Raw genomic sequence first — 144,179 nt, 5'->3', positions numbered from 1 at the left:
GAGATGAAGGAGAAAAATATAATTTTCTCTGAATAAAATACAAGTTTCCTCAATATATGTGTCCCTTCCCTCCTCCCAAGAGCACAAATTTCTATCAGTTCTTTCCTGAACCTAACTCGATTCCCAGCAGTCCTCCCTGCTCATTCCTCTGGAGGCCTTGAATGTATGCACATTTTCCAATTTTCATTTGCTGTGTCTGTGCCTTCTGTTTTTCAAAGCTAATAGATGAGTGTGATGTTTTATGCTATTTTATATTCTGGAGAAGTTTTTCCAGCAAAAACCTTGTGAAAGATTGCAGTGTGCAGCTGTAGCTCACCTCACTGCCCCGTGGAACCAGAGCCCTGTGATTTTCTTCAAATGCTCCATGCACGGCAGAGATGTCAAATATGCTCAAAGACAAGACAATTACAACTTCTAGCCATGGTCTGTAATCTTCATCTGGAAAGTTTGAGCCTCATATTGCATTCAATAAACAGCTTCTCTTTCAACTAAATATAGACCACTTGCTCATGCAAATACGCGAGCGGCGCGGAGCGTTACCATAATTGCGTTTACAAATGATGGGAGCGTGCCAAAGCCTTTTGGGAAAAGGTTTCTTCCTCCACCTTTATTAATCTAAAGGTTCAAAGCTGCATTGAGATGAAGGGCTTGTTCACACCTCAGGCTCCTTTTGACAACCTTCCATCAATTCAGGTTGGAGAGCTGCCCTGGGAAACAGGAGCACTGGATGCTTGCCCAGGATTTTTCAGATGGTGCTCCTGGTATGTCCATTCACATCTGAGTGGTAGGGGGATGTAAAAGGCCCTCAACTGAAATGGAAACACTTTACAACTTTTTGTTCTGGTAGTATTTGCACAAGAAGAATGACAGCACCAATATGAAACTATAATTGAGAAAAGATTAACAAAAAATGATATTTTTGATAAGGGCTGTGCCTAAGAAGTTGATTAAAGCTACCAAGCAAGAGATTATGGCTCTTCCTTCCACCTTTCTGCTAATATTTATATTTGAGAACTAAAAGTCTTATTGCAAATACAAGTAGTTGCATAAAAAAAATCACCACATAAACCACTTTACTGCCTCCAGATCTTTCCAGTGTGAAAAACAGCAAACTAAAAACCTAAAACCTGGAAAAACTACTAGAGGGGAAGATGTGAATTCAGCTTCAGAGGAGGCAAATACAAAATGAGCAAAAAGATGACTAAGACATAATGTGGCATAAGGAATTTAGACATTGTTTCAGCAGAGACACTTCCTGGCTTTTTCCAGTGATGAAGAAGAGGTGGCCCAAACCAGGCAGATCTCAGAAGATCTGTGCCATCTTAAAGATAACACAAGGATAGGGGCAGCTGAATAACCTACACCAGATTTGTAAAACTGAACCTCTTTCAGACAGGGTCTGATAAAGCATTTTCAACAGAAAAATGAGCAGCTGGATCTGATAGGGATTTCCTTGCACACATGTGGGGAGCAAAACTTCCCATCAAGGAACATGAGCACATCCAAGCAGTTCCTCAGCCCCTCTGCTCCTGCTGCTGAGTCCAAGGGAGCACAGGGCTCTTCCTCGGTGGCAGAAACCATCAGGAACCACTAAGGCTGAGAGCAAACTTGGAAACATTCCAAAGGATTAAACAGAAGCATGAGGATGGTTGCAAGGAAAGGAAAATGAGATTTTAAGCAGTCTGCTTAACCTTGATTGCACATTCCCTGAGTGACCTGGGGCAATAATGGATCTTGGGGAAGGTAAGGACAGAGAGGAGAGGAATCTGTCCTGGGGTGCAGATGAACAATCAGAGCCACTGTGAGACTCTGGGGTGCAGAGTCTGCTGCAATGAGCCATGGGCTGGGCTGTCATGCCAGCCTGGCTGTGACATTATTGCAATTGCAAGGGGTGAGGGAAGGGATCTGTGTTCTGCTGGGCTGGTGGGAGCAGCCAGGGCACTGGGGGTGGGAGGTTTCTCAGCTGGATATGGTGCTGGGGCTGCAGCCACAGCAGCATAACAAATCAGCCTCAAGAGCTGTCAAGAGGACTCTGTTATTAATGTAAAGCTGCTATTAATCAATTCAGGGAAGCTGCAAAATTAACCTCTCTTAGGAGAGTGACTGAATAAATGTGACACAGAGAACACAAATGGGATTGTTTGGTTGAGCCCATATGGCAAACTTGGGTAAGAAACCCTGTGATTTTAATCCCAAGAAGAGAAAGCTGTAAATGTAAATACATTTGTATCCACCTTCCCCCCTTAGTTCCCATGCTTTCCTTTCCTCTCAGCTTCTCACTGGCCTCACTGGCCCATGGAGAAAATATAAGTACAGTCTTGTTGTATCTGTACCAAATTGACCTTTTCCATGGGCTTCTGCTGCAGAAGGGACAAATCAAACTTCCCTGTGTGTTCCCCACATGGGCAGACCTGAGTCAGGGTCCTTCTGCTTCCCTGGTTCATGATCACTGACAAAACACAGAAAATGAAATGCCAAGAACAGTGAGGGGAAAAGCACAGCAGAGGAAATCCCTCTGTATGGTCCCTCCACGTGGATGATCTTGGAAGTGTCTGCAGATAAACATCAGGCAGAGAGGAGGAGGAAGAATGAGTAGAAGACTAGAATAGACAGGGAGGGATGGATTTGCAGATATTGTAATAAAAATGACAAGGAATTTCAGCTGGTCTGAGCCTTAGGAAAGAGTGAGCATAGTGAAAATCTTCCTGGTGGTCTCATTAAATCAGAAAGCTCCAAGCTCTGTGGCATGGCTGTGCTGAGATGCTGCCTGTAGCTCTGGGATGGGTTTTGCTGGAGTTATGTGGAAATACCCAGAGAACAGAACATGGTCAGCTCATCCCAGGCCAGCTCAGAGCAGCTGCCCAGGATGCAGGACATGTGTGGCCTCAGGGGACACGAGGACTGAGAGCCCCTCTCCAGGTGCCCACAGCAGACACCTGCAGGCAGTGTTCTGGGCCTGAGAGGATGCAGTGTGCAGGGAATGTGCAGGGAACTGGCACTCATGTTCAATGAAACACCTAACTGTCCTCTCAGACATGCTCTGGACATTATTTTCTCTGCAAAGACACATGTCTCTCTACCTCAGAGTCCTTTCTTGCAGCCAGATCAACAAAAAGAGTTTATAAATGCACCGGTTATAAACTTGGGTCAGACTGTGCCAGTGCCTAAGCAATTCAAAATGAGTTGTACATGTGCAAAATATAGATTCAAATACACCATCCACTTAATTTCAAGTAAATCTTTCTCTCCAGGACAAAAACACTAAATAAAAGCTGCTGTAGTGCCTGAGGCATTCAGTTTCTCTAATGGTAGAAAGCAGACCAGCCTCTTAGGGATTTTTCTAATTGGCAGAATGTGATTAAATAGAGAGCAGTGAGACAGGAAGTGCCCCAGGTGTTAAATACTTAAAGCTGTTTTGTGCCATTGTGAGTAAATGGAATCAATGCTCTGTATCATTATTTAAACACTGTAATTAAATTTGGAAATTCAGGTGCTTAATGCTCCCTCTGGTCCACAGCCAGAAAAAATTACAGTCAAAGGAGAGGGGGCCAATAAACCAGGAAGGCAGCTGAGGGATGCTGGAGATCAGAGGTGAAATTAGTTCCAGGGTTCTAATTGAAATCAGTGGACTTAAAATGGAGCCCAATGAATCTCAGGGAGCTGAGAGAGGTTTGCTTTCATTTTGTGTTGGTTGGCAGAGATGATGTCTGGGACTCTCTGCTTGCCTCCTGGGCTGCTTCTCCATCATTTCTGTTGAAGTGACCACAGGGAGGAGTTTCCAGGGATATTTTCCATGGAAGGCTGTCGTTCTCCACAGCATCAGCCAAAGCACAGCCACTTGAAAACGTTCACGAGCAGAAGAGAGAGACAACACTGTTTGTAGTGATGAACTCCTGCTCACACAAGGACCTGCTGCTGTCCTTGAGCAGATGCTCAGAGCTCTCAGGTGGCCCTAGAGCTTTGCTGATTGCTCCCCAGCAAGGGACAGCAATGACAACTCACTTTGGCACCTCTGCACCGCAGTCCTCAGTGGCTCTGAGCTGATTATGTAGATAAGGGACAGAGAGAATATCTGACATGGCCTCAGCCCAGTAGCTACTGGCTTAGAAAATAGCAGGCTTGGTCTAAATTATGCTATTGAATCAATTTTTGTGCCTTCTTCAGATGGATGCACCTGTAACAGCAGACTGAATAGGGATCATTACGTCACCTTCCCTGGATATTTCCTTCTGGGTAATCCATTTTTCTGCACTGTAGGAATATTGGTTTCATGGCCCCACTTTTAATGCCAGAGTAGGGCATGATGAAATGTTTCTGCTTCCATCATCTGCACAGGATAATTAGGTTGGTTCCCCACAGGTATCCTAATAGCTGGGTGCTGATGCCAAGGAAATCCATAGTGAAAACAAACTTTGATCATCAAGGCCAGCCGAATGTTCTGCCTGCAAAGTCTTCATATCAAGAATGTGAAATTCCCTGGAAGTTACTACCTAGGTAATTTACTGAGCTCAGCATAGAGGTGGAAGAGTAAAAAGTGCCTGATAGTAAGATAAAGTCAAACCAACTGATCAAATAACCCTCAGCTGTGAGAATCTGAGTCATTGGTGCAAAAAGTTTTTGCAGCCTCTGAATTTGTGATGCAATGCTGGATTTACTTTTTCTCTCTTTTTTTAAATTTTATTTCAAGGTTAATAGCAAAAGATAATTGGTGCCAACCTTTTAAAAGCAAACTTTATATTATATATGAGCCCATGACAGCAAATTGTCCAGTAATATTAATGCTCCTTGTGGCAAAACTGCCTCCTATTGCTTGAAAAATTGTTAAACAAGGTTTGTAAGAGGTTTTCTTATTTTCATCCAATCAGTTTTAAGGTCAAACTCTGTAACTTGCCATTGACAATATTTTTAACCATTTGAAGAGCTGGGAATATAGGGAAGTTTGTTGTTTTCAATGTGTTCTCCTACCAGCACTTCATTCAGAGAGGTGAGTGTGTCCTTTTGCATTTTTCTTAGTATATTATTTTAACAGGTATAGCTGTCTTTAGCAATCCACTTTAGGGGAAAAAAATTATAGATCAAAGAAAATTACAATGTGAATTGCAGAAAGACACCTTCAAGCAGTTTCTGTAAAGATGAGATTGCCTACTAGAGATGATCTTTAGAGCAGTTTCCATGGAAAGTGCAAACAACCTTAATACAAAATTATGCCCAAGTCCTTTTCAGATGTTCCTTTATCTAAAACAAGCAGCATAAATAGCTCATTCACACCACTGCCTCAATTCACATACAGAGCCACTGAAATCAGCAACAAGGATGTCAAAATCTGTCCCTGATGCTTTTTAAGAGGATTACAGTTCTGCAAGATGTTCAGCAGATCCTGAGGAACTGACATGGACTTGGGTGCAATTAAGACTTTGCAGTATCAAACTGATAATTATCAGGCTTTGATTAGTGTTATCTCCTGGGTATGAAGCTTTTATTTCAAGTTTTGATCTCATTAGGCTCTCTAACTTTTTCTCATTGCAGTTTCTTGCAATAAAGTAATCAAGTAATTTTGGCATGCAGATTTATGAATACCTCACAATTTATTGGTAAAGACTCTAATGAATTTTAGAGCATATTAATTAACCCAATGATTCTTTTACATTGTTCAGGCTTGAACTAATAAAAGAAAACTGATTTTCAGATGCATTTCCAAATTTGCTTAGATATAAATACATTATGTACACAAATGCAGACATAATTCTTGTGCTGCTGTAGTACAGTCTAAGCAAAACATATTACTGAGATGTTTATCTCTCACCCTACACCAGAGGTGCCACCCTGAGATCCCAGCTCTGGCCCTTGGACAGAGAACTCCTTGGGCAAGGAAAGCCAGACTCTTGCTATGCATTAGAAAAAACAACTTTACCCCTGTTTTGTGCAGTTTTGCATGTGTTTGCATGAAAGATAAATAGAAATAAGGCTTCTGTCTTTCATAGCAACATTTACAGATGTTGCTGATTGGTGAATGGAGAGATTAAGGGTTCCAAAACCTAGGATAGGCAGGAGATAAGGTGGGGGTGTCCCGTTCTAAAGGGATGTGGTGGGTTTAAAGGGGTTGTGAGGTGGAGTCTGGAAATTGTCCATCAAGGATCAGGGCTCTGAGTGGCTCCCAGCAGTGGTAGCTGTGCTTGGTGAGACCTCCACAAGCTGCTCCATGAAACAATATTGGCTTTACAGCATCTCCAGGTAAAGACTTGCTGGTTTGCACATTGATCTTTGCACATTGCCAGAAATTTCAAGATTTCAGATGTTTTGCTCTGAAATTTTTGGGACCACAAGCCTATGAATTAAATCATTCATCTAGGAGGCAGGAGAGATTGTTTCTTTAAAAAGAACAGTGGTTTAGAAAACAATTTGGATGGGAATCAGCAGGATTGGGAAACAGCAGACTCTAGAATGTCACTGCCAGTTTACTTCCATATTTCCAATTAAAGATAGTAGCACACATGTGCTACACATTTGTGCTACCTCATGTGCTGCATACAGTGACATATTTGTGCTACCTCAACTTGGGGCTGCTCTTCTGAAAAATGTGTTCAGACCACACTGTAGGAGATGTCTGCAAAACTGTTATTTTCTTTTTCTTTGGCGAGGACCAACCTTGAGGAAGGCTAAACCGTCTAGCCTGGCACAGACACACAGCATTTGCTCTGCAAATAGGGAGCTTCCATCTCCAGCCCCTGCTGTCTGACACATTTCATATTTAATAATACTACAGAAAAAAACCCCAACATTATTATTGTTTTTTTAAAGCAGATGTCCTATTAGCTACTGGCTGCTATTATTCTCTTATAAATTTTTCTCTCTCTTTCTGCTTTTGGGAGATTAATGATAATGAAAAATTGTTGAATCCTCTTTATCCCAAAGAACATACATTCCAGCTCTTTAGATCCAATTCCATAACCTGTGACATACTGTTGGATGCTGCACTGCTTTCAAGTATTATCCCCATCTCTGTTTTGGGGAAAGGGAGGGCTTATTTGCTTTTGTACATCCACGCCTGCTTTGATCCATATGTAATTTATGGTGTGCTTTCAACTGTTTAGTTAACTTGCCTTCTGTGCATATTCCACAAAGCAAACACAATTTTTAAGTCAGTTTCTACAAACTTTGAAGAGTTCTACTTTTTTTTGAATTGTTTGATATGCTACATGTATTTATGTAAGAAGCCACGGTGCACACATTTTTACAGACCATGCTTAATGGATTGGAAGCAGGAAGCTTTTAACACCACTGAGAACATGAGCATCCACTGTGTTTGCAGGCTGCCAGTCACAAAAATCAACCAGAGCAAAACATTTTGTGCCAGGAGGAGCAGTTTTGTGCTGGCAGTGGGTATTGTAGTGCAGCAGGAAGAATTGAGGCACTGCACTGTGCCCTTGCATTGCCTCGGAGTCAGGGAGCCTAAGGATCGCTGGCTGCAGAAATTCCCTCAGCTGAACCATCCTCCTGCAGAGCTCCAGGTCACCCTGCTCCAATTATTTTCATTCAGTCCTTTTCTGCCTCTGCCAGAGACCCAAGGATGAAAAATCACTCTCTATTGTGAAGGGAAAGCAAGGGGAGATGGCCCCAGGGTGGCTTCACACCTCCACTTTAATCGCCTTTGGCTGCAGCCTTCACATCAGTTTTTGTCATATTTTTGTTTTAGCCATACAGCCCTGACTTTGTAGCACTCCAAAATGTGGGTAGAAGCCCTCCATATCACACTCTATAAAATTTCTCTGTAATTGAAATAGAAACTCAGATGTTAATTGCACTGAGATACACGAGTCTGGAAGAACATTCTTTTTCTTAACAAGTTCTGGGTATTTGATCTCTGCAAGATGAGTTATGAAGCCCCCACTATCACAGCTATGATGGTAGATGGCTCTACCAAAGGGCATCTCTTCAGTGGAATTATTTTTATGAACACTTTCAACTGCTGTCCCATATGTTGAGCACACTTGGGAGAGGCTTGGCTGTGCAATGGGGCTTTTTATGGCAGATGAAATGGCAGCTCTCTGAGGAGTGAATTATTCATACTGATACCCTGACCTTTCATTAATAAACTCAGTTTCAAAAATAAACTTTAATCCTATTTAATAAGTCTCCCTTACTTTTTCTGAACATCTTTCTCTTCTCTTGGTAACACACAGATCCTAAAACTTCAATGTGAATTCCTGAGAAGACTATTTTTTTTAATCATTCCCCAACCTTTTTTGTTAATAAGTTCAGGAAATTAAGAAGAGTTCTTATACTCCTTTCACAAAACACTCCAATAATTTCACCTTCCACAGAAGAAACTTACTGCAGCCCTATGTGATTAAACTTCCTACTACATCCTTCTAATTATATGCCACTTCCTTTAGGGAAATTATTTTCCCAATTCCTGAATCATATCACAAGAAATAACAAGTATAATGATAATAATAATTTATTTTTACATATATTTCTCCTCTCCTACTGCTAAGACCTGTTTCATTCCCAAACTTCTCTCAGCACTTTAATATTCAAGGACTCTTACATTCTTATTAGTAAATAATAGGTCTTTAAATTCCAGCTTCTTGCAAGTGTAGCACACTTTTCAAATATAAGGATTACCTCAGTATCATAATTTTTAAGCCAGATGTAGATTACTTGCCTTGTTTAAACTTCCTAATGCAGCACAAAGCTTCACTTACATGCCTTTTTTTCTTACATTTGCATTTGCAGACAATGGATTTGCAAATTACCTCTTCATTCCCCGGTGTGCAGACTGTCTGTTAAATGATTGCCAATACATTTTGGATTTTTATCTAATTAAACCATACTCAGCTGAGGATGTACTTCAGTTTTAACTTTCCCTGTGCAGTTATATTCTTCTTTTTAGGAGGCTTTCTGGGTCGGCTTCCCTTAGTGCTCTTAAAATACTGCATAAATTCTGGAAAGAATAGCAGGAAATTTTATTCTGGGAGTCCTAGTTCACTGTTTCAGAGGAGGTCTGATCCCATACCTAGTCAACTCAATAGAAGGAGGCCTGATGATTTTTGATTAAACCTTTTGATTAAACCTGATGCATTCAGCTTGGTTGTTCTCAAATCTTTCAGATCCAAACCTCTTCTTTCTTCTCCTCTTCAATAGCTTAAGCATGGGCAAGGGCCAAAAGAAAGTTGGGCTCTACCTGACTGATATAGAATACAGATCCCTCAGTGACACAAAAGAGAGGAAGAGAAACTCAAAACTGTACAGGTCAGAGATAAAAACCTGAGGACTCTGCTTCCCTCCTAGTGAAAATACAACCTCTCCCTCACCACAGAGCCCACGCCCTCAAATCTCTCCTGAGCTGAGAAACTAAAGCTGGCTTTGCTCCTGTCTTTTTCTTCAATATCACTCCATCATTCAGGTGAAAGAAAGACCTTCCCATCCTCTTGAGTGGCAAATGTGCCCAGATCCCACCTCCTGAGACACAGTCTGTTATCAAGAACAATTATTCTGCCTCTTTCTAACTAAAAGTGGTTAAATTAATACAGCTTTCTACCCCCCATCACAGTCTGCATTTAATTGAAGATTGCTGTCTGGAAAGAGAACAGAATCATTTCCTAGGGGCTTGTTTCAGTCACAACTGAAGTCACTTTCTGAAGGAACTGATAATTCTTTGCTCTGGCTAAGATTATGGAAGAGGTGGATGAGTTCAAAAATAGGAACTATCACAGAGAGTTATAACTATAACTAGACTATCACATTGCTGAATTTTTAGGTATTTATTTATACTACACTTTCATTCTTACTGTGTATCTTGGCATCTGGAATTCATAGAAGGCTTGGGTACTGTGAGATGTCCAGGAACAGGAGTCACAGAGGTCCATGTGCTGTGCTTAAACTTGGCCAATGGGATGGATTCAAATCAGGCTCAAAGTCTTTGACCCTTTAGAAATCCTCAGTGGAGTTTCTTCTGTGATTTAGACCATGCAACGCTCCCTAGTCCCTGTGTCAGGATTCAAAAACGAATCTATTATAGGAGAGAGAGTAAAACAAAATAACCTAGTGTGAGAGGAAAGGGCAGCTTGGGCTTTGGCTCTGGGGTCCTGCACACCCAGGATCCCTGGGATTGTGTCCCAGCCCCACAGTGGTTGCCAATCCCTGGCACACCAAGACAATGCTCCATGCCCTGTTCCTGAAGCCCCTAACCCAGGAGGCAAGCACATGTCTTGGCCCTGCCTCCTCTTGGAATTTCTATCAGCTGCACACTGCTGGAACCAGGAGTGGTAGCTTTGTTTATTCTCTTCAATATTTATATTTTAATATTTTAATATTTTTATTTTTAATATTTTAATATTTTTATTTTTTAGTTTTTTATTTTTATAATTTTTTATATTTTTATATTTCTATATTTTTATATTCTACATCTTTTTCGTCTTTGCATTCCTTCATCTTGGAATTTTTGAGTAACTTAAACAGGCTTAGAGTTTGCAAAGTTGAATGGGTTGAGTTAATGCTTTGAGAAGTGTTTAATGTTACTTTTAGATACTGATAAGGTCCCCTCTCTCTCAGTTGTTATATGTCAGGGCTAAACAAGGCCAAAATTCATCTTGGTTGGAGGCATATGTGATATTCACATGCCCAGAATCTGCCTCTGGGCATTTAATTCCCTCTTGTAAATAGCCAAATATGAGATCCAACACCTTTCTTTGGGCAAATTGCTCCCAGATGTACTCAGCATGCACTTTTACAATTGAAAATCTGTTTAAGTACCTGTGTAAAAATTCATGAATCTTTCTCTAGGTCTTCAGTTTTGAAAATTTTGGTTTAAAGCTTACATGGTTCAATAGCTTCCACTTCAGTGATTTAGAACAGATAGAAATAGGCCTGGGAAATTGCTTAAAGCAGAATTGTTCCTGCTGTCATGACACTGTGAAGCATAAATATCTGCACAAGAATTTACTGTATTTATATATATTGGAAATGGACATGGAGGTGCCTTCCTGTATGTACCTGGATACTTCTACCCAGTGCAGCACCTCAATATATTATTCTCTTTTGCACCTGGCCTATTTGATTTAATATTCACTTGATCTTTTTGCCCTGAAAATGCAGCTAGTGCACTAATACTTATTTTGGCAAATGTTGGCATATCAACAAACCTCAAAAGTTTCATATGAGGATCTACAGTTTATACCCTGGATTTAAAAACTCCTTTTCAATAGTTATAGGGAGCCAACTTAGGCAACCATAAAAGGCACATAAATCAGGTAAAAAATAAAAAAGCACAAGGTTTGATCTTTTCAGAACTTGACTCATTCAGGTCTCAATACCACTATTTGAGCTTCTTTGCTTTGGGGGAAACTAATTAGTAAACCAGTTAAAAAAACTTGATTAAACAAAATGTCCTTGCATCCTGCTCTGAAAATACCAACTTGATTCACCAGCAATTGCTTTAGAAATGAGTGTATGAATATTAATATTCATGTGTTCCGTTGATGAAGCTATTCACACCTTTTCAGAATTCTGCAGTTTAAAAAATATGCTCCCTTCTGTACCTTCTTTGGAGTTTATCATCCTAATAAAGAGCACATTTAGAGCCTCCTCCTTCAATGTGCTGAGTGCTCCACTTCAGCCCTGAGTGCCCTTGGTTTGGTGAGCTCAGGGATATTTTGTGGAGCACAGATTGTGCTCAGCACAGTAACAGAACATCCAGTTTCTTTGTTCTGGTCCTTTGGTCCTTCTCTTAAATAGGTGGATTATTTTAGTTTAGACAAATATTGCTTCAAATAACTCTCCTTTTATGAATTTTATCTTCCCTGTCAGGGCTTTAGGGAATCAGCATCTGATATTATTTTTTGTCTGGGTAGGTGTTAGAAAGTTCATCCCCAGCTCAGCACAGGTGGCCCAGGTCCCATCTGCCAGGGTCTGTGAATAGAAGAGCATGGCAGACCCTTCCTGGAAGATGCTTTTGCATTTTAATCAAAGGACAAAGTTGAGAGGCTGTTTATTAGGAGCTGTACTGAGCTGTATCACCTGCTCCATTTCCCCAAAGGCTGCAGGCTTGGCAGCAGACACAGCCACCACTTCCCCTTGGGATCTTGCCTCAAAGCTGCACGAGCTGTGCCCAGAGCTAAAGAACTGCTGAGACTCAGCCTCAAAATTCTGGAAATGCCAAAACACTCACAGATTAATCCAGAGAGGAGGCAGTGAGTGGTGTTACAAAATTCCTGTTGTGGATTTATGCATCTAATGCAGCCCTGGAGCTGAAAGTGAGCTGAACACCCCCACAAGGATCCCTTGGGACCCCATGGGTCAGTGGCACAGGAGTTCAATGTCACAGCCATGAGCCATCCCTTCCCACCTTCTCCCAGCTTTTTCCAGTTCTCTGCATCCCCTAGGGGATTGCAGGGAAGGTGCAATGCTCTTCCTAAGGCTGTAACAGGGAAATAAATGGAAGATGACAACTGAAGGCCCTTTCCTGTCCCTCAGTCCCCGTCAGTGTGAATACAGACTGTAGAAAAATTCCAGTAAAAACATTTTTGCTTGGTTTCTCTCCATCTGCAGGATTTACTCTTGGCTTCTCTATTCCAGTTACAAGGAGAAACAGGGATTCTGAACAATTGGGTTGGAGTTATCAGTTTTTTCTGGCTCCTCCAGCAATGAGTCAGAGCTCCCATGCTCATTCTCTTAGCCCTGGATGATGCCCTGTCTTTGTGGATATCAACATCTTGCCCCAAGCCTGCTGGTCTGTAATAGGAAAGGGGATATCAGCATGACTTAGGCTGTAGCTTTCAGGTAAAGAAACAGGATTTTTTGGGCAGGCATAGCTGGCCAGATGCATTCAGTATTGCCTTATGTAGGCATATGTTTATTGTGCTCTTTCAGGCTATCTGGGGACAATTTCTAAAATGTGAGCACCTCTTTGGAGTGCTCTGAGTTCATCAGCTCATTTTGCAGAAGCCCTGCTTGCCAAAAAGCTGTCAGGTGGTAATTCCTGGCTGAGCCTGCAGTGGTGACCTGGTGAGCTGGCTCTGAACCATGGGTTTGTCCTTCCAGGCAGAGATAATTCTGTCAGATCAGCACCAGCCTGTGGGATCCTGGTGCTGCTCACAAAGCAATGCCCAGATTGATGAGGCAAGATCTGCAGCACCCACACTGAGGGACAGCTGGTTACTTGCTACCCTTAAAACTTAAATGCACTTCAAGAATGAAAAAAAGCAAACCTAAGCTCTCCCAGCTTAAGCCAGTAGGCACATAAACATCCATGGGAAACAAAGTGATTCACAACTGAACAGCTTCAGTTTTAATTTAATTTTGCAGCTTTATTAGCCAGAATAAACATCTCCCAGGAAAAAATTCCAAAACTCGTGGTCTGGCAAGAAGAAAAACAGAACAAAACATAAGCCAAGTGTGCAATAATGAAGATCAATCCTGGCCTGGCAATGAGAAGGAACAGATGACCAAAACAGTTTTTTCCATCTCAGGCCACAGTAGTTCAATAAAAGCACTCTGTTGACAGCTGCCTTCATCCAAAAACCAGTTCCAAAATTCTAAGCACATCAAAATACTATGAAAGAACTGAGCTGCAGGCAAAATACCCAATCACCTGATTTTAACCATGAAGATGAAATATTAATTCCAACATGTCTTTTATTTTGATATCTTCACCCTCTTAGCCCCAGAGTAGCTTACAATATACAGAGAAAATCACAGCATGTATAATTCAATATCAGCATGCCTTAGCTAGATCATTAGAGGAGTTGGAGGCTTCAATCCACAGCTCTAGTTAATACAACTCAAGTGAAAGGAATTCTGGATACAGGAGAAGACCCCTATCTTCTAAATAGGACAGTCATTAGCAGCTTGTTGCCTTTTTTCACACACAAATACCAGCAGTGAGGTTTCATCTTAGTGTATTCCTTGGAGCAGATAAAGTCCCAGGTGAAATGAGTGGGGAATAGGTGTTACTTATGTTTCCTTCCTGGGTGTTTGTCAGCATCTAGATTTGGGACTGAAATGGGGAGTAAAATATTCCACATACAAACAATCTTTCATTTGTCACCAGGAATTGGAATAAAAACAAAAAAGAACCCTAGGTACTAGAAATACAGAAAAATAACAGGAACACATGGCAAACTTACATGGAACAGTGTCCCTTGTTTGCAAAACATGAGATTCAGACAGTGGGAACAAATGACCAGTTGCTATCACATTTAGGTCTGTGGCCCACGTTGGGGATGTGCCTAAATTGGCTCTACCACCACAGCAGTCCCTCCTCTTATCTCAGAGCAGGTTTCCAAATCCTCCCTACTCCTGTTGCTGAATTTGGGGGCAGGAAGGGACCCCAAACCACCTACCTTGGATGGGCAATCCAGAGAACCAGGAGAAGAGCAAATGATCGTGTGCACTGAGCTTTGCCATGGTGCTGCAGTGATCCTCAGCTTCACGGGCTGCATCTGCTCTCCTTGCAGCTCACACAGCTGTTGAAAGCTTTGAAAAGCCAAATGGTTTTTATACTTCCCAAGGGGTTCCTTGTGTGTTTTCCAAAGTTGGTCTAAAAGGCCAGAAAGGTATAAAATGGCTACAGCACAGCCTGTGTGTACTGGAGCTCATTTGTACACAGCACTAGATTCACTGTTTGCATGTAGTTCAAAATCTGTAGCAGCACAAAAATTTGCATGTACATAATGGAAAGGAGCATTTGGAGCATGGTTCCCAGCTTCAATCACTGTGCTGATTTCATCTTGACGTACTCAAATCTAAATACTGCCTGTCAAATTGGTGCTTAGAAAACAAGAGAACCTGTAAGATGTTTCTTCTTATGAAATAAATTCCCAAATATAATTTATTCCCTCTTTAGCTGTTCTAGTCCAAAGTTTATATATTGTAGAGTGCTTGCCTGCTCCAAATTATTTGCAAAACTAAGTCTTTGGAATACTGACAACTGTAAAAATCCCAAACTACAGATGGCAAAATTAGAACACAAAGGATGTGTTGAAAGGCTGATAAATGGACAAATGAAACAAGTTTGTTCTAGAAAGGTTGGGAAAACCAAATCCTCAAGAAACAGGGGACTTTTTCCTTCACCTCCTCAAAAATATTTTCTTCTCTACAGCATTAATAAAAAGGAAGTTTATATTGAGAAAGTTAACAGTGTCTTCAAAGACAGGAAAAGTATTTTTTTTAAAACACTCAACTGAAGAAATACATTGCAATTCTTTTATTGCTGAAGTATTTTCAATAGTTTTTGGTTCTGAATTAAGAGTGGTATTGTGATTCTGAGAGTGAGTAGGTAGCAGCAAAGCTTTCTTACTCAGCATATTTAATCACTCTGTACATGCAGAGTCTCATTTACATAATGCCAAAAAAAGGATCAACCATGGGAGTGGGCAACCAAGGGAGCTGGAAATGGTTAATGGTTTTGTTTTGGCTTATCTGTCATTGACTGGAGTCTTAATCAAAATACAAGACCTGATAATTTTGAGATATGAGTCAGCACTGATGAGTTTGTTTCAAAAGGAACTTACAGGTCAACTGATGAATGAGAAGGGAAAGAGCAGTCATGGGACATTTTTATCCCAAATCTGATGGAGAATCAAAGGAAAGAGCAACTCCAAAGGTGCACCAGACCAGCTGTCTCACATGCACACCCAGAGTATAAAATTTCCTTCTGTGTCAAGTCTGTATCAGCAAAAGTTTTCTGGAATTGCTGATTTCTTAATAAGAGAGTAGCATGAATTTGGGAGGCATCATGCCTCAGTGGCAATGGAACTTTTTGAAGGAGTTTTTCATGGAACCTTAAATCTCAGTGGCAATGGAACTTTTTTGAAGGAGCTCTTTGATGACAGCAGTTCAGCTTTAGAATGTGGAGGCTGTTCCCAGGTTGCAGCATCCTGCAACCCCTGGTAGAGCAGAATCAGATCTTTCACAGGCACAGTGGTCTCCAACACCAGCAAACACATCCAGCACAAAAATCAGCTCTTTTCCAGATGATAAAACTTTCAACCAGCCCCTGACTTCAAGCCCACAAGTACAAGAAAATGCAGTTGGAGATTTGAAAAAAAAAAAAAAAGTTTTGCTGAGCTAATTAATTTTCAGCTGTGAAAATGAAAAAAAGGAAGAAAAGCACACAGTGAAAACACTCATGGTTCGCAACTAAATATTACTGCTCAGAAAAAAAAAGCAAACATAAATCTGAAATATTATCTGCCACAGTGAGGAAATCACAATCCACATCTTCATGAGGGAAAATAACCTTTCTCAGATTCTTGGTATCTGAGTGGAAGTGGTGAAAAACCTTTTCTGAAAAATGAGGGATGTAGCTGAAGTGAGAGTTTTAATGAGAGGAAGTTCTGACATTTCAGTTAGCTGGTTTCAAAAGGAGTTTTTCAAAGCTTTAAAAAAGCATTTCATAAAGTGTCTATCAGCTGCATTATGCTTTAAACACAGTTCATATTTTCATAGCAACATGTGACTGAAAGGCAAAAGGGACTCGTGAGCAGCAGGTCCCATCTGTGAGAGTGGAAAGGAGACATATGCCAGGTGATTCCTCTCTTTCAAGCCTTGTAATTCTTCACAGGAAGAGTATTATTTGTCCTCCAGTCAACTGGGCACAAAGAAAAATCCCACATGGAAAAAAAAAAAAAAGGCAAACAAAAGATATTTATGTATATAAAATTTTCCCATAAACTTCAAAGTTGGTGAAATTTTATTTGACTCTAATTCAAATATTTCATTTTAATTTGGGGTTGTAAAAGCACCTTAAGAACTCATTCAAGAATTTTTTATCTTTTTTTTTAGCAGAAGTTATTTTTAAACAAAGGTGCTTCTTTGAACAAAATGCAAAGAAAAATCTTGTTCCAAAAAAAATAAAGAAAAGGCTAAAATCCCCATCCTGATATTTTGTAAATGAAGAGGCAGGGAGATAAGGTGCTAAGAAAAGTCTCAGAAAGAGTACTTTCAACAAAATAGTGTCTTTATAAATGTAGAAAATAGAAAAGATCTGCTGTCCCTCCTTCCTCTATTGCTGTCTGCAAGTGAACTGCACTACCCAGCCCAAACAATTCCTAAATTCAGAGCCAGATGGACTTTTCTGCTGATTCTGGGATTGGAAAAGCTCCTGCTGTACTCACTCAAGTTTTATCTCTTCTTCAATATCAAGATAAAGGGGTTTTTCATGTTCTTTAATGCAAAGGAAAGTGTTCTTCCTATTCTAGAACAAGTCAAAGCCCAGCATCTCTGTCTGTAAAGCAAATCCCTGTCCTCTGCTTTGGGAGAGGGATTTCCCCAGAGCAGCTGGGATTTGCCTCTCTTCCTTTGGAAAAAAAGAGCAATAAATTGTCAGCAATATTAAGTCTGAGCTGTAGCTGCTATTACTGGGTAAACCTGAAAACTGAGAATGCCAGGAGACAACAGTGCTGAGCAGCCTTTGAAATGCTGGTCTAGGAACCCTGGTTCGCTTTTTTGGGGGGATTTTTTCTTATAGGAGAACTGCAAACAAAACCAAATACCATCCTTGAAATCCAAGAAGTCTGGTAAGAGTTTTGACTGTCCAGTTTTCACATTCCCCAGTTTTACAGCAATCACTGCTGCAGTGTTTTCTGTCAGTCAACAGCCCATAAGCAATGAAGATCAACATTCCTGGGCTTATTTGGATAGGGAATTTGAAAGGAAAATTAATTTTCCAACATCATCCTCTGAATGGCTGGCATAGTTCAGAACTGTGAGCTGTTCTCCTGAGTTCTGACCAGCACCTGGAATATGATTTTATTCCCACCAATAAAACCAGAAAAACAAAACAAAACAAAACAAAAAACCCAAACTAAACAAAAAAAACACCCACAAAAAAACCCCAAACAAACAAACAAAAAAGTTGTTTTGATAGAACAGTTGTTGAAGAACAGAGCTATTCCCCTAGTACCCAGGAAATTTTTGTAATTGTACTTGGTTTTAATCACACATATTCCTCTTAAAATAAAATATATTCTGAAGGGAAACATCAGCCTAACCTGTTGCTAGTTCCTTGCCAAATCTCAGGGCTGACAGATCACAAATCTTCAGCACTGAGACAGGGATTTCCTTTCACCTTATTATTTTAATAAGCCACCAGCAATGGATCTACATATTCTGGAACTTTAGTCAATAACTGTCAAGGGCTGGGATTTATTAACTGCCCATTTATGCAAACATGATTTTCTGCATTTAAGAGATTTGTAGTGGGAGACAGCACCTTATAAAGGAGCTGACTTCCTTTATCTGCACAATGAAATGTTCCCCAGTGAACCAGACAGGCCAGCAGCAAAGTGAGCTGCTACCTGCACAAAGTGATTTATGTCATGCCCAGTCAAGGGCAGCATTGAACCTGGTTGAGATTCTATTAATGAGAAAAAAAAAAATTAAAAATCCCAAACCTGTAATCAATGGAATAGTAATTTTCAGCCTTGCTAATTGTTTGTAACCCTGGCATCAGATAAATCCTCACCTCAACTAGGTTAGATAGAATAAAATTGTGTTATTCTTTACTGCAAGCAGAAGCTGATGGAAATAAATGTTTATCAACTTCCAGTGCAGTTTATTAAACATGCTCCTCTGGCTCTTGCTGTGTCTTTGGGTGTGATGGAGCACCAGGTTCCAGGTTCCAATTAAGCTGCAATGATCAGGGAGGCAGAGCTTGGGAAAACTCAGACCAGTAACCAGCAGCCACAAGAGCACCAGACTGGATGGGAACCTCTTTGTGCTTTATTGAGCAAAGCTGGGGCTATTTTCATTTGCTGTCCTGATGATGTTAAACTCCCTCTCAACCCTCCAGGACAATGACCACACAGTTATAGGGGCAGTCTGAGAGAATTAAACTCTGTATAGAAGCAAATAGATTTTTTACTTTTCAGCTCAATTTCTTCTATCAGAGACATAAATATTAAATATTGCCCATTTTGTGCATAATGAAGGAATCCCTTACCCCACCCCTCCAAAAAACTCTAAAGTAGGAAAACAATAATGAACTAGTTTGTTGGGGGAGGTTTTTGTTTGTTTGTTTTTTTGGTTTGTTTTTTTTTTTTTAATTTGAAACAGCATAAGGCAGAGTTTCTCTAATTTTCCCCAGTGAGATCCCTTGTGCTGCTGACTGACTTAGGAGCCTCTCTAAGCCAGGAAAGAGGCTCAGAAAAAGGCAATGATGGGACATGGGTATGATGCCATCACACCAGGGGAGGCAGGGGCTTTGACATTTTGCAGTGGAAACACTGCAAGTCCACTTCACCATGAGGCTAAAAAGAAGAAAAATGTGTTTTGATGTTCTTGATGACAATTACAGCATGGTGACTGGGTACCTGTGTGCAGCAAAGCATAAGGGATCACTGGGTTATGGGATAATCCAGGTTGAAAGGGACCTCAAGAGCTCTCTTGTCAAACTTCCTCCTCAAACTGGGTCAGTTCCAGCTCAGACCAGGTCACTTTGAGCTTTAGGTGGTCCAGTCTTGATAATGTTTTAGGATTGGATTCCTCTGAACAAGTCCTGTTTCCTCAGATTTTGTTCAGTGGGCACGTGCTCTGTTCTAGAGCCTTCCTCTGACCTTGCTCCACTTTGACTCTGTGCTTCTTGTCCTGGGGGAACATTAAAGTTGTGGTTGAACATGGTTTTAAATGCAGAATTGAAGCCTACATGTCTTGGGCCAGAATGTCCTTTTCTCACAGCTGCAGGGGCAGCAGTGTGCTGGAAACCACAGAGCTGCTGACCTTCCTGCTGGCACCTGCCTCAGCGCACAGGGCTGAGATGTGGAGGCTCTGATCCCTCTTGAAGAAGCAAGGAAAAAAAATAAAGAAAATGGAGCAGAATAGAAAAGCCATCTTTGATCAGTGATTTCAAAAGTAACAGAATGTTAAAGGTCAGATCCTTATCCTTGTGGCCTTATTTATTGACATTGGTGCAACTTCTGACAAAGAGATGAGACTTGAATTCAAGCAAAAGTGTGATTCCTGCATTTCTGAGAAAAGACTTTATGAAAGAAATGGCCAAATTCTCACCTGTTGAAATTTTGGGCTTTTGCTGCCACTCTCTTTTCCATCTGAGGTCAGGTGAGCTTGAACCACCTATTCTTCATGCATTTAATACTTTCTTGAAGGTTAAGCAGGCTGTACAAAGCCAAGTGATATTTTTGATTCTTTTTTTTTGGCTTTTTGAAAATTTTTTTTTTTCTGTCTGAGTCCAGTAAGTATCTGATGCATTTGAGAGATGGAAAAGGCTCAAAGTTAGCATACTATTTTGGTTTTTTTTGAGTCTTCTTTCTCTTCTTTAGCATCTTCTTTTCATGCAAACAAATTCTGTTTAAGTTTTACATTACTTAACCAACTCAAGGCCTGGTATTTTACATATTGTAACTTCAAGAACATAAAATGAAGCCACCATAAGGCTCAGAGTTCCATGATTAGAATCTACACCTCCTCCCCCCCACAAAAATAAAAATGTGTATAAAATGTGAAAACCAAGCCTGCAATCTGTTCTCCAGTGTGATTTCCCAGAAGAGTCACTCTAAGGAAATCACAGCACACAAGTGGTCCCTCTCTGGATGCAGTGGGTGAATCACCTTGGGTGAGGGTGGGCTCCTCTCTTGGAGCTGCTGCTCATCCCTGTCACAATGAGAAAAGGGGTTTTTGTTGGAGGTACACCTGCCTGCCTGAAGGTTTGTTTGTGGGACCCAGAGGAAGGACCCCCAGGGAGGAGTCCTGATCTATCATTAGTCAGCTCTCTTCAGATCCTTTTGCAGAATGGCTTGTTTAGGGAAATCCTTCTGTAGCAATAAATTGTAGAGACATAGAAAAATGAAAGCAAAGTAAAAAGCCTCAGGTGTATCTGAGTTCAGATGCACCAAAGTAATATATCTACTTCAATCCAATTATAAACCAGTTAGTACATAATTCTGTGCCTGGAATACTGGACAGTGATGTACAACCCACATTATGTAGGAAATAGATGTTCAGAGCCCATCAGTAACCAAGTTCAGCATTAATTGATTTACTGAGCAATTTTCTGCTAGTCAAATCTCCCCAGACATGCTATAACAGAGACAGCTCTTTTCCCTGATGTTTCTTCTGACTGACAGTGCCATCAAATACCACCTCTTGTACAGTAATGGCTCCTTTTCCTGTAAATATAAAATACAATGCTGGGAAAAAAGATGTCCTCCACCCCAGTAGGCATCTTCTTTTTTTGCCTTATGAACCAAGAATAACTCATGATAATAAATCGATTATACTTCTCAAAAATATTCAGATAGGCCAATTTTCTGCTTATAAAAGAATAATGATATTAACATTAAAAAAAAAAAAGGAGAGATTTGCAATAACTCAATCATTGTGTATAGACCAAACTTAGACTGCTCTTTCATGGCCAAAATCTTCTGGTGAATTTTAGTTGTATTAAAAAAAGGAGGAAGAGAAGACCTTCTAAAGAACCTGTCCTTATGGATATTCAGGTTTTATCTGTTCTTCATCAGTTTTGATATTACGTGTCTCTCAGTAGTTTTCTGGTGGAACTCTGCTGCATTATTATGTGAAGACCTTGTCTTATGGAGTTCCAGCAAGAATTTCCTACTCAAACAATACAGGAAAAGGATTTCAACTCTATGGCAGATGGTTAGGTGTCTGCAAATTGACATTGTTTGGGTATGTGACTTTGACCATTTAAACAACAGAGATAATTCACTTCTTAGAATCTGGCAGACAATTTGTTATTCAGCTCTAAGCAGCCTGCCAAAACAAGTGAAAATTCCAGGCCACAACATGTGGCAATATTCCATAACACTAAGCATCAAGTTAAAAACAAACAATAGATATAACCTTCAAGGGGATGTTTACAAAATTAATCTAATTGTCACTCATCTAGCAGTCCTTAACCTTACTGAGAAATTATCACTACTTTTGTGCCATGACATTTTTTTGCTAGAAAAGTTGCATTGAACCACTTAAAGGATGGGGATGATTGAAAATGACTGTTAAGCACTCTAAGGATTTGTTTTTTTATGAATGAGCAGTCCCCAGCTAAGCTTCTCCCAGATCTGTTCCTCTGAGATCAGAATTGTCATTGTAAGCAGCCAGTCCTCTTAGCTAATGGGTAAAGGCTTTCATATCCAGTCAATGATTCCCCACAGCCCAGTAAAATGTATAATAGGAATTTTATCTAAACTTCTAATTAGCAGATTCTGAGGTTCTTTCCTGAGCTAGTTTCCTGCTGATGCACAGTTTCCCTGACATAGAACTTTGTGTTTTCTGCTTTCAAGGTTTGCTTGGTTTTGGTGTCTCAATAATGCTACACTGCAGGATTCAAATATTGCCTCTATGGAGCAAGGGGACCATGGGCCCTAATATGTTGTTAGTTAGAGGAATCAGGGTGCAGTCCAAAATCTGATGATGCCTAGATTTTTAGTATTTTTATGTATTTTTAGGCAATTTTTGATAGTTTGACATGTTAATGACAAGTGAACTACTAAAATAAGGAAAATTGCTTAGAAAAGTGCACAGAGCAGGATGAAATCTGTGAGCTAGGAGGTCAGATCAGCAGTGCATCTTTATTACCAAAACATTATTTGTAGCTCAGCAAGGGAGAGCTTCATTGGGAGACTGTTTCCAAAAGGCTGGGAAGTGCAGCAAATATTCCTGAGATGAATTGCTCTGGTAAAATAAGAAATGTTCCTTTTCAATTATTATCTGAACCACAAAATGTCACAATAGTCATAGAATCACTAAGATTGGAAAACACCTCTAAAGTCATTGAGTCCACCTGTTAATCTAACACAGCCAGGTTCACCACTAAACCAGGTCCCTAAGCACCACATGCACGTGGTTTTGAACACTTCCAGGGACAGTGGTTCCACCCCTGCCCTGGGCAGCCTTTTCCAAAGCCTGATCACTCTTCCTAGCCTATGATTTTAAAAATCACTATTTCTATTACACAACTAAGAATTTTTAAATGCTCAGAAGCACAAACATTTTTTCAAATTGTATCATAATATCTGATATAATGTCCTTGCAAGGCTTTCTCCACTTGAGGATTTGAGCTAAAATAGTTGACACTACACCATCACTAAAGAGAGATAAAATTCCATGGAGCTGCATAAATAACTTGCATAGATCAGGTATCTATTTGGACACAGCAACTGGCCATCTGTGATTCCAGATGAAAACCCACAACTTTTTGTTCTGTATTTTCTGTAATAACTGAAACCCCAGTGAGAGCAGCACAGCTTCTGTCCATCCACGTGCTCTGTGCACCTCGTGACTTCCCCACAGGAATTTGCAATACACAGGAATGAGAGAGGTAAAAAGGAAGTGGTAACTTCTGCCCTTGGACAGGCAGTCACACCAATATCAGCAGATATGCCTGAGATTTCATAAGATGTCTCTAGCACAGCCAGAAATGGTTTTTTATTTATCTCAGAAACAAGCCACGATTTTTTCCATAAACCCGACTTTCTAAGGGCTAAATTAGTACAGAGGCATCTGAATGAGAAATAAAAGCACAGTGTTGATTCTGCAACTTCACTTAAAGAGTTTTTTCCCTTCTTTCATTTTTTTTCCCCACTGCATGAAGACCATCCTAAAGATGGAGGAAAGTATTACAGAAAGCATTCATTACGTTTCAAGGCATAATAAAAACATTGGTAATACACTCATTGCTGAGATGCAAAATGAATCTCAAAGCAATCAGAGGACAATAACAATTTTAAATTAAAATGTGCACAGTGTACAAATTGATTTTGCTAAAGGCAAACAAACTGTCAAAAAGATCTCGGTTGGCAAAGTAGCTTTGAATATTTAGATCAAGTTTACTTCTTGATAAAGGCTCCTAGAAAAGCTTAATTTATACCATGGATTTTATTCCACAATTTATTGCTTACTCTGCATATCCTCAGGTGAAGATGCAAAATCTTAATTTCATCCTTGTTTTTGTTACTTTCTTTTTCCTGTTATCATTTGAAATGGGGGCTGAGAAGAATGCTGGGAGGATAATAGCTGATGTTTGTACATAGAGAGTTGTTAACCAACTTTCTGTTCCAGAAACAGCTTTTCAGCCTTGACCTCAGGTGCTGTAGGAAGCACATCAGCAGCTTTTCATGCTCAGGGAGGCCCTTGGAGCTGGCAACCAGCTTGAGCACCTTCTGCTCCTTCCACAGGAGGCACTGAGCAAACAGAGAGAGCGAGCCCACGGCAGGCACAGCTTCAGCCCCGAGCTGCAGAGCTTCAACAGGGCAGGGAGCATCCGTGTGAGCTCCTGAGCTGGAGGCTGCACTGGGACAGAAGCCATGGAGGGTTGGAACCCAGGACACTCCTCTGGCTGCCCTGGAGGACTTGAGATGCTGGCAGGGGCTCAGAGGCCTTGGCACGGAGTCAAAGACACCTGTGCCTTTGATTTTAGCCCATGGAAACAATTAGCAACCTTGTGTGAGGAGTTACAAGCCACAAGGGTTTGAATAGAATGATAGTGAATTTATCACAGGGTGAAAATGTAGAATTTTGGGTTTTTAGAATGGGGGTTCAAGAGGCAAGATGGAGGAATCTGGGTGTGTCCTGTCTTTCTTCTTCTTCTTCTTCTCCTTCTCCTTCTTCTTCTCCTCCTTCTCCTTCTTCTTCTCCTCCTTCTTCTCCTTCTCCTTCTCCTCCTTCTCCTTCTCCTTCTCCTTCTCCTTCTCCTCCTTCTTCTCCTTCTCCTTCTTCTCCTTCTTCTCCTTCTCCTTCTCCTTCTTCTCCTTCTTCTCCTTCTTCTTCTCCTTCTCCTTCTTCTTCTTCTTCTTCTTCTTCTTCTTCTTCTTCTTCTTCTTCTTCTTCTTCTTCTTCTTCTTCTTCTTCTTCTTCTTCTTCTCTTCTTGTCTTCCATCTTCTGCTGTGATTGTGTGGTTGTGTTCACAGGGGCCCCAGGACCAGGGAAGAGACAAGAATGTTGACTCCATGTTTCAGAAGGCTGGTTTATTATTTTATGATATATATATTATATGAAAACTATACTAAAAGAATAGAAGAAAGGATTTCATCAGAAGGCTGGCAAAGAATAGGAAGGAATGATAATAAAATCTTGTGACTGACCGAGACAGTCTGGACAGCTGGACTGTGATTGGACATTAATTAGAAACAACCACATGAGACCAATCACAGATGCACCTGTTGCATTCCACAGCAGCAGACAATCATTGTTTACATTTTGTTCCTGAGGCCTCTCAGCTTCTCAGGAGAAAAAATCCTAAGGAAAGGATTTTTCAGAAAATATCATGGCTACATGATGGTGGCACTTTTGGATTGATTTAGAGTAGAGACAAACTGCCCAACATAGGTGACAGGTATTGGAAAATCATTGTAAATAAAGTACATGTAGTTTTTAGTATAAAAAGATAACACTGCCCCAAGGGTGGTCAGAGTGCCTCAACCCAACCTGCTGGACAGACCTCAGCAGGTCAGAAAAATAATGTTATAGATAAGAGAACATAAACAACCTTGAAAACCAGAGCTGAGGAGTCCTCACTTCTTCTTCAAGCACAGGGCTGGGAAAAAGAGACTTTTTAATACCTCAGGAGCCATTCCAACAACAGCAAGCCCGACCATGGGGAGCTCCCACAGGGAGTGGCTGTGCCAAGGAACAGTGGCTGAGGCCCTGTGCATCACTGATGGATGTCCTGTGAGACACTGAGCAGCTGAAGGACTCTACTGTGGTGGATTTAATCTCTCAGATGTTTGGAATTTCGCTCTCCTTTCCCTCCTGTTGTGCTGTTATTTACTTTTCCTTCATCTCATCCACCTAATTAAAAGAGTGCTGAGAACAAACAAATTTTATCAGGCTGTTCGGTTCTGATGGTGCTTTCTTTGATACCTGATACACACAAGAAATCAATATGGAGGATGGATTGAGATGTGTTATAGGACTCCACTGTAATAAATTAAAAAATGGATTGAGAATCTCTAAGTACCATTCATGTATCCACTGCTTTTTGAGGGCATGGGTGATCTAGTTAAAAAATCCCTTTTTTTAGCATAGTGTTGCAAGGAGATAGGTCATTGGGCAAAGAAAATCTCTGACTTCACCCAGGAAATCCTCTTTCTTTAGAGATGCCAAACATATGAGGAGTGGAAAGCAAGTAAAAATTTAAGTTTCAAATTATTTTTCCCCTATCCTCACTATTATATAAAATATGTCAATGTATTGCCTAATTTTATGACTTTTTAAGTACATTTGAGCCTAAATTCCCCACAAAACTATGTAAAAAATATGTCTACAGAGAAAGCACTTTACCTGAATTTCTGCATTCTAGTAGAGGGAGCCTTTTACATTAAAAGCAAGAGATAGTGACAGTAAAACCTGTAAGAATGGCCAGGTTTTCAGTGAAGATAGGCTTGATAGCCACAGTTCTCCATGGCTCTTGTTATCCATCAGTCCTTAAGTGAACTGAGCTGTTGAAGAAAAATGAAGAAAATGGGCATGCTTTGTCCCAGTTTAGCAGAGTTAGGATTTTCCTGGTTCAGGAGAAAAGCAGGAACTCACTAAATGGATGTATATTAGGCATTTATCACTCATAGTAGGGAAAATGATACGCAGTTGCATGTTAATTTGGAGGCTGTGTTAAACAAAGAAAAGATCCTCAAAAGCAAGAAATATTGTGGTATAAGTGATATGTCTCTCTGCCATCTGTAAGTCTGTGGGTGTAGGAAGATTTTGATAGAAGATGCATATTTTTATTTTACATTAAAATTCATTGACTGTAGCTAACAGAACCTTTATTTTAAGGAGTAATATATAACAGGTTTTTTTTTTAATTCATGAAGAATGTCAATTACACAGAAAATGACAATAATATATATTCATTCATATCAATAGTTAACAACTTAATTAGCCTTAATTAATCCCAACTCCAAATTAATAACAAATCTCAAAAGTCTAGACAATACCCAGCATCTGACTGCCCCTGTCACACATTTTGGAAGTCTTACAGGGAAATCTCACTCCAACAACATCCATACTGACAAACAAACCACAATTTTCTTCAGGATCTTTCCTTCCCAGCTGCCTTGTGAGGGTCCTTGCACCATCATCCCTGCAGACTCACTGCTGAAGCTCACCAAGGTCTGGTGGCTGCCAAGGGCCAAAGTGGCAGCCTCAGTTCCTCTCTCTGCACTTTTCCTTTTGATCTTGCTGAGGAGAAGAGTGGGTTTTCCCCCTAGTTGCTGTGAAATGTTGATTTTTCCTTCAAAAGGGAATGTTTACTTCTAGTAAAAAGTATATAGTTTCCCCACACTTGGCCCTTTGTTTCCCAGAAAATACTGCAGACATGAAAACCAACTCTACATACACTGGGGGAAGTCAGAGGCATTTTATGAGCCCAGCTGGGCAAGTGTCTTTTTTTCTGGTTCTGTTTGTTTTCTTTTTCTTTTGTGAGAGCTCTTGTGAGCAAAGAACCATCTAGGTCAGAAAGAACAGCTCAGTGATAAAATAATTCAGCATTGGGTTTTTTTTAATATTAGTGCCTGTTTCATTTCAGTTCTTTTACATGAGCATGTGGACTTCTGGGTGTCTGTTGGGTTTTCTCACCTGTGATCAGACCTGCTCTGATCATGCATGCCCTCCCTCTTGTGTTTGCTTGTAACAGTTCACTGGGTCAAATGATCTCAAATTTCTGTATCTGTGATGCATTTGTGGCCAACACATGGCAACTAAAATGGCAGAGAAGCCAAAATATGTAGGTCCTCTCTCAATTTGTTTGAAGTAACAGATAGATTTTTCTCCAGTTTTCTCCTTCATCCTCCACTCCTTTATTTCTCCCTTCTGCTCACAAAACCGTGGGAATAAATGGCCATCTCAGAAACATTTGGGGTTACATCCTTAGCTAATACAAACTGTGACATCTGACTAGGGCTGACACGAACAGGGAACCTCATCTTTGGGTTTCCCACACAACATTTCCTTTCTCTGTAAATGGATTGCACATTTCAGGCAATCAATCTGAACCCCAGCAACAGACAGGGGAAACAGCAGGACACACATGACCTCACATCTATGCACACTCTGTTCAAGACTCTCAGACCCAAATTCTCTGGTAAATTACCCTTGTTGTAACACTTTACATTATCTCCATGTAGGTAAAAAAGACACTCAAAGGAGTAAAAGAAGCTGGTACAGAAAATGAAGTTATTTAGATGTCTTCAAGCAGTAAGGTTTATGAGTTCACACTAAAGGACCCTCATCCCATAAGGACAATGTATCTTATCTTACATGTTGGAAATTAATATGAAAAACATGTCCATGTTTTATAGTAGACATTTGTAAATGCACTTTTCAATTTTTAGGGTTTTTTTTCTGTACAAATTGATGTTAATTGGTGTTTTTTAAGAATTGATGTGATCTGGTAAAACTGCAATTGAAACATGGTTGTACTAGCTAAAAACCAGCTAGTTGTGTTGTAAAAATTCTCTTCTCACTATTGTCAGAGCTGCAAATCTTCCCTTAAAAGCTCTGGGAAGTTGTAGCATACCATGAGGAGCAGGGTTTAATCCTAGCAGCTTGCCATAGTGTGAGTGGGATTTAGTATTAATGTTCATTTTACTGTAAGAGGTGCCTCCCTGGGAAGAGTTGTGGGTCCTTTTAGCAGAAATGGATCCCATTACAAAACCACCCATCTCTGAGAATGTTTCTGCAGCACTGATAAAGAAATGACACTGCTGTTCCCCAGCTGTGATACTGAATAAAAAGAAATGTAATATAGGCAGGGGCTAGAGAGAGAGATCCTCTCATGAACAGACCAAGAATAAATAGAAATGTGTCGCTCTAGGACCCACAAAGCTCTTGGCTGAAATGCACATGTGGCCCATGCTGCTCTCTGGGGTCACCACATCTTTCTGCTCCAACATTAAGAAGTTTCAAGAGAAAAGGCAGATGAGAGCAAAGCTGAAAGGGGTTTGGCAACAGGGAGGTACAATAATGAGACTAAGCAGGATACCAATTTCACCCTGGGGTCATTGTATGAGCTGCTGTATACAATGAACTCATCTTCCTCCGCTGGAACATTGAACTGGTCATTAAACACTGATTTTTATTTTTTTAGTGGGGCAGACAATCCCTAATCACTTTAAGCTTGGTCCAGCGTAGCAGTTGCTCATCTGCTGTGGAGGCAAAAGAGATGCACAGAGTCCTGGCAGCTGTTTCAGCCATGGGGAAATGCCATGGAACAGGAATCAGTGCAGAGCAAATGAGTCAGCGCTCTTCTACCTTGCTCTGATCTCCCAACACATTTTCTTTGGGATGCTGCCCAGAGACCCTTGACTTTCAGGGTAGCTGCAATTTCCAGGCTGTTTTCACCAAGAATAAGTAGATAAAATTTCCAGTGTGCTGGGGGAATCCCAGAGATTGTCTAACCCAAGCTGACTTCCCTTGTTATCTCCAGGAATGCACACAAATCCTTGCCTTAGAGCCTTCTTTACCAGATGCCCACTAAATGTGACTGCTACATTTTCCCTCAGGAAATCAAAGGCTGATCTTCCTCCTTCATAAATCCCTGCCCTGTCCTCTGCATGTATTTCCAGCCATGCTCATCTTTGTTTCCCATGTGAGAACACAGTTTAAGGAGGAGGAAAAGGACTTGAACGTGGATCTCTCATGATGTTATCAAGTCTCTGAGTAACAAACAGCCAGGCAAAACAGGCAGTGGGTCTGTCCTCTTTTCACATGGGACCTGAATTAACAAGCTTGGTGTGAGAGCACTTTCCAGTGTGAGCTCCAGGAGTGGAAGCACAATGGGAAGCCTGGAGGGCTTAGATGTGAGGTGTATGCTTAATTTTGTAAGAGGCATTTTCTAACAAATTCAAACACATCTTTAGAGTCTATTAGTGTAATGATCATACCACCTAGTGGGTTCCAGGAGCCCTCAGAATTCAGCAGCAGGCACAGGGAGGGCTGGTGAATTACATTTTTTAGCTGTGAACTGAGCCCTGTCCATTAGCAGTCAACCAATTTTCAAAATCTGCTTAGAAACAGAGATCTTTTTGAATGGGGGGGAATTCAGATCCTGAAAACCTTCTGAGGACCAGCTACCTTCTGTCATGCACTGCATGAAAATACAAATTGTGTTCTGCAATGCATGTGTGTCTGCAGTTGCATGGTGTGTTGAGGAACAACCTGTGAAAAGTCATTTTCCTTCCACTCTAGCTGTGCTTACAAGCAGTGGAGGGTGCTGGAGGCCTCAGGGTCCTGGACTCAGAGATCATTGAGAGGTAAATGTGTGAATATTTTTCTGCACCATGAGCTTGATGTGTCTGTGCACTCATTCAGCAGCAGCACTCCCCTGATTTCAGTGATGCAAGATCAGAGCCTTTGCACCCATCTGCTTGAGAGGATGGCAAAGGACAGAGATGAACTTATTCCTCCTGTAGAAAACATGGCTCAGGTGCAAAAGGGAATAAATGAGGAGGTTTAAAGTTAAAAGCATAAAAGAAATACTGAAAAAGACACCATATTTCAGACCTGAACATACAGAATAGCACTTCAGATTGAATCAAGCAATGCAGCAACACTGTCCTGTATCTCATTAGCCTGACTTGGTGGTGACTTCAGAGAGCTCTTTACATATGTCATTTAATGTAATATTGATTTTTCCTATGTGAGTTTCCTATTTGTGAGCTCTCCTAAGATGAGCCAATGTGATGGAAAAAATTGAGATTTTCTGTTGACTGGCATTAACACTTGCCTTTCTCTCACACTTCTGTGTGCAGAGCACAGAGCTGCATGGAAAGGGAGCAGCACTAAGCCTGTGCCTGCTCAGAAGTGTGGTTGTGCCCATGCAGCCTTTCACAACTCCCTGGGGCTGCACCACAGCCCCAGTTTCACTCTCCAAGCCACAGGGAGAGAGGGAAGGTCTGTGCACACTTCACAGGATGAAGAGAGTGGGTTGACATGCAATGAACTTGCAGATTTTTACCCAGCAGAAGAGCTGGGTAAAAACCACAGGATTTTCTGGCCAAGCCTCAGATCCTGCTCTGCTTCTCCAATGGCATTCCTTGGACAGAGCCAACACCCAGAGGCCAGGGCTGGAGGAGCAGGATTCAGCAGACAGTTAGAGATTCATTTTGGTCTGGGTATAGTTTTGGTTCCCTTGGCTTTTTATCAAGTTTATCTTGTACCAGCACTAGCAGGTAGAGCTAATTTAATTTTTGACCTGCCAATTTCTCCCATCTGCATCAAGGGAGAAACAGTGCTGGTAACTCAGATATTATATTCTTATGGTATCTGCACTAAGCTCATGTTTATTAAACCAGATTATAGAAAAAAAATGTGTCCAAGAAGGACACTGAAAACTGTGGGACAGTAGAGAAATAAATCTGAACAGTCTTACCAGGTGTACAGGAAGAAAGCCAATCACGGTGCAAAGGTTTTCATGCATTCTTAATGTTACAGATACAAGCAGATCCATTGCAAACAACAGGAAGAGAACTGTGACCAAGGTGCCAGCAGAATGGGATCCATTCCAACAGCCCACCCCCTGATCCTACCCAGCCATGCCTCCCAGCTGCCATTTACCTGCATGGCCACCTGAATTCCCAGTGTCCCTAGATCCAACAGAGATCCAAGCATGTGGACAACCCCTCTGGGAACATGCTGCTCTTGTTTTTCTGATCATACCTTTGGATTGGCTGCTCAGGAGTTCTCTATTGTCTGAGAGCTTCAATAGAATCTGCTGGGCAAGATTATTCTTTTTGCATTTTGACAAACTAAATGCCTGTATTTTTTCTCTGTGTAACTGGAATCAATCCTGTGGGTGTTTGCGGATTTTTTTTTTTTTTTTAATCAAGTAGTGATTAAGAATGAGAAATAAAAAAGGCAGGTTTAGGGTCATATGAAAGTAGCTTACATATTCTGAGTGAAAACAGATGTAATGGCATTACTTTTTGTGAAGAATTGGGATGGCTAGAAATTGGATGGCTTTTAATTTTGTTTTTCAGTACTTCCTTCAGTGTTAAGTTAATTCACTGGAAGGTGGCCAGATAACTTGGAGTCTTTACAATATTTGGGGTATTTTGCATAAAGAGAGACAAGCCCACTACTTGGTGAAATAATTAGATTAGCCTGACTAATTTAAAGCCCTTTGAGGAGTTGCATAAGCTTTGTATATATAATGCTGAAGCTCTTTTTGATTTTTTTACAGAGACTTACCGAGGCCCTGGAAAACCAGGCCTTGTCTATTAGGCACTGCTCTGAGCTCACAAACCAACAAGAAAGCACCAAGAGAAGCAGAGGTAGCTGGCAGTGATTACCTAGAAACAAGGCAGGTCCCAGCAGCAAGCAGAGCTGGGATCTCTGGGTGCCCATGGGCTGTAGATGCTGGTTTTGACCCACTCAGATGCCAGGCTGATTAATTCTTCCAGGAAAGACTCCACCCATGTCTGCCTCATTGAGCAGAATTCCAGCTCCTGTCCCAGGCAACAGCCTTGCTTTACCAGAGGTAAAATGAGGAGCAGCCATGACAGAATTGGTGCATGTGACATGCCCCTGACCCCTGCAAATCAAAGGAATAATTGGGAAAAAGGGATCTTCTGCATCTAAAAAGCCTTGGAAATTACAATGTGGAAGGAAAAAAAACAAATAAACAAACCCTCAGAATGCAATCCCCTCTCTCTGTTGAATGTCAGTGGCACAATGCCAGCAGGGCTCCTGTGGACACCACTCTGTGCTCCACAAGCTGATCCACAAGGGTTCAAATCTGCTGCTGCTGCTGATGCCATAAACTCTGCCTTTGTTCAGAACACACCAATTTCTGCCTGTAGCAGCAGTGAAATAAACACGGGCAGGAGACCTTTCTCCTTTTTAAGGCCTTTAATTAAGGGTGATGAGCTCTGGGAGGGAGAACTGGCAGGTCCACACTCACAGCACCGCTGCTCCCAGGAATGGCATGGAGAAGGAGAAGGAAGGATGCAGCTTTGGCCACTGGTCTATGGGCACAGCTGAGGGATCTATCCTCACCAGAGCACCAGGAGAGTTCCCTACTCTTTGGTTCAATATTTGAGTCCCTGTCTAGCCAACATCTTTATATTAGGGTGAGGGATAAAAAGGGTCTTAGCAGGTACTAGGTTCTGTTCCTCACGTCTAGACATCACTTTGGTTTGTGCATTTTGTGTTGGCTCATTGTTTTTAGGGGTTTTTAGCTAGGTTTGGTGAGGAGCTTCTCCCATTGCATGCTGGTTCCTAGGTCATTTGCATGCTAACTCCGAGGTCTCCTCCTCTTCACCTTCTGGGTGCCATCCTCCAGGAAGCAGCAGGGTGTCACTCAACAAAAGGGGGAATTCTTAACCATAATGACAGGGAGTTAATGAAAACGACAGGTGATTACAATAACAAACAGTTAGAACTCCACCCTGGCAGCAACCAGCACAACCTGTGAACTCTGCAACCTTTTGAAAAGATGGGCAGCTTTTTCTACTCATAACAGGAGTGTCACCTTGCTGCATTTAGCAGATACTGGATGTAGAGAACAATATTTCTGTTCCATATGAGACCACAGGATACACTCTCGAGCACAACAGGTTGACCTGAGGAACTGGAATTTCCTTAGTCTCTAAAATCTGTTCCAAACCTTGCTGAAAACTACAGGAAAGCAGAGCCTGGGCAAAAATGTTGAGATGATCCATTTGCCTTCAGAATTTCATTTAAACTCTATTCCCAGTTGGAGATTAATGTAACCATTTGTAGCTGAACCTGGCAGTCTCTGTCTTTTGTAGTACTACACAGATAATATCTTTCTGCAAGGATGAATTATTCTTATACTCTTCCATATTAGGTTCAAATTCAGTCTCTCAGTCTTTTCTGGGCATATCTTATTTTCTCCTGTCTGCCATTTTAATATAGAATTTTATGCATATACTTATATATCTTACTTATAACCTTCAGGCTTTAGAACATTTTAATAAATGGGACTAAAGTTACTAGATTCACTGAAATTCTCTTGGTAGGGACCAAGCATGTGATGCATGAGACTCAGGCACCATAGGAAGAGTAATGCATATTAATTTTGTAGCCCCAAAGCAATCCCAAATGATATGGAAACATAATTTTTGCTGACTGTTTTTGCACCAAATAACTGTCATGTTCCCTGTCAGTTGAAAAACCACTCTCTGCCACTTCCATCATTTCATTATGAAAAATGCAGTTTGTCTGTATAGGCTTAAAAAAATTGGTTCTCCCAATGAACATATAAAATGTTAGACTGGAATTTCTGCTGCATGCTTTTGGTAAAGCTACAGGTACCTTACTAAAATATTTTAATCTCCTTTTTTACTTGCCCTGGAATGTTGTTGGACACTAGACCTTAAATGAGCTCCAAGAGGCTTTCCCCTGAGCAATTGTTTGAGTTCCTACTCTGTTTTTTTTGTTTCTGGGTGTGATTGCTCACAGTCTTGAGGATCAGCTTGGACAAATTGGCCATTGCCAAAAGAAACCTTGAATTCCAGGTATCCTAAAGGGCCATGAAGGTACCACACTGAAATATAATAACATCACATTTGGAGCACTACAAAAGCATTTCTATAGCTTAGGCAGGAGGGCTTTTTAAAAAAAAAACATTTAAAATCCTGTAAAACTTATATTAAGAGAAGAATTTCTCCTTCTTTACAGTGTATGCTCTCATCATTGTGTGTTTTCTCATTGTTACTTATATTTTCCATCCCTGTGATGGTCATATTTCAAACTGATGTTACACACACAGTTCACTGCCCTGTATTTATAGAATGCTAAATTTCGCTGTGGATTTTGAGAAGCTGTACCTAAGGGGCTTGCCTGGGCTGGCTGGTTGTACATGGCATCATTTGCAATCACAACATGCAGTAAGATGCCTTTTCTGGGAAAAAACCAAAACATAATAAAATGAAAATCCCAATCATCCCTGACCCTACCTCAAGCAGCATCATTATTTTAACATGAAGCAAAGGATCTGAAAGGTGCATTACATCTAAAGGTACATCACATAAAATGAGATTTTTGGCTATAGTCAGTGAAGTCATGCAGTGATGATTAAAGAAGAACTCAGACAAGTAAAATTCCAAGTTATGGATGTCTTCTGCTATGTTCAGTTGATTTATGTGGCTTGAGTTGTAAATTACAATGCAAACTAATTTGGGAAAGGCATATTAGGCATATGATTTGGACCTGGTTTTCCATTTAGGAAATAAGACATTATAAAGTGTGCTCAGTCAATTGGCCCAAGGTGGTTCTGAGGTAAACAATCAGAGAGAAGACAGACCTCAGGAAAAGGGGAAAACACATCAGTCATAATCTTGCTTCTTTCTGGGCTGAGTAGGCTCAGTCCAGCTCCATCTGGTTTCTCAGCTGGAGTCCAATAATGTCCCAAGGACTACAGAATTCTCAGCTACTTCCAGCATGGGATATTTTTTCTTTTCCTGTTTCCTCTTCTCTCCTCCCTTTATGTGGTTTGTTAAATGTGATTTTTTTAGGATAGGGTCAGAATTCACAGGCCACTTAAAGACCTCTTCCATCAATGAGAACAAAAGGGCAGGATTTGCTGTGGCATTTAGCCTGACAAATACACTTGTACAGAGAGATGTGTATATTTATTAAAGATGAAGTAAGTGCACTGGCTGCTTTTCTTTCCCACAGTATTTTCAGGTTTGGAAGCACCCCAAGACATTTCAGGTCTTTCTGTGTTTGAGATGGTAATTGGGAGAACAATTGAAGAGGATTGAGCACATAGTGAAGAAAAAACAGTAGGAGGCAAAGATTTCTTCAGAAGAAAATATAACACATTACAGAAATTGAGTGCTCTGCATTTAATAAGGCAAGCAAACAGACAAGAGAAAAGCAAAGAAAAGGCACAATGGAGACAAAAAAAGGCTTATTATGACAAGAAAGCCAGAGCTATTAACTATCAGTCTGGTGATAACCTATTACAGTATTGCCAATGCTATCTCCTGAAGAATGTAAGATGTGTGATAAGAGATTTGGCCCCACACAGAGATAAAGAAAGTGCATGTGGTTATATTTCCAAAAGGACAAGGAGATAAGAAAAAACTGAGGATGGTGGGACAAGGGAGTTGAGCTATCATTTTGAAGCCACTAGCACAGGCAAAAATACATAAAAAAGGCAACAAATGAAAAAACCCTGGAGTAAAATAGACCAACAAATCAAGCTTAACTTATGCAGATGTAAAGAGAAAGCAGATCTCATACTGGGTGTTGCTGATTTGATTTTAGTTGAAATTTAGTGCTCTGTTAATCAGATCTCACAAAAACAAGGGGATTTGGCTGTCAGGAGAACCTGAGAAACATTTATCAATCAGCAAGGAAGAAAAACATCTTCCTCAAAGACTGTGGGTGTCCACAGAGGGCCTGAAAGTTTCAAGAACAATCAGAGAAAAGGAGAGTGAAACTGTCTGGAGGATGGGAATGATACAAGTCATCTCAAATATGTTTTCTTATGTAAAATCACAGCTTAAGTACACTTTAACAGAGAAAGACAAAGAAATATTTTCTCAATGTATTGTACCTTATAGAAGACAAGTATTTTAATGAGACATCAATGCAGATTTAGAGACTTCATGACTAGGAATTATTAAAAATATGCTTGAAGAGAGCAAATGGGATCCACTGCACATGAGAGGGCTGCTCTACTCTGCCTGGGGCATTGGAAGCAATTCTCCTTCTCTGTAAGGGATCAAGGGCTCTGCATGATGGTCTCACCATGCTATTCCAGAAGGGTTTCATCATGGACACCTCAATTTCTAGCACACCATGTTCTAATCAAGTAGCATTTAAATCTTTCATATGTAACAGAGCACCACACTGCATAAGGTGTAATTCCTACCCAATACAAAAAGATTGGAAAGCACCCACACCCCAGGTAATATTATGGGTGCTGTGCATATTTGCTCCCAAAAATGCAAAATGAAAATTCAGATATTTTTGTTACAGGAGGTCCCAATGGGTGTCAGGTGGAAAGCTCCCAGGCTTTCCCCACCAATGCCAGGAAGAATTTTGAGTCCCTCCTGGCTGTAGAAAAGGATTATTCACACATAGCCCAAAAATTACAGTTCTGCCTGACAGGGATCCCTTGCACCTCATCCCCATCTCCCAGAAACCAACTTGCCACTTAAAACATTTTCCCCAGTAGTTCCAAGTTTGATACATCTGTGCTCAAATCTGTTAGATCTCATACTTCTGCTTGGGTTAATACTTCCAATAAAAGTGATAAGTCTACTCATTAATCAACAGCCCAGCAAGGCCTGGCCTAATTTCTGCCTTGTGGTGTTTTCTACAGCAGAAAAGACACCTGGAGCCTGGTGCCTGTTAAAGCCCAAGGCAGACAGGCCCAGGGGCTGTGGGCAGCAGGACCTGGCAGGGGTGTGGGGGTTGCCATCACTCAGAGCTTTGTGCTGAATGAGGCCCCTCAGGTACCCTGGGGAGGAATGCACTTTGCACTTTGGCAGCTGTGGTCAGCCCTTTCAGTGCCCTTCCAGCCCAGAGCTTTGCTTCAGCAAATGAAAAAACACAATGTAGGCACATCCTAACAGACTTTAGACACCAGACTTTAGACACCCTCATAGACTGTGCCTTGATCTTAACTCTCCTATTGATTATTTTCACAATCAGAACAGTTAAACACACACAGTTATCATGGCACAGTACAGTTTCATGTACTTCAGTTAAAAATTCTCTTTGCTCTCACTCCAAATGTTTGTCAGTTCAAGATCAAAAGTATTCCTCTTTATACCTTCTTATATCAAAAAATATAGGTGAATGGTCTTCCACTTTGTTCTGTGGATGCTGTTGGGTTGATAAAAGGACATCTCAACCTGCCATAGTGTAGTTATCATTAGCCTGAACTATTGTCCACAACAGCCTGGAGCCCATGGTTCATCTTTTTTGTTTGTAAATGTTCACAAAGCAACTAGCAGGGAAAACCCACACCTCAAACAAAGTTTATTTTTGGTTGAAACAAGACTCACCTGTCTCTTCCTCTTGCCTTCTGCTTTGCCTCTTCATGCAAAAATAATATTTTATTGCTTTTATAACACCATGAGAAAGCTTTACCTTCCTTCACTTAAGGGTATGCAGTGACAAAGAAGCACAAGAAAAAATGTGTCTTTAAAGATAAAAGCCACCTTAGTCTAGAATGCTTAAATCATACTCCTAAAGGCATGGTTCTACAGGATACAATTAACATTATTCAGTTTTTTTTGTGTGTGTTTTCATTACTCCTCAGTCTAATATTTCTGTTTCAGTGTGTCAGGGGTTTGGCAAAATATGTCATTATTGTTTTGTCTTGCCCTTGAACACCTGATACACTATCCCATTCCTATATCATTTTTAGATAGATTTTTAGCTGCAGAGATCCTACAGTTCTTGTGCTTTCTCCCATTCTTGTTCTTCTATGTAGTGTCTGTCCTTCTCCCTTTCCTCTGCCTCTATGGTGCCTTAATTAATCTAATTTGTAACTGACAGGGAAGGTCCAAGGAGGCCAGCCTGGTTATTCTGCTTGAATAAGAGCCCTTGTAGGTCTGTTAGGGGCACTGGGCTGTGGGGATAAAGGGATAACACAGCCCAAAGGTTCAGTAAAAGCACTGGGTTGTCAAACCATCAGCCCATCCAACAGACATTGCAGCAGAACCACATTTTAGTCCCTTTTCCTGAAGGTTGTGGTGTCTTTTCCTACATAAGAGAATTACAAAATTCTTCTCCAGGTGTCACCATGAACAATTGCAGAGCCCAAGAGGGACTGCAGCTCCTGGCTCTGTGCTGGACTGTGATCTCTCTGAAATACACTGCAGATGGGGCAACACTGTCTTGTTTGAGACACCTGACTTCTTTACACAGTTTGTACCATGGGTTGAATTCAATTGTGCACAAATAAACATATTTTTTTTCTGGGCTTTATAAATTGACTGCATTTCTAGGCTGCTCACAGTCTTTGCCCAGGTCCCTTTTGCCTACTCTTAAGAAAATGTTTAAAAAAACACTGAAAGCTGACATTTATTTTGACCCTGAGGCTCAAGACTTTGAGGAAGGAGAAGCTGTTTTCTAAATGCAGCACTTATTCCTGGAAAATCAAATGAGGCAGAACTCTGACAAATTAAGCCAACGACACAACTTTAGGATGAGGAGGGAAGGAGAGGTCACCTCCTGTGAGTCAAGCAAGTGAAACCATAGGTCAGTGAATTCACATCCAGACAAACAGCTTTGAATTATATTATATCTTCTGGTTGGTGATCATCTGACCTTTCTTGAGAAACTTTATTTTCATATCTGTTATTTTGTCTCAGCCCAACAGTTGTTATTGAATAAATCACCGGAGGCTAAAGAAAAGCTTTAGCTGCTAACTCAGAAACACATTAGATGTGACGACTTCTTGGATGCACTATTTCCATCTTGCCCACCAGACACATGAATACAGATGTTGCCTGTGCCTAATCCATTTGAGAAGGCTCACCTGCTTTGGGTAATCACTTCCTGCAAGCACAGTCACACTTTTGGGAATTTCTTACACTTTTCTCACCAAGTAGCCATGAAAAAGACACAGATCTCTGATGAATTGTTTTTTCTTTCTTAGGCACCCTTTTTAAATTGACTTGGTTGAGGAGCATGAGTAGGGGTTACTGTGCTTTCCACCTCTGTTCTGTTGCTTCTAAATTGGAGGTCATATTTCAAGAAAGCAATTAAGCACATGTTTACCTTTGGCAGTGCTTTATGTACTCTGACTGTCACTGTAATACTCACAAGATTAAGCACACGTTCAAGTGCATGATTGCACCAGGGCACTTCATAGTCAGTGTGGTGTGGAATATTTGGACTCTTGCTAGTGTTTTGGACAAACAGGCAGAGTCATTTACAAACAGAAACTCATCCTTTATTATTTGTCATTTGTATATATATATACACACACATAATATGCAACATGATAAATATAAATTTATTGTCATACATTCTTCAGCATTCAGATGTAATCTGTCAATTTCTGGAGACTGAGAAATGCTCCATGCTCCTTTAGAGTCACACTCTGACATACAATATATGACAGAAAGATATCAAATCTGTGATGATGAAAAATGAAGAGTTAAGGGAAGGGATGATAAACCCTATAAAAATAACTCAGACATACTGATGCCAAAATGAGTAATTGCAAACACTTAAACAAAAGAAGGTATTTGACTATTCCTTTTTTTTCAAAATTATATCTGCACATTTATGTACCCATGGATTATTTTGTACATGTATATTTTGTCCAAAAGGAAATTGTCATGGCAAACATATAGTTTAAATGTTTTCTTGTAGTTTTCCTTCTATGACAAATGTGCCTTCACATTTTTCCACCCTGTAAATACCAGGTCTACCCAAAGTTCCAGATGAACTGAAATGCTTCCAATTTTCCATAATAAAGAGACAGAGTAAACAGATGTCTGGGAGTGAAGGTGTAACACATAATTCTCCAAACTGTAGCTGCTTGGCTTTGTTTTTTGGTTTTTTTTTTTTTTTTGTTTGGTTGTTTTGTTTTGTTTGGTTTGTTTTCTTGCTTTGTTTTGTTTTTTAAATGTAATAAAGTTGCTTTATTTATTTATTTTTGTATTATTGTTTAGAGGAAGGCTGTTTCCCAAAGAGGAACACCATTTTTTAGCCAAGAGAAATTCAGAAGAAGAAATTTTAGTGTAAGGCTGAAAAGGAGGATGTGAAGAAAGGATTGAGGAGGTGGGAAGACAGTTGTGAGAGGAGAAAAGAGAGGTTTGAAATGATGGTGTTATTCCAGTGCAAGGGACCAGCAAGAAGAGTGCCTGGAAAATGACATACAGAGAAAAAAGGCAGAGAAATCAGAGGGAGGACAAGGGAGAGGAAAGAGCTGTGCAGAACAGGCGGGGAGAGAGAGAGGAGAGATAGAGGAGCAGGGACCTCATAAAAGTCATGCAGAGAGAGGAGCAAGGTACCAAAAGTTCAGCCAGACCAGTGGGAAAAGATGACATTGTAGCTGCCCAAACCTGAAAGGATGAAGAGCAGAAAAACAGTGTGCTGTGAAAAGAATGCAGCAGCACGGATGAGAATCTGGTGCCATCACAGGCACCAATATCTTATTGGATTTCTGCCTTAAAAAGGGCAGACTTGGAGGCTCACTGACTCACCTCACTCACAGCAGGGAAGCTGAGAGAGGATGTGGGCAAAGGGTGTCTTGCAGAAGCTGGAGCGGGGATGGAGAGGATCAGGTACATCCAGCATGACACAGACTGGAATGGAAAATCCCCTTGCTCTGGCTGGGGCTGTGCTTCAGCTATGCAAGGGAAAGTTCAGTTTAGACATCAGGAAAAAATTCTTTACTGAAAGAATGTTTGGGCACTGCAATCATCTGCCCAAGGAGGTGGTGGTGGAGCCATCTGGCCATGTTTAAAAAAGACTGAATGTGGCACTCAATGCCATGAGGAGGTGTTGGGTCATAAGTTGGACTGGATGATCTCAAAGGTCTTTTCCCACCTAGTTCATTCTGTGGTTCTGTGGAATGTGCTACAGAATGTCCCCTTGCCTAAGGCTGAGGTCAGGCTCTCCACAGGATGTGCTGAACCTGTGATTTGCTTCTGTGCAGAGGTTGTGCCTTGCACATAGGCATGGTTTGGGCAATTAAATTACTGCTACCTTTGCTCTGCAGTCTCTGGAGTCAGCTGTAGAGATGCTGGGCCGGCATCTTCTGTGAACCCTAACAGGGCTGGAAAACTGCAAAAAAGAATTACAGCTCATGGGATATTCTGCTTCTCCTAGGAAGCTGCTCTGAGGCCAGTGTACCAAATCTAAAGCCCATGAAAAATGTGGCCATCACAAAAAAAATTGTTCTCACTCATTGATTTGGAGATAGGGAACAGTGATTTTAATAAACATCTAATCCCAACCTCTACAGCCCATTCAGGTAAATTGCTGGTAGAATATCTGGAAAAGGCAGTGAAAATGTTTCACTATTTGAGCTGCAGTGGGTCTAGGCTGTGAAGACAAATGCCTTCTCCTCAAAAAAGGCATGCCAATCATCAAATTATGTCTGAGAGAAGAAATTTTGTATATCCAGATTTGGATTTTATACCTCAGCTTTCATTCTTAAAGCAAGATATCTAACCATCATCATTTTGAATAATGGGTGCAAACACTTCTCAGTCTTGGTGGGATTTACTGGTAGTGCCAAATGAAATCTGTAGGTCACATCATCCATGTACCCAGCAGGACCCAAGCCTAAGCTGTTTCCCTGAGACAGATAAAGGGTAAAGGAAGAGTCAAGGCTCTCAGACATCAACCCCTCATGGTCCATGTGGCAATATTCTTCCAGGTTCTTGGAACTTCCAGAAGGGAGATGGCAAATAGAAAAGAATGCATTGAATAATTCAATTGAAACAGGTTCCTCAGGGGAAAATAGTAATAAATGTCTGCAGTCTTATCTGACAAATGATAGGGAGTTTAGAGCTGTTAGGGTGATTACTAACACAGCTACACCTCCAGTTCCAATGCATTTCTTTTCTGATAAATAATATACATCATATTTCTACATCTGACTCTGGCAGCAAGCACAGAAGTTTTGTACTTGCTTAAGAGCATATACAATGCAGAGAGGTGGTTCACCTTTCTCAGTGTTTCAAATGGCCTCTCCCTTTCAGGCCCCAGTCCCTGCCTCTCATTGCCAAAGGAAGCTACAGATTTAATCTGGCAGGTTGTAGCCAACATGCTGCACAGCTGAAACCCAAGGAATCAGCATGTCAGCTCTCATCCCTGACCCCTCACAGAGCTGAGAGAAGGAGCTGCTGCTGCCTCACTGCCTCCCATCCATGAGAAGTTGCTCTGCAGCTCTGTCCCCACAAGAGCAGTGATCCTCTCTGCTGGGACTGATGCTCTCTCCCACTCCATGCACGGTGTCTCTGCTGCCCACTGCCTCCTCCCAGGCATCACCACAAAATGAGGCTGGATTTAAGTGTTCTCCAGTTTAGAAGATGGAATGAGACAGTATCTGGTGGCATCAGACCCATAGGTAAGGACACTTAGCAACAGGTTGCTTATTTCCCTCTGAGGGACCTGGGGGTCATAAGGAAATTCTGTGTGTGGAGAGGCTGATGGGGAAAGTGGGAATGTAAGAAACAAACATACAGTTAAAAACTGCTATTTTTCATTTGATTTAATCTTTCATACTCTGGCTTACTAAGGCTTCCAACTATCCTGAATGGCCTGTGGAGCCCTGCCTCAGATGGGCCAGAAGTATTGAAAAAATTAACTAAAAAAATCAGGAAGAGCAATCCCTCCTGTTGCTGCTGCTATGAGATCTGGTGCAAGGGGACTGAAGGCCTTGTTAGAACCTGCAAACCTGCCAGGAGGCAGATTTTCCCCTTTGGTAATAAAGCATGAAAGGGAGGAAGACAGTCTGAATCACAAATATGGATAAAAGAGATATAGTCTGAAGTGTCTATCAAAAGTCGTTAAATATTTGTCTTCTACAGAGAGCACAGCAGTGGAATAATTGTTACATTGGGAGGAACTGAGTGAAAGCTTGTTCCTGTGGGAGGTCTTCAGGCTCTTCCACACAAAGAGTGTGGCACCCTTTAATGAATTTAATCAAATACCTGGTCTTAAAAGTGCAGCAGAATGAAAGCAAGGCTCTGCATCATGCACTTACTGTCAGAGCAAAACATAGCAATGAATTGATGACAAACCTTTTTGAGAATGACTCACTAACCTTCATCTCCAATTCCCAATTTCCCTGTCCCCACACTGCCATTTCTTAGAGGGGAAAGAACTGGAAATTTGTTTCTAGCAGTGGTCTGTGCTTGCTTTCAGCTCATTTGAGGTTCTCTGCTCTTGAAGGGGGGTCCTGTTCTCACCACCCCCTCTCCTTGGGTTCATGTGTCAGAGCAGACAAACCTGAGTACTTGCAGCCCCTTCCTTATTTCAATAAATCACCTTATTTAATTTCACCTCCTTTCACCTCATTCACACAATGCTGACATGGGGAAGGCTCAGGCATTATTCAGCAAATAGGAGTTGCATCCCTGTGAAGTGTCACAGAGCAAGTTAAAAATCATCATGGGGATTCAGGCAGGGGTGGCACATTTCCTCTGGCTGGTGACATGGCTTTGCTTCACCTGTCATTCCTGAGTAGAGCCAGAGTGAGGCATTTTGGGAAACAAGCTGTATAAATATAACAGTGTACAAAAGCTGATGTCTCTCTGCACTGTTATACACAACAGGCTGGATCATGAAGGCTCTGCCAGGTGGGTGCAGGGAAAAGAAATAGGATAATTGGAGGAGTTTTGAAGGAATCAGGTGCTGCCATGCTGTTCTGGGTTTTCTGAAGAGGATTCTTCCCTCCAGCTCTCCCTGGGCATGCACTGCTCCTTACTGAAGTTGCAAGCCAGCAAATGTACAGTGAGGAGCATCTTGTCACAGCCTGGTGCTTGAGGTCCTTTCAAGTAGTTAGAATTTTTTTTTTTTTTTTAATAAGTCAAGATGAAGGAAAATGCTGGAAGTGCAAACATTTTTGATTGTCCCAGACTTTGCTTTATCATATCAATTTTGTGTCATTTTCTTAGCTGAAAGATTTCTTTCAAAATAGCACCAGACCTGGGTATAATAAGAAAATGCAGCAAAATAGCTGCTTTTCCCCTTCACAGTGTCTGCTGGACTAAGATATTAATTCTCCCCAAGAAGGTCCTAGAAAGGTAATTTTGAAAATGCACATCTGGCTATCTTTAGATAAGGTTAATGCATATAACAGCTTAATAATTATGTACTTTCCCTGACTTGGGTGTCAGGATGTGTAAAGCTAGTAACATCAAAATAAACCCCAAACCCCAAACATGAAAACCTATCAACACCAACACAGCAAAGTCATTATAAATTTGTATTAACACCGTCATGTGCTCCTGCTCTTGCCTCCAATAATTCACAACCAACAAATTTAGTAGTTACAGTGAGAAAATGAGGGACTGACTCACTAATTTTTGAGTAAGGTTTGCTGTAATCAGTCAAAGCACTCTGGCATAAATGGCAGGTGAATCAGTCCTGCAAGGTTAGAACTATAAAATTTCATTTAGGCACAGCATCATTCTAAATAGGGCATATGTCTTTATGGTATGTATATATATATATATATATACATGCCCAGAGCTACATTGGAGCAGTCTTTTAAGGGGTTTCATGAACATGAGCTGCCAAATGCCTCTTATTATGCCCCTAGAACTCCAAGTTCCAAGACAGAGATCAAGTCCAGACTGATGTTTGATCCCATCAAAGTTCCAAGATCAAATGCAAATTTAGGCTGAGCTCCTGAAAACCTCAGGGCATGGAAACTTGGACTCAGCACTTGACCTTTGGACTCAGCATTTCTTAAGCAGATCCTGAATGTCTCACACTGAGGAATGAAGAGGCAAATATCCATCAAGGCAGATTGAAATGTTAAACTACCTTGGATTCCTTCTGTTTGACACTTCTTAAGGAGAGTCTTTATCTTGTAGTACAGTTAACGTCAGAACTTTCAACATAGACCAGACTTGCAAGGACACACATCCCATTTCTGAGTGCCTGGAAATAGGCAATCACAAGTCTGAGAATTTAGTAGAGAGACACAGTCATTTAGAAGTTACAAAGAATCTTTAAAAAACTATATCAAAACAACTAAAGACTTGCAATATTTTATCTTGCCTAAAAAATAATTAAAGGGAAGTGTGGCCTTTTACAGTAAATTGTAGAGAATGAAAAGTATTTTATCCATCTCAGGTTTTGCATTAATTTTCCTCAACATAGCTTTGTAACACCACCTGCGTCCCAAATGCAGCACAAGGAAAACAATTAAGTATTCCTCCTGGAAAAAGCAGAATCAAATCTAACCCAAGGAGACTGCTTTCAGTGTCTTCCACCAGATTATGGCCAAAAGTAAGAGAAAGATGCAGAACCTACCAGTGTCAAGTCTGATCCCAGGAAGCAGAGGAAGGAGGACAGCCATGGAAAAACAGTTCTCTTTGAGAAGCTGCAGCTGGTGAATGTTTGTACAGTGCAGGGGTCTGGCAGGACTGTATCCATCTCTCCTGGGAACTTTGAAGTTCTCTGCATCTGTGGCAGGCAAAAGGGTACTAAACTGGTTTGAGTTCAGTCTGTTAATTTTAAATGCTACAGCTGTATCATCCTCTTACTGTTCCAAGGAGGGGAATAATGTCTTGTGTCCAGTTTAGACAAGGGATACTAATATTCATTGATAAACCCTTGCTGGCAAAGTCAGTGGATCACCCCAGAGCTGGCTACGGGGCTCTTCCTTGGAGAATTCAGTAATTAAGTTGTGAATCTTGAAAAAAAAACAACCAAAAAACTTTGGGGTTTGAAAACTTTGAGCACCTGAGAAAATTGACTTGGCTTGACTTGTCAAAAGTCATAAAAGGAGGATTACATTGAAGTTCTAACTATGATCACATAACACTAAACACAGAGGTCTGGTGTTATCTGAGGTGCTTTACTATGTTCAAAACATCACCTAGGGCTGGCAGACATGACACAGGACAGATGTGAGACCTGCACCCTTCCCAGGGGTGTCTGGAGGCAAGAGGGGTGGAGCATCTCAGGTATCTGATGTGGGTAAATGAACAGAGCCCTCAATCCACCCAAGCCATGGTGCCTGGAGAGATATTCAGGTGGCCAACCAGTGCAGGGGAAGCTGAGCTGTTCTGCTACACCCACTGCCCTACACACCTAAGGCTTGTTTCTGTTCTCTGTTCACAGGAATCCAGTCTTTGAGATGTCTTCAGGTATCCCACCTGGCCTCCAGGTGCAGCTTGGAAAGGCAGGAATCTGCCATGGGTTCTGTTCCATATTAGCCCTGAATGGATGATTTGGGTATGAGGGCAGTAGGGTCACCAAATTTCTGCTTGATTTACTGCAGTGCAGTTCACATGCTGCTTAAGAGTGTGCCAAACATTTTTGTGGGTGCTTTCAATGCCTCAGGTTTTAGCTTTTATATTTTTCAGATTCTGTACTGCTTTAATGTGTAGTTCTGAACATCACATTATGGGACAGTGAGCTCTCTTCACAAAGTAGGTAGAAAAACCAACTCCTTCTCCAGCTGGGCACCAAGGACAGATGATCCAAATTTCAGGCCCAAGAGCATAAACAACATGGACTAAAGAGAGAAAAACAAGAAAGAAGAGTCTTCATCAGCTACAGCTATAATTGGACAACTAACTCCAACATATTAATGGACCAAAACTTATAAAAGTGAGAGACTCCGTGACTGGTCATGCATTTTGTGACCATTTTGGTTCATCTTGGGTGTAGTCCTGGCTGGGCTCTTGTGCTGCCTAAGGTGCATCCATTGAGGCCTTCTAATAGATTACTACTTTATTCTTTAGTTCTGTCTAGTGTCTGTTCTAGGTCAGCCTTCACAAAGCCTCACTCTGGGAGTTCACGCCTCTGAAAACAGAATCCAGCCCTTTTGGAAAGTCTGGATCTTAATGCACAAGATGCTCAGACACATTCAGCCATTGCTGGAATGACTTTCATGACAGAAGAAAGAAATGCCCAGGGCTAAAAAGGCTGATGGGCATGACCTATGAAGTTGCTCCAAATACTTCTTGTCAGATCTTTGGGGTTACTTGTGGCATTCACATTCTCTGGAAAAATCCTTTTGCCCAGGATTTTTCTCCTGGGAAGCTGAGAAGCCTCAGGGAAAAGGAAAACAATTCTTATCTCATTTGCTTCTCCTCTGTTATGTTCATGTGGAATGTGTTTGGAGATTGTTTACCCACAGGTGATTGTTTCACTGGATTCTAGTGAGTTGTTTTCAGTCAATGGCCAATCAGTGCCAAGCTGTGTCGGGACTCTGGAGAGAGTCACAAGTTTTCATTATTATCTTTTTTAGCATTGTGTAAGTATCCTTTCTGTATTCTTTAGTTAGTATAGTATTTTTTAATATAATATAGTATCATAAAATAATTAATTAGCCTTCTGAGAACATGGAGTCACATTCATCTTTCCTTCCTGCCACGGGGCACCCCACAAATACAATAATTACTCTTAAAACATATCAGAGGAAGGGACTAAATCATTCCCACTCAAGTAATTAAAAGCACACTGACAGTCAAGAAAGAAATACCAAAATGAAGGCTATGACACAAAGAGCTTACAATTGTGTATTAAGTAATTCTCCATACAAAGATCCCCAGTTACTGCAAGTCAGCACAGACCTGTTAACTTCTGCAAATTGTGCCACTTTTTGGGAAGATATGGCATTCAAAACTTCAACATATTTAACCTTGAATGGGAAAGTGTGGGGTTTTTCTCCTCCCACAAGGTCTAGGCAGTGAAGACATTACACATTTCAGCACTGCAGAATTACAGTATGCTGCTCACACATAGTAATTCACAGCCTTTTCTAAAGTGTGAAGCCACCTCAGTTGTCAATAGATCACAGAAAAAAAAAAAAAGGACAAACTAGTGATCTCAATATCAAAAAAGCATTGTGTTGAGCAAATTGGTGAGGAATCTTTACAAGGTTTAATAATCTTGCAGAAAAAAAAAAAAAAAACAAAAACCAAGAACATGTAACCAGATAATTTTTTTAAAATTGCTTTAATGTAGAAGAAAATGAATGTACAAAGTGGGTGTTTTCATCAAGATATTTATTTCTGCTGGTTGGGGCAATATGTCCCTAATTGAAATACTCAAAAAATTTTTGCATTTGCTGAGGAACCTCAATCTGTCATGACTTAAGTGTCTGACAGTAAAAGTTATCTAATCATATAATTTTCTGCTGGTGGTCAGCTCATGGTGACACCAATAATCTACTCAGAAGTTTTTGAAACCTTGTTACAGGAAGGATCTCCTGATATTTGGATTGCTGTCAGTACTGTTCCTACAGGAAGGCTGGATTTGAGACTCTTTTTCCAAAGCTGCTGTAAAGCAGACTCCAGTCTAAACCACACATTTTCTTGTATGCTTTCACTCTGAGGTTTTAAAACACCTTTCTAAATATTTTTGTAGTTACTTCATTTCTGCATTCACAGGAAACAACCATGGTGGTGACATCAAAACCTTATAGATTCTGTTTGCTTTGTGGCTTACCTGGATATATTAACCTCAGTACACTGGGATCATGATGAGAGTTGGACTTTTATGTCTAATGAGCATAAGTAGTAATCTGGAGATTGGGACTAATACCCAAATATTTTGTAGGTAAGTATTTTTTAAGTATATATACCTACCCTTACTTTAGTCTTTGCCAATTGGTTTTATGTCTGACACTTATGAGTGCTCAAACCTTTCAGGCTTCTCCTTAAAGTCAATGAAGAAAGCCACAAAGTGTGTCTTAACTTTTAAAAATTCATTGGCATTTTCTCAAGCAAACCACAAATACAATTCTCAATTTTCTTTTTTTTTTTTTTTTTTTTTTTTTTTGTGGTGTAGCTCATTTAAGCCATAAAGTCTGTGACTCCAGGCTTTGCTGCATGAAAAGCTGCATTTTGATTTTGAAACAGTTTGGATGGGAGGGAGCTGGGCCTGTTCAGCCTCAAGAAGAGAGGACAGAGAGGGGATCTCATCAGTGCCTATGAGAGTCTGAAGGGTGAGTGTCAGGAGGGTGGAGCCAGGCTGTTCTTGGTGATGCTGAGCAGCAGAAGAGGCAGTGGGCACAAAAATGCACAGAAAGTTCCACCTGAATATGAGTAAGAAGTTCCTTGTTGTGCAGGTGACCATGCACTGGAACAGATTGCCCAGAGAGGCTGTGGAGTCACCCCCACTGGAAGTATTGAAAAACCACCAGGATAAAATCCTGTGCCATGTGCTCTGGAATGACCCTGTTTAAACAGGGAGTTTGGACCAGGTGATCCAGGTGGCCCCTTCCAGGCTTACCCATCCTGTGATTCTACAAAGACACAATTAATTCACACAGAGAACATTAATTTTTACATATATAAAGCAAGTAGTGTTACTTTTTTGTTAGTTAAAATTGGCTTTTAAAAGATGAAAAATAATTTAAGATAAGCAATTTACCTCCAATGAAAAGCTGCACTTGTTTCGTGAAAATACTTTTTTGCCTTCACTTTTCAGTTGCCATAAGACAAATAGAATACACATGGATGTTGGAATTTTCAAGCAAAAATCAGTAAAATTTCAAGTTCATAAGTTCTCAGCTGGCAATTAAGAAACTGAGATAAAATACTCAGCTTCTTCCGAAACATCATGAATGGCAAGGGCTCAACGGTGCTAAGAAGTTACTAAGGCTAGCAATCTTCACAGAATTATCTACTCTGTGCTTTTTGTTCTCCTCACCTCCATCAAATTCAGGTTCAGGTGAGACAAACTGTAGTTCAACATAGGTTTTAAGCTGCCACAGTATTAAAAGAAGAAATGCTACCCTTCCTCTTTTGTGAGGCTGATCACATCCAAATCTCACATGAGCTTAGAACAAAATAGACCTGAAAACTAGCTGGTATGCAGGACAGCAACAGCAACAATAATAATAGTAATGAAAAATTTGGTTTTCAGTTGGATCAATTAATTTATTTTAGTACACAATCATATACATGTTTCATAAAGGAAAAGGGAGCGTAAGGAGCACACAGCAATGGGAAGAGTGAAAGTGAGTTTCTTTCAATGTCAATTGATGTTGTTCTGCAATAACAACCCAGCTATAATGTAGTGAACATAATTTTACTAGAAGCTACATGAAATGAAATCATCAGACTGCTGCTATGGGATAAGAGTACAAATAAGGGCAGCTACTGCAGCTCTACTAATGCTTGGTAACTCCTTAAATTGAACTAATTTAACAGAGGGTCTAAGCCTTGAGAAAAGAATTTGAAAAGAATTGGTCTTAATTATCACAATAGCACCAAATGTAAAGCACTCCACATTTCCATAGTGCTTTACATTCACTAGCCATTTAATCAACTCAGCTCCCAATGGCTAACTGATATTATTAGTTATTTCAATGTCTTTTGCATAAGGCTGGGAGAATATGCTGCTAAATCTTCACTCAATTCAAAGAAACCTTTCTGTAGCAAAACGTATGAAAGTACCTGAATGCTCACAGCCTCTTTGTGTACTGCTGGCAGAAAAGGCAGGCTGTGCCCATCCCAGGGCAAAATTTCAATTAAGGCCAAAGACTGCAGAAATAAAGGCATTGCAAGAATGTGGAGAATCTGGTAAGTGCTAACACTTCCAGGAATTTAAGGGCTATGAAAATTAGACATATGAAACACATTTTGGATTGTTTCTGAAGCACTTTTTTGATTGCTAAGTGTGCATGTGGTTAGCACATGAGGAGATAAATGCATTAGGGCAGGAGAGAAGCACTGAAACACCAGGAAGAATGAGGAAAACAATGCTATAATTATAAAATCTTCAGAAACATTTCTCTAAGCAATAGGAGAAGGTGTTACAGAAGGTGTTATAGGAGACACTGTTGTACATATTGTGTTTTCTTGGGGTCAGGGAGTCCAGAAACAACTGAAAATGGTCCAGTCCTTGTGGTATTTAATCACTAGAGACTAATTTAGAATTGGTTATATATACACATTTCAGAAAAAAAAAAAGGCATAGGCATCTATGCTGCCATATTAATTTTGAATCAGAGGAAGGAATTATGCTTTGAATTAATCTGGTGTGGACCAAGAACAGCCCAGGAGACCCATAGGGACAGGTTTAAACTGGTGAAACTTGGATTTTCTTAGGTGGTATTATGAGTTGGGCCTTCTGGCAAGATTTGAGAAATGTTTTTTCTCTGTTTAACAACTGAATTATATTAGAAAACAGATTGTAATGGAAATGAAAACAAACTCTTTATCTGCAGTCATGTCATTTTGTAACACTGAAAAATAAATTATGTACTATATGAGCTTTTGTTATTCTCTAATATTTCATTCTATCCCTTCATTACTGTGGTAATCTCCTCCTCTATTAAATCTCCCTTGTTTTTACTTGCATATAGATATGGGAATTTGCAATGAGAAAATGTGGTAAGGGTTTATTAGTTTATTTTTCCTGAATACATTTGTTCTTGGTATCAGATATTGCATTAAAGGAACTCAGAGACTTTTTTGTTATATTGTCCACAAGTGTCCTGTTTCTATGCTCTTTTGTATTGCTGTTTCCCTTCCCAGTACCCTGCTATGGGGAAACTTCCTTCAGTCTGGTATTTGCAATGTAGTTAAATTAACTTTCCAGGGTAAGCAGAATTTGATGGTGATGATTTTTACCAGGGACAGGAACATCAAAAAATTGTGATGTAAAATACCTCATTGAACTGAGGCAGAGAAAAAGGGAAAAGATTGCTCAATTTAGATGAATTTGTTTTCTTACTTTATCCATGGTAAATTTTAATCGGTGTAAGACATGGAAAAGGGCATCTGTAAAAGCACTGAATTTTCAAGCAGCCTGCACATTATCAGCTAAGCAAAAATTTAGCTGGAAAATTCAAGGAAGAGGCTTTCAGAATTGGGTCCTGACTAGATGTCTCACTCTCTTCTTCACATACACCAATTCTTCACTGGAACAACTACAGTGGCTGCCCACCAACTTTAACAAAATTACTTTTGATTTAATAGTCCTGGACATAAGGGGCAACTCAAACTCTTGGGCTAAATTATAGATCAAAGCTTTGTTGGAGATGGAATAAATCTACATGTTAAAGCCAAAAGCTTAACAATTACAGACTGGATAACGCATAAGGAAATGAAACTGTAACTCTGACTTGTCAGTTCCAGGAACAAAGGCCTTTATCTTCTGCATGAAAAGAGTTACTTTACAAGTATTCTTGGCAGCTAGTCTCTTCTCATATTACAGGTGAAGTACTGGAAGGTGGACACTCATACCTCCAGAGCTACTAATTTACAGCAATTAATTCAGCTAGGGATCAGTTTGAAAAATTGCAAAGTTTCCTCATCTGTTCATGAGTCACTTTCATATGGAAGAGAGGAATGGTGTGTGATTATGAACGTCAGAGGGAGGACAGAAAGCTCAAGAGAAAAGAATGACCTTGCAATACCATGTGAAGGTTGTGCTAATTCTGTGAGCTTTCAGTAGAATCCAGATAAGACAAGGGCAGAGCATGTGCTTTATGCCATCATATCAATGTGGCTCAGCTCTGATGAGATACTGAAGTTGTTCTTGCAGCTGACTGTTGCCCTTGGTCTTGCCTGAGACACTCAGAAAAAGAGAATGTTGGAGGTTGGAAGGTGTCCTGGGTTGACTATATGATGCTTTTATCCCCAGTTGTCTTGTTCTGTTATGCTGAATAATAAATTTTGCACCTTTAAGACTTGTTGCAGAGAGTGAAGGGGGGAGAGAAGAAGTGCGCAGTTTTTTTCAGACACTGCTCTCACTCCTCCACATTCCTGCTCCTGGACTGTGTTGTCTGCAGATGGACAGACAGTGGGACAGGGCTCTTTTTTGTCTTTAGTTAGTTTAGCTAGCTGAGGCAAAGAAGTTCCCTGGACTGTGGTTCTTTCCCTTTTCTTTGGACCTCTTGAAGCCTGCTCTGGACTGAACACCCCGAGGAGCAATGGCAGCTGCACCTGTGGCCACCGGGCCGGGCCTAGTGACATTTCCAGCACTGAGGGACTGATCAGAGACTGAGTGAGCTCAGCTGCAACCCAGGGACGGGGTTTTCTCAGTTTGTCATCTCTTTTGGAGCAGCAAGGGGTTTTATTGTGTAATATTGTTTCGCTTTTATTGTTTAATAAACAGTTTTTTTCCACTTTTCTCCAAAGAGGTATTTTCTCCTGGACTGGTTGGGGGGAGGGGCCGATTGAATTTGCTTTCCTACCAGAGCCCCTTTGGGGATTCTCTCCCAAAATTGCTCTAAACCAGGACAGAAGGGATCTTAAAGATCATCTAATTCTGTGCTTTCTGCCTAAGGCAGGGATACCTCACACTATCACAGAATCAGAGAATCACAGAATCAAAGAATCACAGAGCCCTTCTTTGCAGACCTGCTAGACCAGCTTTCTCAAGGTTCCATCCCACCTGGCTTTTGGGCTTCCTTTTTGTGTTTGAATTTTTCCATGACCTACTTGTTCATCCACACAAGTCTCCTGGTGTCTTTGCCCAACTTCCTCTTTGCCCAACTTCCTTTTTGTTGGGATGTGTTGCTCCAGGGCTCTATCCCATGGCACTCTACCAAGGGGATCCTTGAAGAGGCCAAAGTCTGCCATTCTGAAGTCCAGAGCTTGTTGAGTGCCCTCCTTGTGCTGGCACCTCCTGGCCTGCCTTCAATCTGCAGTCTTATCCCTCAAACAGACACCAGCATGCTTGAAATCCCCTGTGAAGACCAGACCTTGTGACTGTGGGTCTGCTGCCCCATGGAAAGGCCCTCAGCCATTCAGAATTTCTGGCTTGACAGCCTGTAGCAGACCCCCATTTAATATCACCTGTCCCCACCCACGCTTCATCCTGATCCATGAGTTCCTCATCCATCTCCAGGTGAAGCTCTGTGCACTCCAGCTGTTCAGTGACATTGATGGTGTCATCCCCTCCTCATCTTCCTGCCTGTCCTTCCTAGAGCCCATATTCCTGCCCACCATAACCTTCCACAGCCCAGTCACAGCAGCCATTGCATCCCATCTCCATGATATCCATAAAATCACAGCCCTGCAGGCATCTGCACAGCTCTAACTTTCCTTGTTTGTTCCCATGCTCCATGCATGTGATAAAGGCACAATTTGGGCCCCCAGTGACACTGACTCACTGGCTGGATTTCCTGGAATTCCTCTGGGCTGCCCTCCAGGTGCTCTCCTGCTGACCTTTGGTTCCTCTCCAGGTTCTGGGTATCTCTTGCTGGCCCATGTGTCAAGCTGGGAGGAGTGGGAAGGACTGAGATTCCCCTCCCTAACTGTGCTTTAAATAAAAAAATAAAACCCAGAGGTCTTGGCATAATTCTTAAGAAAGAAGGCATCAATATTGAGCTGTGATAATTAACATAATGAGAATTATGGCCTTAAAATCTAGAACTAATCCTTTGTTATAATTTAGAGCTGTTTTTTGTTTTCATTAATTATCATCTTATTTTCCAAGACAAAATGTTTAATCAGATTATATTTATTTGCTGTTTTCTAGTGAACATGGCTGCTTTGTGTTATAGAAAATGTTAAACATTGGAAAAATTAATTTCTTCTCTTCCAGAAAAAAATAATGATTAAGTTCTTAGTGAAACAGATGGAAAATCCTACCCAAAAAATAGAGGTATTTATGCAAATATCACTGAACTAATTGATGCTCAGTTACATCAAAAAGAAGCACATTAGATGCTTTCCTGGTGTCAACATTTCTGACCATGATTTACTATATTAATGATGTCTTATAGTGAGCCATTTTCCTGAGGGAGAACAAAACCTGTAACTCTTGGCCACAATTTATTTTCTTGATCAATGCAGTTGCATGGAAAGAAAATACATTATGTTAGTCTAGTAAATGACATATCCATAGGAAGGTATAAATCAAGTGTGCTTGGACTTTGCTTCATAAAGAAGTCATGTATAAAATCCAGATTCATTCAGGATTATCTGTATTGTATAATTTTAGAAATATGCATCTAAAATTATTTCTTCATAATTAATTGCCATTCAGTTAATTTATAGCCCTGAGGAAAGAGCCAGACATGAACACCTCATTAATTTCAGTTAATCAACAGTAAAACACTCAGAAAGTTCACATGCTTTCATCCCTTCTTTACTAGAGATCATTACCAGACAACAACTGTGTACAAACCCCTCTCAAACTGTAGGGCAGTTCACATTTTCCACAACCCCTAAGGCTAGAACCCTTAAAGACAGCTGTTAAAGGGAACATGCATGTTTTGCAAAATGCTGGTGGGACCCATTTCAGTCTTCCTTTGATATTTATTGTTCCCCTCTAGATATAAAGATTCTATATGTAAAAGCCTCAGAATATAAAGCAACATGGGGCTAATCCATAAATCTTTAATTTGAAATTAACTCTGTTCCCTTAACTGCCACCTGGAGTCAAGAAATGCATGGCTTGGAGATCTGGCTGAGGATTTCACCAAGAGTTTGTAAAATAGAGAGGGAAGACAACAACTGTGTCTGAAGGGTTTACTGTATGTAGGAAAATTATCAGCATGGCTTCTTTTACCTCCTGGGAAAGGGAAGCAGGAAATAAATCTAATTTCTGTACATCCAGGAGAATCATTATAACATCCATCACTACTGAAACAGATGGACAATTGCACCAAATAAATAAAATATTAGTGTAAATATCACTGAGCTAATTGACTTTCATCTAAACCAAAAGAGGGAAAACAAGATACTTACATGTTGCTAACAGCTGTGAATATAATTTATATCAATAATGACTCCTTCTGTTAAGCCATTATCATGGGCCTAAAGATTCTGGAATCTAATTTAATTTCTTGATCAGTGAGATGAATGCAAAGATAGCACACAGGGATTGTTATAGAATAAATCATATCTCTATGGCAGTAAAATGTAGACCCACTCAAATATATTTTTCTTCCTGAGGAGGTTTTCTTTTTCAACTGTTTTTAGTTATGTAAGAGACAATATTTTTCTTCAAAGTTTTTTAAAATTATTTTTCAGATATTTGCTCTCTAGAGAAAAGTACAAGATTTTATCTATTACCCATCCATAAAACCTGACAAGTCTGTGAAATTTCTCAGATTTACCTCATTACCACTGAGAACAGGTATTATTATTTTTGGTGAAAATATTACATAGTTTCACTGAGTCCACAATTATGAGGACAATTTTTTTGCTTGAAGCTGAATAACAAGAAGGTAATATCAGACTTCTAGAGATAAAGCACAAAATATATATGTTCTCCTTATACCCTCATTTTGTAAGTGGGTGAACCCAACAGCTGTTGAGATAAGACCAGTAAAAACATTAAAGATTTCTGTCTCTCTAAATCTGCAAAGTCTTTGCAATATCTCCCAGCAAAGAAAAGGTCCAGGCTCACTAAATCAAAAGGAAACAAGGTGGGATCTAGGAATTGTCCTAATAATTAATTAATTCACTTTTTCCATGAGATTTGCTCTAGTACTTGATCCTGAAATTCTGTAAGTACAGTACTTTTGTTTTGACGATAAGGCCATTTTGTTGTTTTTAAACTCATTAGATTAAGGGCTTGAAAAGATGCACATGTCAAATTTTAACAGCCTGAAAAAAAAATCCATCCAGGAATATGTGTAGGGACTTTTCCTATTAAACATCTCTAGAAATCTAAATCTCTGAGCCCTGTATAGCAATTGAAGCCATACACAGTTTACATATTTCAAATACACACTGACTACTACATTTCCTTTCACAATCCAAGCATCAGAATTCTTTTCCCCTCATTTTTCATAATGTGTTGAGTTTTTTAAAAAATCAATGACAGAAACAAAGAGCAGCCGGTGGCTGCAGTGCTGACTGAGGCAGTCTGTGATAGCTCTCTAACAGATAACACATCTTGCTATGCTGCAGATGCACATTCAGGCAGATAATGTGCAATTCTAATTCAAAAAGTGTTTGAACATAATGTTTCTGTCTTGCTGCCTGATCTTTCAACTTCTGTTTCTTAGCAGTGTTAATTTTACTACAGCCCATTGATTCTCACAAAATTAGTTTTTCCTGGGCTGTGTTAGAGAACTTTTTAGTCATGAGGTTTTTGGTTTTATATTTTGTGAAGTTTTTTCCCTCCTCCAGGCATACCCATTCTGTGACTGAGATTCACCTTTGACACATTGCAGAAATGTTACAGAAAATCTTTTAATGGAAACTAACTGTGGAACATGATCTGAGTGACTATTTACTGAAGATGCCACAGAAAAAGAATACATGATGCCAGGTGAGATACTTCTACTAGAGTTAGGGAATTACTAATTCAACAGTCCAAGGTACTGATGAAACCTTGTCTGCAACATTGTGCAACATTCAGATCCCTGGGTCATGGGGGAAATGGAAAAACTACCTAAGGGCAGGAGACTGATGAACCTGAGCATTTCAGAAACAGGGATTGTGAGGAGATCTGATTGCTGAATACAAATGCACCAGAACCCCAACACCAGGGAAGGAGATGAACTGTTTAAGCTAAAGACCAGTGCCCCAAATGCTGTACTGTAACAAATGCTCACACAAATACTTTGTGAATGGGACATTTTCACTCATCAGAATGGAGTTCTGAAAAAAAATCCTAAAGTAACTGTAGAACAAAAAAAACCCAATCTGTATTTTTAAGTAGGTGTTTATTCATTTTGTGCCAAGAAGTTACATCTGGAGTCTTCCCTAACTAAAAGTGAGAGAGAGAGAACAAGAAAATGCAAGACACTGGAGCCCAATCACAAACCCTTTATTAGTGTCCTGTCCAGAAATTCTTTTGCCAAAAAAAAAGATTGCAGCAGGAAAACGCTGTGCTGTGTAAGAATCCCATTGACCTTGGCAGCCCATCAGAGCTGTGTAAAAAGCCTGGCTCTTACCAGTACAAGGGTCTGAAGAGTTAAGGTTGAGCATCTTCAGTGCCATTTCAGTGGCTTGCATTGCCTCTGACTAAGTAAGGCAAATGCTACATCATTTTATAAATCACATGATCTCTTCTTGTCTTGAAGGTATTTGATTTCTTCCCTCAAAATCACTGAAAATTATTAATTATCTTAAAATCTTAGCTAGTTGGTCTTGTTAGGAAGTCTGAGGAAAATTTCTTTACTCTCATTCTGAATAACAGTGAGGGGAAAGTGTTAAGACACTTATTCATGCCTCCATGGCTTGGAAAATGCAGATTTTCTAAGTGTAGTCATTCAGCTAGGGATATTAAGGGTGGTCCAGCATATGGCAGAAGAAAAAATGCAACAAAATAATTGCTAAAAGAAATGTAAAATTCCAAGAATGCAGGAGAGATTGGTAAATTTCTTTTGTATAGCATAAGGATGTGGCTACTTGTTTCATTTTAGGATGGGAAGAAGAGCAAGACAGCACACTTCATGTTCAAGAAAGAAAATAAATTAGAAAAATGTAGCACTAATGTTTCCTGGTTGCTGAAGATCAGTAAATAAAACGAGACAGTACATTTTTCCAGGCTACATCCCCTCCTTTCTGCTAACTACAGAAAAATTTCAAGCTTTTCATCCTATTTTATTTGTTTTTCAGCATATACTGTCTTCAAAATTCATTTCCACGAATCTGATTATTTCCATTTTGTGCCTCACATCATGAATCACATCTTTGTTTCAAGAGCTCCTCGTCTCCTGATCCCCTTTGGGATCAAAAGCATAAAATTTGATACATTAGATGTTCTATCCCTGTACATTAATTAGGAATGAAGATCATGTTTTGACAAATTGCTTGAACTTTATGAAGCATTTATTGAAACCATTTTCTTTTAAAGATATACAATTGCAGATCTTCTTATATAAAAAACCCAAAAAATAAAGACATGGGAAAAGCACAAAAAGCTAGAAATCAAAAAGACATGATGCGAGGACACATAATTACTCTAAAATTATTGTCTCAGATTGTGCCTGCCTCATAGGCAAAAATGCCAAAGGTAAATACCAAAATACCCCTCTTTTCAACTTGAAAGAGCAGATATAATTTCCTGTAGTTAAAAGGTGGGGTTTGTTATTGTTTTTATTAGTAGCAGCATGAAATCCACAGCGAAATCTGAGAAATATCACTTTTGGGAGTAAATTTTTAATCAGGTTTTTTCTGGGAGATGTTTTTACCAGAATTTGATGCCTCTGTGAATGGAAAATAAGACACCTCTTCTTCCTCTGCATCTTTAAATGTTTTAGCTCTTTGTCCCTTCAATTTCTAAATATCACAGCACCTCAATTAAAAGAAGGAGTTTTCAAAGAGCCAAGGACACTGCTCTGAGACACAAATGAAACCCCTCTCTTTGCCTCTGCCTGTGTCAGAGCACAGTGCCTTGCTGCTGGCTCAGATGTGACATTGTGGCACTGAAGGGGAGCTGCATGGCCAGGGCACAAATCCAGGTCCACCCTCATGGCACAGACACTGCTGAGCAGGACTTTGAGGGAGAACAGGAGGGAGAGGAGGGAGAGGAGAAGGCAGCTCACCTTCTCTCCTCTGCTCTCCTCTTGGACAGCAGATCCACCTGTTGGATCTGGCAGCTGAGGGACAGTGTCAGGAAGAAAAGTTGTGTGAAATTCCCACTGTCTGCCTACTCCAGCAACACAATCAAGACCTTGGAGTCTGGATCTCATGGTAATTCCGTGATGAGTGATGTCCATCTAGAAGGTGCTTCAGCCCACAGCTGTGCAACTCTCTACACATGAGTTAAACACAGTTGAAATTAATGAGGTTTGGTAGGCTGAAATAGCTTATGGACAAACTTTAATTCACAGACAGTAATTGAGGCTTCTCTGGGTCTGAATTTCAGAACATTCTTTGGGATTGTGGGATAACATACTCAGCTATGAATGATCAGATATGTACTTTGAGTTTTTTCCCTGCTGTGAAAGGGTTCTGTGCTCTTGGCATTATGTCTAAAGAGAGAGAATAATATCTCCCTTCAGCCAAGGGATTTCTGAAGGCCTGTAAAGATTATTCATGCTCCCTACAGACTTAGGGGAGAGAAATTTGTCCAAAAGTCCTCTCTGAACCCTTTTGTTCTACAGGTTCTGGAGAGGCATGTTCTCCCTCTAAATACCTCAGAGAAACAAAGGCCAGGAGCCAAAGCAGACAAAGAAGTTTTAAAAAACCATACTGAGTGCAGCACAGGCCAATCCACTCAGCTGGCTCTGAGAAGTTTTGGCAGAGCAGTTGAACTTTTGAGTGTTCATTAGCACAAAATACAAAAAAAAAAATATCCCCTACCTCTGGCTTCATATCATTTTCTTTATGTCTTTATGTCTCTACCTTTACTGTCCTTTTGTTTCCATTCTTTCCTTTGGTATTTTTATCTTCCTAAATAGCAGTGATAAGCATATTTATGCAGATCTCTTAGTAGGCAAATGTATTCTTGTATGTGCTCTAATGTGCTTCCTGTCATGTTGTTCATTATTCCTTCAGACTTTAATAATGTTCTCAGCTTGATATGGTTAAGAATAATGAGGCATTTATTCCTATTCAAGAAGTTAATTAAAAGACTCAGTTTTGTTTCTCTTAGGTGGCTTGATAGCTTAATTATAGATGTAAGATTCACAAAAAAATCCCCTTTCTATGTTGGATAGCCCTATATAACTACATCATGTCTCTCTTTCCATTTTCTTCATGACATTGTATATTACAGTTCCATGGAAAAAGAACAATACAATGAAGTTTGAAACAAAATGCTTCTGCTAAAGAGCTGCAAAGTTATGATGAGCAATTACTGTGTGAAAGCTAAAGTGAGCATTATTTGGAGTGGAACCAAGGTTTCCATTGTATGTCTGAAAAGAAAATAGGGCCTGGCTATTGTCTTCACTTGTCACCTCCAACTCAGATCATAAGTAATGGGGCATGAGTGATGCATGGCTGTGTGCCCATACCAGCCTTAATTCTCCAAAGTGGAGAAGTCTCTGCAAAGCCAGAGACGTGCAGAGCTTCCTGGGGTTTTGCCTTTGTTACACTGTATGTGCCAGGATTGATTTAGAGCTACACTCTGGTGCCTTCCCAATAGTTTTCCAGATTTATATTTTACTTGTATTGTCTTCTTGTTATAGCTTGCTGTTAAATACCATAATTTGTGAAATAAAGAACAAAGACCTAAAGGAGCTCTCTGAGTCAGCCCATCAGAACCACAGTGCAAACAGAAATAAGGTAGATCCTCAACTCCATAAACTCCCCAGTCCACAAGAAAAGCAGAGGGACCCCCAGACTAACACTGGAAGCAGAGTCAGAACTGTGTGGGGTACTCTAGCCAGGAGATAGAGGCTGTGGAAAAAGACAAAATCCTGGAGGAAGAACCAGCCTCTGCCAGGGGCCCAGCAGGGTGGTTATGGGAATGACTGTCCTCAGAGACTCTGGAAGGGATCTTCTGGTCTCCTACAGTAGGATCTATCCCTGCAAAGTGGTTTGTTTGAGTGGGCAACTGGTGGATAGCAGTTGCTGTGTTCAACATTTTTTTATCGCCTAGGTTCAAGTCTTGAGAGGATCATAAAGGAGCACTGTGTAAGAAGCCCTATGGTTCCATTCAGTGGGAGGAGATTGGAAACAAGGAGGAGATCAAAAGCCTTCATGTCTGCCCTGAGTGAGATAACTCCCTTGTTAAAGAAATTCAAGACACAGTTAGGTTAGCCCAAAGTGACATTTCTACTGAGTTTTATTGAAAATTGATGGGATATGGACAGCTGCAGATCCCAGGAGTCACACCATGGCCTAGCCCAAGGTTTGGATGCTCCTGACTTCACTTATTTGAAGGGATTTTGTCTTTGTAAAATAAACACTCATAGACTTTTTCATCTTGCTTTGAGGCAATTCCATACCTGCCTATCATGGATAGCAGACAATCATCTGATGATGGTAACTTTTCCAGTCATGATCTCCCACCAGCACTTCCTGGAGCTACAGACTGGGCAGGAGTTTTTCCTCCTGCTGAGCATGGCAAATACATCAGACCAAACTGACTATCCATGGATTATTAGGTCTGCATCAGGGACTAGTCCCTTCTGTCTATTTTAGACAACAGTCTTAATTTCAGACATCAATCTCCTCTCTTCTCTTCTCTTCTCTTCTCTTCTCTTCTCTTCTCTTCTCTTCTCTTCTCTTCTCTTCTCTTCTCTTCTCTTCTCTTCCAGAGATATTAGACTGCAACTTTGAAAGCTTGTAAGAAAAATGCTGAGAAAATATTTAAATACATATTTACAGTAATGCACCAGCACTAATATGTTGGCTCCTTTCCTGGAAAGCTATAGGAGCCTGTGATAACTTTTGGACAGTCAGAAAATCTTAGAGGGGAGAGAAATGAAAAGCCATTGAAATAGGAATCAAATAGTTTAGCATGGAGATGGAAGGAAGGTTTTCTTACCCTTGACATGATTTAAGATTGAGTATTAAAACTCTGATGAAGGAAAGGAATTCAGTGTATATGAACACTGGCCTCAGGGAAACAGTTGGACTTGAAGGAAAGCTATTAAAATAAGAACAGCTGGTGGTTTTGAATTGGTGATACTTCCTTGTGCTGGCCTTATTTAACAAATAAAAATGGTGGAGTTAGACTACCAGTGATGGGTTTGAAGATTTTGGGTCTTTTGGACCAAACACAGTGATCCAGGTTACATAATGATGGAGTGTTCAAACACATAAACCACTGAATAAACTGAAATTACTGGGTTTAAATGATAATTTTGATTCTGGATGAACTGTTTTTCAGTGTGTCTATCAGATTTGGCTGTAATCTGAAGCCAATGTGTGATGAGAGTATATATTAAATAAACCTAGATATATTGCCCTTACTGGAAAAATCCACAGCTCAATTTCATGGTCATTTCATAATATATATATTTCAATAGCAACTTAAGTGCAATGTAGAATCCAGGATTACTCCTTAAATATGTGTGACCAGTATGACTCAGATTAAATATTTGTCTCCCTTTCTGCTGGAAATCAAATAAGAAAATTCTGTGCTAACATTTAAGAAGTGGCACTGTCTAAGTTGGAATGACCGACATTTAAGTGGCAACCTGATAGCTATTTACAAAAACTTAGAATCACAGAATCATAAAATTGTTTGGATTGGAAGGGACCTTAAAGATCACCTATTTCCAACCCTCAGACCTTCCAGTAGATCAGGTTGCTCAGTGCCCCATCCAGCCTGGCCTTGAACACTCCCAGGGATGGGGGGATCCACAGCTTCCTTGGGCAGCCTGTGCCAGGCCCTCCATCCTCACAATAAAGAATTTCTTCCTAATATCCAATGTAAACCTGGAATCATTCAGTTTAAAGCCAGTGCCCCTTGTCCTCTCAATATCTGTCCTTCTCCAGCTCTCTTGCAGCCCCTTCAGGCATTGAAAGACTGCCATAAGGTCTCCCTGGAGATTTTTCTTCTCCAGGCTGAGCACCCCCAATTCCCTCAGCCTTTGCTCATAGGAGAGCTCCATCCCTTGCTGCAAGATTCATAAGGACTGTGAACTGGAATCATCAAAGCTTCTGAGGTTTAGACTGTGATAATAAATGAAGCAACATTTACTAAGTATATCTAGGGAATGAGTATCATTAAGAATTGTGAATGTTTGTGTGGGAACTGAAGGGACAGGGACTCCTTAAAGGAAGCTTGAAAATTCAATTTAGAACTTTTGTTAGAACAGTTATTTAGAAGCCATTTTAACAGATATGAAATATAACAATACTTCCTGTAAAAGCTGGTCTAAGGAGGGGCAAACTGTAGTTCCATGATCACATTCTTTGATCTTTTAGATTTTAAAAAGGGCCAGACACTTAAAGGGAGACTTTTGAGGACCCAAAAGTTTCCTGTCCTGGTATATGCCACACCCTTGCTGTTGCAAAGACAGATACAGGTGACCCACTCTATGAAAAGCCTTCTCAAGAAAAGTAGGGCTAATTTCACCAGTTTAATGAAGTGTTTAAGTGTTGGGCTTTGCACAGTCAACAAAATAAACCTTATCTGTTGTTTTCTCCTTAAAGTGAGATTTCTTCTTTCAGACAAGAACTGAATTTGAGCCTCTTTGTTTTCATGGATACCAGATTTCTCATGTAAAGCTGAGAGTTATGATGATCCATTGCAATTAAATCTATTAAATCTGTCACCCCAGGGATTCTGCTGTCCTAAAACAACAAACTGAAACCAACACAGAGCACTGTGCTGCCTGCCCACCTTCTGAGTATGAGGTAGCCTTGAAGAAAACAAGGAAACTGCCTGGGCACCATGGCTGAATGGTGTTAATGGCACTGTTAATGGCACCAGGATCTGCATTCTCTCGGGGTACCAACAGCTCCAGCTGACACTGAACTTGAAGCCTAAAAATGGACAAATCTAAACATTTTGGGTTTTTCTGTGATAGCTGATGCCTGTTGGCACTGGCATGTTCTCCCTTGTGTCCTGAAGAATAAAAAAGCTGATTGAAAGTGCCCCCCCATATCTGGGGGATTTTGTTCAGTCTTGCACACAGCAGTCTGGTCACAGAGAGATGCTGGGTCTGATTGTCTTCATTATCCAAAGCTGAATTAAATTTTTCATGATCAAAGAAGACTAAAATGGTGCCAGCCTACAGCTGATACCCCAGAGTGTCGCAGACATCTTTTTATGAAAATCCTTTCTTAGGATTTTTTCCCTTCTGAGAAGCTAAGAGGCCTCAGATACAAAATATAAACAATGGTTATCTGCTGCTGTGGAATGCAGCAGGTGGATCCGTGCTTGGTCTGGTGTGGATGTTTGGAATTAGCGACCACTCACGGCAGAGCTGGCCCTCTCTCTCTGTCTGAGCCACAGACCTTTGTTTTCATTCTTTTCTATTCTATTCTTAGCTTAGCTAGCCTTCTGAGATGAACCTTTTCCTTCTATTCTTTATAGTGTAGTTGTAATGTAATATATATATATATCATAAAATAATAAATCAAGCCTTCTGAAACATGGAGCCAACATTCTCGTCTCTTCCCTCATCCAAGAACCCCTGTGAACACTGTCACAACCAGAGGATTTCAAAGAGCTTCAGTGAGTGGGAGATAAAATTCAGGTTTTCCCTGAAGCCCAGCACCCAGCTAATCCACATAGGAAGATTTCCCACAGGAGTCCTCTCAAAATTATCAATATATTTTATGGTATATTGCTCAACATCCACACAGAAATCTCAATTTCGCTTTCAGTTGCATAAGATGCAGTTTCTTGGAATTCACAGTAAATGTTCTGAAAATTAATGTATTTTAAATTAAAAGCTATCTTCTTATTTTCTGTCTTCTTAAGATAGAAAATTCATCATTTTGTCTTCTAAAAGGATTAATGGGAGAATCCAGCCAGGAGTAATTTCCCCAGGAAAAGTCTGTTTTGCCCATGACAGTAACTGGTGAGGGATCTCTCCTTGTCTTTAGCACTGCATGTGAACCTTTCAGGGTATTTTCTCCCTGCCCTGTCCAGCTGAGGAGGGCAGTGACAGATTGGCTTTGGGAGGCACAGGACATCCAGTCACCGCAGAGTTTCCTAAAGAAAGAAACAAGCCAACCATGGGGGCTTCAGTAAGAACTGAACAACGAAGATCTCCCTGCATACTTGGCAACAGAAAGTGAGTAAATCAGGGTGGAGAAGCATCTGCTGCTTTAGAGACACTCTGGAAAATGCTAGAGAATGAGAAGAAAGTCTTAGAAGTGTGGGGGGTCTCTTCAAACTCCTCACAAAACACAATGAGTAGAGAAGGCTCTCCAAGCTGTTAGCTGCTCTTCAAAAGAGCAATTTTTAGGACCTGTAAGCACTTAAGTCTATGGCTTTTATTTACTTTAGGAGTTTCTTTTGGTCACTAAGTATTCTTTATAAATGGGGAAGGTCTATTCTCTAGATAAATTCAGAACAGTAAACATAATTCAAGTGTATGTTATTTCACTGTGGAAGTATAGGCAGTTTTGTGTGCTTTGTTTGCCTTCAGTTTAGATGCCAGTTTTTCATTTTGAGCAGTTCAGAGCCCAGAGGAGATTAAGAGAAAACTTCTCTTTAAAGCACAGGAGTTTATACGTGCTCCTAGGCCATAACTCCCCCTTTTATGGACAGATATGGTTCAAAAATGTTGATATCTCCTTATGCCTGGAACAACCATGCCTGAGTCCCTCACCATACAGTCTTTGCCATGGAAACACATGCTTTGTCCCAGTGTGTCACCATTTCCATGGGTCAGTCAACAAGGGTAGCAGGACAGATAGATACACAGCATTTACAACCAGACTCTGCAAATACATTTGATTACTGCTTGTCCTTCCTTTATCCTTCCTTTTTGCATTGGCAAGCTTGTTTCTGGGGCAAACATTGGCTTTTGCCATCTGTTTCTGTGTATCCAGGCTAACTCTGATCCTCATTATTTATGATATCAGAGCTAATATAATACAACTTGCCTCCTCTAGAAATCCTTTTTTGTTTCAGATTTCAAATGTTCTTTCCTAAACTTGGAAAAAGCTAGCACTACTTTGACTCAAACACAATTGAAACCTTTAATTTCCTTTACCTGACTCCATGTCCTCTAAATTCCAGGTAACCACAATCTCACATAATCCTCAAACTCATTATCTCACATATCCTACAAAGCATGAAACCATCCTCATCCAAGATCCCCCTCTCTGTTTCACATATTAGACAAAAATGCTCTGCTTTTGCCTCAATATTTCACCTGCTTTATTTACAGCTCCCAGAAGCTTCTGTATCTCCACAGACATCAAACCCCTCCTTTTCTCTCTCCTGGTGGTGGGCAGATCATCTTCTCTGTGACAATTTTTAGTAATTTAATATTGTTTTCTCACTTTATCCAGTTCCCCAGCAGTAAGAGCTAGGGGGGTGAAGGAAAGGCAGGGAGAAGGCAAAAAAAAAGCAATGATTGATATAGAATAATAATGCAGACATCTAAAGCAAATATAAGTTATATTTAAAAGGTTTTCATCAGTTTTGGAAAATAGGTTTTCATCCTCACAAAAAAAAATCCAAAACATAGTGTCAGTGATAAATACAGCACAACAGCATGGCCAGGCTGATCTCCCCATTGCTGAACTATAGATTTTAGAAACCTCCCAAAAAGAATGTGTGTTCTTGTATCAGTCATGAGGTCATTTTCTCCACTTATTTCTGCAAACACATCTGTAATTACAAATGCCCTTTGAAGAACTGTTACAACTTTCTAATTGCTGACTAAAAATTGTCAAAATAAATGAGCATCAGAAATGGGGCAGCTTTTCTTTTTTCATTCTGTTTACTTCTATACTAATTAATTTGAGAAAATGAGTACATTTCAACAATTTGGAAAGACACTGAGGTCTTAATGTTCTTAATTTGTTGAAGTTTATCCTGCTCTCAGAGGGCCAGCATATTCCATGCATCACTTCAAATGTATATAGGACTTATTTTCAGTTTAAGTGGTGCACACACTGTTCCTAGGCACCTCACTGGGGTCAGAGACTGTTTGAATCTTGCTGAAGTAATTTGACACTCAGTAAATTTTCAGGTAAGTACTCTAGTTTTCATAAATGAATTTTTTTTAGGATACAGTGCTGTTGCATGACTACTTATTTTACTGGTGCTGAAAGTCAATATATTAATTATTGTCAAAGAAGGCAAGAAATCTGTTTTATCAGGATCTCATTCAGACTAATGCTAAAAATTGCAATTTCTATTTGATTCTGGTTCACTACCTTCTCTACAATTAGTGGCCACTGTCCAAAGCACAACCACACTGAAGGACCACACTGCAAAAGCTAGATCACAAATAGAAGAAACTTCAGACAACTGAGAAAAAATGGTTTATAAATACTTCTAGATTCTTTTTCATTTGGTAAGTTATAGGACATTTAATTTAGAACTCCAGGAAAGCTTCAGCTAAACTCTAATAAGCAGCTCTAATTTATATGTAGACACTCAAGATCACCATAAAACAGTCATTATTTTCTAATTATAATTGAAAATAACAATTTTATTTGATTGCAATTGGTATATAAACATTAGGAGTTAAAGTACATAAACAGAAACCTGATCATTTATTTGTCAGTAAAATAATAACTGTGTTGAAACTGATCACATTAAAGTGAAAGTGTCACTGATAAACCCAATCTCTATTTCCCTCTCAATCTACAACATTAACTTTATTTTAGTTTAAGATAAATTTGTTAGTGTTACCTGCAGGGAAGAGGCAGAACATCTGTAAACCTAAATTTCTATAAAATCTGAATCCTGGCACACCAAGATCTATATTCTCAAATATTTCATTTGCTTCAAAGGTATTTAGGAGCCTAACTCTCCTGTTAATTCAAACAGTGGTGGCTGCATAAATTATATTGGCTGTTGGATCTTCATAATAATTTCAGAAAAACTTAGGTCTTTGGCCATCCAGATAATTTTGATAGCTTTAAGTCTTAATTGCAGTGAGCAATTGAACATAAATAAAGTGGGTCAGTGCTATCAGATCTCGGAGTAAATAATTCACTGAGTGTGCCCAGGCAGAGGGGCACAGGTGCCACATGGAGGAAAGCAAATTTGCTGGTTTTGTAAGGTCAGTGTTAAACCTGACTGTTGCACAGAGATGCTGCTGCCATGGGAAAGCTTTGGGTGCTAAAAGAAGGTGTGAAGGATTTGGGGTCTGACACAGGGACAGGAAAATCAGCAGATGTCTTCCAAAACCTTTGTAGATCCTGAGGTGTTCTTGAGATTCATGATTCGCCACCACCATTTCGGAGGGAATTTTTGGAGCACAGTAATATGAATGAGGCACAAAACACCCCACAGAACATAAGAGGAAAGGTCAGCATTTCTGGTCATTGAAGTGTCAGGGAGTTTTCTGAGAGTGCAAGCACTCACACACACTGTGCCAGTCTGCTCCCAGCCAGTGACCAACCCACATGGACAACACAGATCTGTGTGGGGTGCAGGTGAGCTTTTTTACCTGACACTTAATCATTTTCTTGTACATGCATGTCTGGGCCACAACACTTTTTTCATGTCCTTCAGAGAGCTCTTTATGAATCTGTTTCAAGACAAGAAGGGTTTGTTAAAATGCCAGCTCTGGACATCCTATTGCACACTCACAGAAACCCTCAGCTCTTCTGACTTATGACCCAACTTCTCCAGGTCTGTGAGGAGAGCTCTGCTCAGAAGGTGATGATGGTTTGAACTGCACTGTTTGAGAGATGTTTTGGTGCCAGAGCATCACTCTGTGGTTCCCTGACTTCTCTACCAGAAGCAATCTCACCACGGGTCCCTCTGAGGGGCTGGACTGTCCCCCCCCAGACCCAGCATTACCTGCTTTTGTCCAAAACACCTTCACTGTGCTCCCTGAGCTGCCAGCAGATACTCTCCATTCACTTCCACAGAAATATCCTTTTCTTCTGCCAGGAACCACTTGAAGAGATCCCCTCCAAGCCCATCCCAAAGGGTCCCAGGACAGCTTCAACCATCCTAGCCATGGCTCAGCACAAAAGAAATATTGTGCCAGGAATTATCGAAGTTAACAGGCAAAAGGCCAGCACAAGGCTGAAGACCTTCTCAAAACACACAAAAATTAAGAGATGCCAATGGAAGAGAATTAGTAGCTGAGTGTTTTGACTCAGTGATGTGCAGTGGACTCAATGATCTTGGAGGTGCTTCCCAACCTTGATTATTTAATGATTCTACAGTTCCATGAGCAAAGTACAGAAGGAAGTGCTTGGGTGCAATCTGCTCTCTATGCAGACTCACAATTCAGTCTGGACAAATTATTTGTTGTTTGTTGATTCCAAAGGAATTGCTTGACAGATTGTGCTGCAGATGTCATTGTCTAAGGGATTTTTTTTCCCCAACAGTTTTGCTTTTGGGGAAGAAAAATGAAGTGGCAAACAACATTTATTGTTGGTAGTTACCAGAGTTGTTCCTGGAAGAAAAAAGTGTTAAGAAGTTATGAGCTGGATAATAGAACTGCGTACATTTTTAATGCAGTGCTATTTCGTTTCATGGGGTAATAGATCTGCAAATGGGAATAAGAGGGCATTGTAGTCAGAAGCTTTAAAACACATTTAATTGGGAAATACTGAAATTATATATTGGTTTTGTAGGCTTTTATCAGGGAAAACATTTATTGTTATTACTAACTTTTCCAAATGCAGAAAAAATTTAGAGAACAAATAAAAATCATGGGAATGCCATAAATTTCAAGACATCCACAATGGAATACAACTTTCTCACATTTTAATATACAACTATAGATATACCTGTTGGAAATACATGTTTATATGGAATTTAAATCAAAACCCAACTGGATAAAGCAGATACAGATTTTCAGCAACCGAGGGCTTTGTTCCACTCTCACTGAGGTCAGCTGTAGAGCTACTGCTAATTTTGTTGGAAGCAAAATCAGCCATTTTTCTTGAAGCTGGAGCTGCAATTTTGAAGAAACAACAAAATCTACTATTTTCTGGATGAAAATATTAATGGCTGGTGATTCAGTGCAGAAGAGTAAACTGACAAAGAGAATCATGTAAAAGATAAAAAAAGAGTGAGTGGAAACTTCTCAGAGGTGGTTGAAATAAGAAGTGTAATGAAAACTTTGACTCCTCTCCTCTCCTCTCCTCTCCTCTCCTCTCCTCTCCTCTCCTCTCCTCTCCTCTCCTCTCCTCTCCTCTCCTCTCCTCTCCTCTCCTCTCCTCTCCTCTCCTCTCCTCTCCTCTCCTCTCCTCTCCTCTCCTCTCCTCTCCTCTCCTCTCCTCTCCTCTCCTCTCCTCTCCTCTCCTCTCCTCTCCTCTCCTCTCCTCTCCTCGTGGACAAGGAGACTCCACAGATGAGGGAATGCAGAGTGAGCAGACAAATTTGTTCTTCTGCAGCCTGTGATCACACCATCTAGGGAAAGACTCTGAGATAAATGATGCAGCTTAGTATATTGAAAGGGTTTGCTAAACACTGCCTTTTTATGCTTCCACTCATCCCCAGAAAGTCATTATCAAAGTCTAGAATATGTCAGAGTCCTGCAGTCAGGAGGGGCACCAAGGGCTGAGCACCCAGGTCCTAATTAATGTGTGCATGTCCTGCTAGCATGTCTCTGGAGGCTGAGGTGGAGTCAGTTTGGCTTTTACACCTTCCCTTCCAAGCTCCAGAGAGACAATTTAAACTCTCCATCAAGTACCATTATTGAATATCAGACTAAGAGACTGAGACTTTTTTTTTAATATGTTGTTAGTTTAAAACAAAGTATTTCATGTGCTTCATAAAACTTTCCACAGGGAATGCATCCCTGTGATTAAATTATTTTAAGAATTAGCTTAATAAATTATATGTCACAGTTTCATATTAAAAACTGTTTGTCTTTGAGTAGTAATCACTCTTTGAGTCAAAACAGAGCACAGCTGCAAATTACTACCATGGGAAAGTACTTAATAAACCCTGAATTTCAGCATTAATAGATTTCTTCTAAATATATTTAATTAAATTTAAACTTGAGATTTAGTTACAGAAAACTGCGACACATTTTAAAATCCACATTATTTTGAGGAAGCATATTTTCAATTTCCCAAGAAATTCATTGCTAACCAAGGCAAACCATTTCATCAATGTTAAATTATAGCAGCTTTCCCTACAACATAACCAAATCTTCACCTGTTTTAGAAATTTCAAGAATATAAATGGCCATATCTTTAGGTTAAGGATGGGATCATGGTTCGTAGTACCTTAAAGGTCCATATGACATATATTTGAGCCCAACATTCTGTTCTTGGCTGTAATGACATGGTTGGACTCAGGCCTTACAGTGTTTTGCAGCCTGAGCAATAAGCTGTCCTGAATTCATGAATAGCTTTTCTCCTACCAGAGGAATTACAGTTAGTTCTAGCATACTAAGCAAGCCTGCAACTGTCTAATATTGAAGTACTTTTTTAGTCCAACTCTGAGTACATCAGGACTGAATCACAATCTCTTTCTGCTGAAAGTCATCTGTCTGTTGCATGTGTGATATTATTAAATTATCTTGTTATCTGTCATTTCTATTTAGTCTCAGTGAGAAGCTTCAACAGTTGTCTCAGCCAAAATTACCAGAGAGTTTTTAACTAAAACATATTTCAGTGATCTTGTCCAGAGTTGTTTTTTTGTTGTTGTTGTTGTTGTTTTTTTCTTGTATTAAGGTCCTTCTCTATCTTTCACATCACACCATGAGCAAGCCTTTGCTTTACATTCCCTCAGACATGGTCCTGGGCTCCCTGACCTGTCTGACCCTGCTTGAACAGGGGTTTGGACCAGATGATTGCAAGAAGATCCCTTCCAGCCTCGATGATTCTGTGATTCTGCACCAAATACTTTTAATATTTTTTAAAGTTTCTGTTTCTCAGTGGTATCACATTCTACAAGTCCACTTCCACCAGGCTCAGAGTTTCTCATCACTGTGCTGATACCTTCACTGGGTTTACATTAATAAACTTTTTGCCTTTCTAATTACTCCCACCCTGGTCACACAGCCATGGTTGACAGGGACATGCACTCTAACAGCCACAGTGGTACAATTGATTTTGCAGGTAGAATCTCACAATTCTGCTTTTTCCAACAGCTGTGATCATTCCCATTCAAAGCTTGGACTCAGCTGTGTTTTCAGATACCTCAAATATATCTGTAAATTTGTACTGGAGTGTTTGTCATAGAGTCCAGCTTTAGATTTCATGGCTCAGCAATGAAAATAAGGTTGCTACTGAGGCCAGCATAGATCCCAGTAATAAGAATTTCTCTGAAGTTTGACATTGTACTGGAAATAATGATGCAACTAAGCAATTAACTCCATGGCTGAAACAATTGACTGATTTGAATAATATAGGCTGAATTCCAGTCTCATAATAGCTGGAAAAGCAACAATATAGAAAAATATGGAACATAAAATACTTTATTTTGTATATGGGAAAGACTTAATTGACTTTTTACAACCATAGATGTAGTTTTGTCAGCATGGGAAAAGACTTCATAATATTTCATGAGCCTAGGTCTTTTCTGATCATCTAGATGACCTTAACGATGGTGATTGGAGAGAGATCTGAGCCTAAAGATTGATCCCATATGCAGAAAATATTGCAGTGTTTTACAGAAATAAAATAAGTAAAGAGAGTATAATCAATACCTGGAAGCAAAAGAGATACTTTGGATTTAGTAGCATTGATTAAAACATGATTATTCAATAGCACACACAGGGGAAGCATAACTTTTCAGGAAAAATAAAGTATTCTATGTAATATCCGAGAAACAAGACAGAAAACAAAACTGTTAAAACAAATGTTAGGAAATAGAATTTTTTACAACTGAAATATATAAAAATACAGAAGATAAGAATGAGGATAATTAGAGCTAGTTCCTCATTTACAGCATACAAATTGCAGTAGTAGTCACTGTCTTTAGTCTGGGAGTCTTGTTCTTGGTTATGAAACAAAGACAGACTATTACACACTGGGTTCTGTCCATTAGTCTGATTAGCTTGAATACCATCTTAATTTTTCTAGATACACCAAGAGTTAGAACAGGAGTGGTTGTAGCTTACAGATGGCTCCTGTGCCCTTCTGACAGAGATTTACAGACTCACAACTGGCAACACCTTTAGTACTGGTTAAGAAGTTACTGAGTTACATGTTTTATAGAAAAGTAAGAAAAACCCCACAACCCTGTTCTCTTTAAAATTTTGGGTTACAGTGTGCAGCATTTCCTCTGTCACTTCAGGAGCTGTTCAGCTTTCTTTTTTGAGGGAATGTACATCTATCTTGCAAAGGATGGAGAGGCTTGGAGTTATCCCTCCTAATACTTTACTGGAGTCCAAAATCTTTTGTTTCCTCCACTAAGTGAACCTCTGGAATAAGTTGAATCCGGGTCTCCTTCACATCTCTCTGCATGCACAGGACTGATTACAGAAACATGGCTGTGTACCTCCAGATCCCTAAGCCTCTGTGTACACCTGCCCCAGGACAAAGCTCAACCCTTGGGTACTGTATTTGCATTCCCTCCAGGTGAAGGAAGGAACAATGAATCTGACTCCATCTTTTCAGAAGGTTAATTTATTATTTTATGATACTATATTATATTAAAGAATGCTATACTAAACTATACTGAAGTATACTGAAAGGATAACTTACACAATGCTAAAAAGATAATAATGAAAACTTGTGACTCTCTCCAGAGTACCGACATAGCTTGGCCCCACTTGGCCAAAGAGTGAAAACAACTCACACCAGAAAGCAATGAAACAATTACCTGTGGGTAAACAGGTGAAAAATCTCTAAACACATTCCACATGAACAAAACAGAGGAGAAGCAAATGAGATAATTATTGTTTTCATTCTTCTCTGAGGCTTCTAAGCTTCCCAGGAGAAAAATCCAGGGCGAAGGGATTTTTCAGAAAATGTAAATGTCACACTTGGGCACACAGGGTTGCACAGCAGAGTCCAGAGTGCTTGAAGAGATCTGAAATCTTGGTGAGAAAGATGTGTTCAAAATGTCCATTTCAGGCCTCTAACTGATGTCAGTCTTTTTTAGGTGCTTCCTTTTTTTTTATATCAATGACATAGAATCATAGAATTGTCAAGGTTGGAAAAGATATTCAAGACCATCAAGTCCAACTAGCAACTAAGTGCTACCAGTGTAACTCCTAAACCACTAAACCACATTACCCAGTGCCAGGTCCAGATGCCTTTTAAACCATCACGGAATGTCCTGATTTGGAAGGGACCCACAGGAATCATCACAGTCCAGCTCCTGGATCTGCACAAGCCAATCGCGCCATGGGCCTGAGAGCATTGTCCAAATGCTTCTTGAGCTCTGTCAGGTTTGATCCTGTGGCCACTCCCATGGGGACCCTGTTCCAGTGCCCACCTTCCCTGTGAAAAACCTCCTCCTGATATCCAGCCTAAACATCCCCTGAGTCATCTTCAGGCCATTCACTTGGGTTCTGTCATGGATCACCAGAGAGGAGATCCATACCTGCCCCTCTGTTTCCAGTCATGAGGAAGTTGAAGATCACAGTGAAGTCTCCCCTCATACTCCTCTTCTCCAGGCTGAACAGACCAAGTGACCTCAGCTGCTCCATGTATGGCTTCCCTTCCAGGCTCCCCATCTTTGTATCCCTCCAGAAGCTGAAAACTCCTTCACTGAGGGTAAACATTACTTAGCAACAATTAAAACAATAGACTATTATCAAGCTTATTCACTTATCAAATCTAAAACACAGCACTGTACCAGCTACTCTAGGAAGAAAATTATCTCTATCCCAGCTGGAATCAGGGCACCCTGAAGGTGCACTCTTTCACACAGCCTTTCTGTAGAAAAGGAAATAAAAAAACAAGGAGGAGTTAAAAAACCAAGGAGGAGTTACCCTTTAAAAATGAACAACTGAAAATATCGAATCTCATTTGCTGCCAGTAGTTTGCTACCTCACCAAAAATAAGAAGCCTTCTCAGGTGATAGCATCATAATATTCTCCTAAGTGCCATGTGCAGTATTACAAAATCAGAGATGGACATTTCTTAGTATTTATGTTTTAGAGCTTAGTTGTGAACCTGTCAGGTACTTCTGAACTGTTTTTGTAAGGAAAAATAACAATACTTAGCAGTTGTGTAGCACAGCACTGTTCACTTGTATAGTGCTTTCAAGTTATTACCTAATCAATCCTCTCAGTGTCCCTGTGCAGCAAAGACGTATTCCCGTACCCATTAGACAAATTGTCTGCACTACAAGGAAATATGTACCCTTGAGATCTCTAACCAGCTGAGACACACACAAAAAATTTGGATAAACTGCAGATTAAGTTCTTTGCTTAAGCTAGGGAGAGTTTTGGGATAGGCATTGGTGGTGTCAACATCACACCCATACCCTGCATTGTTTGTGTGACACCACCAACACCCCCTGCACTTCTTATAGGTTCCTGTTGTTATAAAGTACATCTATACAGCCAATTGAAATAGGGGGTGCAGCCTGTGAAGTAGGATTAGAGGAGCATTTAGGATCCAAAGAGCAAAATCTTGTCAGTGCTTCTGATTGGGATGGGTCACTGAGACGTAACACTGCCAATGAGAGTCCTTGTTGATATGTGGCAAAGCCACAGTGGGGATTATGCTGGCATGGAGGCAGTAATGGTGTCAAAGCTGTGTGTGGAACTGTTTTATCTAGTGAGATGGAAGCAGGCTGGCATACAGACTTTTCTCATTCTTGATTAAAAACAAAGATGGACCAAATACTAGAATCACACAATCATCGAGTGATTTAGGTTGGAAGGGACATTAAATATCATGAAGTTCCAATCCCCCTGCCAGGGATGCTTTTCAGTAGCCCAGGTTGTTCAAAACCCTATCCAACCTGGCCTTGAACACCTCCAGGGATGGGGCATCCACAGCTACTGTTCCAGTGCCTCACCACTCCCACAGTTAAGAATTTCTTCCTTTTATCTAACCTAAACCTACTCTATTGCATTTTAAAGCCATTCACCCTCATCCCATCACTAGATGTCCTTGTAAAACAAGCCCCTCTCCAGCTCTCTTGTAGTCCTTTAGGCACTGGAAATTTGCTAAAAGGTTTTCCCAGAGCATTCCCTTCTGAAGAATGAATACAGCCCAATACTTAACATCCCTGAACTTTCCAATAAAACTTGTGTGTTTGGAACCCATTAAACTGTTCAATTTTTTTTATTTTTATCTGACTTTTGCTAGTGATCCAGACCTTGGATATCTGGAGCTACAAGTCTGATTTTATCCACTGAAGAAGACTAGAATGTAGGTTTTGAGGAAAATAAAAAGTGTTAGAACATTTCAGTATAAAGGAGAGACTTGGTATCTTTGCTTTTTCATATTCCTGGTAAAAGACTTACAATGACTACTTTGGATGTAAGAAAATACAGTGACTCTTATAACAAATGACAGTAAGGAAATATCCAAGCCAGAGGCGAAGGCATTCTTTAGTTAAGTTGTATGTACCTGAGTTGTCAAAACTGGCTAAGAGCAGGAGAATGGAAGAAGTCTCAGATTATGTTATATGAGACCATGAGAAAATGATAACTTTTCTCCAATCTCATTTTCCCTAAAGCATTTAGTTCTCCTGCCAGAGATTTGTTAAGGAAAGTTTTAGATATTTAGTTGTTACAGAATCACGGCGTGGTTGAGGTTGGAAGGAACCTCTGGAGGTCACCGATCCAACCACCCTGCCCAAACAGGGACACCTGGAGCCAGGTGCCCAGTACACTGTCCAGACAGTTTTGGAATATCTCCTAGGATGGAGACTCTGTAAGCTCTCTGTTCAAGTTCCAGTGCTCCATTACCCTTCAATTAAAAGATTTTCCTGATGTTCTGTTGGAACATCCTGTGTTTGTTCCCACTGCCCCCTGTGCTACCCCATTTACTGGGCTCCTACTGTAAAGGGTTAATATCCTGCTTGTGTCATGGCTATTACAGCTGTGGTGGTCAGAGGACACAGGCAAAACAAGAATTAGAGGCAGCTATAACCTGTTTTATACGACCAACTGGGATAGTTGAAAAACAAGAGAATAACTTTTTGGTAAACAAATACTCCCAAAGGATTGAAATAGATCTTTACAGGCAAATAGAAAGTTGGCTGGCTGTTATTTACCCTCAGAGCACTGCAGTTTTACTCCCCATGGACTGCCTTGGAGCCTGACTGAATAAAAGCAAAGCTACAAAGACTGACTTATATGTACAAATCTTGCCACATTCCCCCTTGAGCAGATGTATGTTGGACTGTTGCTAATGCAGAGCAGAAAAATCAGGATGGAAAAGAGCCAAGTGTTCAACTCTTATTTTTGAAAAGTGCTCTACTTCTCATAATGGAAAAGTTTTACATATTTTCTTGTCCAGAGACAATGAGGGAAATAATGAGTCTTCAAATAAAACTCAATTTCTGAGCATCAGAACCGTGTATCTCTGCTTAACAAAAGCCTTTCTGTCCTGCAACTGAAAGATACAAAATTTGTGTTATGAAGTGAAAATCTGTGAAGTTATTCTTGCTGCTGTCTTTGTAGAATGACAAAGTTTAGATTCTAGCTTTTTTTGCCAGATTAGAATCAATTCAGCACAATACCACTGATTTCAATTGAGTTATACTGAATTGTATCTGTGCCACTGAGAAAATAATGTGACCCAAAGACTACAAGACTATATTGTCATGAAAACTATAAGTTGATTAGAAATAATCTTTTAGGAAGAGAAAGCCATGGTCATTGAGAAAAAAAATGAGAAATTATGTTTGTGTGTTTGGCTTAATAAAGGATTCAAATTCAAATTTTTCATTTGTTCTTAAAATATTCATTTAGAAAAGAATCTTTATTGTAAGTAATGTAAGATACATTGAGGAGATTTTTTTTTGATTGCTTTCTTTAACAATTCAAATAATTATTAAATTCTGCTATTGTCCTGAATACCATTGCTTGTTTGTTTCAGTGATGTCTTGCTAAGAGAGGAATTTTGTGTCTGAAAATTACTATACTGAACTGTTGATCTGTGTGAGTAGGTATTGTTTGAAGGATTTGAGTTTTTTTCCCAGAGGGACAAGAGGATCTTAAAGAGTCTTTCCTGTTTCAGAAGGTCAGATTTTTCTCTTGGATAAGTTGGTCTGGGATAGGACTAAAATGAATTAAAACTAACCCAGTGGCTATTTTCTAAATCTACAGGATGTGCAAAAATCTGACAAAATTTTTTAAAAATCCACAAGTACTTGAAGTGGATTTTTTTCAATTTTACACTATTAATAATTTTACAAAGGGCTATACTGTTATTTAAACCATCCAATTAACTCAGAAAAAAAAAATCCATATTTTCCTGATACAGGATTCTGCTACAGATAACAAGGTTAAAAATACTGTTCTTATTGAATGAAATTAAGAACAACTGCTTATTTTAAGACTCCAGATCTGTTTGTTGTTAGTTTGTTTGGGCTTTTTTTCCAGTGAAAGGTAATGAATTTTACCCTTCTTTTTCTTCAATTCTTTAGCACATTTCTGGAAGGTATTATAAGCATTGCATATAATTCTGCTCAATTATTTTTCCTTCATATTTGCAGGTCATGCATAGTTAATCTCTTTTTCCAAAACTTTCTATTTCTTAACCCAAATTAATGCCACCACCAAAAAATAGAGATGTCTTAGAGAGACAGGAGTCTCTGCAGTGGTTGAAAGGAATGAGTAAATGATAAGGCAAATTTTCCATGCAAAGAGGGACAGGAATAAAAATATGTAGCACTGAATAATGTAGGAATCTAATACTGAGAGAGTGGACACAGAAGCCTTTAAAAAATATCCACTGGGGAGGTCTTCAGGGGCTCTGTGATGTGGCCCTGGCTCCAAGAATTTCCTGCAGATTAGATCAAGAAAAGTTTAAGAAAAGAAAAATTTATTCAGTCCTTTCAGTCCTTGGTTTGACTTCTGGTACAACCTGAGACTTTTGGGGATCCATTTGCCCAAAGCCTGAGGAAGATGGTTATGTAATGCCAGTGTCAATGCTTAAGCAGTTTCATCCCATCCTTAGCTTTGTAAGCAACCTGTAACTCTCTGTCTCTTCTCTTTGCTAAGGAAAATGCTGGGACTAATTTCTCCTTCTATTAGCCATTAGCATCTCGTCTAAACAGATAATGTAATGCTGTCTCCAGCCAGAGGGGAGAGAGAGGGGTTGCTACAGAAAATAGGAATAAACCACCCTTCACATGTGACTCAAATTACTGTCTTTGCCAGTGTAATTAATTGTAATTGTCTCAGGTTACAGTGATTCTTACCACAAAACCCCCATCATCTTTATACAATGTATAAAATGTGCAGGACCACAGTCTGTGATAAAACTTGTTTTGTGGCTTTTCAGTCATTTCTTCAAGCATTTCAGGTCAGACAGTAATAGTATCATGTTCTCTTATACTTTGCTAATTCACAAATCTTTTTTAGCTGCAAATTTTGCAGGCAAAGTTCATTAGCTGATCCCCACCATCACTCCTCCACTTCGCCCCTGCCCTTGTCAAATAACACTGGGCCATTGATGAACTGCTGGGGTACCCAAAGAGAAACACCCTGAATATTTTCCTTTCAAAACCTGGATTTTTAATTTTCTGTGCCTTGTGTTTAATACCTGATGTCTCTATTCTCACCAAATAAATTAGTCTTGATAAAATGCTATGGGGTAGTCATCCAAATGGTACAAAGAAATCTAGTCCCACCAGCTACCTTTATGAGTCATACCAATAATTTCTTTTTAAATAAGAAAAATATGGAGATGTTTCTTTGATCAAGCCTGTTTTACAAGAAGTGACAGTGAGTGAGATGAATATTATCAATAAAGATGGAGAAGGAAACAATGAGTTTATTACTACTGGCATAATTTTCATAGGGATTTACATCTGACTGCCTAATCTCTGGCTCAGGGAAATATTATATTATTATATTATAAAGATGATTATTATATTATACAGATAATCCCCCAGAATGTGGGAATTTCCCTGTTTCTAAAAATGGGTTCAGATAAACTCAGTTATGAAGGTGATTAACTAATTCTTTGAAAACATCATGAGGGCAAGTTACTTGAGTATACTTTTTGGAAAATATTTAATTTGAAGAGCCTATGATTTGTTTTATTACTATTACAATCCTATGGGGTTTTTTATTATTCCACACTTACTACTTTAGATCATGGATACTTCTTCATTATGTGTTGTTTCATCTGTAATTCATTTGCAATTCTAATTCCCATCCATTAATTTTTCTCAAGATGGGCTTTGGATAATACCTTGCTATTTTCTTTAACCATATTATCATTGACTCATTTGTCTCTTCTATCAGTCACTGGCAGATTTTAATTTGAAACTCATATTCATTGCCCTTTATGCTCTCATTTTCAGCCTCATCTATATTTTTAAGTATTTTAACATTCAGGATAACATACTTTGCTCACTTGTGGGAAAGCATAATTTACTCAGCCAGACCTGCAAAGAAAGGAGAAAAAAATTTTACATTTTTAATTCCTTGTATCAAAATATTGATTAGGCAATACCAATTAGACAAATTAATTTATATCAGAAGAAATTGGCACTAAATTTCTAACTTCAGTAGAAACTAACTTCAAATGATAACTATAATTTTCCATTAAAACCACCATAATTTAGTAGATATGAACATTTTTAATGAAAAAAATTAGTTTTATACAAATTTCCCATAGAAGTGTTTTATCAAGTAACAGTGTTTACCCTCACCTTACGCTGTGATTTTTCAGTGTTACTTTCACAAGACAAATGCCCACACCACACTTTTTGGAGAGTCTCAGAACCTGACATGGGGTCAGGGGCTTCTCTTGCAGATTCACCAGCAGCAGGTTGGCATCATGGACACTTGTCCACTGTGTGGTCAGGATATCACACAGAGCTTTTTTTTTTTTTTTATAAATTATAATAGTTAGCCTTTCCAACATCTTGCATCTCTCAGAATATCCTTCCTTCTGTGCTCTAAATACCAGCTCTTGCTAAATGAACTTCATTATGCATAGAAATAAAGATTGGCTGTGCTTTCTGGAAAAAGTCCTAAATTGTCAGAGACTGCACATGAAGCCTGAGAGCAGGAGCTGCTGGGGTGAGGCTCCATCTGGGAAGGCAACCCATGCATATGGAGGAGAGATCATAACCTGAAGATTAACATGATAAAACACTGCTGCAAATTTTCAGCTGGAAAGACAGAATTGCTCTCCACTAAGACAATAAATGAGATGAGGATTCACATGCAGGGTTAATGGTAATATCTGTGGTGTCACAAGCATGCAGTAATTACAGCTGTGAAGATGAGCTCTGTTGTAGCTGGTACAACAGCTAATTATTTAGTGCTGCTGGAAATTCCTTCCAAAACACTGGAGCTGGGGTCTCAAATGAGGAACTCTGAAACCATTTTCTGTCTTTCTGTTTAATACTTGTTAACCTCTTTAATCTCTGTGCCAACAGGCACCAGATTGTGCACAGCAAGGAAGGAAGGAAGGAAGGAAGGAAGGACAGAAAACCACAGAATTGCAGAGGGGGTGAGGGTCACCACGAAGCACAGTGTAACACCTGCTGCATATTTAGGCAGTCTTCAGCCCAATAAAGCCCAGCTAGGGAAGACCAGCTCATTCCACAGGGAAACTCAAGTGTCAGGATGAGAAATCCTGCTGCCTAATGTGGCCTGGGGGAAAGGTTCACGGTCTTCCCAGTGGTACTTTTATTTCAGAACTGAAATGTCTGTCTCACCTGTGCTATCACAAGTAGCCCTTCCTCAGATAGGTCCCTGCCAGAACAAAGAGACAGGGACACTCCTGAGGGAGCACAGCCTGTGCATGACACTCCCCAGTGCAGTGACACAAAGTACTGCAGTGGAAATACAGTAAGAGGCAGGCACCAGTGGGGCAAAACCAGTAGGAAGCAAAGTTTAGCAGAAATAAACCAGTAAAAAGCAAAGGGTGGCAAACAGACACTGATAAGGACATAAAGACAGAAGGAATACTTTATGGACAAGACCCCAACCTCCTGTGCCCCTTTATCTCACCAAATGAATTAGGACAGACCAAGTGGAACCTGTAATTAAAATGGTTTGGGCTTAAAATGAGACTGGAGAAAGAGAAGAAATTATGTTTGGTGGATTTTTTTTAAATATTGATTTTTTTTTTTTTACTCCATACATGAATGAGTGATAAGAAATTGTTATTAATTTGCAATTAATTTTCTGAGTTATTATTGTTTTGTCTGCAGCAAAGTCACTATATGGTAATTTTTATAATCTTCTTAGTGTCTTGTTGTCTAAGAAGCATTGAATTATTGCCTAGAAGGTCCTAGCATTACATGGGGAGCACAAAGACATTTGGTGCCTTAGTTACCCCTTCAGTGCAGTGTGGGACTGTGGCTGCTGTCAGCAGTGTCACATCCTGGAACCAGCCTGGTCAGCCAAGAGAGCAGTGTGGTCACAGAGATCCATAAATTGACACTGAAAACAGGAGATGGGGAAGAATAAGAATTTCCTGTCAAGTCAGTTTGCTTTTTGAACTAAAACTACATTTTACAAACACAGTCTGTAATTACTACCCACAGAATCATTTGACTCTTTGAGTGCTGAACTCTGTGACAAACAAAGGCAGGAGATACTGAGGTAAATGGGCATTTGTATTTATACTCTTGCACTTCCACATAACTCTAACAAAGAGGGAATTTCAGGGCAGCTGGAATGCTCATGAAAACTTTCCTGTGACCCACCCCTTAGATACTGCCTGGGATATTATTTACTGGGCTACAGCCTACTGGGACACAGTCTCTCACTGGCTCTTCTCTTGAGCCTCCATCACAACAGGATTGCACTGAAGTCCACCCTCCTCAACCAGAACAAGCAGCTGGCCACAGTCAGTTCTGATCCTATTGCAGGATTTTGGGAATCATTCTCCCTGGTCGTGAGTCTCCTATACTGAGCTGTGTTCCTATCAGGAATCTTCTTGGCACAATAAACTCTGGACTTGCCAAACTTCTTTGTAATCTGCTAAACTCCTTCTTGTAAGTCCAATATTCACCTACAAGTCTGATTTTGACAGTAATCTCAAGGTGACCTCTGAGGACAAACTCAGTTATAGCCTCTGGGATTTTCCTAAACAAAACAAGGACAGGAATTCTGATTACATTCTTACCATTAACTTATATTTCTGTTCTTAAACCCACTTTTCAAGTAACAATCTTTCTTGCTTATCTTATGCCACCACATCAGGATAATAATAACATCAGGAGCTGAAATTAGGCAGGGTTTCTTTCAATTAGGTTTGGGTTTCTTTGAATCAAGGAAAAACAGTTTCTGGATTCAAAACCAGATTGGGTACACACTACAGCAAAATCACCCCCAAGAAGTCACAACAGCAAAATTTTCTTTATAGGATTGTCAACACTCTGACTCAAACACCATTTGGAAGTCAAGAGGTTCAGCCACCTCCTCTGGGTGCTCCCTTCCAGCAATGGGAAAAGCATCCCAATCCCTCCTGAGTGCACAAGAGGGTCAGATGCAATCACAGTTGGAGCAATACGATTGTTACAGTCTTACTCCAACTGTGTTGGCCAGGCTCAGTGCTGCCTCACAGGGAGTTGTGAACACATAATCTGGCTCACAATATTCCCTTTTCACCATGCAAGATCTTCCCCTTTACTACCCTCACCCTTTCCAAACAGGTCATTTCTGGTCACCACATCCCCATCAGCTGGTTTTGAATCTTATTTGGTGTTTATGCAATAGTTTCCCTGATAACTTCTGACTTTGACAGTGATTTTGTCAAGCTCTTTCCTGTCCTGTTATCAGTAACATCCTGCTGTTTCTCATTTTGCTGTCTTGTTAGAGGCACCACAGGTCAGTGTAGGCCATCTGCGTGCACACTGCTCCCCTTTGTAACCTGCAGCATCCTGCAGCTCCTCGTGTCTTTATCTTGTCAGAGGCACCACAAGACTGAGTGAGCCATCTGTACATGCATCTTAACACATACCTGCCTGTGCCATCTGCTGCTCTATTAACAGGCAGAGGTAAATAAAATATACAGCTGGCAAAAATAGGCATTTCTTTTGTAAAGAAGGTGAAACTGAAAAAATAATGGCCATTGTACTGAGGAGCCCAGACCTGGACACAGCACTCCAGAAATGGCCTCATTAGGGCTGAGTGAGGGGGAGAATCAGCTCACTCAATCTGCTGGCCACACTCTTCCCCATGCACCCCAGGCTGACATTGGCTTTCCTGGCCACAAGGACACTGCAAGCTCATGGTCAGCTTGTCACACCCCAGACACCCAGGTCTTTCTCTACAGAGCTCCTCCCCAGTGGGTCAGCTGTCAGCCTGTGCTGGCATGTGGGGTTTTTCCTCCTCAGGTGCAGGAGGAGGAATAACCCCACACTTGCCCTTGTTGAGCCCCATTAGGTTTCTCTTCACCCAACTCTCCAGCCTGTCAAGATGAAGGTGAATGAATTCCAGTAGCTACAACTGTATTCAACTGGATCTTTATTCACCTTTAAGGTCATGTTTGGGCATCTTTTAATGTTTTTTTGTTGATATGAAGTTACAGTGTACCTTCATATCATATTTCCCACTCGGTTCCAGCCCTAGTTCCCACAACACCCTAAAACCCAGTCCCAGACCTACAGTGGAACACAAAAAGAGCCAAAAGGGCAGGTTCTGTCCAAGTGGGTATGTTTGTCTCTGTGGAATTACAGAGACACCAAAACTGTCCTTTCCCATGCAAGGAGGGCAGAGTGGTCAGTCCTTCATAAAAGCTGATCACCACAACCCCTAAACAGAGGTGATGCACTAACACTGCAGCCAGTGCTCTCCTGAAATAAGGCTTCCACAAATTGGCTTTAAGAGGCTCTTTCAAAGCACCTGATTTATGCAGGTTTTATTTAACATGTGCCACTAGCAAAACAATGATCGGTTTGTTTTCACTCAGTACATTTTAGTTATATTTAACTTCCCAGAGACAAATTTAATTAGCGATCAATTCTCTCTCAGTGCTCTAGACTTCAAAAAGCTTTTCCCCTCACTGGGGCTGCACAGCAAAGTGCATTGTAATTAGAAGCAAATGTGAGATCCCTGACTTTCTTATTTAGAAAGAGTAATAGAAAGGATTAAATTGCTTTCTCCAAGAGAAGAATGAACTAAAAACAACACAGTAAATTGTCAAGACTTGCTCAATATTAATGCTTATGTGTTTATAGTCATAACTTTCAGCCAAAATTGTTTTAGGGACCAGCCAAGGGGTCAGTAGTAGCTAAGAGGTCAGTCCAGAAGTCAGGCAGAAATAAGCTGCTGAGGGAGAAGCAGAAGACTTTATTCAGCTCCATGGAGTCACTATCTCTCACTTTGTTTTTTGTCCTGCACAAGAGCTTTCAGGGTCTCTCCTCTTCAGTGGGTGCATTTATATTACCTAAAGCCACAGGTCTTTGGTCCTGCATGTTCCTTCTTGCTAGAAAATGAAGCTTCTCCAGGCACAAACTCTGAGGAGATGAACACTCCAGTTCCTCTGTCTCTGTTTGCACCAGGAGATCCCCTCTAGCTACAGGGAAATGATCCAGGATAATGTCAGGGGACATCTCATTATGCAGGTTATTGCAGCCTCTGTCTGAGGTGGTTGTGCTTCTCTGATCCATAACACATTTTCCAGAGAAATGATGCCTCTGTGCCCTTGGGACAGCACAGTAACTCATTGTCTTTTACACCACACACACTCTGAAGCTGTGAAGTGCTGTGAAGACCAAGGTATGCCTTTTTTCAGGTCTCTAGCCCTGAGTGCTATTGCTCTGATCCTGCAAAGAAGATTCTGTGCACAAGACTTTTTTTCTGGTCTTGGTCAAACTGTCTGATAAAGGCTGCTGAGCTGTGTTCTGCAAGCAAAACTTCTGTGCACTGCATGCAGCTTTGCCTGGGGAAATGCCATAAACCCTTAGCAAGAAATATTTCACTTGTGTGAGGATTGTATGTCAGAGATAATGGGCCTAGTTTGAGGATGGCCTTTTACAGAAAGTTTAATATCATGCACTGGGCTCCTGTGATGGGTCTTCTGCCTTTTATGCTTGCAAACAGTATCCCCCAGGCTATGCCATCAACTGAGAGGCAGAGAATTGTTTGAGGTTGTCTCTGCCTGACAAAGTCATGATTTAATCTTCATCCATTACCTTGATAAGCCTGAAAATAAGCTGCAGACACTCCAGAATGTTCTGGGATGATTCTGATGCGTATAGTGTCAATTCCTTCTCTTTTTAATAAAGGTGATGTAAATGTTGCCTTGCTTACTTTGGATTTTTATTCAATACATTAGAACTAAGCAGTCTATAGAACTTGTATTTCTGCTAGTGGTTTGTTCAAATAGGAGGAAATACCATTTCTGGTAGTTTTAAGTGGTGCACTTGTCAGGAAAAAAAATATCTAAGGATTCTTACCAAACGATTCAAACAGTGTTTTAAGCCTTAAACCAGTGCTTGGCTATATCTGCTCTTCCAAAACACACTACCAATCAATTCTTAGAGTAATTTGAGACCAAATCTTGCTCTCTTTTATTACCATTCCATATCACTCATCTTTGTGAAAGGCTTCCAGAAGTTCAGCTCATTATAGAGTGGACCAGTCGCCTACAAAACCTTGTGCAAGCACTTTCCACAGGTAGCCACTGTCTGATAATAGTTTCTTTCCCAGCTGCCCAGACATGCTCAGCACCACAGGTTGTACCAAAGGTCAGGATGAATCCTCGTGCCAGATCCAACTGGGTGCAGGCTTCTTTTCTATCCATTGTCAGGCATGAAAGATGATCTATTTGCTTCAACTTCAAAACTTCACTGTACTTCAAAAAAAAAAAGTCTCGCATCACTATTTTATAGACATGCAGATGAGGTCTGGAGTGTTCAGTCCATTCTCCTTGTTCACCAGCAGGAGGTTTTTCTTTGACCAGGAAGCATCAGGGGCTGCTTTTACTCGATTCATGATGGGTATCACCAGAGGCTCCTTAGTCAAGGTACAAAAGCTTACAATCACAACAGTATCCAGTACTTGTGGAATGTGTTACAGGACATAAGAGAAGTTAATTTTTACAGAAGATGACACTGCAACACAAAGCAGGGCAGTGAATTTTGCAAGGACACAGCAGAGCAGTCACAGGTTTCAAATAGCTCATTTCTCTTCCCATGTAGTCATTTAGACATGCAGAGAGCAGAGTTCCACTAGGAAAGAGTTCACATAAAAAATATTATTTGCAAAAGATGGCCCTACTAAGCAATTGACCTTTTTGGGTAGGATTGCAAGGATAGGGACTTTGGTTCCAAAATGAGCATCTGACTGCTGCCAGAACTGGCTTTTGATGCTTTTTGACTTCTCCAGACTGACTCTGGAAATGTGAAATTACAAAGGCAGTATGAGTAGTTTTTGACATACAAAAATTCACTTTTTGATTTGAGGGAGAACAAAATAAGGTTTACAAATGCCCTTCATTTTTACTTTTTTTTTTTCTTAATCAAGTATTTCTTACAATGAGCATGTAATACAGTAGTTTTCAAACTTTTCTTGTTTGTAGTGATGTCAGGGAACATTTGTTACTGTAGAGATATGTGGGGAGTCCTAATGTCATGCTTTTCCCTGACACTAAGCCCTAGTGAGCACCCTTCAGTTGCAAATTTGATATCATGATTCCTTAGGACTAGTTAGAAAAATCACAACTGAGAGTTCAAGGAGATTAAATGTTTTTTTGTGTTTGAGTCCTTTCCATCATTACTTTTTTCCCTTTAAAAAAACCTCAGACACCTTCTTTTTAGCAGCTTTTTGTTTCCTCCCCCCAAACTCATTTCATTTACTGCAATATTAAGTTTGTTAAGCCCTTGATCTGAAAAGCTGACAGCTCATGTATTGATTAGCCACCCAGCTATGCTGCAGCAGTGTTTTCAGCTTACAGCCCTGTCTCAGCTGCTCCAAGTTTATCTAAAACATGCTCAGAGTCACAGCATTTGAAAACTGATGTGAACGGAGGGCAGGGCTGGACAACACTGTGAATTACACAGCACAGGAGAACACACATGAGGTGTTTTTGTAAAGAGAGGAGAAAAGAGAGGCCAGCCCAGTGTGTCAAGCATGCAGATGGGAGGCACAACATCTCTTCATTAGTTAGGGTTCAAATGCTTCACTGTCAATGCTGTGCAAGTGAAGCAGGAGAATCTTATCAACTGCATGGCTCGCAGGCTGAGCTGCAACTAATAACAGACTGACTGGTCTGAACACCTTACACTGTAATTTCTGACAGGCCTTCCTCCATCCTTCATGCTAATGCTGTGTCCAGGTTCTCCACACCAATCTTAATTCAGTGATTTCTGTGAAGGATGTGCCTGGTGCATCCCCAGCAGCAGTCAGTACACGCAGGAGCCTTGGTTCTGCTGATGGGATACAGAGCTATAAAAACCTCTTAGTTTTGCTTGTACCTGTGATGTGAGGAGAGGCTGAGGGATCTTGGACTCTTCAGTTCAGAGAAGAGAAATCTGGGGGAGAATCTTATCAATGTGTACAAAATAATATAAATATCTGATGGAAAAGGGTGAAGAAGAAAATGAAGAAGAAACAGCAGCCACACTCCTCTAAATAGTGCCTATTAAGAGGGCAGGAGGAAGTGGGAACAAATTAAATATGTGAAGTTCCATTTGAACACAAGAAAACACTTATTTTTTACCATGCTGATAGAGTCTGAAGTCTCAAATCATAAAACAAGTATGAAACAAACCCAACATTAATCACAGTTCATGGCTAAGTAAAGGAAAATTCTATAAGACAGAGTAATGTTAAAGAAAAAAACAAAAAAACCTCAAACCAACCAAAAAAAAATTAATTATGTACACAAATCAAACAGCAAAGAGAATTTATGTGTACAGCTAGGACAATGACCAATTGTGGTTTTGAGCCCAGCTGGAGATAAAACATTACACACCCCCCATTTGAAATCATTCTTCCTCCAGGTCACTTGATAGAGAATTGATACAGTTAGAAGGAAGTTAACTCTACCCCAGCCAAAACCAGCACACCCATCCTGCTGAGTGCAGAAAGCATTTAAAATTGTGTTACTTTTAATGAGAAACAATTTATTAGGAATCAGAGCAGGGTGTACTTTTTCTCTGCCCCATCTTTTCTAGAACAATGTGAAACCCATCCAGAATCAGAGAAAACAGGACTGTGAGGGGCTGTGAGAAGATGTCCAGTTCATGCTCATTGTGGTGTTAACTGTACCAAACTGGATGGCAGCATGTTGGACTCTCCATCCCTCATGTTTACTGTGCCAGGGTTTAGCCTCCCTACTCAGAAAGGTTTTCCTGATGTCTAGTGGATTCCTGTTTTGTTTCAATTTAAGATAAACTTTGTTCATCTCATTGAATATGGATAATATATCTGCAGTTATTTATCAAAATTTCTCTTTAAATTTAAAAGTTTCTAGGAAAAAACAGCTGCAAATCCTTTGATTGTTTTTTGTACTGATTTTGCCCTGGATAAATTTCTTCACAGTGGCTGTTGTGGGTCTTTATTTTGTTCTGGAGATAGTGTGGCTTACACAGTGATGTTTCAGCTCCTGCTGAGCAGCACTTGCACAGCATCAAGGCCTTTTCTGCTCCTGACATTGTCCCAGCAGTGCATAAGCTGGAGGTGCACAAGAGGATGGGAGGGGACACAGCTGGGACAGCATACCCCAACTGACCAATTTCCATATGAGATGATGCCATGCTCAGCAATAAAACTAAGAAGGAAATTTGTTGTTGGGGAAGAGGGCAGTGCTTGGGGACTGTTTGAGCAGTGGGTGGCTGGTGGTGAGCAATTGTTTCCATTTGTATCACTTGTCTTTTTTGGGTTTTATTTTCTTCTCTATTTTTTAAAAATCTCTTTTCCCTTACTTTAAAAATTATTATTATTATTGTTATTATTATTATTATTATCATTATTATTATTAAACTGCTTTTAGCTCAAGCCATGTGTTTGTTTTCAGTTTTGCCCTTCCAATTCATTCCCCCATCCTGAGGCAGAGTGGAAGGGGGTCAGAGTGAGTAAGTGTGTGGCACTTAGTTGACAGCTGGTGTCAAAACATGACAGTTTTTTTTCTAGATCACTTAATTTACAGGTGTTTCCATTCTTGTCAGGCAATACTGGTGCCCTGTCTCACAGAATAGTTGATGAAATGTTTGGAAGGTACAACCTCCCAAAGGGCATTTCATTACATGTCATTCTAAAGTATGGATGGAGCATGCCCTTGCTTCAGCAATGTGGTCTCAGTTGACACAAATCAGTAGTCTAGATCTGTCGTTGTGAGTTGTTTTTGAACTGGTAATAATTAGCATTGACTCCATGATTTACAGAAGGCTGATCAAGCTCTTTATTATATTATATCATTATTTAGAAACTCATTGCTTTTATAGACAGTTACAATACACCTGGACCTAACTGGTCCTCTAATCTAAACACCATCACCACTGGCTAATTAAGAAACTACCCTTTGGTAAACAAATCTCCAAAACACATTGCACATGTTCACAACAACAGGTGTAGCAAGTTAAGATAAGAATTGTTTCTCATTCTTTTTTCTGATTTTCTCACAGACTTTCCCAGTACGATGCCTGGAAAAGTTGTGCTCCTCTCTGTGGCCAGAGAACTGCTCCCACATAGATCTGCATTAGAATGGGGAAAATCTGACCTTCCTCCTTAGGTCAAAATGAGTTGGGCTTCATGGACTAGACTGAGATGGATACTGATGTCAAGGAGACCCTGCAGTCAAGGGTCCTGGGCCAGTATCACACAGATTTCCAAATTATTTAGCTCACATATGTCCTTAACACATGTAACACTTGTCCCCATAAATAGAGCTCTCACTGCTCTGGTACAGGATCTTGGTTGGACACAGACCCATGTTTGTCCTACCAACATTCTCTACTCTGGGAATAAGTACCTTTTCTTTCCAATTCAATTAGATCTCACTCAGAGGATCTATTATTAATATTAGCTGCACGATTTTCCAAGCACACTATTGAGATATTGATACACATAACCTTGGGGGTTAAAAAAACTCTGAATGATTTGACAGTTTTCTTGGAAAACCCCCACTTCTCTCTATTAATTTAGAGCTGTGTGCCCTGGTCTTACCCTGGTATAATTCATGGCAGAATTTGATTCTGTATAAATAGTGTTTATTGAAAGCAGAATGTAGTACATGGAACTCATGTACTGTATTCACTATTATTTGTTAATCACCATTTGAATTCCAGCTGTACTAAGATCAACTTCTACAAGTAAAAACACCATGAGAATAACTGGATAGAAATCGGCCTGTTATTTGTTTGCCTGCAAATTCTCTACATCCTGTCCCCAAGGAGGCTCTCAAAGCACTTCACAAACATTTCCTGAGCCTTAGTGACAGGCTGCAAGAGAGATAAGAATTCATAGAGGTGAAAATCAAATGTTTTTTGCAAAAGAAATCCTGTATCTCACACAAAAGTTGTGGTCCAGTGCAGGGAATACTGAGTTAAGCCTTATGCCTCTTATGGAGGTGAACAAGACATTGATGATGGTCCTTGTTGGTATAAAATTTATGACTCATCATCTCCTTGTGGAGCTCCAGGAGCACAAACATATTGACATTTTAAAATGGTAGGGCCTTTGGGCATATTTCAGAGTTCTGGTCTGCTGCTTTAGGAAGGCCTGTTTGTGAAAAGAAGTGTTTTGGGGTTTTACTTCTGATTGGAAAGGGAGATGTGTAGCTGCATAGTTTTAGATATTTGATGTGGGTTTCTGGTTAAGAACTACACTCCCAGGAGTGTCAGCAGAGGAACTTTGTTCTAGGTGGTTTCAACTGACTTCTTGGCTCTGCAGAGATTTGTGGTAGACATAGTAACTCCCAGTTTTGTGTGTTTATACACAGCTTTTAACTCTGACCTGAAAAAAATGAAACTGTCCCTTCTGTTTTAGAAAATTTATGATTAGATTAAACTTAATGTGATGTTTCCTGTTGCTTAACTTGATCTTATGTGAACTCATTATAAAGATATGGTTGTGATACATGGAAAATTATTTTTGGTTCAAAAAGGTTAGTGAGCAGGCCAGTGGGGTGTTGAGGGTTAGGTTTCTTTTCTTTTGTTCTTTTTCCTTATAGAATTTTGTTCCATAAGTTCCTAGGAAACACTAACAACTGGGTACTTAAGAAAAACAAAAGAAGTGGCCAAGCTCAGGGAAGGAGGGCATCCGGTTGCACTTGTCTTATCTCGGGGTTTCTGAATTTCTCTCTGAGGGGCAGAGATTCCTCGAGAATTGGGCAGTAAAAGACAGGGCTGGGATAATTGCTGGCACTCTCTGTCTCTCTCAGCTTCAGAGAACGGTCGGAGCCACTTCTTGGGGAAGGAATTTGCTGCTGCCACTGGAGCTCAGCCCAGAGCTGCTGCTTGGGGTGAGCTTCTGCTGGTAAGAGCAGCCACTGAACTGAGACCTTATCAACCCCATCTCACTAAAAGAGAGACCCGCCACCATCTGCTTGTGTGCCCGGGATCCTGGGGTCACCTCTCCCTGCCTTGCTGGGACCCCCTCACTCCCTGCCAAGGCATCTTGCCAGCCCAGCTTGCTGCTTTTAGAGTCCTGCTGGGGCACTGGGATTGGCTGCCCCAGGGTTTCTGAAGTGAAGCCTCTCCTTCATCCCTCCCAGTCTGGGCCCAGCCACCATGGCTGGTTTGTGAAGTGAAGCCTCTCCTCCATCCCTCCCCGCCTGGGCCGAGCCGCCATTGCCATGTGCGCGCCGAGCCTGCGCCACAGCGCCCCCTGCAGGTGTGGGGGACTCACTGCACCCGCCCCGCCTGCCGTGAGCCAGCAGCACCCCTGCTGGCCATGCCCGGAACTGCACCAATGGAGAGCGCCGCCGCCGAAAGGCCGGGACTGGTTCCGGGTTCTGTTTGATGCTAACACCACAGTTTTTCTTTGCTTGCTTTATTATACACACTAGTAAAGAACTGATATTTCTATTCCCCTATCTTTGCCTGAGACCCCCTTAATTTCAAAATTATAATAATTCGGAGCGGTTTACATTTTCCATTCCAAGTGAGGCTCCTGCTTTCCTTAGCAAACACCTGTCTTTCAAGCCAAGACATGGGGAAAACCCAAGCCATTCTAGAGCAACTGGGAGCACTTGATGTTTATCACTGCTTTCTGTGTACTATTTTGGTTTCCTGTTCTAGGACAGTTCGACCCAGTGCATCATTGATGGCATTTCCCTGACTAAAAACTTTCCCTGGATATATTGACATGTTTCCTGTTCTAGCTATTGTATCATTTGGCATAGAAGTGACAGATTAAATAACATTAAGTTCCCTACCTATTGTGACAGAAGCAGGATGTTGCCCAGCACAGAGACAGCCTGTAAGATAAATATTGTTGACAACTTATGCAAAATTTTTAACACCTGAAAGAGACACTGTCAAAACAGTTTTGGCACTCAAGCCTAGGCAGGACACTGTGCCACATGCCACCAGCCCCGGGGTCACATAAAAAAGCAGCAATGTCCCCTGGCACAGAAGTACAGAATCAGACCACTGCAAGAGCAAAATAAACTGTGTTTTTTGTGGGAGGGAGAGGTGTCAGGGTTGCTGATATGGAGTGAATTGTTTCCACATCTCAGCTAGGAGTAAAATGAAACCTTGAACCTTTAGGACATAGAACAAGCTGTATGTTGTATTTTGCTCAAATACAGTTCAAGGAGCTAAGATCTCTCTATCTTTATCGAGCATTCAACCTTTATAACTAAGTCCACGGAGGAGGAATTGAACTACAATTGAAGCCTTGAATGTTGAGGTCAAATTTAGGACCATAGGAAACCTGCCCTTCAGTAAAATCAAAATATGGACATTAGGCTGGTCACAGAAATGCTGTGCATGACTGCAGCCTGGCTGCAATGTAGTGGAGAAAATCCTTCCAAGAAAGAAATGGCTTTCCATGTTCTGCTGGGATTCCCAGGGAGCAGTAATGACTTCAGGTGGGATAGGAATTCTCTCACAGAGGAAACCGATACCAGGAAAATGTCAAGGCTTTGGGTCATGGCTCAAATAGTGTATCTTTGCTCAGTTTTTAAGCCTATTATTTTTTTTTTTTTTACATCTGCATTGGAGCAAAACTTGTAAAAAGCATGATTAATCATCCACTGCTCCAATGAAAAATTGTTAAATTGACAAGAACAATTCAATTCTACAGAGTAAATACCTATTTTCCTCTGCTCATTTGACACTCATCAGATATTTATTTTTTTCCCCTAGGAATACAGGTGCTTTTGTTAAGAGCCAATGAGAACTGACAATTTGTGAGCTTTCCCCTTCATTTTCTACCTTTCATCTTCCAGTCTGAGTCACATAACACACAATCCCTTCCAGCTTCCCAAGCGGAGCCTCAGTGAGAAACAGGGTCCAGGCTTAAATGAAGGAAGAGATATCATGGAGTGTCATGAACCCCCCACAGTGCAGTGTCCTCAATCTAGGCAGAACTGGTGGTACAGAGAGATTTATTCTACTATGAAATCCTGGGTTAGGTGCAGCTCAGCCTTGTTTCCCCCCACCTGCCAAGAAAACACTTGGTTTAGATGGGAAAATTATTGCAGAATATTGCCATGATATAGCTGCTCTGGTGAAGTCCTGCTGGTTCCCACATTGCAGGAGTGTGGGACACCTCTGATTGATTATTTCCTGTATATCTACAAACAAAAGGGTTGGGAAACCAGCAGGCACATACCAGATCACATACCAGGCAGCTTAGGGGATCAGTTTTACACTGCTCCTGACCAGACATTCAGTCCAAGGCACAAGCTGTCCCTTAAACAAATAAAAAGCATTGCAACTACAAGTTTATTTAACCCAACTGGGAGCCAAGAATATGGCATTGCCTCAAGTGGTTTCTTCTTTAGGGTATAAAACTTGGAATAATATTAACTTTTCCAAATTAAAAATAAAGTATCACCATCTGGGAATTGCTTCCTTCCTCTTGCTCCTGTCTTTATCTGCTATTTCTTTCAACAGGAACTTTCAAAACTCGATCATAGAATTGGCTGGACCATAGTTTATTGGATGGCAGGAGGTATTTCATACCCTTTAGCCTCACTAATGTAATCATAATTTCCTACAAGTTAATGAATAAAGTTCCTGTTATTATATATATTTTCCTTCTGCTGGATGGAAATAGTGTTATCTGCTTCATGCACATTCCTCAGCACCACATGGTTGGAATGCCCCCAAGCACAATTTAGTCTATAATAATACAATATTAATTTAAAAAAAAAAAGAGGAGGGAAAGAAAAAAAAAAAAAGGCAGCATTTCTCCTCCTCTGCTGCCTGCAGGACATAGATTGAGCTTCTAGGATTTTTCTGCTTGCTTGGAAGGGAGCAATTTACATTAGATTTCAGGCACATCACAATTTATGCAGTGTGTTTTCATCTTGACTTGCCGTAGCAGTAAAGAGAAGAACACCTGTAGGAATGTATTCTTCTAGAGCACCTTTTATCTGCTGCTCTCCAGATGCTTGAATCCCAACTTAATTTTCTCTACAGCACTGGAAGGCAGCAGGCAGAGATTCAAGGGGGAGGAGAAGGGACAGGAGTTTGTTACCTCCTCGCCCTGGCTTGCATCTCCTGCTGAGCAGGAATTCACCTGGCACGGCTGGGCTTGCTCAGAGGGGCTGAGGCTGGTCCAGCACTGCCAGGGGTTGGAGGGACAGGCTGGACCTGCCACCATGGATGGGAATGAGCCACCAGAGCTGCCCAAATCTCAGCTTCTTCAAGAGCTCTGCAGGCTCTGAGCACAGCCCCACGCAGGAACCAAACCTCCTGTCACAATTCTCTCTTGGGTGAGATGGGACATGGTCTCCAGTGGCAGGAAACTGAGACCTCCACCACAGAGTAGACAAAAGGATGAATCTAGAAAGAAGGAGAAAATCCATAAATAAAATGCAGAGAATGCAGAGCTTTCCTTTTGGAAATTTCTTGAAGTGATGATACTTCAGGAAGTCCATTTTCCTTCTTCTGCAAAGTGTGAATAAAGAAAAGAGTAAAAATAATACTTAAAATATTTTGCCCTTTTGTTTTATTTATTTTATTCTTTGACATATAATTTTGCTCTCTATTCCTTCTTGTCTCATTTCCATCACACACACCCACAGCCCCCCCCCCAGATATATATATATATATATATATATGTGTGTGTGTGTGTGTGTGTGTGTGTGTGTGTGTGTGTGTGTGTGTGTGTGTGTGTGTCTATGCATATTGATTCCACATGAGCAAAGACACCAAGCTTTACCCTTGAAGGGGAATAAAAGACAGCAAGTTAATTCAATAGAAGATCCTGTTAATTATTGAAAATGTCATTACTTTTGAAAGTATTTCACCTCCTCTAAAGGTAACATATGAAAGTGGACTGAGCAATTAATTTGGCAGATGTAATAATAAAGAAAGTCTCTGCTAGAAATAACCATTTTTTTACACAGATCTCTTTCTTTAAGTGATGCCACTGAACTCTGGCACTTTTTGCTGGATGTCTTACCACCTTTGCTCTTTTCACAGCAGCACTTAGAGGTGCAATTGAGTGCATGACAACCCTGCTGGATCTCATACAGGCACACAGCATGAAATCTTGCATAAACACGGGAAGGGTTTTGCATCATTAATTTCTTAGCAGAATAGAAAAGGCTGATAATAAACAGGCAGGAAATGTGAGGTTCTTTAAAGGCCTGGAGTAGGTCATTGGCAGAGGTGAGACTGGCTTTAGGGCAGCCTAAAGGAGAGGGGTACAAAATCTCCTACCCCTAGGAGAGGAGTACAGAATTTTGGCGACTGGATCGTCCTTTCAGACAAACCTATGTATACCTCCTTCTCTCCCTTGGGATTGCAAAGAGCCATTTATTTAATAGCACAGAGAAATAATTTCTCTGCTTTAGTTTTTGGTCAGCCCTGAAACAGTCAGGCTGTTGGACTAAAAGGTCATTGGAGGTCTCCTCCTACTGAAAATTATTCTGTTCTATTCTATTCTATTCTATTGCAAATTTAATAGTTATGCTGCCATTAACAGCAGAAAAGCCACTATTTCTGTAAGAGAGAGGAATATCACATGCAGCAACATTGATTCAAACATTTTCCCCTGTTTCTGCAATGCTTCAGATTTTGTACTTCAATTTAATTTAGAAACTAGGGAACATTTTACCTCATTGTTTCCTTTCATCAAAGCAGCTTCCTGATATTTGCTAATTTGTCTCAAACATCTGCCATTAGAAGGCAAATGTCCCTTCTGTCAGCTCTTTCTCTCTGGCTTTCATAAAGGGTTTATATTAAAACTTGCCAGGGCTTTATTAATCTAACAGGCTGTCTTGTATTTGTCCAAATGCATCCAGTGAGAGCTGTCAGAGCTCTGGAGAGTTAAAATGAACAGCCTGGTCACTTAATGGAGAGCACTGAAGAGTTTCTGCCCATTAGAGAACATGTTGCATTGAGTTTACAGGTCCATCTTTTGGTAACAAGAGGCTACAAGGGTGGCTTCTGTGAGAAGCTGCCAGAAGGTTTCCTCATGGACTGGCTGCTGGCCAAAGCTGAGCCCATCAGCACTCCTGGGACAATGTATTTAAGGGGGAAAACTGCTGCAGAAGTGCATCTGGAGAGAGGAGTGAGAATATGTGAAAGAAACCTCTCTGCAGACACAGAGTCAGTGCAGGAGGGGCAGGAGGGGCTCCAGGTGCCAGAGCTGAGATTCTCTTGCAGCCCATGGTGAGACAGCTGGGTGCCTGCAGCCCATGGGGGTCCATGGAAATGCAGAGATCAACCTGCAGCCCTGCAGGACCCGCTCTGGAGAAGGGGAATGCCCAAAGGAGCAGTGATTCCATGGGAAGCCTCTGACTGGCAGACTTCTGGCAGAACCTGGGAATCCATGGAGAGAAGATCCCACACTGGAGCAAGGTTACTGCCAGGATTTGTGACCCCAAGGGGGATCCACACTGGATCAGCCTGTCCCTGGTGGGTTGTCTCTCCATGCTGGAGCAGGGGAAGAGTGTGAGGAGTCCTTCCCATGAGGAGGAAGGAGTGTCAGAGGCAACATGATGAACAGACCACAGCTCCCCATCCTACTGCATTGCTGGGGGGGAGATGGCAGAAAACCCAGCAAGAAGAGAGGGGTGAGGGGAAAGGTGTTTTAAGATTTGGTTTTATTTCTCATTACCCTGCTCTGATCTGATTGGTAATAAATTAAACTAATTTCCTGAGCCAAGTCTGTTTTGTTCCTGATGGTAACTGGTGAATGATCTCTCCCTAGCCCCATCTTGACTCATGAGGGTTCTCACTGTGTTTTCTGTCCCCTGTCCAGCTGAGGAGGGGTGTGACAGAGTGTTTTTGGTGGCTACCTGGTGTCCAGCCAAGGTCAACTCACCACAGGTGTTACAATATCCCAGTACACCTCAGCGTGGTGCAGGATTTACCAGGACAGGCTTGACAAAGCAGAGGAGATACAGGTTTAGAAACATGGTAAATCAAACCATTATGCAGTAAAATTGTGAGGAGATTGGCACTAGCAGTTAGTCAGCTGCCAGGAATTCATATGTGGTGTCTGATAAGGAGTCAGATCAGTGACAGAAATGTGTGATTGGGCAGCACAGGGTGCACCCAAATTTATTTTTGTGAATGGAAGCCCTGGAAAAGGATGCAATAAAAATTCTCTTTGCATACATATTTAACCCTGCCCAGTCCCTGCTGTCAGTCAGTGTGATCACTCCACTGATGGTGTTGTTAAAGGGCTATTTTGGTTAATCTCCACTTCATGTTTGCACACTTAGCCAAGCATTGCTGCAGTGGATCTGTCAGCTCCCTGAACACAGGCAGCTGACAATTGCCTTGAGAGCAGCACCCATACATATGCAAACAGAAAAAGCAGAAGTGTGTATGTTCTCCATCTGGCTCCAGTCTGGAGCTTTAGGTCTATTAATCATATTGCTCATATATTTGAAAGCTTTTCCAGCCAGTTCATTGCCTGACTCAGAGGAGTAATGGTTCAGTGCTCGGCACTGAAAAGACAGAGCCTCTGCATTTTATCCCTAGCTCTGCAATCAATTCACAGCAGGGTGAGTTAATCTCTTAGGATTAGGCCCAAAGGGATGAAGACTATAAAATTAAATCAGAGACATTCCTTCTTCCAGGATTTGCCTACTAGATTGCAATCCAGAACCTGGGGACAGGTGCCTGGTTCCTCCACATAGCATCCTGTGGGAAGAAACTGTGGTATCAACCCAGGACATCTCAATGGAGAGGGAAATGCTGGGGAAAAGGACACACAGTAATTAACTCTTCTCTCACCTCCAGATGTGAATGCTTATCCAAACCATATTCACTCTCTGCTAAATGGCTGCAGTCCTTCTTCACCAAATCAATACCTTTAAAAGTTATGATTTCCCAATAGAAAGTCTCTAAAGCAATTTTGGTGACATCCCTGAGCACACCATGTGGGAGAGCTGGTCCCACTTTCACAGCTGCATAGAAGGATTCAAAGATACCTCCAAGAATATAATCAAACTGTTTGGGTGTGGGGAGGAGAGAGGTTTCAATTCCTCCTGTTGAAGCTGTTCTCTTTTGCAGGAAAAGAACCCCAAGAAGTCATGATACCATTGTATTTGGAAATAATGCAAACTCAACTGGACAATGCCCTGAGCAACCTGAAGTTGACACTGCTTTGAGCAAACAATGAACTAGATGGCATCCCAATGTCCCTGCCAGACTTGTGTAAGTCTATGATTCTAGAATTATATGGAAAATAATTTAGAGAAAGGAATATGTGAGAGTTTCCTTGCATCCTAAAATCTAGGACTCTCACTGTGAAGGACTTCCCTGTCACCAAAAACTGTTTGTATATTTTCTCTCATGTCCCTAAGTTATGGAATTACCTCTTTTCCTTTTACTAACTGCTAGGCAGATCCATATGCCCACTTGAGAAACAGGATGCTGAAGGTAAATCCATGTGAAATTGTAAGTTGGACTTTCAGGGGAAGTATTTTCAAGATCCTCAGAGCAGGTAGACAGGATTCTGTGTAGTCTGTGGATCTGGTCAGTCCTGCACAGAAAGAAACACAGAAATACAACAGAGATATCTGAACAGGAAAAGCAAAGAGTAAAAGTTGTCTTGAGAGGAAGAGGTACAGATTTATGCACCTAAGTTTTACCTACTCCCCATTTTCTGTGCTTAGAGTTTCCTCAGAGACAGCCTCAAAAATAGGTTCCAAATATCATTACTTATTCTACTAAACAAGTTGCCTGAATTTCATCTGGACTTAGCAGACACATCTGATTTATTTCAACACTAACAGGATCATGACTGAAATAAAATCATACACAGATGAGTGTTTCCATTGCCACTGTTATTAATCCTGCTGTTTAGGTTCATGTTTAACAGGAGGCATATGCAAGGCTCATTTCATATCAAAACAGTGAAGAAGCTTCTCATCTGTCACTGTCACAGACAACTGTGAGGAGCCACCTGCAGCACTTTTCGGGGCAGACAGGAACTGGAGAGTGTGAAAAGTCAGCATGACAAGCAGAGGGACTGTGCCACTGATTGTGCAATGTGTTTTCCTTGTCAAAATGGAATGAACCTGTCTCAGAGGATCCCATTTCTTCACAAAGTGGGAGTCACAAGGTGTCACAGTGCACTGGAGGCATGAGGCAGTGAATGATCTCTGCTATGGAATAAATGTTCCTCCTGCCCTTGACAGGTCAGTGCTGGGCAGCAGAGTGATGTTTTCCTGTCCTCTTTGGAGAACAGAGATCTCATGCTGAGACCTTTTCTGCCAATATTTGCCTCAGATGCTTTCCAGGATGGAGAAGCACAGATCTCACCCAGCTTTTAAAGGTGGATCACCCTTCCAGTGCACTCACTCTGCCAGAAAATTCCTCACCAAGCACAAGCCAGGTACCATTCCCAGGAGGAATTCTGCATGTTTTCCAATGAGCCAGTCTGTTCCTGGGGAACATGAGAGTTTCAGATGTTCAGCTTTCCTCACAACACTGCCTCAGCTCTGGACAACTGTCCTGCTCTGCTTCAATTTACAACAGCAAGTGAAGCCACAAAGTTCTATTGCCTATTGGCAGGAATTAATCCCAGCTACTTCATTCTGGAGGGGCAGTCAGTAGACAATTTACAAGGGAAACCTGTGGAACAATGTCCCAAGTATATCTCACATCAATTTGAGGCTGGCAAGCACTTCAGCAAATCCATAGGAAGGCTTTCCTTGGCTTCACTCCATGTCAGCTGAGCCATTTCTTGCTTAGCTGGCTCCCCTCAGAGGGATTTCATTCATTTTCCCTGTTTCTGGTGTGGGACAAGGAAACTGCAATCCTGGCCCTGGGCCCTGGCCATTTACCCTGGTTACTTGTTATTGACAAGCCAGAACCATATCCTTTGGAGTAAGACATAGGAATTGGGAGGATATTTAGGTGGGAAAATTTCTGGATGCCTCATTATAAACTCAAGGGCTGATGAAAAAAAAAAAAAATCTGATTTTTATTTCTAGGACTTTGAGAAATTTGGATAAGGTGACCATGGGAAACCATTCCTCCCTCTCCAGAAATTATCATTATGGAGCTTTTATAACAATCAAGGATACCTCTACTTCAATCTCACACCAAATCTAATCATCCTTTTCTTTCAAAGCTGAACAAATTTCTAAGATATGGTGTTTTTTGAATATTAAAACAATAAATATTTAAAATATTTCCATACATATATTGCATGAAAAATATGCCAGCCTCATAGCAACTCTAAAGAAAAGTTTTAAATAAATGTCTAATTTATTTTCTCTCTAATCCCCAAAGTCTATCAGATTCCTCTCAAAACCAAGCAAACATCAGTAGGCTGAAAAGATCCTGTAACTTACATTATACATTATATTTCTCTTTCCAAGCATATATAAATTGACATTGATGTTTCAGCCTCAGAACTACCAGCTATAAAACTGTGATATTGCTACTTTTCTCACCAGAGTGCTAAACTTCTTAGGACTCTGTTACCATCACCTACAGCAGTTTCCAGAAGACTGGATTTTCCACTTATCTGCTGGACAAAACTCTTCTCCTCTCCAGTTCTTTCCCTGTCCTGCTTTTTGTGTCTGTGAACATCTATTCTGACATGTTTGTCGCAGTTCTACTCGAAAGAGGGGGTGCAATATTGCTGTAATATGATAAATACCTTACTGTCACCATTGTGGGCTTTAGGAAAGAACCACATTAGCTGCTATTGTAGCATTTAATCAGTTGCTCATAAAGCTGTAATCTTCATTTAGTAGAGTTTTGAGACCATATGACTCTGAGCATTCAGTGTAAACTATGTTTTGTTTTATCTGCATTTTATTTTTACTTAATTTCTTTGGTTAGTGAAATGCTAGAAGTTCACTGATCTATCTCATTTCCTGAGGGATGTTCCTCCAAAGACCAGTTTTACAAAACAATTTCACAAGTACAGTACAGCAGAAAACACAGAAAAATAATTAATAAATAAGCTTGTTGAAAAGAAATAGCTTTTTCAATTTGAAGAAGATTGATTTTATTTTAAATCTGTATTAAAGTGAAAAATATGCCTCCAATATAATTTTGATGCATTAGCAGTGATACTGAATATAATCTTCCCTTCTCTTTCTTGGGTTTTTAAACTCAAGCAAATAGTACATGATTTATCTTCCACCCTCTCAATTTTGCCATGGATTTTGTGTTTCTCCTTCTCTATCTTGAACAAAAGGATGTACCCACATTATAGACTGTGGGTTTCAAATGGCTACAGCATTTGAAACAAATTTTGAAAAAAAAAAACCTTTTCAACAAAAAAACTTTTTTTGTTGAAAAGCTTTTGGCCATGCAGTGGGAAGGCTCTTGCAGCTGATGAAAGGGAAGATTTCAGATTGGACTGGCAGCTGGGAATGTGACCCCCAGCCATCATCAGGGAAAAATCAGTCAAACTCAGTGCACTCTGGGAAATTTGCATCAGTCAAAAGCATTTCTGAATATGCAAGGAAAGGACATGTAGGCCCTTAGATGATCAAGAAGGATTTTTACTTCACTCTGATGTTGTGTAGAGCCCTGAACACTTTTCTAATGGTGCACTTTATGAAGAGGAGTCTTGATCAGGGGCCATCAAAAATCCAGTGCAGCACCTGAGCTAAACCCATGGAAGCAGGACAGTGTTCCTTGATGAATAAAATAATTTACCCACTGTGCACTTGAGAAATTTTTGTCTTCAAGGCAAAGTCTTTTGCTTTGGTTTGGTTTTTTTAAAAATTGTTTAAAAATGTCACAGACTAAGGAACAAATGCTGCAGCTGTCACTTGTGGGACTCCAGCTGCAGCTTTCCTCTAGGAAATGTCTTTTCATGACATCCAAGCTCAGGGATCCACTGTGGAAATGCAGGCAGTTTTAAGGAAGAAAGCAAAGTAATGTTAACCAGAGAACTGATCAAACAAAGCAATGTCAAAGCACAGGCTGGAGGAGGGATGAGTCTTTGTGAAGCAAGAACACACCATTCCTGCCACATGGGTTGTTCCTCTCCTGGGGAACATCATGGATATAATCCTGCTGTCATTTTCTTCAAAGTCAGAAGTGTCTGCACTGAAATCAAAGCCATGATCATGTAAGGCTTGGTAGAAAAGATCAGAAGTGCTCTCACATGGTAAAGTTTTGGGCAAATGGATCCAGGACACTATAACATGTCAAAAAGGGCTAATTTCAGTCCAATTTTTCTTTGAGCTGCAGTGCTCTAAATACAAAAATAACTAAACTGGAATGAAAGTCATTCTCTGGCACTTTGTTACAGTAACTGGCTGAAGAGCTTTAGCAACCTTTCATATCTTCCTTCATTTGAATTTCCCCATATATATTAAAATACCTACATTTGTGGGTAAAATCTTAAACACTTAAACACTTAAAATCTTAAGCACTTAAAAAGCAGGCCAGCATTTTCACTCAGGGCACAGGATGTACCTGTGGGTTAACATTCATGCCTATAAAGGCAGAGAGACTCCTCATCACTTTTTATAAACTTTGGAAGTTTTTCAAAATATGCACCACAAACCTGAATATGGCCTCACCTGCAAAAGTTGTAAGGTTTCTGTGGAAGTATATATAACATTTTTCAAAGTTTTTTGTGGGTTTGTGGTGAAATCCTTTAAACCTCCTTCAGGCTTTTATCCCTTGTGAAAGTTTGAGAGATTCATTCTCCTCTTACTGAGATATAGACAACTTCTCACTTTTTGATCACAAATATTGATTCTGTCCTTCCCTTTTCAGTCAGTTTTACTCTGGGGTGGGCTGTGCCCTTTTTCTAATGTGAAGATCCTAAGCTGCTCACACTCTCAACAGACTTTGCAGTCTATCACCTCTCAGAAAGAATGCTGAGGCTCAATTCCCTTCTCCAAAATACCTATTTGAATTCCCACCCCAGCAGCCAAGCAGTCCAATGACAGCTGAAATCAAGTATTTTATTAATCTTTAGCTGAGGATTCATTTTAATCCAGAATCATAGCTAGATCCCTAAGCCAACATGCACTCAAAAATGCACTTTCTGCCCCCCAAGTTTTATAGGTAGGACTTGGGCACCTGGCTTCAGGCAAAAGCTGCAATTCAAGACCTGAGCTGAGGGATCTGAAAGCCCAAGGAAGCAAAATTTAACTTCTCTTGAAGCTGCTTCCACTTTGCCTGGGGTTTGAACACCCTTCTCCTACAGGCTGGGACAGGGTGGTCCTTGCAGTCTGAACGTGAGTGGGAGACTCCTTGGCAGTGTTTGTGGCTTTGTTAGCTGCAAACAACTCTTGGACTGCTCCCAGAGTGAGTAGAGAGGTATTTTCTGTGAGAGGCACAGACAGAGCCTCTCTGCAGTGGCTGTGTGGTACTTTTTGCTGCACATGGCATGGCAGCCACAAAAATTTAAAAAAGCTGAATAAATTTCCTGGTCACCTAGCAGCCTTGTGAAACAGCCTAAATCTTTAATTTTTTTGGAGATGAATCATCTGTGAACAATAAGAACACTAAAATATAGACCACTGCAAGGACTGAACTGGGAAAGTACAGAGAAAAGTCTCAAATGTTTGTGCTTGTTTTCAGGGATGTAAAGCTTCAGGCTGGATTGAAGAGGAGCTGGATGCCCTGGACACATCACAGGATGGGGTTTTTAAGAAAACCTTTAACTCAAGATGCAAAATGTCACCCACTGCTGTTGCATCATGGTAAGAAATAGACACCGAGAACATGTAGACATGTCCTCATTCCAGGCTGAGCTCTTGCTAACTCAGTTATTTTTTCTTCATCTTCTGTGTCCACCTACCACTTGCAACAAATTCAACCATAAAGTTTGGCTAACCCCTTATTTTAATTATCAGCTTGATTTGCTGATTCTGACAGAAATATTTCTGATTTGAAGCACTAAAGTGAAATAATGTTTTGGGCAGGCACCAGTGCTCTGGCAGTCCAGATATTGTCTGAACTGGGTTCATCTGCTGCCTGCCTTTTCTTCAGAGCTGAGTGCAAGGCAGGAAGTTCATAGGGCTGTTTGACTCTCTATTTTTGTACTTTTGCCATCCCATTGATTTTGCAAATGTAACCAAAGACTGTGGAATTTCTGTCAGTATGGTCTTTCAGGTAGTTTCTGGTAGCAGAACCCTGAAGGCCAGGCCTCTTCCCTATGTGCATTGGGATGTTTGAACACTTCCTGCCACCTCCTCTGGCTGTGGTTTATTGCCTCTGAGGAGTGATTGCTTAACCACAGTGAGTGCATCCAGCTCATGACAAAATTGTTAGCTCAGTGCTTTTGCCTATCTGAGCTGAAATTTTATTGAAATGTTCACATCAGCTGCAATACACACCAGGGATCCACAGACAAAAGAGTAACAACAACAATATGAGGGCAGCTCATCTGAGAGCTCCATTGAGAGCCAGACTTTACAATATCCTAAATGAAAAAACACAAAGCACCACAGCAAACAAGCTCATCAGTAGTGCAGCTTTCTCCAGCCCAAATGTGTCTGTAAATATAGCCCAGGAGAAGGCAAAGTCATAGATGAAAACATCTCCTTTAAGGAGATTTCAGAGACAGATGAGTCTTAGGATATCCTGTAAAAAGTCAGTTTGACATGCAGAATTTGGAGCCAGGCTCAGTCCATCTCCCTCACACCCAAATTAAGATACAGCCCTTTTCCTCCATCCCTTCTTAGTGATGGGGTCTTCTTCCCCAGAGGAGTAACTCATTCCTCATCAGCTGCCAAGTGCACAGGTGCAGCTTCTCTCCTCTGCCTTTCAGGGGCACAGCACCACTGCTGTCCAATTCTGTCAGCATATCAGGTATTCACAGAATCCCACTCAGCAGGGTATCCTGCCAGCATAACAGGCTGTTGACATGTGCCTTGAAGGGTTTGTATTCCTGGAGACTGCAGAATCCTTCAGATAACCTTCTTAATTATATTGGTCCCTAGCAATGGCTGTCATCTTGACACGAGGCAGAGAGGAGTCTGTGCTGTTTGCCCCTCCCTGCACATCAAATCTGGAGCTGATCCCATCTCAATTGCAGAAACATCAAATCTGGAGCTGATCCCCATCTCAATTGCAGAAACATCAAATCTGGAGCTGATCCCCATCTCAATTGCAGAAACAGACGTATCTGATCTGACCAAAGAAGTTACTGGGCCTCTTTTATTTCTTTCAAGGAATGATTGGTGACCCTTTCCCATTAAGAAGTAAGCCAAATATGGGCTACAAACATAGACATGATAACTCTGAAATTCTTCTGGAAAGACAAAAGTTCTAACTGAAAATTACAGAATACAATAGTAGGATATGACCTGCAGGATATGACCTTCTCTACAATATAAACTAAATCAAATTAAAAGAAGGTCATCAAGACTAAATGGCATCCATGGTGGAAAAATGCATGAAGCAATGGATAGTTGTGAATAAGATCAGGAACAGCATTGCATTCCCAAGAATAGAGTCACCTAGCAAAGCACAGAACAAGAAGTCACTTGTTGAATTCATGTGGGAGGTCCTCCAAGTGATGAGTTTCAATACCTAATTTTAAAGCAGGGAAGATGATTCGCCCTGAAATTTTCTCCTTGTAAAATGAGGTTTTGTCTCACAATTACCCAAGATACAAACTTCTATTGTATGATTTCATTTTTGGTTGAACCCTGGAAGGCCTGCAGTGGACTGGCCCCCACAAGTGCACAAGCACAGCTGACTGGCACCCACAGCTACAGGACCAGCTTGACCTTCAGACAGGTCTTGCTCTAATTCTCAGCCCTGCTGGGCAGCACTGAGTGGTTGTTACTCCTGTTCCTCCCCCAGCCTCTGCTCTTTCTTCCTTTGCCCTCAGAAGCTCTGACAAACTTCACAGCAAACTCTCAACTTTTACTGGGAACCAGGGGTTAAATTTCCTCTTCCTTGGGACAAGTTTGGCAGACATATACTGATTCTGTTTTCAGATGTGCCATTTCTCTCCCAGTGCATGCACAGCCACAGCTGTGAATGAGTTACAGGCTTAAATTTTTAATGCTGAAGGCTATTCCTAGCTACCTCCTCAATATTACCACCTCCAATGCAACCCATAATGTACCCACAGAGACATCCTGGATCCCACGAAATTGGAACAACATTTACATTTGTCTTCTGGTTTATTTGTATCATCAGTTCTTATAGGGAGCCTTGCTGAGGTATGGTAACAACTTTGCTTTTCCATCTTGGAAAAAAAGAATAAAATTACTTTATCTGCAAGCTGTTGAAAGAGAAAGATGAAGAAAAAGGTTCTTAGCTCAGAATGAAGGACAGCCAGTTAATAAGGAGGAAAGAAAATGCTGTGTATTAATGACTGGATGAAAAATGGTTGCTGTGATATATTTAATGGGATGAGCTGAGCTCAGGGTATTGTTTTCCAGGGTATTGTAAAAAGAGAGAGCAACATCTGCTCTGCAGACCTAAATAGAAAGGAGACTCAATAATAAAGGCAGTAAAATGATTTTACAGGGTTGAGGCAGAGAGAGGGTAAGATCACAGCAAAAGTCTTGGAAAATCTGAGAACTGATAATTTCCCGTGTTTTAAACTGATCAGCACCTACTAATTTTTAAAAATTTCAATGCATCCCTATTGTATGCAATTTGGAAACAAGTTCAAATCCATGGAAGCTTTAGGTAAAGAAAATATCTTTAGAAAAAAGAAGCATCACAATCTTGTATGTAAGCATTTCTGCAAGTTAAAACATTTCTTTCCTTTTTTTTAATGTGTCTTTGTTGCTGGAAAAATAATCAATTTCTGCAGGGATACAAGGGGTGCATCCTTCATCTTGGCCTAGGATCACTGCACAATGGGCACCACAAAAGTACAGTGTTGAATGGGAGAGGGAAAGCAGTTCCTTTTTATGCTACTTTATGCAAAGTCATTAGGAGCTCCTATTGCAGGAGAATCCAACTCTGGCTTTAGCCCTAGAAGTACCATCTTTTCAGTTTTGTCATAAAATAGAATGAAATAGTCATAGTTTGATGACACAATTAAAACAACATTTGTATCATATTGTCCCCTTAAAATGAGTTAGAATTTCACTGTGAAATTCCCTGGCTATCCTTCCTCAACCAGGAACACTCTAATGAGACATTGTCTTGCTCTACTGTCATTTGAAAGAGAAAGCAGCAGAGAAACAAAGATTTCCCATATGGAATTGGTTTTGGTTTCAAGACAACTCACATGCAAATGTAAACACATCCACAGCCTGAAGGAAAGCAGAACACCAAGTTTCCACTGCCTCCCACTTCAGGAATAGTGAAGTTATAAGTTATGAACCTAAGTCCACTGAAGAATCTCTCAGGTCAGAATCCAGCCACTCCTGACACCCTTTCCATGGCCACTGCCCCCTTCCAGCAGGCACAGGGTGGCTCAGTGCCCCAGAACTGATGGGTCCCAAATCAGCTCAGCACCTCCCTGGTGTTTTTTGATGCAGATGGACACACAAAGCTGCTCCTGATGCTAAAAAGAGGTGAAGACTCCCCACACCCAAGGTTTGCCATCACATAAGGACAGATGATGGGAAACTTGTGAGGGAAAGGTCTGGCTCTAAATTGTTGATCGCTGAGCAGAGGTCCATATTAACATTGATTCTGCTCTCCCAGTAAAAAGGAACCAGGATGGGTGTGGCAACAAATACCCTCTCAGCCCCTGGCATAGATACCTGATGGTTCAGGGGTGAGTTCTTGCCCTGGATATTTGGCAAATCTGCTACAGCACAGGCATCTCTGTCCTGTGGGTGCTCATAAAACAGTGACAACTGCTGAGGGTGGAACCAGAGCCAGCAGGTAAAGTGATTTCCCCTGAACTGCAGGACCCAAAGGTTTCTGTCTCACTCCTGGGGGGAATGGAAGCCATGCCCAGGCTCTTGCCCTGTCCTAGGCATGTACTCTCCTGCCAGAAGGTCTTGCTCCCTGGCACTGAATAATTCCCAGGGTGTCTCATGTCCAGAATTGCTAAAGCCTGTGTGAAATGAGTAAAGAGAATGCATCTGCACCTTTGCAATAACCTGTGAGAAAGCTGATGCCTGGACATTCAGTCACGAAGCAGTGAAGTCCTGTGTTTTCTCTTTTGGAGCATTTTTGAAAATTGTGGATGAGCTCTCTGCCACCTTTGCTAGACCTGATATTGCACTCAGGCCTCAAGGACTTCAGACTTCAGGTCTGATGAAACAATAAGTGATTTTATTGGGTTTGGAGTTTGAGAGGTCATTAGCAGCAGGGAAGTTGTGGAGAATATTGTCCTATTTCTTGTTTTGTCTCTGTCTGCTATAACACTGGAATAGCAACACATGGCTCTGATTCAGTTCTCACTGATTTAACTGAAATTTATCTGATAAATCTTAGATATACAGCACTATCTTGTTTCTCAGCAAATCTTCTCATTGAAAGATTCTTGATAATGATCTTGGTACTGACTCTCTGTGCTTAGGGGCCATTTTAAAGAAAAACAAACCAAGGAATTCAGGTTAATGGGAGGACCCCTCTGGTAAAATTAATTCCATATTGGGACCTCAGTACAGAAGAGAGTCTGAGAAACATAGGAGGGTCTAGCAGAGAGAAGCCAGGTTGTTTAAGGGGATGCAACACATAATGTAGCAGAGATTATCCTGGAGAGAAGGCTGAGGAGGTACCTGGTGTCCTCTATCTAAAGGATGGCTGTAAGCAGACAGAACTTCTGAGTGAGGTGAACAAAAGGTGAACAAAAAAGATAAATGGATAACTGGCACAATTGCAGGACAGGAAATATAAACAGTGGAACAGGGCCCAGGGAGGCTGTAGGATCTCCATCCTTGGAGTTATTTGAAACTCAAGCGGAAAAACCCCTTAGAAACCTTTTATAACATTTGAAGCTGACCTGGATTTGAGGAAGACCGGAGAGATGACCTAGGATATCCCTTCCAATATTTTCTTCTGTAATTCTATGTTCAACATGAGGGTGGGAACAACATTTTATTACATTCCCACTTCTCATCTTCCAAGTTTCACTAGAACTGCTTGAATTATTTGTTAATTCTGAAAAGGTTTTTGTCATATGTCTAGAATTCAGTAGGACTGTAGGGAACTGGACTGTCACAGTGTTTTCCATATATATTTATGCATTTATGAAGCACATATAGGCATCTAATATTAGCATCATGCTGGACCTTTTTGTCATTTTAGTCTCTTAAAATGGTTGCAGCTGGAGCCGAATTCAGAAAAATAAATATGCAAAGGTATTTAATAAAATTTAAAGAGAGTTTTTCAGAAATACTTTGTGACTTCATTCCATTTTTCTCTGCATATATCAGCCTGCAGTCCTGTTATCTCATCCACCACCCACTTTCTTGTCAGACTTCTTTAAGGACTCTGCTAAGCCTTGATATCCCCTTTCCCTTTCAAAAAAGAACACAAAGCCTTTTCTAAGAGATTTGGGAGACAGCACATCTGCAGCAGAATGTCACCTCAGTGACTATTGTCTCACAGATAATAATGCCAGAGCATTATGGAACTTGGAGGAAGGAAGCTGCAATGTCTGTCTCAAAAAAAAATAAAAAAATGATGTGTTTTTCAGCTACACCTTGGCAAATGTAAGTTCACGATTGAAATTACCCTCTTTTGTCACCATTCATTTTGAATATTTTGCAGTGAACTCTGCTTAATTGCAGTGCCTGGTCATCCCACCCTCAATGGGATGAACTGAACTTTATGATAGTGAATGGTAAATGACTGTTCCTTAATCAGGCTAAAATTAACATAAATTCTAGATAATGAGGGTCTGTGGTTAATAAAAAAGAGAAAAACATTGTTATTTTTAAAGAAACAAATGACATACAGCATTGCTTTAGTTGGGAATAAGCATCAAGCTCAGAAGCGCTGACCCAGAATAGCAGGTTTTGTTGGAGCAAACCTGGTCTGGGTTTCACATAAACAGCTTTACCTGTAACTGCACATGGTGAGATGTGTTAGGGAGGGAAGTGTGGAAAATGAAAGAACTTCACACAGAAATTTCTGCGTTTGTTTCAACATAGAGCATATTGGGAAGGTGCAAACACAATCAAAACTAAGAGGAAAAAGGAAAACAGTCACAGAATTACAGAATGGGTCAGGTTGGAAGGGACCACAGTGTCCATCTGGTCCAACCTCCCTGCTCAGGTAGGGTCATCCCAGAGTACATGGCACAGAATTGTGTCCAGAGAATTCCTGCATATCTCAGTGAGGGAGACACACTCTACACTCTCCCTGGGCAATATGTTCCTGTGTATGGTCACTGTCACAGCAAAAAAGTTCCTTCTCATATTCAGGTGGAACTTCCTGTGCATCAGCTCCTGCCCATTGCCTCTTGTCCTATTGCCCAGGACTAATGAGCAGAGCCTGGTCTGACATTTCCCTACAGATACTGAGTTAGGTCAGTCATTGATAAGGTCCCCTCTCTGTCATCTCTTCAAAGTTGAAGAGGCCCAGCTCCCTCAGCCTTTCCTCATAAAAGAGATGTTCCTGCTCCTTCATCATCTTTGGACCTGCTCCAGGAGCTCCACTGGAGTCTCTCTTGCCCTGAGGAGCCCAGAACTGGACACAGTAAGATCCACAGTCTGGATCTTCTAGCTAAAGTTCAGCCACATTGGATTTCTCCTGCAGATTTCACCAGTGAAACACACATCTGCAAAAGCATTCACTTAGTTTACACTAATTACAGATAGACGGAGCAGCCAGAGCTGTGAAAACAATTTAAACATAATTTAAGCATGGAAAGAAAGTGGCTTCTCTGCTCCCTTGAAAGAAAAATGTGGGTAACTAGAGGAGAGAGTTTTGGGGGGGTTTTGGGGGATTTTTATTTTTATTTTTATTTTTTAAGTAACAAGGGATTTGCAACATGGCAGGAACAAGCACATGGTCAGTTAATCTGTCTTTGCAGGCAAAAGGTTGGACTACAGTGGTATAACATTGTGTTTCTCTCAGGTCATACTCAGAATGCAAGAGTGAGCTGTGCTATTTACAGAGACAGAAAGTTGTGCTGGAAAACTGTCTCAATAATGGTAAGCAACTATCTTTTTGTTTCTTTTGCTTTTTGCCTCTGAGCTCAAGAATCTTATGTGGTCGTTGAATGTGAGAAGAGATGAGTTAGAACCTTACATGTATTGTAATCTCTTCATGGTCTAAGTTTTCCAGTTTATGACAACTAATTTTCCTCATCTGCAGCATTTTCTCTACTGCAAAATTTGGGGCATATAGCATAGCCATAGTTTTTAAATGCAAATAGTTACCAATATTTACCATTGAGAAAAATGATAACAGCCAGATTCCAATCTTTTTTTTTCCCTTATTTCCTCACTATTCAGCAAAGTACTTCAATGTTGATCACATGTATGCTGAAGAATTGTTTGCAGAATAATGATGTCTTAATTAGTTGGTGATTAAAACCCCAAACAGTCAGCTCAAAAATTGTTATGCACAGCTAATTCATCCTGCCAGTACCTTTGGTAAACTGATAAAACTGCCTGAAGTTCATGAAGTCCCACTGGGGATAAGGTGGACTTCAGCTTAGTAAATGCTCCACAGCCAAGCCTATGGCCAGGCCCACAGCTACATTCAGACTGTCCCATTTTAAGAATTTGAGCATCATTTGGTATAATAAAGTCTCACTACAATTAAATGGGTCTTATGATGAAGTCCTGAATACTGAAAGTCAAGGTGTCACACAATGTATCAAGCATGATGAAAATACTTGGAGATTTAGGTTTTTAGATATAGTGGTGCAATACAGAATTTAATATTTCTCAGTTATTGTACTGTGTCAGATTTCACAGACTGATACATAGACAAATGAATGTATGCTTATTTCATTTCTTATTATGTACACTGACTATTTATGAGCCTTGAAGCCAAGGTCACTTCATCAATACAACCAATTAGAATAGAGTTAACCTGATAAAGATCTTTGGCTAATAAGCAACCAAATAAATGTTTATCACTTGGCATTAACTAACTTTCCATTCAAGCAGAATATGTGTTTTAAGGAGGACTTAATAGATTTCTAAGCAGTACTTCACACTGACAAATTTAAGTTTCTTAAATTAAAAAAAAAAAAAAATTGGATTCTCCACAAAGCCAATAATAGTTACAAACCAGTCAGTGACAAAAGCAGCATATTGAACACATGCAACTTTACTGAGTGCCATGATACTTTACAATTTTCACTGAAATGCTCAGCCCAGCTACCCTGCTCACAGCAACCTTTAAAGCTATTTATATATTACCCATATTGCTTTATTACTTTTCCTTTAAGAAGAGCAGTTTAATGCTTGAGTGCTTTTCAATTTTGCCATTCAGACAGCAGATTAAGTTTATAATGACTAGCTTAATTTTTACAGGGTGTAGCAAACAGAATTTGGTCTGAAAGATACCCCTGACAATATGAGGCTTTAGATGACTTTGATGTTTCAATAAAAGTTAGATGCAGTCTGATACCTTCTTGGAGTCATATTGTGGCTGATTATACAACTGCACGTTCTTTCTGGCCAGTATGCAGTATGTAATTTACAGCCTATTTCTTTCTCGGTGTTTGAAAAGACAGAGATCTCTGAGCAACAGGTTAGGAGCAATTCTGCCCTCCATTTCTCCTGTAACAGGCAGACTATAAATAGATGAGGACTCTGCATTGAACACCTTAAAAATGTGTAGTACTGTGGGGCAAAAGCACCCAAACTGAAAAAAATTTAAAAGGCACAGATATACTTGGAAGCCTATTAGTAGAGACAGCTTTTCAGGGTCTGGAACTGACTGGATTTGAAATGACCAAGCAGAGACAGGGGACCCATGGAATGAGCCCCTTCATCTCCCTTCTAGACACTTTGGACTCTAATTTTGAATAAAATATATTTTGTGTAACTCTGGGTGATTTTATCTCGCACTGAAGTTGGCCTCATTAACTACACTGCTCATGATGCTCCTCTGAATGTACTGAGCAGATCACAGAAGCACAGAATCATAGAATGGTTTGTGTTGGAGGGGATCTTAAATGTCATCCAGTTCAGCTCCCCTGCCATGGGCAGGGAGACCTCCCACCAGACCAGGTTGCCTTGTCCAGTGTGGCCCTGTACATTTCCAGGGATGAGGCACCCACAGCTCCTCCCAGAAATGTGCTCCAGTGCCTCACCACTCTCACAGTAAAAAAAAATTTCCCAATATCTAATCTGTAGTCATTACTCCTTGTCCAAAAACTCCATGCCCTTGTGGAAAGTCCCTCTCCAGCTCTCCTGCAAGCCCCTTTAGGTACTGCAAGGTGCTAAAGGGTTTCCCCAGAGCCTTCTCTTCTCCAGGGACAATCCCAACTCTCTTAGCAGACCTCCACAGCAGAGATGCTTCAGCTTTCTGACTCCCTTTGAGCCTTGTATGGACTCATTCCAAGAGATCCATCTCCTTTTTTGTGGGGGACTCCAGAGCTGGGATCCTGCAGCACTGCAGATGGGCTCTCACCAGAGCAGAGCAGAGCAGAGCAGAGCAGAGGGGCAGAATCCCCTCCCTCACCTGCTGCCCACAGGGCTTTGGGTGCAGCCCAGGACCCCCTTGGTTCCTGGGCTGCAAGAGCACACTGCTGGGTTATGTTGAGCTTCTCTTCCATCAACACCCCAAGTCCTTCTCCTCAATCCTTCCTTCTACTCTGTGTTTGGATTTGGGATTTCCCTGACCCAGGACCTTGCACTTGACCTTGCTGAGCCTGAAGAGGTTTACACAGCTCCACCTCTCCAGTCTGTCCAAATCCCTGGGGCTGCCACCCCTTCCCTCCACCGTGTCAACTGCACCACACCCCAAATCCAAACAAAACACCAGAGAAACCAAAGATTGCTTGAAATAACACTGTTGTCAGGGCTTGAGTATTCACACTCTCTGTGAGATAAGCCTGGGTTTAAGGTTATTCCCAGTTCTGTGCAAAGCTGGCAGGAGAAGCAAACTCATTTCCTTTGAAGGCTGGTGGAGGGAGGTCCTGATCTGCAGCACTGGTGGTGCCTGAGATGGGAGGCACAGGATGTGCTCATCTGTGGTGTGTCCTGGCTTGAAGGATATTCAGACTGAAGGAGTTCATTCCTCACACAGGTTAGAAATGTACCCCAGCCTAAAGAGAAAGAGAAAACTCTGCAGTGTCAGAAATCCATCTTGGCTTATGTTCAATCCATTTTAAGACACTTTCTCAACAAACAAATATTGCTGATTGTGAAGTACTTACACACTGGGATTCTTCCTTTTCTTTCTTGAATACAAAGGAGAAAAAAATCATGTAGGTGAAACTGTGAAAACTTGAATGTTTTTGTTGGATGGACTTAAGTGCTTAAGATTAAAAAAAAAGAGAAGCAATTTGATGTCTGATTTAGGATCGGAAAATATAAAGTAGTTTTCTTCAACAAAAATTTCTTAGACATGTTAAAGAGAAATGATACATTTCTTTCCTCTCTAGATATAAAAGGATCAGTTGCCATAGTCTGAGCTTTTCAAACACTCCTTTTTTAGCAAAATCCACTGAAAATGAGGTAACCCTTCCCTCTGAATGATTCAGATTTCACTGGCTGACATCTGTTAGTAATGGATACAATAAAAGTACCTGTGCCAAGAAAGTCAGACCCTTGTGTTTATAGTAATAAAGTAGAAGGATTTACAATTTGGTGTAAAAAGTTTTCATGGTTCACTATAATTCTTCTATTCAGAGTGTTTCTTAACTTTGAGAGGGAAGCAATAGAGGTGAAGAGATGACCTATTACTACTACTTTTTCCTCAGTCTATTTCAAAGAACATTGCAAAGGTGTTTTCAATTTTAGAAATGGTCAGCAATTACATTTTGGAAATATTTTCCAATGGAAAAAGGTCTTTTCTGAAATAAGAATTTTTCTATGTTTTGTGAGAAGAAAAAAAGTGATACATCCCAACACGTTGAAAAAACATCTGTAATTTCAGTATTCACATAGAACATGAAATTATAGGAGGGCCTTTCAAGCAGTTAACTGGAAGTTTACAGCAATGTCCAGACCTCTGCTCAAATGTTTAGGCAAAACTGATCTCAGAGAGTCCTTGGATCTAAACAGTAAATTTTATTTCTCCAGGTTTGTTTTGTTTATATATATAAACATAAGACAAAATATTCCAAATTTCTATTGCTAGCTTAGTTTATTTCTGCAGAAATCTCTTCTAAGACAATTTTTTTTCATGTTTAAAAATAGCATACATCATATAAATCTAGAATTTAGAGAAGTTAAGACACCACCATGACATGGTTTTATAGAAACCTACCCTGAAAGAAAACACAGACCTGTTTGCTGTTTAAGGAGAGGTTTTGTTAGCTCCTTAAAAATCTATTTTAGACCCTATTTTAGGAAATTGTGAAAGGATATGTGAACACAAGCACAGTACAAACAAACCCGTTGATATTCCTGTTTAAAAGCCATCAGCTCAGAGAAGTCAGCTCTCAAAAGACAAAATGGGAGGTCTGAAGCTGTGTGTTTATTCCTGGGGAGCTGGAAGTGCTACTCATTGATGTGGTGGGGTTTGCTGTCTGGGGAACTGTGGAATTGCTGGTTTTCTTGAGCATTACCAGTCCAGACCTGATGGACTGCCTGATTACAAATGTCACTCTGAGCAGTGGGAGTCCACAGCAAAAAGGAAAATAAAAGTGCAGGGCTCAGATCACGATCACAGAAAATGTTAGAGTTGACTTTGGGGAGGGTTTGCCAGCTCTTTTTATTATTTCTTGCCAACTGCAGTATTGGACAAGGCCTTAGCCTGAGTATGAGCTCTAAAGCCAGAAAAAGGACTGAGTTCAAATTGCATTTATTTACATTAGTAAATAGGATAAGTATAGCTTCTCCTGCTGCTTTTTCTCTTTAAGGAAGAGTTTTCTTAAAAACAACCTGGTTGCATCTGCCGCTCCCATGTGCACATCAGCAATGAGCAGCTCAGTCCTGGGAGCTGGATTTTCCTGAGGAGGGAAATGATCCCTTTTAACCTCAGCCTGACTGGGGACCTGCTTAGGGTGATGTGTGAAGAAAGCAGCACCTTGGAGTGGGATGTCACTGGGAGTGGTCAGGTTGAGAGAAGGTATCAGGGCATCCTCTGACTGTAGATGCAGCTTCACAATCTTCTCTAAAGAAAGGCATTTTTGCTACTGCAAGCAGGTGATACTCACACAAGTGTGAGTCAGGTTCTTTTGGGAAGTAGGGAAGTAATGCTGCATTCATCCTGAAAACATGTGGCATCAGCAGAAAATCAGGACTCTGATCAGAATTAATGTGCTCTCTGCTGTGATCAATTTACACTTAATGATGCATTTAGTGGTAATAAAATGGGGCAGATACAAAATATCCTTACCATTGTTTTAATTTGGTACACTTTAGATGTCAAGGAAAGGTGGAGTCATAGTATCTATCATTTTAGGAAAAAAGAAAATCTAAGTAGCTGAGGTAGAAAGTCATGAGGAAAGAAACAGATAATAAGGTTACTGGGAATTACAAATCCTTTCTCTCTGTACCACTCATAAGAGTGCTGAGTTAGGAAAATGACATTTAGAAAGTTTTTCTTATAATTAGAGGTGCCCTCCTTGCCTCTGTACAGTAGTATTCCCTCTGAAATTTCTCTGCCACCAGGTAAAGATTTTAGGAAGCCATAATGACATGCAAATAGACCATGCTAAATTAAATTGATTAATACAGCACATGGCTATTTTCAGCTGTCTCAGGCCGGTCCTAATGCACATCTAATCAGCAAGGAAAATCCAAGAGGTCTGAATCATCAGGGAAGTTATGATACAAAGTTTATCTTTGAGGAAAGAAATATCACACACTGGTTTCCATGGTTTGAAAGTCTTGTTCAATTTATTTCTCACTGTAGCATGGGGCCAAACTAAACCTGGTCCAACCTGTGACTCTCCCTGCTGGAAGGTTCAGGCAGGAAAGTTTAGACATGAGAATTCATTTTTATTCCAGTGCATTTGTCCATTCTCTTCATGACTTTGATTCAGTGGCCCTTGGCTGGGCATGAAAAGCATTTCTGTCATCCCACATTTTCTTAGGCAGGCAATGTAGATGAGGGCAGCTAGGAAAGAAATGTGGTCATCAAATACTCAGGACATGCAGAGTTGATTCACTTTTCTCTTCCTGCCCTGGAACACCAAAAGACATTAGGTCACTTTTTGGCAAGAGGAAAAGTGAAATGAAGTGCTGAGACAGGCTGAAAATATGAGCTTGAGCAGGTGCAGGGAGGGTAGGTGCAAATATCTTTCAGCTGTTGAATATTGATTCACAGTGTTTGAAGTTCATTTTTTTTTGCATTTTCCATAAAAGCCTGGTGTTTGGAGGGACAAAATGTTTTCAAGGGCCATCAAATGTCAATTGATGAGGAACAAAACAAGAATAGAACCACAAGCCTGTCCCAGTTCTCTTCCACAACTTAACACTGCCTCATCTAAAGTGCTGAGGTTGGAAATTTTCTGTTAATTACTTTTCTTTTTACTATTTTCCCTTTTGGACCTCCTTAAGATTTCAATATTCTTGCATTGCTCTTAAGGATTTTCCACTATTTGGGAAAATACAAAGTGCTGAATTGTTAAGAAAGTCAGATAGCAGAGGCTGTCCATGTTAATCCTGTACTTCTGTCTAGAAAATGAGGATGCAGGGAGCAGAATTGTAAGCAGCATGTTTTTATACAATAGGAATGAGAGTGAGATCTGTCGTCTACACCGCTGTTGTAAAACAGCCAGAAGAGAGAGAATTTCACCTAGGGAAAGCCACAAAGAAACTGAGCTCATTTTATTTTTTGCATCAATTCAATGCAAGGGCAAGAAAGTGGAGTATTGTGAGTGAGATGAAAACATGATGTGCAGAGAATTTCCTGAATTTCAGCAGAACATGTTGGGTGCAGCTGACATTCCTCTTGCACAGGACAAATTTTACGTGCATTTATAATGCCCTTTTTATGAGGACATGCAGGGATAGGGCAAGGGGGAATGGCTTTAACTGAAAGATGGGAGGTTTGGGTTAGATATTTGGAAGAAACTCTTTCCTCTGAGGGTGATGAGGCACAGGTTGCCCAGGGAAGCTGTGGATGCCCCATCAACACCTGGAAATGTTCAGGTTCAATGGGGCTTTGAGCAGTCTGATCTAGAGAGGGGTGTCCTGCCCACAGCAGGAGGGTTACAAGTAGATGATATTTAACATCCCTTTCAACCCAAACCATTCTATGACAATCCAAACAAATCAATTCTCTGTAGAATCTGCAGCATCATAAGCTCCAGCACTGCTGTCCTGATTCCTGGTTCTTTGCCTCAGGCACAAATGAAGGGAAAGACAGAAGCAAGTCCATCAAGGCCTCTGCAACTAATGCAAGTGCAATCCCTAAATAGATATTTAAAAAAGCCCAAACAAACAAATAAAAAAGTATATTCCCTGATTTTGTGATTTTCCTTGAGGAGACTGCACAAAAGAGCGGTAGGAAAATATAGAAATAAGCAAAAGATTTCCATTTGGCCCTAGCTCACATCTTCCTATGTTGTTTGTAATGAAGTTGTCTCTCTTCCATGCCTTTGGCAGGCAAAAAAAGGTTTTAATTTCAAACCCTCAGGAGGCTGTAGGGGGAGATGAGTTATATTTATTCAGACCCAGTTGTGGGTTACTGATGTTTACACACTTCTGGATTGCTGGAATCACATAAATGGCACATTCATATCTATTTACAAGTGACTATTAGAGACTTTATCCTCGCTTCTAACATCTATCTACTTCCTGAAAAGTTCCCAAAAAGTGGCACATTGTGCCTTCAAACAAAAAGAAACATATTTACTAGAAATACTTTCATATATGGGACACTTAATAAGGTAGGATGCTGAAAAATTTATAAAGTGACTTTTTTTTTTCCTTTGAGAAATGGCTGGCATCAAGAAATGCAGATACCAAGTGGCATAAGAGGATTCCAGTAAGAAAACATGCTTCAGATGCTTCCCACAAATCCAAGACAATTTCCTCAGGTGATGTCTCAGAGGAGGACAGCATGTAGGTGGGATTGACTCTGGAAGGAGAGGAAAGGTTCACCCTAAAGAAACACCTTGCTGTCCCTTCACAGCCCCTGTGCTGTTGGATCTTTTTGAGACAGTGCTTTCTTTTTACTTCACTTTCTTTTGCTTCCTTCTTTCTCATCTCCCAGCACCCTGCTGGTGCTGGCTGTTGTCCAGCATACAGTGACTTTTAGGTGTACTGCACGATCAGGATCCCCAGGCTTTTCCCTCTCCTGAATTAATTAAAGCTCCTTTGTGAGTGAATAAAGATGTCTTGTCACCTCTTTATCATATCTCCACATCCAGGTCAGCTTCATTGTCCAGTCTCACTTTGAGGAGTTCAATCCATTACAAAATAGAAGGTATAGGCTGAAAATCAAGACCTTTTACTCATTTTCCCCCATAGTAATCCAGTGTTATATGTAATCCAGTGTCACAAGAGCTCGTCCTTTGATTCTTAGAAGTGCTGTGAACATAACAAAAGACTCTCTTTCTTTTATTCTCATCCTTGAATGAATTGTGAACAACACTTAAGAAATGTCCATCCTGTCATGGACATTATCTGAGAAAATTATCTATCTCTCTTCCCCCAGTCCATCAGTAGATGGTGGCAGAGAGTTCTTGCTCATCTGAGTTGCAGACCCCAAGGACTGCACAAACATGACAATAACCTCAACTTATGGGTAATATTTTGCCATCTGCTGGACTCCATATCTTCCAATGCTCTATTCATGTTTGGATGAATCTCTTGGAATTTTTATTTGCCCTTTCATGTACAAAGTATTGTGAGATCACAGAATCATTTGCTGGCATTATTTGCTTGTTCCAGGTAGCCCTTATCTTCTGGAGGCCTCCAAACCTTATTTCTAGGACTGAATCCAGGGAGTTCAACTCTTTTCAACTGCCTAGGTTCTCCTCTTCTTTCCACTAATTTGTCCTTGTTATTATTCACTCTGCACCTCTGTTATTTGAGTATGAGGCATATAGGACAATGATGCATATAAACCATGTGGCAAACCACAACTCTATTGCAAGTTACATTACTCTGTAAATAGAAAATGAAATGAAAACTATTTGTCTGTACAGGAAACCAATAAAAAAAGGCCATAAAATGTCTCCTACATGGAAGATCTTACCAGACAAATAATTATCTCCTGAAATTACAAGCATGGCACTTGAATTCTCAAGAGCATCGTGCAGCACTGACTGGTATTTCATTATTACAATTTCATGGTATTTTAAAATCAGTAGTCCTAAAACTTTTATTTGGGATTAGAATACAAATTTCATTTTTTTCATTGCCAAATTGTATTGCAATTTTGTATCATCAGTGTGCTAATAACTAGACCAAATTAGCATATTAAGCTTTATTTGTGACAGATCACAGCATGTGTCTATCCCTTAGCAACAAAGCTTGGGAGATAGATAGAATTGTGGGTGCCTGTACTGTTGTCAAGAATATCGAGAAAATCTGGTGAAAAACTATGGGGAAAACAATAGTGTTGCTCCTAAAACTAAATCTGTTTCCTAGTTCTACCTCCACTCTGAATTGTAAACTGACATCTGTGACAAGGAGAAATAGCAAATGCCAGTTTTATTTTCAACGTGGTGTTATTTTTACTTTTTTTCTCCACCACTTGATAGCCATCAAAATGTCCTTCCAATGCTGCAGAGAAGCACAGCTTCCTCAAACACTCAAAACCAGTTTGGGGAGTGAAAGTCAAAGCAATTTTCTCTCACGGAGAAATACAGTGAGAGTTGATCTGTATTGAAATACCCATCCACGTTAATGGCTCCAAAGTGCTATTCTTAATTATAACATTTAGATTCATTTTAAATACTTAAGAGGAAGAGAGAAATGTCACTGTGTACAGCTGATAATTGCAGAAAGCTTGACTGCAGGGAGGAAAGCAAAAATGGTATTTAGCTGTATGGGTAACAGGATAGGAAGTAACACAGAAGATGCAATAAAAGAGAGTGATCCAGGCATGCCTTCAGACATCTGCCACAGTAGAAAATCTCAAAGTAAAAATCTGGATGGAGGTCTGAAAGGCTTGGCCACTTAGTGGGGATGGGCAACAGACAGCGGGGGACTTTTATTAAAAGTCAATTGTAAACAGGTCAGTGTTTGAGGGTTTGGCTTTGTGACCACAAGGATCTGCTTTAGTTTATAACTGAGGCGGTGCAGAAACACTTGCACGAAACATTTCACGTTCAAAGTCCTTGATGTTGGACTCTGGGGGAGCACTGGGCCATTAACAGCACTGTGACCACCAGTGTCAATCAGACTGGTTTTGCCCATCAAGACCTTTCCAATTTCTGCAGAAAGGGACAAGGGGTCTGGCAGGCAGTAAGCTGAACATGAAAGAGTAATGTGTCCTTGAAGCAGCAACAGAAGAAAGAGATCCTGGGCCACATTTGCAATCCTGTAGCCAGAAGACCAAGGGGAGATATCATCCTGCTCTACTCAGCATGTCTTAGCCAGATTTGGTCCTCTCAGTTCAAGAGAAACCTTGAGGTACTGGAGGTGGTCCAGTGGAGATGATTGGATGGTTGGAGAACTTGATACATGAACAAAGGCTGAAAATTAGCTTTGTCAAAAAGAAAAAAGAAACATTGGTTTGCTACACCTAGGGAAGGAAAGGTTCAGGGTGATCTAATCACCATCTTCAATTCCTGAGGATGCACTTGAAGAGGAAGTGCTCCCTACACAGAAGTCCATGGTGGCAGGATGAGAGGCAGTGGGTAGAAGTTGCTTCAGGGAAATTTCGTCTGGATATAAGAAAAAAAAGCTTCACTGCAAGAGCAAGTAACCATTGGAACACATTGTCCAGAAAAGTTGGGGAAATACTCGAGACTTGGAAGAAGACTCTGGATAATGTAACCTAAAGCACTGCTTGGAAGGTTCATCCATATAATCTCCCCTTTTAAATGAGAGTTTTCTGTTATTCATTTTTTGTCACCATCCTGTCTTAGGAGAAAGCAGCTTCATGCCCACCTTTCCCAGTGCTTCATCCATGAGAGAAGAACCATACTGCCTGAGAATGCTTTTGGAAAGAGCTAGGGAGAAAAGAGACCCAGAGACAAATGACAAAAATGTCATTTACAGGCTCCAGCCTCCAACCTGATGCAATGGACAAGCCTGTCCTAAGGGATTTGTCCTGTCTCTGCTTCCCAAATATCCTGAAAACTATTCCTTGTTCCCTGCTGTGACCTTCACTGTGGCAGTGGCTGTCAAGTGATAAGCATAACCATCTCTCCAAATAGAAGAATTTGTTGAGCTGTGAAAAATAAACATAATTCCAAACCCGTATCTTCCAGCAGCAGCACTACATTGTCTCTTAACATAATGGATTTGTTAGCATCGCCTCAGTTCGGGAAGAGCAACAGGAACAGCTAAGGTGAATTATGAGAGGTTAACAATGAAAAGTAAGCATTGTGTGCTGAGCTGATGACTCATGCAGAGCTCTTCAAGAGATGCACATATTAAAAACAGCTGGAAAATATCAGACAACATAAAAAATCCACCGTCGCTCTCTTAACCTCTGGTGCTGTACATAGACCTGGAAATTTAGTGCTGGTTATATCTCGCTTTAGAGGCTGTGGTGGAAACAGTCACAGTGTAGCTTTTGATTTATCTCACTGACAACCACCAGCCCCTTCAATGCCTCTCTGACAAAGAAGCACAGAAGAGGACAGACATGCCAACTGGAGTGTACCTGATTTATATGAAGTGGTAAAGAACTCCCTCTGCATGCGCAGCCATATCCCCGTGCTGGCTGACACACTCTTCTCTCTAATGATTTCTGTGCCTTATTTATAAGGCATCCACTAGGTTTCTGATCTGTCAGCAAATGCAGTGCTGTCTTAGCTTTAAAAACACACACATGGCCCTGGAAGTTGACCCATGGAGCTCACAGGAGAATTGGAGATGAACAGAATGCACATTCCTTGCGCTTTGCTGCTTTATGAGTCTCTTCTCCAATTACACCAGGAATTGGAAAAACTCCTCCCCCCCACTCCAAGATCCCTCAAAACACAGTCCAAGAGCATCCAGATCCCAGCCCATCAAATGTAGATTATTATACTCAACATTTTCTTTTCCTAGGTATTTGTTATTCCCGCCCCAAGGTTATTCCCTTGCCATCATCCCGTGCTGCCACCTGTTCTACATTTGTTGGATGGCCACTTCCACTATAGAATAGGGAAAAAAACATTTTCTGTAAGACAATAAAGTATTTCCATACTATCATGTTCACTACCTATGACCAAGGAAGACCTTTCAGATATTGCAAAAAAAGAGATAAACTTCAATCAGATGAAAAATTCCACTGAAGGCCATCCATGAGACTGCTGACCCACTACTGAAACAAGGACTCTCAAGGACTTGTTATAACCTAAATGGAATCTCTATTTACTGGCAGATGTGCTGTTTCTGCTCCTTCCCTCTCTGTTATCCTCAAATGTAAAGAAGATATCAGGGCCTTGGATATCACATTTTATTTCAGATCCTTTTTTTCTTCTCTTCAACATTAGCCTGCAACTGGCATTCAACAAAAATATTACTTTTTATATGTGCAAATACTCATGCCACATAAAGTTAGTCAAATGAGATTACAGAAGTATGAAATCAACCAAATTGGCAACCAGGAAACATGAGAACTAAGGAATATATTAATCAAGTTCATGGGCAGACTTGCCCATTAGATCAAACCAGCATGGGACAGGCAAAGAACACGTGGAGGAGCCAGGAGCTCCTTGCTTAGTGCTTGCCCAGAAGCTCTTATGTGGAGGGTGATTCCTCTCTGCCTCCCATGCTGCTGAATTGTTCACCCCACACAACAGACCTTAGCATTATTTGGGTTACAGGCTTTGCTGGAGGTCCCAAAGGAGGCTGGAAACCATTACATTAATTATGCATATTAAGGCTTGATCTGGCACAGCACCAAACAGTTTACTGTGTAAACAGGGTGTGTGAAATATAGTATTGTCACTTATTGATAGTGACAATATATATAGGGATAAGGCACAGAGTTTTGATTTACTGACAGAAGGATACTGTTCCTTTACTGCTCCTGGACTCAATCATCCATCTTAATCCACTGCCTAATCACCATCTGCTCAGAGCAGGGTAGGGGACACTCAGTCTCACTTTGTACAGGTGTAAACCTGGCCATGTGCTAACTGTGTTTGTGTTCAGTTTGAGCAAAGCCATTACTCCATTTTAGTCTCACTTCAGAACCAATGACCTAGATTTTCTAGGGTTGACTGTTAGTTTTCATTCTCATCTGAAGCCTCATTTCAAAAGAAAAAGGAAAAAAAAATATTTAGGCACCCTAAAATGTTTTGAGATTTTTAAACTGAATATGAAAAAATAGTAACTCAGCTCAAGTGAGCATTGCTATTCACTTCAAAAAAATGCAAGCCTGTGGCTCAGCAGCTGATGCTCAGCAGAGCCTGTTAATGAGGCTGGTCAGCATCCCTCAAGACTACTTTTAATTTTACATAACCTGTCCCTAATGGAACCTCTGTCATTTTAGACTAAATTGGGAACTTCATAGAGCATAACTGTACAGAGGTCCAAAGCTATAGGCCTGGATGCCCCACCAGGCTCCAGTTCAGCAGCATCCACAGGGGTCACTGCTAGAGATTGGTCCCAATTCAAGCCTTCAGAGTGTACATAAGTCTGGATTTTCATCAAAGCACCCACTTTAGCACCTTGCCAGATCTGCCAAGTTCCTGACACAAGTTGGGATGAGACCTGGGCATGCACTGTCTCCTCCACGATGAAGAGTGCCGTAGCAAGCAGGGGTAGAAATCATCCTTGCTACTCAACACGATGAAGGAAGTATGCAGATTTACAAAGAGCTGTGCCTGACAAGCTGTGAAAGCAAATATAAACTGCACTGAACTTTCACTTAATTTCTTTTGTACTTGCAATTTACAGGTGGGGTAAGAATTCCTGGAACCTGGGGCATTCCAGTGCAAACAGAAGCAAAATCTGCCTGTTCATGTCTGCAGCTGACTGGGTGGTTCTGCTTTCTTTGCACCACAAAATGACTGCACAAATCCACTTTTTCATGGAAAGCTGAGACACCAAGTTCAGCTGCTACACACTTGCTTGCCAAAGAACAGGCAGCCTCCTGCTAAGTAATCTTTCCCAGGTAGCAGAATTTTTATGGTTCTTTAATGCTTCATCAGGTGTTAATCATAACGTTTTACTGTCTGAATAACAAGCTTATCTCCCTCAAGAAAGCTTTGGTTCACATCCAAAATTCTGTTCACAGAGTAGACAATATACTTTGATAGCAGTGACCACACTTCACCCTGTGCCCAATGAATTTCCAGGCTCATGAATTGAATAAGAACATTTGTTAGTAGCTGCCTTTGATATTACAGAAGTGCCTACAATTTATTTGCCAGGATACTGATGCTGAAAAAATCAGTAATTCCAGAAAGGAATAGTCTATTTTTCTTCCTTGCTCATGTGTAAAAATGTAGCTTGATTAAGGTTAGAGAATAGCAGTGGGGTGTGTGCAGGTGAAAATCTTTGCCTCACTCATGTGATCAAGAGCTGCACCAAAGCAGAAAGCTCTGTATCCACTGTATCACAGGCAAATTTGTTTTATCTCTATTTGTAGCAAGGGGGAACAGACACATGGACTCCCTTGTGCATACTGAGGAATTCACCTTATTGTAGAAAACTCTTCCCTTATATACCTTTAGTTTCCACTGGACATAACCAGAAGTTAACAGAGGAATGGCACCCCTTGGCTGCTCAGCTGCAGTGCTGCTGTCCACTCATTCCACCACCCCATCAGCTTCCCTCTCTCCTGCTGTCCACACTTCTCTCACCCTGCAAGTGACCTCTATCCACCCAGCCTGCTGCTATGCCCTCCCACAGGGCTTTCTGGTAAAAGAACCATCAACACCTTTTAACAAAGACAACCCCCTCTCCCACCTCTATTCCATAAAAAGGGGGACAAAGTTCCTTCTCTCCCACCCCATGATGGAATCTGAGCTGCTTCAAGCCCAGGCTCTCTGTCAATATTTTCAAGAGATCTCTTAAATGACGTGGAAAGCAAAACTTCATTTTCAGAGTGGTTTCCTGAACACCTGTTTTCCAAGTGTTTGTTCCTTCTGAAAAAGGGACTGAGGCTCCTAAGCCACAGGGTTGGCTCTAAAAGCTCTGCTCCCTCTCCATTGTGCTTGTGCAACACTCACCTGGTGAAGCTCCACTCCCTGAAATGTTCCACTCCCAGGTGTTGAGTGGTCACTGGAGGAGCTGTTTTGCACTGCACAAGGTTATAATGAGTTATTCTCACCAGAAGTCTTTAGGGTTACTCTTGTCTTTGTTTTTACCTGTAAAATAAACATAACCTTATAATGGTATGTTTTAGTCAATGCTCTTCAGACAAGAAACAACCAATCCTTTCATCCTTCCTAAGGCAATTTTTAGCCTTTATTTTTTACTGTTTGACCTCAATATTTTATGAAGGAAAATACACAGTGAGTACCTAGCCCTGAAAACATTTCAACATCATCTTTATAGATTTGAGTTCAAAGTCTCACTGTTAATCTTTCACAGGTGGATCATGCTTCAGCAGACAGGTGCAGATGTTCATCTGGTGATTGTGGGGTCTGTGTGGTCATGGTAAGGTTTGGAAGATGCTGCTGAGTACGTGGGGTGGCTGCTCCAAGACTGAACCTCTAAGAGTCACAGAGAAAGCTCCTGGCTGAAGGTCTGCAAGTCCCAGAGGGTACTTCGAGGTTTCTGAAAGTAACCCCACACTTGGACTGCTGCCTTCCCCATGCCCAGAGCATGGCCCTTCCCTGGGACACAGACTGAGTCATTGCTACTAACATTGCCTGCTGTATTTTTGCATATGCGCTGTTAGAAAAAAATCCTTCACCTTGTGAAAGGTGGATGAGAACTGTGGATAAGAACAGAGTGAACTCATTCTGACCCTAACTCATTCAGCACCTGCTGAGTTGTCTTGCCTTTGTGTCACATGAAGCACAGGGCTGGAGTCACAGCTGTGCAGAAGGGGTGTGTGGGGTGGTGTGTCACTGCCAGCCTCAGAGGAGAGGTTGGAGGGCTCACAAAAGCAGTGTCCAGCAACCTTGGCATTGTGGAGGCACAACATGCTCCTCTCAAGTCCTTTAGCTGGCACACAGGTCACCAGGTTGTGATGTCCAGGAGCTGGTGTTCTAGGCCGGGTGACACACTGGGATCATTCTGCTGTTCTACATGGACATTTAGCTTAGAATGAAGAGAAAATCTTAGAGAAGCAAAAGTTGTGTAGTTCAACCTCAGTTTAATATAATTCACATCAGTTCTGCAGCAACATTAGCTGCTGGCCCTGGTGTTAGCACGGTTTTTACCTGGAGAGCTAAGCTCACTGCAGAACTTCAGGTATTTTTCAAGCGACTTGCCAAATATCTGATCTCATCCAAGTCATTTGCACAAGGTACACCCTGAAACTGAGCTTTTATCCAGGGCCTCCAGCCAGAGGGTCTGGTGGGCTTTCAGAGATTGAAGAGAATCTGATCCAGTCACGCAGGCAGGATGAGCCAGGCTGCAGGAGACTGAAGAGTCTGTTTATATTTTAACCTCAATTTTTCTTGCCAGAGTGATTTCTTTTTTTCTTTCTGTCTGTATTGTTCTGACAGAAACTGGATAGCTGCAACCCATCAACTTTTACAGTTTTTTTTCTTTCAGCCACAGTCACGTATTAAGAAATGTGTTTTTTCATGGATGCCTCCCCTGTTGTTATGCTGACTACCTTCCCATCTGTTTGCAATCTCAAATCATTGCAGTGGCAGCAGAGTCATGGGAACAGCTGCCTTTGGAAATCCACAAAGTCCCATCATTATTCTGCACTTAGTCTTGGCTAAAGAGCTTACCTGGCTATGCTACAGGTCACTTCCAAGGGCAAAGCTTTTCCACATCCATGGAAAATAATAAAAAAAAAAATTGTTTTCTTATTACCCTCACCTTCCCTGGCTGCTTTCTCTTCAATATCTGTTACTTCTCATTTATGCACCTTTATGAATTATTGTTTTGGCTGTGCAATTACAGGAGTTCAACCATATGGTTCAGTCTTCTAAGGAGACAGGTCCTCTACACCACCAGCCTTGCAGAGGCTTTGTAACAGATGAAATACAGAAGATTTTGTATCAGCAAAGATGGTTGTCTTGCCTAGCAGCTGCTGGCTAAAGGTACAGGTGATCTGGCAAGGAACTCATTATAAAAGTTATCTTACTATTCAGAGGTGTAATCATAAGGGTAGTCAACAGAGAAATAATAATGAAAAAATTCTGGCTTTTTAATTTTTTTTTGAGATTTGTTGGTCATTTTCTGCTATTTTTTTCTTTTCTTTTCTTTTTTATTTTTTCTTTTTCAATATAACTTATAGCAATTTATGAATGCTCAATGACTTTATCCTTCATTAACCTGTCTTGTGTTTCCTCCCATCTTTGGAAACCTTGTCACCTGCTATATCCTTCAGAAGGAGGTCTGCAATTTAACTGCATGCAATGTGATAAAAAAAAATACTTTTTGTTTCTTCTCAGCCTCCTCCCCTTCTGTGTAATTGTATGTCCATAGTTCTTTTAATGAAGAGGTTTTAAACTATCTATCCCAATAAACCTTTCCATGCCAAAGCATCTTTTACAGACTTCAGCTGCATTTCCCCTTCTTTTCCCTAAGTTGTCTCTTGTCTGGACTGAAGGCTTCCAGCTTGGTCTCTCCTGGGAACAGAATCAGTTTCTCACATTGATTGTACCTGAGATGCTTTGAATTTTTGCAAGTCTTACCTAAATCCTGCAGGATGGGAAATCCAGAACTGCACAAATCATGTGAAGGGTGGGCAAGGTATGGATTTACCCAGTAGCACAGTAGGGCTCTTCCCTTTCTCCTCCAGCCCATTTGGGAGTGGCACCAAGGACTTCTTATAAAAATCTTTGCTTCCCCATCATGACATGGACCATAACAGGATAATTAACCTTAATATAGTAGCCCATATATGACAAACATGACAAATTTCTAAGCACCAGGATTGCTGAATTTTTTACACAACTTTTTCAAAGTACTCTCCTAGGGCTGAATCAAGGCAGTTGAGATAACTAAAACACACAATTCTCTTTCTAAACTGTGTTTATTTTAGGTTTAATTAGGCCTCTACATTCTCTTATTTTCAAAACTTTTTTATTGGGTGATAATAACAATTCTGCAATTCTCCCAGAATATCTGCAGTTATTAAAGTGCTCTCTCAAAACGTAATTTTAATTTAATGCAATTTTTCAATGTAGAAACCTCCTTTGTTTTTCATAGTTAAACCCTTACACATGAGCAGTGTAAAAAGACACTTCAGAAAACAAAACCTCAAGACAAATTTTCTTTTAGGTGCCACAATAAAGGAAACATTGCCAAACAAATCATCCGAATTCTCAATGGTATGGAATACTGTCTTTGCATTTTTGTGAGTTTAAGCTTAACCTTGGAGATATTGTATTTGCAGATTTGCTCAGCCTGAGTCACTGTACTCTGGAAAAGCTGATGCAGATCTGTTTTCCTCTTAAAGCCAGTTCCTATCAATTTTCTCTGACTCCTTCAATGTGAAGCTTGTCAAACCAGCAGGCACAAATACAGACTCCTCTCTATCTTCCTCCTGGAATGTCACCACACTGACATTTCTATCCCCTCCTGTTAGTCTCTTTCTCCTTCCCTCCATAGTACCTTTATCTTCTCAACATCTCTGGAGATTCCCCTTTCTTGGCTTCTTTCCTGAATGGCCTTGTTGAGAATGGGATTTGGTGTGAAATGTGTTTTGATTTCTAATGGGATTAATGGCCAGGTTTTGGCCTTTTTGTCTGGTTTTGAACATTTCTTCCCTAGAAGAAATTTGCTTTCTCCTGCAGGATTCCCTCACATAAAATGGTGTTTGTTGAAACTGCCAGTCTCCTCTGCTCTCACAGAGAACCAGACCACCTCTGCCCTTAGAAAAGATGTCATTTGCCAAAAAGGCTGCTGGCTTTCCTCTGCAGAGGAAACATTATATGGTTGAATAAACTGTTATTATAGTCGTTATGTCTCTTTTTATTATACACATTTAGAAAGAGAATAAATTTCCCCAGGAAGTTTAGTTTTCATTTTCTAAAAGATTGCATTTTGAAACTAAAATGTCACAGTTGTCTCTTATGCCAACAGCTTTTTAAGTCTATTTTCATGTGTATATATTTGTGTATATCAGAATCATGGAATAGTTTGAGTAGGAGGAGACTTTAAAGAACTTCCACTTCCAAACCCCCTGCCAAACCTAGCAGGCACACCTTTCCCTAGACCAGGCTGCTGAAGGCCCTGTCCAACCAAGGGAATTCATTTTTGTACTCTGGGACCTTTTTGTGAATTATTGTGAAAGCCTTGAATTTTCTAATTTAAGATTTTTATTACAGCTTATGAAAGGAATGTGCAATCTTTGGGTATTTGCAGAGATTTCCACTTTATCTAGCACAGCTTGTGTGAGTTTATGTCCTTCTGGGCAACTGGAAGGCAACATCCAGGTTATCACAGAGTTTTTGGCTTACAGGACTGTGGTGAGAAGACAAAGGAAAATTCTATTTTTCATAATATTTAACAGGCATTCCAACAAAGAGTAAACATTCCTTCCCTCTCTCATGCTGCTTTGTTCATATTTCAAGTTAAATTCCATTTTACTGGACTATATTACTGAATCCAGCAGGAGTAGTCAAGAATTTTCCTTTGGCTATGTCTAGTCCACAAGTCTCTAGAGGCACAGACATTTATAAAAGCAAATAATTTCCCTGGATTTCTGCATTTTGATACTCAGATTCTGACATTTGTGTAACTCCATTGCAAATCATCTGTTTTCCCAGGTTAAGCACAGGTAATTAGCTTTCACCCTAACTGCTGGGGAATCCACCCAAAATTTTATTGCAGTTTCTCTCAAGGTGATCTGAGACTTCAGCAAAAGTCACCTTTCCCTCTCCTTGTGGTGGCATTACAATGCAAAAAGGAGAAACATAACTGACTGTAGGAGCCAGTATGCCACTGAGAGCTCCTGTGCCAATGTCTCAACATCTCCATGGCCCAGCATAAAATTTAGGTTCACTGTTTTTTAGTGTACACATAAAGGTTGTCCTTCTTGTTATCTGTTCCCTGGTAAGCTAAGATGGGATTTATGTTGCCTAATTTGATCTGTCTAAAATCAAATTTTGTAATCTAGGTCCATCTATTCTTGTCCAGACTCACTTTGAAGTCAATGGGTAACAAGTCCAGCTGAAAGCATAAATTCACTGCACCTCAGGGCTGGTGCCAGGCAAGGGGGTAATTGGACCTCTCTTTGTAGTTTCTTCTTTGTCATTAATTACGAAGAGACCTGGACAGCTAACCCACACTTGTGCAAATTCTAGAGGATCGATGAGGGTGTCTTTGCAACTGCAAGAAAAATTTGTATTGACTTGGAAACAGCCTCAAGTCTGCTCAATACATGCAGAAAACCCAAGGTTTTTGTGTCCTTCCATGAAGTTTTACAATACTAGTGATACTAGAAAGCTTGTGGGATACTCAAAATACCCATTTAACTTAAGAACATGTATTTATATCACACTTTTGAAGTTTCTGCTCTCCTCCTTTCCCTAGGAGAATTTGGTCTAAAACTCTAAATCTGCAAATGCAAAACAAGTTCACTTAACTTTACAGACCAGATTCCTGAGTCACTCTGGCTGAGTGGCACAGGGCAAAAATATCCCTTTTTCATCTGCTGCAGTTCAGAGGAATCAACAAGGTCGGGCAGATGCGTCAACGTCGAGCACTTGAACAAGTGTTCTGCAAGACTGGGTGTAAGCAGAGGAAGAAAAATCAAGGTGCAAGCCCCAGAGAGACAGCAAAAGCACAAGAGCATTAAATCAAGAGGAACAGTGACTGAGTTTTGCTCTGCCCCTGGGTGTTTGGGTCACAGGAGAGCCCAGGAGAGCTGCTGCTCTGGATGGATAGCTCATGGCTCCTGGGTCACATCTGTCAGCAACATGGAGCTGTCTCAGAAATCCAAGACATTTTCTCCAGAGGCACTCCTGCCAAAGCAGCTGTACTCTGTGTCCTCTGTGCTGTGGTTTAGAGTCCTTTGCAGGATTATGAAGCTGCTGCTGTGACATACCTGGCTGGCCAGAGAGCCGGATCAGACGGCTGAGTTTGGGGGATGAAAGAAAAGGGTGTTTCTCTGGAGACATCTGGAAGTATAGGCTAGAGGTACTCTGGGAAAAACGTGGAAGAACATTTTCCCCTGTTGATGGATTTGATCTCCCTTCTCTGTTCTTTTCCAACTGAGACTTCTGCTGGATAAACAAGGGTAAAACTCAGGAAAGAAAATTTGGATCCCTGTGGGAAGCTGAGCTATCTCCCAGCTGCAAATCCTTGAGAGATTTTGACTCAGATACTGCTTGAGAAGTAGCCAGGGATGCCATAAACCAGGGAATGGCTCATATTTGTGACTCCAGACACACCACTTCCAAATGCTTTGTGTGCATGTCTGTGAACAAGCTAGACTCCAACCACCCAAAACCAGGTTTTTATGGTCAAATAGAAGTGTATTCCCTGTCACAGCAAATGGGCCCTAGAGAGAAAATGAGGTTTTCTGCACAGGCACTGATGCAATATGGTGCTCTGCTCAGTCTGCTGCAAATATCACCAATGAACCCATATTTCTTCTTTTTAATAATCTTCATTGTTCAATTTGTTAAATCTCAAAGATGTCTGCTCCTGCTAGTTAAGACCAGGAAAGACACTATATCAGATTAAAAAACAAAGAAAATCCATTTTCTCCACTGTTCTGCTTCCAGCAGCTGCTAACAGCAGATATCTATAGAGAATATAAGGAAAGGTCATAGGAGCACTGCAAAAATAGAGTGACTCTTTTCCATAATACTCTCCCAAACTCAGTTCATCCCAGTGAGAATTAATAAAGATCAGGATTTTGGTAACAGCTCTAAACAGATGAGACATAGTTAATTGGGCTACATTTTAACAAAAGTGTGCTAAAATTTCTAAAACAGAATGTCCTAGTTTTCAGGTCTTAAATGTAATTAATTTCAAATGTTCTATTAAGTTTGTTGTTTTGATTTGTTGGTTTGGGTTTCTTTTGTTTTTTCTTTCTAACTTTTTTATTTCAGTATCTCAACTGCATTGGTTTCATTAAAATGAAACAGTCACATTTAACAAAGAATTCAAACTGAAAAATTGCTTTGATTTTTCCAGAAAAATTGAATTTAAATGTTCTAAACTTACTTTGACCTGTACAGGGCTGAAAAGAAAGCATTTTCTTCCTTCTTGTGTTAAGCAAATAGACAAAATCCTGAGTACTAGCAACAGTGAGAACAGTGAGAACACAGTAACAATTTGCCATATATAACATCTGAATACATAAATTCATACATGAATCATGTCAATTAAAGCACAGAATAATTTAAAATCAGCTCATGAGAGAATCACATACATGAGCATAATATGTTGGTAAAATATTTTCCCTGGTTGGAAAAAAGCAAATTTTTTTCTAAGCAGCTATTTTAGGACCATTTTGCAGGCAGATTCTAATGCAAACAAGTATTTTGTCTAGTTGAGCTTGTTGTCTTCAGATGCTCTATACAAGAAAACAGATCACAAAAATTAATATTTTTTTCTTGGTACTTCTGGTTGGCATTTATCACATCATTGAACCTGATGGCTCACTCCGAAATTCTTTGCTGCTCTTTTGGATGCTATTGTTAGTATTTTTGGAAAAAAAATAATCCTGTATCTCCCCAGAGTGTGACTCTGTGAGCTCATCTACAGAATTATTGTTATAGCAACCACTACAGGTGATTGGAACCAGGCTGTCTTGGGCCTGTGAGTGATGCACAATTTATGGCTCATCTTCTGTCTTGTTTAAGGCTTAGGGCTTATGAACGTGCTCAGGTTTTATCCAGCAGTAGAATTCCAGTGTTTAAAATCGCAATATCCATAGTTTTGGGGGAGGGAGATGAGGATAGAAATACTGCCATAATAGTATTGATGGGAAAAAAACAGGTCAAGGACAGTGACACAGAGAAAAAATGGGTTTGGGGATATTGTGTATATAGATTATTAGTGTTTAGCTGTGGATGATGAGGTTGAAGAAGATGAATCTAGTAAAGTGTGTTTTTATGGGGAGAGCAAAAAGAGAAATACATAGGCTAATACTTCAATAGTATTCTTACAACACAGTAAATTAATTTGTGGCAAGTAATATACTCATTTCAGAGGGCAGGTTTGCTTGTTTGCTACATTATGGTTTTGTAATTGTGTCTGCATTTGGATGCTCCTCAGCCATTGGAAACAGATCATTCTACCCTGCAATTACAAATATTGATTTACAATGATATGTGTCTCTTACAAAGTGTTTCAGTAACATCTGCAAAAGCAGATGATGCAGAAGCATTAATCTCTCCATCTCTCTGATTTAAAAAAAAAAAAAAAAAAAAGGTGGTTTTGCCCTGTAATGGCATGAAGGAACATAACTGTGATGAGTATTTCAAAGAAAGGATTATATTTCTAAATATCCTCTGCTGTGGCTGAGGGCATACAGATAAAGATTATGGAACACTACAAACACAACAGCATCTGATTTTGGTATGTTAAGCAAATAGAAATAATGGCATGTAAACTGCATATCCTGATTTTTGGTTCAAAATATACCCCAAAGTATAATTAAAATAAAACTAGTGGAAGCTACAAATGAGACTGGTTTTGAAACACTACATAAACTGAATGAAGTTTATTAGCAAATTTATCAGTGCTCATGGCCTGGATTCAAGTCTGCAAACAAAACTGAATTCAGCTGTATTTTGCATTCCTTATTCTTTCATTGTGAATGTCTCTTATATTTCCCTCTATTTTTCCTGTAAAAACCCTTCACCAAATGGCTTCAAAAACAGCATCCAAAAATAAAATATCTGACTTCCGTAGTACTGAAATAATTATTAAACAACAATCTAAAACTGGTAAACCAGGAAAAGAAAATAATGTGAGACGTCATCCCCTTCCAGCTCATTATTCAATGTCTCTTCTTTTTGACATAGGCCAAATGTCCCAGATTACTTTCCAGCATTTCTTACCTCTTTTAAAAGCAACTGACAGGCTCTGTTTAATACATTTTCAAAAGCCACAACAGCTTTTTAGTGATACAAGAATAAATAATAAAATGTCAAAAAAGAGTGTAAATGAAAAATCTGTTATGCAAAATAACCATGTAATAAGCTGGGATTCTTCCTACACCATTGCTTTATTCCACTTTGTCACTTGGACATCAAGAAATAATATAAACTATTTAGACCCCACTGACCTTTTCAAAATGGAAGGATATTAATTATACCCTGAGAACTCCTTTTCTCCATTTGGGATGCCCCAAGATCATAATACCCAAGGCCAGATAATACATAGGACTATGTGTGGAATGCAATTTTCTGATGCTAGATCTTGGCAGGAACACTCAGAGTACATCATAAGGTCTTGGATGCCAACACAAAGGACTTGATTCGGCTCATCACTCACAGGCATCTGAATCTGTCCTTATCTGGATGAACTAAATCTCCATTACCTGTGCTTGTAATGCACGCTTGGATAGACAGGTAAACATTTACATTTAGATTTATTGATTTGAAATTGACTCTTACTTTAGGTTTGGCCATACAAATGCCATTTCAAGTTATTGACTTTTATACCTTATCTCAAGTGTTCTAGGTGGCTTCATGTTTGCTTAATACCACCCATAAAACATCCTCATGAGGTGTCACAAAAATAAATATTTTTAATCTTGTGAGCTTTAATGATAATGGAGCCTTTGCAGTTAAATATTTATTGACTGCGGTTTTAGAAAACACAAGGCAGCACTTTCTGCACAGCCAGGTCCCTGGTAACCACAGGACTGGGCAGCTCTGCCATTTAGAGTCAAAATCTTTCCAGCCCCATGTCTGAATAGTTCTGTGCCTTTATGGTCTTGAACTAGATTTACATATCAAGTGGCAAAAAATCTGCAATTTTCACAAGTTTCTATGCCTCATTCTCTTTTTATGCTCTTCATCATATTATGCACTGCCTGAGCTTGCAGGGTCTGTGTGATGGAAATCATGGCTTCTCTTCTGTGCTTTTCTGAACCCAGCATGAAACAAGGCTTGCAAAAAACTCTATTACCATTGCAGCTGAAACACCTGCAATCAAACTAATATTGTGGTAGACACACAGAACTTCTGAAATCAAGCACAAAAACATATTTAGCAGCAGTAACTGCAGAGGGGTGAAAGATGCTGTGTCTTCAAGTATTATATTTACATACAGGAAATTAAGCAGAAACCCTTTACTGTGAGGGTGGGGAGGCAATGGAACCAATTGCCCTCAGAAGCTGTGCCTGCCCAATCCTGCTCAAGGCCAGGCTGGAGGAGGCTTTGAGCAACATGGTCTGGTGGAAGGTGTCCCTGTCCATGGCAGGGGAACTGGATGATTTTTCAGGTCCCTTCCAACCCAAACCATTCCATAATTCCAGTGCGCACAAAGGTTGGTGCATCCCAAACTCTGATAGCACAAGATCAGCCACTGGCAGTGGCTCTACCAGAAGGGGCAACCCAGGGTTGAAAAGTTGTTTGAAATTGCCCTTGTTTGAGACTTTCAGTTCCCTGCTTTTGCTGTGGCTGCTGTGATCAAATCTGCCAAGACTTCCTTAGCATTTGTAACCTCGGTAAGTGGGACAGATGGATGCCAAAGTAATCGCTGTCTCTGTGGCAGCTTATCTAATTAAACATTTAGACAGAGAAAGGTATAATTGCAGAATAATCTATCTGCTTTTATTGTGTGCTTTCCCTTAAGACACTCCTGTCTTTCTGACAGAGAAAATAAACTTTGACAGATGTTTACTTTCAAAGTAGAAAAGATAGGGGAGTTCTATTAACACAGACTGTATTCAATAGCAAAGCTATTCCTTCACTCCAGTCGATGCCAGCATTCTTTGTAGAACAAAGATTTTGGTACTGACTAAAATTTGATTTACATGCCTGAGGGAATAATAAAAGAAACCTATTATGGAATGAAATGGGCTGTAATCACATTAAGAGGATAGAGATTGTTCCTTGGGTGAAGAGGGGGCAAGGCTACTGCCTGGTAAATGGCCTATTGAAGAAGAAAAAACAGTGTTATCCAAAATACAACACACACCAAAGTTTGAGGAATGACATGTGCAGCACTTGCAGCCAGAGATGATGTACACTGAGTGCTCAACACAGGACCACTGGCAGGGAGGCACAGCTGGACATGGAACACCAGGAGAGAGCAACAAAGCCTTCCTGCCCTTGTCACTGCATAAAGCCTCAGCAGATGTTAACTTAGGCTGTGCAGAGGGGCAGAATGCAAGTCTAGGATGGAGCCATTCTCCCCAGAGCACACAGGGTTTGTGGAGCAGGGCTTGGCTGCTGCTCCCCTGGCCAGGAGCCAGCCTCAGCTGCTGCTGGGCTCTGCACAAGCCAGGCAGGGAGTGATTCCAATTACTGGAGGAACAGCTGCTGCTCCAGAAGACATGGATGGAGCCAATCCCTTCTCCAAGAGCTACTTGAACTGAGCAGAGAGCTGGCCTGCAGGCCCACAGCACAGCTGTGCAGTGCTATTAAAGCACAGGACTCTCATTAGGTCAGGAGCAGCTTCTCACATGTGCACAGACCTGAGCAGAGACTGATCTCCACCACATCCTCCCTCCCTCTGTCTCCACTGGCATTATTGCCAGGAAGAACATTGTACTGAAAATTCAGAATGCTTCCTGCAAATTTAAGGGTGTGCAGCACCCTGTGCCTCATAAGCTCACTGTCACACACACTGTTCCCCTTAATGACATTTCTGCTTGGGTTCAGAGACAGAAATGCTGAGCTCCCACAGGCTTCCTGACTCTCCTTCTCACTGCTACTCATGACAGGCCTGATGTCTGCCCTTCTATCAGCTCATTCTGCTGTGATTTTACAAGGAATTTTCTCCTATGATTGTGCACTATGGAAATTCAATTCTAATTTTATAGAAATTATCATTCTGATTATACAATGTTATAGATCACATTTCGAGGCAAATGATGAATGTAACACAGGGATATCAAAAAAGCTAGTAATGAAAGTAGTTCAGTGGTTAACACCAGAGAGGGAAAAGCAATACAGAAGCAGATGCTTTTTGATTTGAAGATTTGAATTGTCCTTGTTCCCCAAGTGCTACAGAAGCAATTGCAGTTGACAGCCACATTTCTTGTGATAGGCATAATGTCATTCGTTGCTTTATACTTGAATGACTTGGATACTACACAGTCTGTCAAGTCTAAATCTATTTAAGTCATGACAATTTATGTTATACTACAGTACATTACTTGTTTTGATCATAAGACTAAAACCATTCTTGCATGAAATTAACTGAAACTTTAAAATAAAAACCAAGCTCTTTTCAAGGCAACTGAAAATTTCCTGGGTCTGAGATGGACCAACAAGCTACAAATTCAGAGGAGGAATGCAGGAAACTAAACCTTGCTCCATGCATATCCTGAGGCTCTCAGATGGGTGTGCTCAAGGTCCAGAGGCTTTAGACAAATCTCTCTCAGTAAAAAACACTCTCTGGTGTGAGATTTGCTCTGCAGACAGAGTTACCTGTCAGGCACAGTGCTTGGGCTATTGCCTTTTGTCAGAATACAATCATTGCACTGTTTTGCTTTCTGTTTTTAAAGGTTGAAAGTAACTGAGAGGTGCACAGGGCAAACACCTGAGATAGGTCTTGGATTTCCCAGCTGTGGGAGACAGAGAGTGGGAAGGAAATGGAGGAAAGGAGAAATCCTTACAAATCTTGGTTCTGTGGACAGATGAGGTAGAAATTTTTTCAACCTTGGGTTGATTTATTCCTGCACTAAAACTCCTAAATATTTTCTTTATCTTCTTTAGATAAAGAAAATTAGATAATCAATTAGAAAATAGATAAAATTAGATAGGTTAGATAACAGATTAGATTAGATTAAGATAGTAATTGATATGAAACCCTTTACTTGAACCTCCTCTTACCCAGTTATTTCCAGACACATTTTAAGAAATTTTAAAGAGGATATGAAGAAAAACCTTCAGTTTTCTGTGTGATCTCCTCCTGTTGCATTTTTAAAATTTTCCCCAGTTCTTTTTTCCTGATTTTTAAAATAAAAATATAATCTCTTCACCAATTTGTATTTGCAAATTTATGTTTGTTTGGTTGTTTTTTTCCCTCCTTTTTTTTTTTTTTTTTTGTCTAGAATGAATAAAGTGAAAACAGGAGAAAAAAATAGCTGAGGGGATGAAAAGTCACCAGGTTCTAGAACCCACATGTGGGAAATGAGCTTCTCACTTTCCATAGACCTAAATTAAATCACATTTTATAACCAAATTACTTTAATCTCCAAATATAAACTTAAATACAATTTTTCACTTTATATTTTTAAAATAATCATAATCCTCAATCAATTTCCTTCCCAATAACAAATATATTAATTGATGCAAGAAATTTTTTTGCTTTATTTGAGGAGAATCCCTAGATTTGTATCCTTTCACTCTTACTCTCTTTTGTCCCTTTCTCTCATACTTTATTATGAGAAGAAATAATTCCTTTGCAAATCTGGTTAAATGCTTAGTTTACAATAAAAGTTAAAAGAAAAAGATTTGAAATAGAAGGCTTTAATCAGGGTTTGTAATAAGAGGATGAATTCAGGAAAATGTATCCATGAAATTTCATTGTTCAAACATAAACCCAGATACCTTGGCATGCCAGGGAGATCAGCAGCAAATCCTATTAGCAAGATAGGAGAAGGAGAGGGGCTGTGCTGTGTGACTGCTTTTAACAGCTGCAATAAAATGGATGTGTGAGAAAAACAGCTGCAAAATGATGAAATATGCAGGCAGGGCTGTATTGAGAAGAGTTGTGAGTACCCTTAAAAACAGCTAATTTAGATGGACATGGCCAAAAATGTCAGTGTGGAGTCTCAGAAAAAAAAGAAGAAAAAAATAGAGAATACTGTTCTCAAATGCATATAAATATATCCAAAGATATTAAATGGAACTGTCTAAGCAGAGAAGAAAACTTGGTGATGCAACCCTTTACAAAGGAACTTAGATGATTTAGAGAGCAATGAGTTCAACATGAACTTGTAACATGGCAATGTTGTTCAGTACAAAAATCAAAAGCCTGCATTCTTTTCTTCCATACAGGGATCTTAGCACTTAAGGATATTGTTACCTGTCTAACTATCTACGTCTTTTCTGTGGAAAGAAGAAAACAATCCTTTTCTGTGCAAGCATGTACCTTCTGCCTTTCTATTTATTGGAAATGTACAGAAAATCACAGAGATTGAGAGTAGTGTGCTGGCAGTGATTAGAATGGGTGAGAGTGGCTTATGAGGATGCCCACACACTCCTAAGGGTGCCCTTACACAGCCCTGGTTTTCTTTGATGGCAAAGCTGCTGAAGACATTCACTCCACCCTTGCAGCCTCCAGCTGCTCATTTTCCTTCCTTGTGCAGCAGATCCCTGCTCCATCAGGTCTGCCAGTGACTTTGACCAGGCCACAGTGGGACCAGATCACTGAAACTGTGAGTTTAGAAAAAAAAATTAAAGCCTCTTTTCTTTGAATAGCCCAAACGTCTTTTTACCAGCTCTGTTTTCTCCTGCAGGAGTCCAGGGTTGGCCCCACAAATTATTACAGCAGTACATCCAAAGGAGGAAATTTATGGGGCCATATTTTGTGCTGGTCAAGAGCAGAAGGAAATTAGAGTCTTCTGAGAAAGATTTTGCTGCTCAGGGAATTCCAGATGGCTTTTTTAGGTGTAGCAACCTCTGAGCTGATGGACTTGTACATGACAGCAAAACCTGGAAGAGACAAATTGGTTGGCTCAAAATCAAAAAAGCAAGGAATGTTCTTGTCTACAGATATGTGTGTCGTATTTAAAACCAAAATTGTCTCAGCATGATATAGACATATTTTTCATTAAAACTGGGGCAAAAATGGGGGGTTGAATATTATGCAGTACACTCTGAAGGGTTTCTTTTGCTTTTTCTTAGATGAAAAAATTATATGAAACATTTACAAGAAAAATCTCAAGAACAATCCTCTATTGAAAAGGAACTGACTAACTGAGGATCTTCTTTCTTAAGCTGGCCAGTGAAGTAGTATTTACAAATGAAATTTTTTATTGTATCGAATTGTTTTTTTAGAGTACAGATATTTTGTTTTAGATGTAACAGCTGCTTTAAAAGTACATCAGTGTTTTGAATACTATTCTACTGAAAGCAAAGCAAAGATGAACTGTAAAATTATACTCTTTTCTGCAGTTATAAAATATGAAGTTAAGGTTCTTTGGAAAAGCATGAATATGTTCTCCCACTTTTCAGAGTTTTCTTTTTTCATTTGTTTATTTTTCAGAATTTGAGCCAGGCAAAACATTTCCTGAAACTGAGAGATGAAAAACCCAAACAATCTATGGAGGAGTTGATCTGAAAAAAAAAAAAAAGAAAAAAAAGAAAAAAAGA

This window comes from Agelaius tricolor, unplaced genomic scaffold (assembly GCF_023055355.1).
Source record: "Agelaius tricolor isolate 1412-34295 unplaced genomic scaffold, bAgeTri1.0.p SCAF_2, whole genome shotgun sequence".
In the NCBI taxonomy this organism is placed as follows: domain Eukaryota; kingdom Metazoa; phylum Chordata; class Aves; order Passeriformes; family Icteridae; genus Agelaius; species Agelaius tricolor.
The sequence above is the reverse complement of the archived record's forward strand: the minus strand, read 5'-3'. Positions refer to the sequence as shown.